The sequence below is a fragment of the Fringilla coelebs genome, assembly GCF_963513975.1.
Source record: "Fringilla coelebs genome assembly, chromosome: 2".
Classification (NCBI taxonomy): Eukaryota; Metazoa; Chordata; class Aves; order Passeriformes; family Fringillidae; genus Fringilla; species Fringilla coelebs.
The window spans coordinates 28,467,261-28,611,439 of NC_140029.1; the positions used below are offsets into that span (position 1 = coordinate 28,467,261).

At 40.8% G+C, this 144,179-nt stretch overlaps 2 protein-coding genes across 2 annotated transcripts; one reads left to right on the plus strand and one right to left on the minus strand.

Moving 5' to 3' along the window:
- The first annotated feature begins 38,450 nt into the window (after positions 1–38,450).
- On the plus strand, positions 38,451–94,064 carry UXS1 (UDP-glucuronate decarboxylase 1). Its single transcript, XM_084201325.1, has 15 exons — positions 38,451–38,599; positions 50,602–50,629; positions 53,331–53,379; positions 55,445–55,488; positions 58,962–59,022; positions 63,759–63,939; positions 74,502–74,606; positions 75,968–76,027; positions 78,061–78,182; positions 84,781–84,900; positions 86,930–86,973; positions 88,030–88,090; positions 89,520–89,577; positions 91,887–91,990; positions 93,230–94,064. Exons 1-15 carry the CDS (start codon positions 38,503–38,505, stop codon positions 93,359–93,361), a joined length of 1,266 nt encoding a protein of 421 aa, XP_084057451.1. The 5' UTR covers positions 38,451–38,502; the 3' UTR covers positions 93,362–94,064.
- Positions 94,065–100,949: 6,885 nt separating this feature from the next.
- On the minus strand, positions 100,950–106,633 carry ECRG4 (ECRG4 augurin precursor). Its single transcript, XM_084226740.1, has 4 exons — positions 106,516–106,633; positions 105,819–105,866; positions 103,246–103,406; positions 100,950–101,183 (listed from the first exon to the last, which is right to left on the minus strand). The coding sequence occupies exons 1-4, from the start codon at positions 106,601–106,603 to the stop codon at positions 101,022–101,024; spliced, it is 459 nt and encodes a 152-aa protein (XP_084082866.1). The 5' UTR covers positions 106,604–106,633; the 3' UTR covers positions 100,950–101,021.
- Between the last annotated feature and the right edge of the window lie 37,546 nt (positions 106,634–144,179).

Below are 144,179 nucleotides of genomic sequence, written 5' to 3' on the forward strand. Positions count from 1 at the left end.
ACTCTTGGACCCCAAGCTCCAATTGCTCCCCTGAGGATTCAGCCCCAGCCTAAAGGATGTGGGCCAGATCTCATTAATTAGTCTAAAGGAGCTCATAAAAATTGTATGAATGTACTTGAAGCATTCTTTTCCTAAAGGAGGAGAACTGACCTTTAAAATTTATAGATTGATCTGAGTGGGAAGGATATTTCTATATCTGTTGATAGATGATTTGAGATAAGAACGGACTTGGAAGGTGTAAAGAATTTTTTCACTTCCGACTACATAGCCCATGGAAAACGAATCAGAGAAGGATTTAAAATATAAAGGGGGTAGTTACAAATAAGTTATATCCAGATTTGTCTGTGCAATGGTCCAGATACCTCCCAGTCATACGTTTCCAACTATAAATGTCGAAAACTGCTATCCTGAAATTGAGCAGAAACTTTAAACTAGGACAAGAAGCAATCAGTCAGGAGAAAATCAAGAACTAATACAAAAGTTACAATCATATGATTTTGTGGCTGTGGTAATTCTCATGATTACTGATCTAGCTGTGATGGTATTTCTATGGCTATTAAATAAAGAAACTCAAACTTGTCTTTTTTTTTTTACACTTCACACAGAATGTCCAGAAATAAGGCAAAAGTTCTTCTATTACATAAAAAGAGACAGGAATTTTTTCTTGGAGAAACTCACTGGCATGTATGAGGCTATATTTCACAGTCCTGTTTCCCACGGTTCAGAATTTTACTGAAGTCAACTGGGAGGTGAAGCACCAAGTTTCATCTTCAAAATTTGGCTGTACTTCATTTATGGTTGCCAAAAGAAAGAAAAAACAATATTGTTATTTTAGGGGGAGAAATTAAATTTTCCACTCCCCTCTTAATTAAAAAAAAAAGAAAATTGAGAGTCAGTAATGTTTTTTTAAAGCAAGCTATTGCCAGACTGAAACCAAGACAGAATGCCACAAACTGAGAAGTAGCAATCTGATAATCTGCTTGGTCTTTCCTTCCTAATGCCAGTGGAAGTTCCACACTCTCACTCTGAATTATGTTCACTGAACACAGTTCAACGTGTCATTTTGGACACTTGAAAACAGACCTGCTCTGAAACGTTCTGAGGAAAAGAAGTGATCACATGGCTTTAGCCTATGCTAGTACTTCAACTGCTTTCTCTTGTTTTGCACATCCATAGATCCATATGGTTTAGCACACATCGGTGTGCTATACATCCATACATACAGCAACATTTAGAGTATAGCCCCCTCCCAGCAAATGCCTCTTTTATGAAAAATATGAACTATAGAACCTTATAAAAATGGGTTAGGGTAAAGATAAATACCAAAACACAGAATTGTTAAGGCTGGAAGGCAATGCCAGAGACCTTCTAGTTCAATCCTGCACTCAAAGCAGGGTCAACTAAAGCAACGCTGAACACTGACAAGAAAGGGTTTGGATCTCTCCAAAGATGGGGACTCCAGAACCTCTCAGAGCAGCACAGTGCCAGTGTTTGATAACTTCCACTGGAAAAAATACAAACCTTGTATTTAATTGTAATTTCCAGTATTTAGGTTTTTTCCACTGCCTCTTGTCCTGCCACTGGCCATCACTTAGCAGAATCTGGTTATGACTTCTGTTTTCTCCTGCAAATATTCATACACTTGAACAAGACTCCCTGAGCCTTCTCTTCTTCAGGCTGAACAATCCCAACTCTCTCAGCCTCTCCTCATACAAGAGATGCTCCAGTACCTTAATCATCTTAGTGCCTTAGTTGTACACACTCTAGTCCATGTCTTTCTTTTACTAGGGAGCCTGGAACTGAACCTGGAATTCCAGATATGTTTCACCAGAGCTGGTTAGAGATGAAGAACCGCCTCCCAAAATCTGCTGAGAGTGCCCTTTCCCATTCAGCCCAGGATGCTGGAACTATTGTGCAGCGTTCTAACATTTACAGCATTAGCATCCTACAGAATCTACTCATAAAACTGGTTTCTTCACATGAATTTGATTTTTTACTTGGAAAACCCCAACTGTTTACATACATTACACTTAAATAACAGAATATATCACTCAAGAATGTACAGCTTACAGAAAATCCTGTCTGCATAATAATAAAAAAGTACTTTGTCTTGGAGCAACTGGGAAAAAACACAAACTCTTTAGACAACAGTCACTCATAAAACAAAACCATGAAAGTCAAAGCTATTTATAGTGCCTGAGATTATACGACTTCAGGAAAAAAATCACTGAGAAAACACTGCTCAGTTTCCCCAGTCTGTTTCTGAAGTTGTTTGATCTAGATAAGCAAATAAATTTAATTACTTGAAATAAAATAATAAAACTGTAAAGATGATCAGAAATATCTTTCACCAAAGTGCAGATAGGATGCAACATGTACAATTTAGAAGGGAATATTCACTTCCTGTGCTATAGGAAAAAGCTTTCTGTGTGCTTTCTTGGGTATTTTTACTGCAATTGCCAGTGGATAAATATCCTAAAGTGTAGCAGGGGCTGTAAAATTTCTGTCCTTAGTGGTTTCAAGACCTGACAAGGCTGTCCTAACAAATCTGGTTGTATCAGATAGCTGAGTCTTCTTTGAGAAAGTTGCTGGACTAACAACCCTCCAAGTTTTCTTGCAAACTGAATAATTCCATTATTTGATGGCCCAGATGATTAGATTTCTTCTCTGATATATACAGTCTTTGGAGACCTGAAAGGCCATGCTGTCCCATATGAAAATAAATTCTTTGCAAACTTGTTGTGCACTTCTTGCTTTATTTGTACTGTGCTGCATATGAAGCAGGAGGAAATATTATAATTTGAAAGTATAAATGCACTCAGAAAATTCATTTATGCTACTTAAACTGTAAGTAATTTCTTCCTTCCCTCAAGACTGTCAACAAAAGAATAAACTCTAAGACTATCTGAGGAGATTTGCAATCTGACAAAGTAGAGGACAGGAAAATGATTCTGAGACTTATCCTGTTTAAGCCTATCCCAAGATCTGAATGTCCTTTATGTGTTACAGAATTAATCCCGCTTCTCCTGATTTTCTGCAGACTCTGGTACTCAAAGAATTAGGTTCATCTTCCCCTACACCCCCAAAGTAAGCAAGATATGGAATAGCTCCAGAATGAGAGGTACCCCTTTATGTTAAAACACATGTATTTCCTTGAATTTGCTCATTTTTCAGATAATTTCACAAAGATGGAATGCAGAATTTCACATTATATAAAAGATTTTATGAAGCAAACACGACTGAAAAGCGTTTGTCAATTGAAAGGAATAAAAAGCTATTCTCTGTGGAGGAGAAGCTTTTACAGGATAAGAAAAGCTTTTACAACACAATCCAAAGCCAAACAACATCCATTTCACTCCAAGTCTGTCTTCCCAAGTGTTTTGCAGAGTTTTACAAACCTAAAAATAAGTTTAGTTTAGTACAGAGTAACCTTGGCATAAAAACTCCAGAACCTGAGTTTAGAATCAAAATATCACCACTGTTTTAATCACCTTTTAAACAAAATCTGTCAAAAGTGAAATTTGCAAAGAACTTTCCTCTGGAATTCTCTACTAAGAAAAAAAAATCTGTTTTATAATTTAAATAATTTTGTTAAAGAATAAAAAAAAAAATTCAGGAATTCTAACCAACTGAAACTGGTAAACTTCATACAGCTTTTTCTGTGAAGGTCTATTGACCTGGTATCCCTAGAGCATCATAGTGTTTTCTTTAAGATTTGCTGAGCAGTTTGTCTCCAAAATATGCAAAATAGTGAATCACACCAATATAGTGTAAGGAGTGAATTGAGACACAGCAGGACTAATTCAAAAGGAATTATAAAACTCAGTTTGATAACTACTAGAATTTCAAATAAATGGGGAAACTTGAAGGGCTTTTTTCCCTTTGCTGTGCCTTCACACACACACTTGGTACAGACCTTCTACTGTAACCTCCAGCTTCACAACTCTCTTCTTTCTGCACTCCCACTCTGTCCCCCAGCAGACAAGACCCAAATTGTCCTACCCTGTGGGACCCCCAGTGTGTTTGGTAACTGTGTGTGCGTGTCAGTGCCACAGGCTGTGTCTGTACTTACATGCCAAAGCCAGGGCAGGCTGAGAAGGATGTCTGTCCTGAGAAGGCACCCCAAGAGGACAAAAGTATTTACAGATCAAAATTTTCCTCCTTAATCTGTGTGTGCACAATGGGCTGTGCAGGGAGGATTCTCCACAGCACCCTTTCAATGAGCACAGCCCTTCTTCCAAATAAGATTAGGAGGCAGTGCCACCACCCTTGCATCCTGCCCCGGGCACTACATTGCCGCCTTGGCAGTGCCTGTACGTGCCTGGGTGTATCATTAAAGGCCTTTTCTGCATGGAAGCTGGAGAGAATGGCTCAGAACTACACCCCTTGGCTCTCCTAGGCTAGAGACCAGGAAGGTAAACAGCTCCACATACTTAACCGGGAGCAGAGGTCCCACAGGGAAAATGCAAAGAAACTGTTTTTAAAAATGGTTTTCTAAGTCTTTTTCTACTTATTTATTTATATCCTGAATGGCACAGGCTGAAGATTGAAAGACAGAAGTGTCATTAGGGAGTGACTAGAGACAAATAAATATTCTGCATTAGAAAGCAAACAAGCCAAAACAAGGTGCTTTTTTGCTCTGTGAATATTCCCTCTAGGTCTCATTAACTGTCAGAAATTAGGCAAAGTTCTAAACATTTTCCACTGTGGCTCTTGCTGCTGGGAACATTCATATTGATGTCACCATTTCAGAAGTGATTCAGAGCAACTTGAAGGCAGAAATCAGACAAACTTTCTACTGAAACTAATATCGCCGGCTGTCATATTACATTAAAATTTCATTGCCTGTGCTGCAGCCGTGTTCAGTTTGTGTGACCTTCCTGGTTCTGCAGTGTCAGAAAAAAAAGCTCAGGCATAGCTTTTATGTTTGTTTTTGTGAGTTTTCATTGTGACCTTGCTTGCCCTGGGAAGAAATGGACCAAAAGTTGTCCTTGTTGTTACTGCTCTTTAAACTCTGTCTTTGCTAACAGCTTTGGGAACCCCTAGGTAGACAGGGTTTTTAGGACTCTGCCGTGCTGTTTTTCAGTGCAGCTCTTCTGGCACTGGGATAAGAGGGGAGTTATGCCAGAAAACTTCTTTTACTTTCGATTCTGTGCCTCTGTTGTTATTAAACTGCAAAGGTTCCATATTGCTAGAGTTTTGTACCTCCTTGATGGTTCTTGTAGGCAGCTCCTCTAAGCACTGACTCTGCCTGCCTCTCACAATAGCCAACTGACTCCAGTTCCCTCTTAACCAACCCACTCTTTTATAACACTCTTCTTCTTATTGGCTACAGCTGCAGCCTGTTAGAGTCAGGCCTGTTCCCAATCTCTAATAATTGGCTCAGCTGCAACTCCTTAGGGGTAAGGTCACTTTCTACACTACCTTTATTTTCTCATATTGTATCCCCCTACATGCCTTTGAGGCACAGATACTCAAAAGCGCATCGGCAGCTAATGCAGCCACAGCAGACGCCCTGGCTCTCCCAGGAGGGGCCCAAACTTCTTTTTAAAGTCCAAAAGAACTATAGAGGGGAAACACACATGGGTAAAGTTGGACACAGCTATGACTGCACTAATCTATCCTCTGAATTCATTCCCCCTGTGCTTACAAAATGAATACGTGTAATAAAATTAAGGGTCTACCAGCCCAGCTATGGAACAGCTCAAAAACTGTGTTCTTTATGGCTGACATTCAGCTCATCTGCTTCTCACTGTACCTGGAATTGCTACTCCATATGAAAGCTAATCACAAATAACTTTCATTAGTTAAAACAGAATAGCAGGATGAGGAGCAAGAATCTAGGGCAGAGTCACTGCAGATAATATGAAACCAATTAAGTCAGTTGATGATTTGCCATTTCTCTTGTTGCAAAAAGTGTGAATATTAATGATCTACACATTTTTAAAAGAAAATAAAATGTATACACTGAATTACATGACTGTAGAGGTAGCCCAATTAATAAACCATTTCTGCTAGATCATCTATTATAAGCAATAGAAAAATTTTATTTCTCTCATAAATATATTGAAGTCTATAAATGAATTTTTACCACACTGCTCAAAGAACCTATTAAACAGGGAAAAAGCAAAATCTAGAAAGGTCTACTCTGCTCTTGATGTGGACATCATGGTCTCACCAATCCTTAAGAGAGCAGTGTCCTCCCGTTAGCTTTGCTTTAGGAGTTACTGTCACACATCATACTGTCAAGATCAGTAATACTTATGTGAAAGAACAATTTAATAAAAGTTGGGTAATCAGCTTTTACCTTGAGAGAGGGTATCTGAGTACAGCTGCAATGAGGAGTTTAGAGCAAATGCCAAATGAAACTCACAACTTCGCCCACAATCTTCATTATCTGCTAAGGCATTGATCTTGGGTTTGTCTGTTTGCAGCAATGAAGAACAGAGCAGCAAGAATTACCTGCTCTAAAAGAAGCCTGCATTCTAATTTTCTTTTTAGAATCTGAGCCAGAGCTTTATAAAGCCCCATTCCTGCTTGCCTTTATAAATAGTTGAGCTTTAGAAGTCTTGTAACTTGTATGCTAAAACAGCTTGGAGTGGTCTCTTTCAGAATGAAGCATAATTAGATGTGTCAGATGTTCTATCAGCATTTTCTTCAGCACAATATAAACAGGTATGAAAAAAATCCTTGGGCTAGCAGCTCAAAGCACAATGAATTACTGAAAATTAAAACATAAATTTTAACTTGGTCACTCTTTTGCATCAGCTACTAAGTAGAAGAAGACCTTTGGGTGAAACAAGAAATCCATACAAGTTTACCTACATATAAGTTATGCAAAATGGAATTTAATTCATTCTTATCAACCAGCCTTAAATATACCAAACAGATGGCATTTAAGATACCACTACCTGTGTGGGAGGCACATGTTGATCACCTCATCCATTATGGTAACACACTGCTCCTTCGTTCTCACTACATGTAGATTCACCAGAAAGGTTGTTCATATATTCTTTCTAATCCATTGGGTAATAATGAGAGAATATATATCTTAAAATATAACTGAGAACATATAAATTAAAATAGCAAAGATGCAAGGCTTTGAGGTTTTATTGGGGGCAATGCTGGCAATGGTTATAATGAAATCTAGAGGCAGGAAAATGGAAATGCACATTATATTGCTTCCCCTCAGTGGCAGGGTGTTGGAAGAAAAAGTAAATCCTGCCATATGCAATGTATTATTTATATACTGTCAGACTAGTATGTAGTTTGAGCAGTGAAAAAATAACCTGTGTAGAAATAGAGATCAGTAGTATACGGGCTGAATTCATGAATATGAAGGTGGCCATAAACAACTCTAATTTAAAAGTGTTCCAGCAAAATTGTATTTTTTCTTAAGATATCTGCAGGGCTGCAACCTACAACATCAAGCAGTGCAGAACAGGAGGCACTGAAGAGTTTGTGACAGCAGATGTGCCTGACTCCTTGTACAGGATGTCACCCAGGGGGTGTTCTCTGTCACACATTAAACCAGAGCACAGTGAAATGTGTAACCATAAGGCATGAGCTCTTGTTTCCATCTCGAAATACCCAGGATAGTACATTGGGCTGGAATGGACCTGCAGAATTTCCTACCCTTTTTCCTTCTTTCTTTAGGGTTCACTTATCACACAGCTCTTTGTGTCATCTATTTTTCACACACCAGTAGGACAGTGTTTCATTGTATATGCTGCCTCCAGAGAAAGGAGACAGTAGAAACAATGACTTTGGCAGGATCAAATTTTCATTATTTGGAAGACTGACATCAAAGCAAGTTGGCAGAAGTGAAAGCAGGTACAGCAGAAGGAATGACCCAGTTTTTAAGATTGGTCTCTTATTCAGTAGCTAGCCACACAGTCTTCCCAATGCATTCATCCCCATCTTTGTTCTTGCTGGGAGTTGGAAAAAAGGAAGGAAGCTGCTCTCAAAACACCTGTGCAGGTGGATGTATGATCACTAGCAAAGTCCAGTACTCAACATATAATATTTATTTATTTATTTATTTATTTATTTATTTATTTATTGACCACAGATGGAATGACTTTACTAGAAGTCCAGCACGACCCAGAGAGATAAGACCTGAGGTTACCAAACACTAAATAGTGGTGAGCCTTGTTTTGAGCTTCTCTCTGCGTTAAGTGGAGAGAGGGAGAGATCAAAGGAGATGTTTTCAGAAGACAATATGCATGGTTTTTAATGGGAATATAGGAGGAATCACTAGAGGCATGCAGAACTCCCCAAACACTGTACATACACATAAGCAGTAAAACATTCTTCAGTCCTAGGTTAAATTAAACTGTACATAATAATTCTAACCCTAACTCTTAATTTCTGCAAGACTCCTTTCAAATTGTCTGTAGCTAAGCAAAAAATAGCCTAAGATCTCTTTCTTTCATCCTCTTGTAGACTGCAGATTGGATGGAAAACCATCCTTCAGGAAAGCCTGGGCAGGATAAAGAAATGGGCTGACTGGAATCCTATGAAGTTCCACAGAACCAAATGCAAGGTCTTGCATGTGGGGCAGAACAACCCCCTGCACTATCACAGGCTGGGAGCTGGCTGGCTGGGGAGCAGCTCTGCACAGAAGCTGACAAAAGGATTAGACCTGATGACCTCCAGAGGTCCCTTATAAACCAAAATATTTGGTGATTCTGTGTTTCTATGAAAAATCCTGTACACAGGAATACTAGAGAAGCATAGGGAAAATTTCCAGCTACTAAGCAAGGCAAATGATTGAAACACAATTCTGTCAGGTCTGAAAAGGGTTAGAGAGGGAATACAAACATGCAAATGTTCTACATACCAGAGAAACACAAGATTTGGAGTAAAACATTGGAGACAATACAGATAAATGAAAAAGAAAAATTGCTTTTAACTTAAGAAAACGCACAATATTTTGTCAAAATTTTCTTTAACTACTGTCCAAGAAATTGACACGAATTTTTCCGTATTTTAAAACTGAAATTAAATAAAATTGAAAATATATTGCTTTCATGGAAAACAATGAGTAAAAATACTTCAAATAGTAACACATAAAATGGAAACAAACTAAAATTGTGAATGAAAAGAAATAAACCCAAAAATATTTCATAATTTAAAAAAATCAGTTCTGAACAAAAATTGGTCAAAGTGCCCCTTTTGAGATACATTTATTTTTTTAAAGAAAACCTGTTTACAAAGAGCCTGGAATTAATAGCATTATACTGTTTTGTACAACAGCACAACTGAGTACTACAGCTTTCAGCTAGCCATACATTTTTGGCAACGCAAACCTGTAAAAAATTAGTTTAATAACATACAGCTGTCATTTCTCTCAAAGACAACTTTTCAGTAAACAAAAAGGCAGACATACTAATATTTATAAAGTGGCAGCAGCATGAATATGACAGCCTTTTATCATACTGCTGTGACAAAATCTCTTCTGTCATCTTGCTTTAAAAAACATTCTATTGAAAGGCAGCATTCCATTTCCTGTCAGATGAATGATGAAATGGTTCTGTTTAACATCTTTTTGTACTCTTAATATGAAGCAGGTCATGATTCACCTGCACACTTCTGAACCAGGATAAGTACCTAATTATATATAGTCAATATTTAAAAGTACAATATCTAATACAATAGAACAAATGTGACTTCTGCAGTGTCTGCTCTTTACCACTAAGAGGAGGTGAGAGTGACCTGCAGCTGTTACAGAAGCTAAATGCCAAATGTACACCTGATTCCAGAGTATTCAGCAATATTCCAGAATGTTCATCCCTTAGGAACACTTGAAAACCCCTGCCTCTCTTTTCAGAAGTTCAGTCTTTTGCAGAAAATCTAACTAAAGACAGGGTTTGAGACAGCTACACAAAAGTGGCCTGGTACTTAGTGACCCTTTAATAATTACACAGCTCATTGGCCAAAGATGCCAGAAGTGGAGGAGAAGCAATAAAATAGTTTCAAACAAAAATGATTCAAATTAAAACAGTAAAAAGCTAAAACACTGAGTTTACAAAAGCAATAATAAAAAGAACCCAAATTATCTATTGTTAATACTCTCCATTCTGCCATCATTATAAACCACTCTAGTTTATAAACACTCATTATATTTTGCAATCATGACAGGCTTGTGAAATGGGAAGTGAAACTAGAAAACCCAGAAAAGACGCCTGCCCAGAAATGTACCTTTGTAGTTTGGATCAATACTGTTTCCATTCAATCTCTGAATGGCAGCTAAGGTGGTGTGTTTTTAGGAAGATCTGATGCATTAAATTCTCTTGGTTGGAAGTGTTTTGTTTGTGGGGTTACATTATAAGCTTTCCATTTGGTTCTGCAGAACCAAGCTTCTGCATCTTTCAGCTACTCTTGCTTATGTAAATATCTCTTTGTTCTATGTTTTGTCTGAGTAGTAGTATTAAAACTTTTAATAGTTCTTCCTCTCTAAAATGCCTGGGTACAGCCTGAAGATTTTGGTACAGTTAGCAAAATGGAAAAACTGAAAACATTCAATGCTTTAGCCATTCTGAAGAATATAAGTTGCAACAGGTAAAACTGGCTGAAACAGCAAGACAATCACAATCAAATTCAAACACCATCAACTTCCCAAGGCCCACAATATCCCTATGTTCTTTGGCTGCAATGACAGGATTTTTTCTTGTGAGGCTGCTGTTGTTTTTAAAATATCTTTTTGTCTGGGTCGCCAGAATGTTGTTATGGTTACTGACATTTTGCTTTTCAAGAGCCTCATCATGAAAAGCAGCTTTTTCTGTCACATGTGGAAGGACCATGCAGACATGGGGAAAATTATTAAATTGCAGTGGATTGTAAATATTAGGGCAACACTCTACCACCTAAGGACAATGACAACAAGGGAAACAAGTGGAATTAATCTGATATAGAATAGCTGCTATTGTGTTTCCAGATTTACTCCTGGCATTTGAGGAACTATAAATGAACAGACACAACCATTATAAATTCTAGGACTGTTTTTCCCTAACTGTAAAATACACCTAGAGAACCATCTAGAAATTCATCCAGTGTCCTAGTAAGCCAGTGAAAAGGAAAAAAACTACCTCTGAAAATGTTTGATTCACTTGTTAATAAGAGTGTCATATTTTTCAGAAAAACTTAATTGCTACTTTAGCGGTATTTATCAGGATGAGCTATATGCTGAGCTGAGATCAGTGGGATACTGATCAGCTCACTAATACTGATGAGTAGGATACAAGTCAGCTCCGCTGACTTGAGCAGAACCATTTATACTCAAAGACTTGAACCACTTTCTTTTTGACATTTATGGAAATATCTAACACTGGACTCCTACTGTAGCAAGCCTTTCTGTAATAGTATGTATGCCAGCTGAGGAGCATTACATAGCAGCCTATGCTGCCTTAGCTATGCAAAATGCAGAGCTGGGTACTGTGAGCTGAAAGTAAGAATCCTGATTACATAGGTCTTTATAAGGGTTGATGGTGCTATATCTTGCGAAACAAGCTGCTTTTTATAAATCTTGCTCCTCACAAAGCCTGCTGTTTAGACCATGAAAGCTTAACTGTTCTCATTATTTGCACTAGACAGTTCATTACTTTGTGTTATTACCCTAACAGCCATTCAAGGCAGAAAGGACACAGGTGCTTTACTCTCTATTATTATAATATCACTATTTCAGATGCCAAAATCAATCATTGATGTGTATTCTGGGAGATAGCAATGTATTGACCCAGGCAGGAATTTTGAAAATGCATTCAAGAGCTAAGTTGAAAATAGATTTTGATATGTTGCTGAGTACTTTTCCCAGTTTTGAGGATGCTGTGCAAATTCCTTTATTTTTTTTTTTATTATAAAACATATTCAAAGCAGCCTTAAATACTCAAGCAAGTTTTAAGTTCTGCCCTAAAAATATTAAACTGATTCATTTGAAAAAGTCAATTAAAATTTTTTATTAGGAGAAAACCAAAACTTTAGCCAGAATTCACTCTGGCACTTCTTACACAACAGATTTTTCTAAGACATATGATGTATTCATAAGATATAAGAACCTCAGTGCAGTGTGAATCACTACATATACCAGGCAGATTTTGGTGGCTAATGCTGAAGGCTGAACAGTATCTTGGGAATACAATCGCAGAATCACAGATTGACTCATAGAATCACAGAATAGTTTGGGTTGGAAAGTTCCAGCCCTCCTGTCCATCTTCATGGCCCCTCTCTGGATTTTCTCCAACTGGTTCACATCCTTCTTATATTGGAGGTCTCAGATCTGGAAGCAGCACTCCAGGTGGGATCTCATGGAAAGGAGTAGAGAGGTAGAATTCTCTCCCCCGACCTGCTGGGCATGTTATTTTGATATAGCCCAGGACAAGTTTGGCGTTCTGGGCTGTGAGCCCAGAATAGCTGGTACAGGGCTTTCAGTCCCCATCCTCACTGTCACCCTCTGGCTTAAGAGCATGTGCTGCTTTTCACCCACTCTGCATTTTTATACATAATATGCAAATTCTGGCCCAAGTCTCACACAAAATTTCTGCCTCCTGTCCAGCCACTCAGATCTGCATTCTCTCATTGGCAAAAGGGACAGGATAGGAAATGGATTGTACCATGGCAATCCTTGGGATTCCCTGAAAGAAGGGTTTTGACTTGTGTTTGTGAATGAAATAATAAAGATTTCTTCCCATTGTTCATAAAACAATTTTAGTTAGGATACCAGCATGAACAGTGAATTTGTGAGAATTAAGGAGTGCAAAAGTCTCATCTAATTAAATACAACAATGTACAGCAGAATACCAGAGCACTAATACTGAAGATGCTTAGTGAAGTGAAAGAGTAAACCTCATAACCACAATCACAAACATTCAGTTTCTGGTCTTGTAGAAAATGATCTCTTTTCTTCTCTTCTCCCTTTGGCTCCTCATCTAGCAGTAGATACTATGCAAAGTCTTCAAAATATGATATTGTACAGAAATCATGCAAAAATTACAGCTCCAGTGAAACACAGGAATTTAAACAATACTAAACTATGTGAAATTAATCAAATGGAAGACAAATTAAAATTAATTCTTTCAGAACACTGAAATGCATTCATGCATTTCCTTTCTGACTGATGCTGAGAAATGTTAAATTGCAAATTTTATTTGTTTTCACATTTAGATCTGTTTTATGGCTTCACCATACATATACGTTTTCCCAGGGAGACAAAAATACTGCAAAAATACTGAAGAGTTTAAATTTTATATTGTAAGCACTTATAAAACCAGAAGAGATTGCTGTGAGGTGGCTTGCCTAATTGCATTAGAGGGTTAGAATTTTGTAACCAAGGTGATGGGGGCAGAGCTGTGTAACAGGCCATGGGGCCTGTTCCTGTGGGCACTGGGTTTGGTACCCAGTGATCAAGTCTCAGCAAGAACAGGCAAATCAAAAACAAAACCACAATCAAATATATAATGAGATAAACTGCAAGATCTTTAGGCAGGTGAACTCCCACCTGAAGCTCCCTTCAGAGACCAGTGCAATGTTAGACTTGCACTGTTGTACATGAACAAAGATGAATGTTTCTGCAGTGTTTTTTCTTCCCCTACTGCTGCCCTGGGTAATAGCTTGTAATCAACTGTTTAAATTAGGAAAGGGGCAGTTTGTACTTGTGTGCTTTGACAATGTGTACTTGTGGTCATACAATGAAATAAAGCTTGTGGAGTCATGTTGTGTATTTGGTGCTCCCACTAAGGGGTGGTTTTACTCTCCATTAAACACCAGAAGTTCCTCTAGTAGGGGTGAGGAAGCAGGGCATAGATGAAGAGAAAGAGATGCAGGAAGTTGGGCTACCTCAGTTCTGTTGTGCACAGAATTCCTTGCTTTTCATGTGTTTCATTGACAGATGGTCTTAGCAGACACAGTTTTCATCCTCAGGGAGATGACTGTGACACCCACGCCTCTGAAGAACTAATCAGAACTACTATCACAGAAAAATACCTTTTCCTGTGTCCCTTCAGAAACCAAGTGACAAAGGCTGCCTTTAGACCATGTCCCTTGCTTTCTTCCTCTCCAAACCATTCTGAAGCTGCTATGTTATCCAGAAATTACGAGCTAAAGTGAAGCCAAAGCAAGACTATCTAGTCCCCTTAACCGATTTCTGACACCTCAGGGAAACAAAGGTATGTGCAATTTGGGAGATGAGTGGCTACATTTCTGTCAGGCTGTGTTGCCAAAATCTGTCTTGAATGGTTGATTTCCTGTGAAAGCTTGAACCTCTGGTAAGGAAATTATTCCAAATTCACGTCGTATTTGTGCCCTCATCTTTTTACAAAGTTTGTTTATTCAATCAGTCACTAATTTTATGCAGATCACAGTTTCTAGAAGACTCCTTTCTAATCCTCATTTATCCTTTATCATGGCCTAGACTCTCTGGGATTTCCTAGAAATACTATTTGTCAGCTGTGTTATGTGCCACCTCACAAACAATACTTCTCTTTCTTTGTGCAGTAAAAGTATTCTTAGCACAGTCCTTAGAAGTAATACCTTTTTAAAATGCTTATTACTGATACACCACGACCCTCTACTCACTGCACCTTTGTTGCTGCTCATCACTGGCAGAAAAACCACACTCCAGGAGCAAATAGATATTTCACTGTGAGGCAGCAGGGAGAGATTTATTTCTTGCTAGTTTGTGTGACAGTTCTCACTGCCTAACACACCACTGCTGACCATCTGAGAGGCACCTGCATTCTTGCTTTTGCAAATCCTCTGCTTGACAAAATCTCTGCCTCCCTTGGAAATAGAGTTATCAATGAAACAAACTCATTCCAATCCACCTAAAACCACAGCTGAGCAGCCTTCCCAGCAATGCCAGGAACCCTTGCCCCTTCCAGTTGCATAGCAGGTCTTACAAACCCCAGTGAATCCCCAATCAAAAGCATGGGAATTACTTATTTCCCCTTTCATGTATCATTCCAAGGCAGCAATTATTTATCTGCAAGTGGCAAATCTGCACAGAAGACACAGAAAGGCAAATGGGACAGATCAATATGGGAAATGCCATACACTACCTAAAAAGAAATAAGAAATTACATTCTCATCTTATGATAACTGACTGGGTCCCCTGCCCATTTAGATGAAATCACATCAGCCCTGTGCCCTGTTTTCCCTCTCACTTGTCTGCCCTTTTGACTCAGGTACCATTACCTTTGGTAGGGGAAAGCACTCAAATAAAGCCACTCCACTTCCTCTCCCCTTTTTTCTCCCCCACCCCACCATGACAGAAAGGCCATCCCAAACAGGACCTGAGAGAGAGAAGGAATTAAATTGATGGGACTTCTCCATTAATTTGCTCATTCTCCTAGCTCTGTTAAATGAAATCTGCGTGTGGATACTTGCTACCAAACACACATTCCAAAATTGGTTTTGCTACAGTTAATTTATAGCTACCAGATAAAGCATTCATTTGCAGTTTATGGGGAATAGGGGTGGAGGGGGAAGTGGATATATTGGTATTTTTGTGGGTTTTACATGTTTAGAAATACATACAATATGTATATGAACCATATTGTTCAATTTAGTCATTGAATTGAATTTTTCTCATTAAAAATAAATAAATAGGAGAATTGATAAGATTAGAACACAGGAAACAATTAAGAGTGGTAACAATTCAGAATAATAGCTAAGCCTTCTGCACATCTTGAAAATACTGCCTTGAAAATACTGAAAATAGAAAGAGCATTCCATTGCTTTCAGTTAAAACTAGTTCAAGCTCAGCAATCACTTGTACTACAGTGGCAAGAGGAGTGGCAGTAATATTTATTTTTAAATCTTCTTTTGAAAGAAAAAATAGATTAAGACATAGATTTAGACTAGTTCAAGGAGCAAAGGTATATAAATAGCAAAAGCCAGAGGTGACATGATGAAAATAAAATACAAAACATCTCAAATTCTGCATTTCATAACATAATATAAAAATGCTGTGCTAGGCAACTAATTACCATTTTATTTTTTCCTGAAATATTTTCCCACTCAGATTGCCCATTTATTCTTTTCAAGCTACTACTTCAAACACATTAAATTATATGATTGCATTTGTAGCATATATAGTAATGCAATTGGCATTAAAGGGAAAATCATGTTCAGAACAAAAGCTTTAATTAGATCTAAATATAGAATTATAGTGCCACCAGTAGTTTCAAAAGGCTTTTGAATCATGAAAGGTTAATTGTCAAGATAACACTGGTGTGATTAAAGGGAATAAATATGTCACATCGATTTGGCTCAGCATTAATGCACTAAGTAAATCCTAAATTACTGCACTCCCTCTAAATCAGACTATTGAAAGTGGATTCTTAAAAAAACTATGAAATTATCTGCTTCCATCCCAGGGATTATTGTTCTAGATAATTGGAATGTTATATATCTGAACATTCTGTCAATATATGAAGGTATTGCACTGATTTAGCAAAGCAGCTGCTAGACTGGGAAATCCCATGAGATTTGAGCATTTTCTGAGCCATTTTGCTTATATTAATTCTTTAAAAATTAAAAAAAAAATAGTAAAACAAAGAGATGTGTAAGAGATGAAAGTGAAATGAGATTAAAATATTTCATAGGAAGTGAAGAATCAGAGGCAACATCAACTTTAGCAAGTACTTGGGTATGAAGTGGGTCAGCAGGGAAGCAGTCAGCATTTGTCTTTTATACCTGTACAAGATGGTACAGAACTTTTACCTTAATCCACCCCTCTGGAAGCAGACTGAAGTCGTCCAAAGGACCATGATTGATTTAGACCTTTAGGTCACTTTGGGCTTGGGGTGCACTTGATCCACAGTAGGAGCACTAAACAGATTCTTGTTTCATATTTATCAAAAGAATATTGAGTTTGTACATCCAACTGCTCTACAAGTCATATCAGCCAACAGCTGAGCTAGCGCAGCTAGAGATAATTAGAGGAATTCACTACAAGGCTTTAGCTGTGAATCAAAGGAAATGTAATGCAGATGTGGCTACAGATTCCCATAATGTGCTTCAAAAAATGGCAAGTAATGTCTCCTACGACCAGTTTGTCTTTATATCAGGAGAATTAGTATGGAACAGAGATTGAAACATAACTTTTAGACATGCACATTAGTTCTTTTTCATATTTGGTAAGCATGTGAAATATTTGTGAAAATATGAAGCTTTAGGGTAGAGAATGGGATTGGAAATGAATCCTGCTATTTCAATTAAAAATCACAATAAAACTAATACAACTTCATGATTTCCTAGTTATCTTTGGACAGACATGAAATCTTACTGGATTAAAGCTCAACTAATCAGAACATTTTTTAAAAAGCAGAATAGAGAGACTATGAGGAACTGCACAATTCTTCAGCCATTGTTCTCTGTGTTGAAAAGCTTTAGACGTTACTCATTATGCCTGTCAGCAGCTTTGTCTGTCACATTAAAAAATAAATAAATTTCTTTTATGCACTATGAGAACTTTTTCTAGGCTGAACTTCTTGTCTCCACAATGTGTCCTCAGCTTGGAAATGAAATCCAAACTGTGATCCACTCTTTCTGTTACTAATTCTAGGAAGTATGTTCTTGTTTAACTTCTCCTGGAACACTTCTGGAGATATGCAGTGCATTATTAAGATAACAAATGAATAAAATAAAAATTCTCAAATTCTAAGTAGAGTTTGCAGAATTTCAGTTTCTTTGGTGGAGGCAGCCTGTCAAATTCCACATTCGTGTGCTTCTTGTTCTTTTGGTATGAGTTTGGGAATCAGTGTATTGTTGTATTCAATACATGGCTTTTTTGGACTTCATAAATAACATAGCAAATCCATTAATTTTGGTCTGAACAGTACTGGATTTAAATACATACATACCTGACTTTATAATTTCTGCTTCAATTTGGGTAATCAGTCATGCCTAGCTACAGTTTAAAATAAGTATTTAAGCTTTCTTCATCATTATCTGCAAAGCCTCAGAATAAAATAGCTTTGTAAGCAGTGGATTGAACACTGCCTGGAAAAATGACCAGAATTGAAAGGATGCATCAGGAAGTGGAATTAATTGTTTTCTGTTCCCTTTCTGATTCAGCATGGCCAAATATGCTGAGCAACTTGTGACAAATTGAATAATGGCAAGGGGGAAAGGTGGAAAGTAAAAAAAAGTGACTAAGCAGCAAGTCTATGCTTCAATATATATTTTTTTTCTAATCACATACCATGTGAAAAATCAGTGTTATGATTTTTTAAATCTTATTTTTGTCAATATGTTCTCCAAATATTTATTTACAAATTCAAGACAATCTTCCAGTTTAACTAATAGGCTACACAAAGAATCAGCACTGCTTACCATCACATTCATATTAAGAGCATAGAAGCAGGGAAGACAATATTTTAAGAAGCATTAAAAATCAGTGCTCTATTCATCATACATTCTTTCTACTGACTAAAACTCTGTAAATTTTGAACAAAACCAGTCTTTAAAATTTTCAATTCAAAGTTTTCAAAATCATGAACATCAGAGAACCACACTTTTCTCCCTGAAAAAAGTCCTGAAAAGTAAAAAAATAATTTCTTTTTTGAGAAACAAAATATTTCAGTAATCAAAAGGAACTTACCTAAGAACTCGTACAACAAAGTCTCATGAGAATTCATTGTCTCAAATGTCCTTGTTTTCCTTATGTCAAAATCCCAGGCATTATTCAATTTCCCAGTGTGGATTTCATATGGGTACTCTTGGTGCAACCTCGGATGGTTTATCAAGAAGAAAAACCAGACAACACAGCTGGGGCTTTATTTGAATCAAGAAACCTCATCTATACAGAAAAGCATGCCATGAGAAACCTAACAACAGTTCCTGTGAGTATCTTGAAATAGAGATTTCTTAAAATGTATTTTTCAATTTCTGAATTTATTTGTCTAATTCTTCCATAAGTAAAAAAGCCTAAAAATATTGGCATGAAATGATAGAAAACAAAGTTAAATGTTCTCAAGGATTCATTGAGTTCACAGTGTCAAGTAGACATACATGAATTTCAGAGAAGTTAATCTGCTGTGGTTTCAGCTTTTAGTGGTGCAGTTTCATAATGGGGTTTAAAAGACACAAAACAGCAAATGAACAATGTGTATGTTCTGCAGCACAAGAACCCTTTTTCTTGACAAATATTCCCTTCTCTGTTTTTGTGAAGGCAATATCTCAAGTTCTGGTAAATTACAGAGCCTGCTACAAGACATGTTGACACATCTACTACATTTTCTGCCAGTAATGGCTGGAAAGGAGAAGACATCTGCTGAGGGAAATGCCTTATGGTGGAGAAGAGATGATGGGCAATCTGTAAAAGGATGGGGCTACTGAATGTTTTAATGTTACCTTCTCCATCATTTTTGACTGACCTTGTCCACTTCACTGATATTATAATTTGAAAAGTTTTGAGAAATACAGAGCTGCAACCTGTGAATGAGATTTAAGCTTCCCTGTGACGGTAAACTTTGTTAAAAATTAACCTTTTCTCACTTTTTAAAGAAACAGCTAACACATCTTGTAGAGGATTTGTAATATCAAAATAATTGCTGTGTGACAACCAATTCTGAACTCTTCAAGACCTACTCAAGTCCCATCCAACAATGAGTTGTTCTCCAGTTTAGAATGACTAGACCAAGTCAGTAAATAAGAAATAAGTGCCAAACTGCAATATGTACAACAGCTGTCTATGTTCTAGATGTCTGTGAGAGAGAGCTCAGGGGAGGGTAGAGGGCAGAGAAGAGTCCTGGTGCACTAAGTAATTTTTTTTTGCCACGGCCCTGGTGATCTCTGTGTTTAACTTGCTGGGCGTCTCAGCAACTTATTAGCAAGTGAATATTCCCATAAAACAGAGTATGGAGAGAGAACCCAATTTTCAAATCTTTCTTTGCAGCAAAACTCAAATATGTTTAAAAGAGAACAACTCCTTGTCTCTGGAATTATAGCCACTAGAGACTTTTAGGGTTTCTTATTTTTGCTTCTTCTTTCCAAAACTGTAATACCACAAGACGCTGTGAGTTCAGTTGTGCTGTCCTAGTGAAACTGACTTTCTGCTGATGAAATCACTGCCATTCCTGAAGTTTCTGAATCAACCCTTCCTCCCCAAAAAGCAATCTTTATGGAAAGCAGTTGGTTTAAGGGAAACATTGTCTTTCCTTATGTAATTTGGTGAAGAAATAAAAAGTGGTTTGAAGAATCAAGCACACTGGAGACATAGTTTTCCCCTTCCATTGAAGGAATGGAACTACTGCAGCAATTCCATATAGGTCTCAGAGTCCCCATCAGGTGCTCAGCAAATAATTCCCAGAAATGTAAGGCAGGGCAAATGTGTAGGTGAAACCCAAAGGTTCCTTCCAACCCACTTTGTTACACTACTCTGACAGCAATCCAGAATACTCCATAGCAGAGCAGACCTGAGATTTTCATAGATGTTCTTCCCTGCTTCATTGTCACCAGGACTGTCAGTGCTGCCATTAACATTATTCAGAAATAGCTGCTATTCTGCAATTCTCATCTGCTCCTATGTCAGAATTCTAGAAGGCTTCAGAAACTTTCAGCAGAGATGTCATTATCAAACCAGCAGCATCACAGTCACAACAGGAACCAACATGCTCAATTAGTCTTAATATACTGTATTTTTGTTCCTAATTTAATAGCCTTGCAACCTTTTCTGCAGCATCTGTTAGCTGCAGCAAGGTCATCAACTCTTTCATTAGTGCTGAATGGCAGAAAGAACTGGCAACATGAAGAGTTTCCTCAGAACACCCAGTTTTCCTGAGTGTCACTTATGGTTATTAGTACAGATAGCACTTCTTTCCTACAGAATCACTCTGCCCTTTGGTGAATTGGAACTGGGTTAGAAACTGACAATTCTTCAAACTACACTAATTACAAAGATGGGAAATTCAGTGAGGGAAGAGCTACAGCCAAAAAATTTTTTTCCAGGGTAGAGATTTTAATAATAAGAACCTTACCTTTTCAGCAACAGGGGGGAAAAAGTCAGAGAAATGTGTAAAAGTGTCAAAGGTACTAGTAGTAGTCACTTCTAACTAGCATTGTTAGAATTCAGTTGCCCATAAGGAATTCCTGAAAGAAGTGCAAAAATAAACTAGTCAGTTCAATTAAAGCATCTAAAGCAGTGGGATAGAGAAGATAATCCAGAAGAAAATAGGTATCTTCTCTGGACTAATTAGTCATTGGTCATCTAAACTGTAATAAATTACCATTTATTAATCTAACTATTCAATATGTAGACATAAAAACATATATAGATCATAAATCATGGAAACTAGAAGTTCAAAATTCTGATGCACCCATAGGTTTTAAAAAAAATGGAGAGCAATGGCAGGGCTGTGATGATGTATCAAGGAATGACATATCAAGGAATTCAGGCTCACCAGGTAAAGCAAATTAGATCATTATTTAGACTGAAACACCTCAGTTGAGAAATTTGTTAGGGTTTTATTAGAAACTGTTTACATTCATTTAACGAAACTATTCACAAGAAGTACTATCTGCGTAAATCACTCTACACTTCTGCACTTTTAACTAAATTCTGAATAAACCTTTCAGCAATTGTATAAGGGTCAAGATTTCTGTTCCTGATATTTCTAACATTAGAAAGTAAACCCAGAGAAAAGTCTCTGTAAAGTGCTGCCCATTCTCCAAACATGAGGCCTTTGTTCTTCTTCTGTTTTTATTTTTTTAAAGAGAACTGATAAACTTTTTTGCAGATCCCCTAGAGTGAAATAGTAGATACATTCTCACTTGTTAATTAAAAGCCAGATAAATTTGGACCAAGACCAGAGCACTAAATTATATTTTGTCTGTACAGCCACATAGGATGGTATATGGCATGCCAAGACTCAGAGCTACATGCCAATTTTGCAGATTAACCTTTCCAAAGCAACTAATATATCAAATTGTTCCAGCCATTTGATAAAAATGTTTTACTTTGGCTAGGTCAAGATAGAGCTATGGGGTTTTAAAAATTATTTCATTCCCTTAATCTTAAACACATTTCATTACTATTACACTGAATAAGCATGAGTAAAGCAAATATAAACAGTTTTCATCAGGAATCATTCTTATCAGCTATTCCTTGCCAAAGGTTAATACCTTGCAAAGCACCTACACAAATAAGGGCTTGTGTTTGCAAACACATTCAATGAATATGCAGAGAAACTAAATGTTGATACCACTAGTCCTCCTGTTCCAACCCTTGTATTACCAGGCTTGTGCTGCTTTGCTGTATTTCTCCTGTGTTGGGCATTTTTCGTTTTATTTCTGTTACGTCTCAGAGACAGAGAATACAGATTGCCAGGAGCTGACAGCAATCTTCTGGTAAGCTGTGGTATGGTACCAGTAAAACATATCAAGAGGGAAAATATACTTACAGTAACATTTTTATGATTAGCATCCAAAAAAAGAGGCAAGGAGGTAGGGAAATCAAGCTCACTGCACTACAAAGCACGTGCTGGTTGGCAGACTGAATTCCTTAATGACACTCTTATTAAGTTCTTTCTGCCAAATTCTGTTTGCTTTTGCTGTCACAACTGTCTGCATTTATAATGAATAACTGCTTAGAAGCTACTTACATAAAGCATTGTTTTCATGTCACTGCCATAGACAGAATTTCTAGGCAGATGAGAGAGCACCTTGTGAATGAGTTCATTGAACAGTAATTTTTAGCACATTTGTGCTGGGACAGTGTTTCTATGGACACAGTCAGCTTGGTCTGTACTACAGCATCCTGAGGATGAAGACCTCCAGGCCTAACATACTCTTAATCTGAGTGATCTGATACCATATTTTCACTATGTTTGCAATTGGGTTAGGTCTACTGTGAAGGCAGGCTGTCAGAGTAGTTATGAGAGTAGTGAGGTGCACTGGTTGTGGGAAACCCTCCAGACAAATGTAAATACACAGTATGCCAATGCCCTAGTGTAATACAATCCCAGAGGCAGAAGCCTCTTGGCAGATGGGGAAGGGTTGCAATACATAAATGAGCTTGCAGGTTAGTCTCATAAAATCTTGCCAAAATTACACTGTTTACACAACAAATAAAGCAGAGGAAGATGTCTCTTTCTTTCCACACACTGCAGTTCTTACTTTTATGCTTCTATCTCCAATGTTTAATTTCCCCCTGGTCAACACCAGCTCTGTAGGCAGAACATATAAAGAATGCATAATTTAGAGTGAATGTCTCACAGAAAAATTTCCACCATGGACCTGGTTTGCTTGCAGTACTTTGTTACTGTGATGATACGACTGGTGTGAATCCTGGATATTGCTGGGAAGTTGCTACAGCAAAACTCGTGCTTTGTGAATAATTTTGTGTATAAATCTAAATCAGCAACTGTTGACGGATCACTAATATGTCTTTTCCAAATAAAATCTGACACAGATTGAGCCCTGGGCAACGAAACTGTTTTTGAAAACATCTAGACTTTTAAAAGTAAGCCATACATAGCACACACTAGAGTCCTTCTCAGCTTTAAGAAGGTATTACTAGAAAAAAGTTTTTTTAATGTGGAAGAAAACATAATAGTACAAAGAATTTAAAGGAGAGAAAACTATAGGAGAAGCCTTAAACCTTCAAAAAGCAAGAAGGTCAATCCTAAAATACAGTAGTCAAGGTCAATGGTGCAAATAGGTAGAAAACAGCCTTGAAGGCTGATGTAATCCCACAAGTATTTACTTATCATCAGATATGTAATCCATACCTACCCCCCATCACATTGGCTCCAGTGTGATTTTACCACCTGCATGTTAGGTAGTTGTATTCATGTAGTGTAAATTGTGACTGCAAACTGCTCAGAGAGACAAAAAGACAATGTTGTATATGTACCTCAAAGCATCATTGCACAGCATTATAGGAAAAACTTTCTCATGTGCCTGGATTTGACTTTACTGGTAAGGAGCACAGAATCACTGTTTGGGTACCTCAAATACCAGCCAAACCACGCCAAAAGAAAAAATTGGAATCTAATGCATATGTAAAATTTTGCCTTTTTTAAGTACAGTGGTGAGAGGGTGTATGATTTTTTTTTCTCCATGTTAGAGAATTCTAGGTGCCATGTATTTCATGCAGTCCACAGTACATCCCTCAGCCTTTCATAGTAGGTCAAATAGTTACATTACTACTCCGCTGAGAGTATATCTCAGTGGGTAGGTGATGGGGGAAGACAAAACCTTTTTTCTGGCACAGTTACAATGGGAAGAATTGTCAAGGTCTTAGCATGACTATTCCTTATCCTGCACAAGAGCCCTCTTCACCTCTCAAATGCCTTCTCTTTCTTCAGGCAGGCATTGCACAGTATGCTACCCAGGCTACTGCTAAAAAACCGTGCTTGCTGCCATGAATCCCTGTCAAGATGCAGCAAGGTCCAACCGTGACATAAGGAAAAGGCAGCGGGAAACCAAGGATGATGAAGCAGCTGGCAGACAGAGGGGCCATGACAGCAAGGGTCAAGTGGCACAGTATGTGACTGATGTAGCCAGGGAAGGTGTGGTGACAGTACTCAGCTAGGCTGAGAGTTCAGGTCATGAGACAAGATCACAGGGACAAGGCAGAATGACCAAGTCACAGAGTCAAGCCAACATGTCAAATCAGTCTGGAACAACAGTGTCCACAGCTGGGGATGGGCATGACTGTGGCACAATTGCAAGGTAGCAAGAAACTCAGCTTAAAAGCAAGTCTGAAGGAAAGGAATGGGAACCTTTAGGGCATCTTTAATCCCTTTTTCACAAGGGGTCATCTCAATGAGGCAGCCTGAACACAGACAGCTACACCTTTGACTGCAAGCCCAGGCAGGCAAACTCCCAGGAGGGGAGGAGAGGGGGATGCACTGATACCCTCTAGACTTCCAACATAAGCACTCAGTGTGGGTTCTCCTTCTAAGTGGTGATGATCTTTTGAAAGAAATGAGAACACAGCTCAAGTGGAATTATATATTTTTAGAATAACTAATATACTTTTAGAGTAAATCTTACTGTTTGCTCCATGGTCAAAAAAGACATGTGGCTGTAACAAAACTTGTCAACTACACTGTCTGAGGATACTGAATCTCAGAAAAATGGAAAAATAAACTGCCATCTGGTTGTGTTTAAAAATGGATAGAGACTGCTGTATTTTAGGTGACATGCATCCTATTTCTCAGTGACAGACGGAAAAAGAATATACACTCACACAATTTAACTCAGACAAGTCTTTATTCTTAGTATTGAATTCAGACTCCTTGTCAATGAAAAACATTGAATCAGAATGTGAGATTATAATTAGATAACTAGTTAGAGGAATACAGCTGAACTACCAAATTAATTTAGATGGAAAAATCAGTGAGGGACTCAGATAAGAGCCTTGTTATGCAGTTCTTTATAAAACCTCCATGAATCGATAAAGAATTCCTCCAAGCTTACAGAGACCCCCTTTGTTATTTAAATCATGTAATACCAATTTTGCTAGCTCTTGTGCAACCGCATCAACCTGCAACCCCATGATATTATAGGTTGCTCCAGTTTTTCCTCTTTTTCACTATAAATAAGGGGGAAGATAGTTTTGATCTAGTCCCATCATGATAACTGGTGCAACAAAGGGCCAGTCAGAATGAAGGATGTTCAAAAGACAACTACTTCTTGTGGGAACCTGAGCTAGAGCTGGTACTGGACTTCATCACCTCAAACTTGAATCCCACAATTGACTAATGCTTAGACATCTGACTCCAGAACTGAACCTATAACCCTGTGCCTTGAATTATCTGCATAAGGCATGAGGAGAATTGGCTAGCTCAGAGTAAAGTCCCCCCAAACAATGAATTATAAATTGACTCATGTGATACTGGTGTCAAGTAAGTTGCGTTCCCAGTAGATTCAGAACCTGCAAGGAGTTCACCTATATCATATGAATCATTTTGCTTTAGTGCTGTTGGGTAGGTGAAGATTCCACTCATTTTTTTCAACTTAGTAGATGCCATTAGCTTCTGCAACACAGTTACGGCTGAAGTAGGGTCTTAAAGAATTTGTAATTTGTAACTGTGTTACAATTACACAATTGTAACACGTGCTTACATGTGAATTGAAGATACAGCCTTTAGGAAACAAAAGAACTATCATTCTGCAAATGTATTTTTTCAGTGCAAAGAACAGAAGAGCAGGGGTTTCTGGAATTCATGTTTGGTAGTAGGTTTAGTGTCTCAATATTTATTTTGGAAAAGGTCTGCACGGAAGTGATGCAGTTTTTCTTAGAACAGCCAGACAAGATTCTGCTTCAGCCTTCACAGATCCTTTGTTACCAATCTCCCAATCCAGAGTTCAGTTTGGGACTTACACTGCATCCAAAGAAGATCAAAAATGTTGATGAAGAATTTAGAACATGAGCCCTGTGATAAACAGCTGAGGGAACTACAGCCTCTGTCCTCAAGTAAAAAGCAATAGGACAAGATGAAATGGCCTCTAGTAGAGCCAAGGGAGGTTTAGATTGGATATTAAGAAAAATTTCTTGACAAAAAGGTTGTCAAGCATTGGAACAGTCTGCCCAGAGATGTGGTGGAACCACCATCCCTGGCAGAGTTGTAAAAGTATGTGAATGTGGCACTTAAGAACATGGTTTAGTGGTAGGCTTGGCAGTTTTAGCTTTATAATTGGACTTGATATGTTAAGGGTTTCTCCAACCTAAATCATTCTATGATATGGTCATTAAACAGCTGTATTAACTCTGTGTTTACAACAAATCACCTAATTATTCACCTTTTTCAAATATGCTTTCCTTGCTTCCTTACTTTTAGCTCATACCTCAATGAATTAATCTGGTTTAATGTATGAGGGTCTTTACAGACTTTTCAATGACCCACATTCATAAAAGGCACATTTTGTATGTACAGCCCCATTAAATTCACAGGGAGTAGAGGGACTGTTGAAAAGTGCATTCGGGAAGAAGGGCAACATACTAACATTTATTGAATATTGAAGCCTCTGAGTAGCAGGCCCTTAGCTGTTGTCTTCCCTCTCCTTGAGTTACCTTGCTCCTAGAGGATTAGAGTGAGACAGTGATATATAAATAAAAAACTCCTCTCTTTTGCAAACCAATAAGGGAGTAGGTAGACCATAAATAGATATTTCTTAATTTTATTAGATTTAAGTAGAATTATATAAACTACAGGATTGCTTCTGCTGATGGAAGAGATTTTAAATAACATTTCTCCAGGCTTTATTTGGAAACTAGATGGTCAGATGATAATTACCCTATTTGCATTTATAAATTACTGCCAGCAGAGCCTTAGCTACTGCAATCTAGCAGAGACCAACACTTCATTGCGCTGAAGAGGCAATTAAGCTACTGAAGTCTAAAAAAAAAGGAAGCATGAACAGTTTTTCAGTGTCTTGCATGAATTGTTTGAAAGGCTTTACTTATCTTCTTGAGATTGTCTGACCTGTAAACTGGGATGATCATTTGCATTATAGTAATGAAAATACTATACACATCAAAAGGACGAAAAAATCCCCTAACTGCCTCACTTTTAGTGATTGATTTCCAATAATAAACCTGAGCAGGTTCAAGGCAAAGGATGTCACTGGGTAATTTGAAGATATGAGCTGTAGACTGAGTGCTTGCTCTGGCTTTACTGCAGGGATGCAAACATTCTGCATAGCTTCATTCACTACATAGGTGAAGTAAGCTTACATACAAATTCTGCATAGCTTACTTCACTATTTTCAGGGTTCTGACTTTCCAAACTATTCAGATATATAAAAAAAGAAAAATATTTGAGGAAGGTAGTGTCTGTGTATTTGGGGGGTAATTAACAAATGAAAAGCTGAAGAGTAAAAAACTAAAAATCATCTCAAGCAGAAGTAATACCCAGGAACAGGCTCAGTGCTAAAAGAAATGATTTGCAGACAAAGCCAATGAAAGTAAAAATCTGAAGTAGAGAAAGCTATTGCACTAAAACTATTCCTAGTATCCTCTCCCTCTCCTTTCAGCTTGCATTTTTCCTATTTGATTAATGAATATTAATGATCTTCTGAGTTTCCAGGCCAAGTCAACCAACAGCCAGATGCTGTTGCCATGTCCATGTACAAACCCTAACTGGAAAGCCCCACTCAAGACCACAGAGCACGCTTTTGCAGCCCCATGTGAGTAGATCTCAGCAGTCTACTCACATGTACAGACAGCATGGAATGTAATAGGCCATGATGCCTATGTGACAAACCCAGTCAACATCCTACACCTTTCCTGGACTCTTCTTCACACACTTGTTTGCACATGCGTACTGCTTCATAGCACTTCATATGGTGTTGTGTTTTGGATTTGTGACCAAAGAGTGTTGGTCGTTCAGGGGTATTTTTGCTATTGCTGACATGGCTTGCACAGTGTCAAGGCTTTTTCTGTTTCCCCACCCACCCCATCAGTGAGAGGGATGGGAGTGCACAAGGAATTGGGAGAGGACACAGCTGGAACAGCTGACCCCAGCTGACCAAAGGAATATCCCAGACCATATGAAGTTTTGTTCAGATATAAAAGATGAGGGGACAAGGGGGAAGAAGGAATATTTGGAGTTATGGCATTTATCTTTGCTAGTAACCCTTATTGTGATGGAGCCTGGCTTTCCTGGAGATGGCTGAAAACCTGCCTGACCATGAGAAGTGTTGAATGAATTCCTTATTTGGCTTTGCTTATGTGCAGCTTTTGCTTTACCTATCAGAGTGTTTTTATCTCAATCTCCAAGTCTTCCCATTTTAATCTTTCTCATTCTAGCCCCTTCCCACAGCAGGGGGGGTGGATGATGGGAGGGCAGTGAGCAAACAGCTGCATGGGGTTGAGCTATCTTCAGTGGTTAATCCACAACACCACACCAGCTCTGCACCCCTCCTCATAAAGAATCTTCCTTTTTACTTACTTTGTCCAGTATCTTAGCTTAGTTTTACGTAGGGAAGATGAAAACTTTTGTCAGGTGTTCATGTCTCTGGAGTATTGCCATTCCCTACTGTTTGACTGTGCTGTCCCCAGGACCAGCACTTGGCCACTCTTCAGGTGGAGCTGTGAGTATTTGAACCCAAAGGACTCACCAAGACTGGCAGTGGGACATACTAGATGACAGATGAAAGGTGGGGAGCACAAAGAACTTTGTGCTGTTGTACTCTAATGATACTTTGATGCATGGTCTGAGATGAGAGCAGTGAGCAACAACAGGAATTGGGTACTAGGTACTTCAGCTCCCAGTGAGGACAATGGTCCTCCAGACAGCATCTTACCTAACTGCAGGGTGCAATATAGACAGCAACCACCACTAAAACAGGGGGGTTTCTTTGCCCTCAGTGATTAACTGTAACTATTTCCCAAAGTGCATGACTATGTTGAAGGGCATCCAGGGTACTCAATAGCTAGGGTTTCAATAAATTTTTGGTTCAGGCATAGCCATCCACTCAGCAACCATAGAGAGACCTCAGCCCATAAATGTATGAGCAAAGCCTTTACTAAAGCTAGACAAATATGAAGGGTGGCATCTCTAACAGTATTCCAGACTTTGCAGTCTCACCAGATTAATTTAGGTGCTGTAAACCATGTCTACCTGGCTATTAACATTTAAATAACTTATAAAGGTAGTCAGGAATATAATGTTGGAATTTCTGGAGAAGAGCACACAAATTTCTAGACAAAGCTTCTTGATGGGATACTTCAGTATGATCATTTTCTTTAAAAAATGAAAATGGAAAACAAGGCCTTCAAATGCATTTTCTTTCCCAGTGTCTGTTGACATGTGAAAACCATACAGAAAACAAGTGAATGGCCTGACAGATGGAATACAAAACTGGTTTCACTTGCACTTGCTCTCCAGTTGGCTGGATTTAGCAAATGGAGGCTGCATGAGATGAATGAGTAATTGGAGTCTGTACAGCTATGTTCACTTTGGGTGAGAGTGGTGGGCTGAGCCAAGGCACAGAAGTGCCATTCATGTGGATGTCACCCTTCATTCTATTCTCCTCACACAAACTCTTCTTTTTGTAAAGCCATGGATTACTGGGTATGAGGAGAAAAAAAAGGATCAGAAATCTACTTTAGATTGTTATCATCTGGCACTGTTCTCAAAACTATTGAGAGAAACACGGGTAATTAAAGCTTTTATTTCAAGATATTTGGGCACAGTTTCAGCAAACTTCTTTCTTTTCCTTTCCGTCTTTCCATAATACTTTCCATCTTCTGTAGACTTTTCTTCTGAGGGCTTATTCCTTTCTCCCAGGAAGCTGTCACTATGGACTTTGCTCTTAAGTTTTGCTACAAGGATTAGTAACTCCAGGAAGACGAAAGCTCATTAACCCTGGTCTCCAAAGTATTTGTGTTTTGTGGTTGGACTGTTTAATATCTAACAAACTGTGAGATCTGATTGGAACTCTCAGGGTCTAAGTGTTCATATGTGTCTTTCTCCTGCATGGAATTTTTGCTGCTTAACAAGACTTAAGAATAACATATATACTTCCCATCTGCCTACCACAAATAAATGTATGGGAAATTAATATCTCTAAGAGCTATGATATTTCATATCAAACAAGCTGGTGATTAAAAAATTACTGAGGGACCAGAGAGACAGGAGAGCAGGGAGGCAGACACAGAGAGACATAGGAAGGTATGCATTTATACAGGCATGTACCTAGGCTAAAGGAATCACAGCCCTCACCAGCAAAGACATTAGGGCAAAATCTACATTAACAGCTCATCTTATCAATATTGCCTGATTCTTTTCAGGATACCAGTTTAAGTTACCTTGGCAAGGGAGTAATTTTACAATATAATCTATGCAGGCACATTTGTACTATCTGGAAGTGCACCTATCCAGTACTATCCAGTACAACTGGGAATACACAAAATGCTTTTGTATATAGAGTAGACAAGTTCCTGAGCCACCTATTTGCTGGAATTACTAATGCTATTTGCTGGAATTACCAATTACAATTCAACATAATGATTTTCCTTTCAACTTGCACTAGAGCTGGAGATACTGCTCATACCTAGTCAGCCTATCTATCATATGTGCATAGAAGAAAGGCTTCCAAACCTTTTTGATCTACAGTCTCTCCCAGACTTCAGTTTCGGGACCTAGGAATATTTCCCAAATGTAATTCAGGTGTATGTTCCAGCTTTGCCTTCATTGTATTCCTTCCTCAATTCATGACTCACCTTACAGAATGGTTTCCATAGCTAAAAGCAGAAGGCTGAATAAACCAGTAAGGTCATATGCTCAGTCCAAGCCTGGCCTTATCAACTTAGTTTAAGTGCTCAGTGTGGAGCCTATGATAAATGTAAACTTGTTTATTCAACCTTCCCATGGAAGCCTTGGCATAACATGGAAAGACAAATTTCTGATAATTATTTTTGATCTAATAATGCTGTATACATCAGCCCTTTGTGGTCATTTGCTGGTTGTTTTTAGTAAGCGCTGCAGTAATAAATCTTCAGTGCCAATGAGAGGCACAAGATGCGCACATAAGAATTGTCCTTTCTTCTATGAATAAGTTTCATAATCAAAAGTTCACATTGCTTGCAGATGACTTGGAAATCTATGGAATATTGCTTTCACTAGCAGTGAATTTATTCTCTGTATAACAAGAAAATTCAAAGGTTCTTTAGCTAGGTTTGGTTGGTTGTTAGGCTGCAAAACAATTTCCAAATTCATTTAACTTGTATTCACCAGGGGAATTTACTGTTTATGTAAGACCATAATTTAACTTTGGAAGGCAGCAGTGAAAATTTATTTGGTTAAATATCATTAGCTACTGGAAAACTTATCTGGAAATTCCTAATCCTCCTCACTTTAAAACAGAAATTTGATACTGTAAATAACCTTGACTATAGGCTATAATTCTAAAGCCTGTAATTGCAAACAAGAGTAAGTTTACACACAAGGCTGTTCATTACTGTCCTTCCTCACAGGAATATTTCTACTGAGATAACTAAAGCTAGTTTATACAAAGGTAGGCACTTGTCTGGTTTTGTATCTATTCAGCTGTATCCTGGAAAAAGAACAAAAGCACACATCTAAGTAAAATATGTGGATCTGTGCTTTTGTTTGCTTTGTAAACACCAAATCACAAAACGTTTGAGGTTGGCAGACACTTGTGGAGGTCATTTAATCCAATCCTCTTGCTCAAGTAAGGCGACCCATAGCCAGTTGCCTAGACTCCTGTTCAGATGGCTTTTGAGTATCTCCAGGAATGGATATTTCACAGCATCCTTGGGTAACCTGTGCCAGTGCTCAGTCACTCTCACAGTACAAACATGTTTATTGATTTCATAGGGAACCAAAGTGTTTCATTTTGTGCCCACTGTCTCTGGTCTTGTCACTGGGCACCACTGAAAAGAGCCTAGCTCCATCCTCCTTAGACTCTCCCTTCGGTTATTCATACACACGGATGAGATCCCTCCCAAGCCTCCTCCAGGCCGAGAAGTTCCAGCTCTTTGAGCTTTTCTTAATATGAGAGATGCTCCAGACCATTAAACACCTTAGGAGCCATTTGCTGTGCTCTCTCCAGTATATCCATGTACATCTTGTATAGGGAAGCCCAGAACTGGACCCAACACTCCAGGTGTGGCCTCACTAGTGCTGAGTAGAGGGAAAAGCTCACTTCCCTTCATCTGCTGGCAGGACACTTTTTAATGCAGCCCACAATACCATTAGCCTTCTTCCTATATGGGCACATGGCTAGTTCATGTTCAACTTGGTGTCTACCAGGACCTCCAGCTGTTTGCTCCCCATCCTGTACTGCTGCCTGGGGCTGTTCCTCACAACATGCAGTGCTTTGTGCTTTTCCTTGTTGAATTTTGAGAGGTTCCTCTCAGCCCATTTCTCCAGCCTGGCAAAGTTTGTCTAGATGTCAGCACAGCCCTCTGGCATATCAGCCTCTTCTCCCAGTTTGGTATCGCCTACAAATATGCTCAGGGTACACTTTGCCCCATCACTCAAATGATACGTGATACATGATTCTCTTCTCTTTGCAGCTGTCCTAGATCCCTCTTCATAAGGTCATGGACTGTCATAGCTAAGGACTTCATAAACTTAATAATGCTTCTGTGCTACATTTACAGAAATGTATGTGTGTACATGTCCTCCCTGTCATCCATCTAACTTCTCTGACACTACTGCTAGAAAAATTCATGAAAGAGTAATAACATCCAGCAATTTTGGAATGCTTGCACTCCAAATGCAATTCAACTGCACTGTGATACAGACACTTCTCAGTAATGTTTTTCTATAAATTCAACTGTGTAAATTCTTGAACACCTTTAATGACCTTATTTACTTTCTGCTTCATTGACAGCCTGAGAGAAGTTGAACAGCACTAAGACTTTCCTTGCCTCAGAGGAGAAAACACCAATATCTAGACTGCAGAGTAGATATACTCTCCAGCATGTTGCAGTCCTGCTCCTTCAGTTATTTAGCATCACTCCTTAACCCAATTAAGATAATAATCCTCACATTGGTGTGACACAGATGCACTACCACTAAAGTGGCTTGTAAGTACCTGAGATTTGCATGAGGAAAGGAGAGGCAGACCTTTTACAAAGCACACCACTAACATGGGTAAAGTCCCATCCAGCTAGTACTACTGCAAGTAAAGATGCAGAAGGAAAAGGGTTTCCCTCTTATTAGTGCTACAATGGCCAGCACGGACTTTCAGCATAAACCCCAAGTGGCTTTTCTTAACAAGGAGCAGTCCTCAGCCACTATGCCACATGCACAGTACATGCATATACCTCCCTAGCCCACCCAGGGTATGTTTAGATTTGTTCACTTTCTGGGCCAGTGATATAAAAGTAAACAGGGGTATACAGATTTGACTGCTGTATATCATTAGAGGAAGGCACAGGCTTCTTCAGTACTAATTCCATCTTGATCTGGATTAAATACAGCCCAAAATGGAAGCATTCGAAGTCATTACTTCCAAAGTGCTCTAGGGTAGAGCAATACCAATTAAAAAGATCCAAAGGGCTTGGGAAATTATGAAATGTAAAACAGCAGTGAATGAGTAACTTGCTGACCCAGCCTAATAAACTAGCTTCTTTGATGGATGATAAAAGAACTTTGAGGAACAGTGGTTTTAACTGCTCACAAGTTTTTATTATCACTAATTTAGCACTATCTCTGCTATTTCATTCTGACCCAGTTACCAAAGGATCTTGCATGTGGCCTTCTGCACTTTCAGAATAGATAAAGCACCTTAAAATCTTTTTCCAACTTTGAAAATGTACATGGCTGCTTTCAGTTAACTCAGGGGAAAGATGCATCATGAAGAACAAGTACTTTATGTACTTGCTAAATTACTAGCTTAAGTGATGCTACGAGTCAATTTAGGAATGTTGTTTAATTTTTTTTTTCAATTGAGTCAGTGTATCAATTTAAAGCCTGAAGCAACTTTTTTGAGTAGTGTTGTATCTTGGGTTTCTATATGCTTGATGTAAAAAAAGAGCCTCAAATTTCACAGAATGAAATACTGGAACTACTCCCACATGAACAAACTGCTTAACAAAATAGATAGACCTCACTGTCTGAAATACAATTCTTTCCTTAGATGTTATATATTTATTCTTTGCAGATAACTGTCTAAATCATTAAATGATTCATGTAATTTCTGCCAATCCACATTGAAGTAGTCATTTTCATATTATGCTTTGACACTTACTTGTTTGCTTGCATTCACTGGATGATCTGTCTCTTAATTTGTATGTTTTCAATGGCTGGGATTGTCTCAATTCTGCTTTGAACTGTTATGATCCAGTTGTATTTGAAACTGTTTATTACCATCCAGATAATAAATAATAACTGTCTGAAGCACTTAGCAGTTTTCTTTTCCTTCAGAGATGTTAGTATAAAAGAACAGACTCTCTTCCCAGAACAGCATGTTCTCTTTTCATTAGCCTTTATAAAAACCACAAACCCTCAAAATTCTAATTTTTCCTGAAGAGAAACACTGCAAGTTTTAACTAATTTTTGTCTGAGTTCCCTTCCCCACTATGATCTGTTGTTAAAAGTAGAACAAACCAAGACAAATAATCACATTCCAATCTTTCTTTTTTCTTTTAAATCATGTTTTACAATATGTGCATGCATGAATGCCATTAGTTTTTCAATATTATCTTGGGCTTTATACATCTGGGTGGTTGTGCCTGCGCAATACAACAGTGTAACTCCACAGAATCATCTATTTTTAGAGGAGGATAACAATAACAGAACAGTTCCTCCCAGGTAGGCATCACTAGGATGCAGCTAAATGGTGAGGAAGTATGCAAGTAGCTGGGCAACTCTGTGCTACTACCCTGGTTATGCTGAGCTTTCTAACTTAAGAGACTAAAGTAACAAGAGATGAAAGTAGCATGCTGGAAATAGCTTGATTTTATTCTTGCATTTTCTTCAGAGCTTTGTAACTAATTTTGTTATTTTGTACATAGCAATTCTCTCTGCTCATGTCTCAGTGCCCAGGGTCCGCTTATGTCTCCCACATCATGCTGTGGAACATCATCTCTTGCAGAAACATGAGTGTGGCAGAAAGCAAACATTTTCCTGGTATTTCCACATGGCAGAAGAGTCTCTTGCACGCAGCTTCATGTGAAAATTCTACAAATTGTAGCAGTTGGTTTGGTGGGGTTTTTTTCCCAACTCTGGAACAACAGCTGGGCATTCGCACAGTTTTGATCTAATGTCAAGGAAAAATACATTGCAGGGGTACTGTGAATTCTAAACTCATACTGGTTGTTCAGGTAGATATACCTGCACACACATTTTTAATCATTATCAAAAGTTATTTTAAAATCCCATCATTCAAAATCCCCCACTGTGTTACAGGCCATGATTTAGTGAACAAAAAACCCAAAATGCTCTCATAAAGCACTTTGAGAACTAAAGTTGAAAACTGCAATGTGGGAGACAGGGTGTACTGCCTGCGAACCATCTCAGTGAAGACTGCCATTAGCTGATGTCATGTGATCAGCTTGACCAAAATAACAACCCAAAGGCAGATGGATGCCCACTACCTCATTTATAGCACATTGAGACTCAGCACTCAAAAATCTATCATCGCTGTCTTGGCACATTTAGCAGCCACTACATACCAGAACCTCTGCTACTGGTGCCAGTCCTTGGCACAAGGTTGTGAATGTGACCAGCTGTATCCTGAAATAAGCTGGCTGTTGGCCTGCTGTTGGCCATCATGGGTCTGGAGAATTTATATTACTTATATGTGGATAGTTATAGTTAAGATGGGACAGACTTACAGTCACCACCCTGCAGTTAAGTTAGACACATTCTATCTCATTTGCAGAGTGACATAGACACAGCTGGCTGGCCCTGGTGTCACGCATGACAAACAGGCAGCCCTGCTGAGATCATGGCCAGCCTGCCTCCTGGAGTTCAAGTCTCCTCCACCATGAAGTTCCATAATGCATCCTGCTCCTTTGCTCTCCTTTTCCCATCCTCACAGATTGCAGCCTGTCTGAACAGGTTTCTGCAGCAAAACTGGCATGAAGACTGAGCAAGGCGCCAAACATGGTGCTTTACAGAGGCAGCGTGATTGAGTCACAGACTGAGCAGCCCAGCTTAGGGCAGGGCAACTGTTTAAAGCACCTTGGGCACCCCTAAAGGCTTGTGGATTTTGTATTGTGCATATGAATACATCCTGTAATATTCTCTAGCTTTCATGCAGCACATTTCAGCTGTAACTTTTTGATGGCCAAATTTACTGCTGGTATAAAATTCTGCTACTTTTTGAGAGATTACTACACAAGATGAATTTGGAGCTAGATCATGTTTTTAAATGATGATCTGTTATTCCACTTACTCCATGTAGCCAGAAGCAGCGGAATGAACTCACAAGTTAGGTATAGCAAACACAAATCAAAGGAAGCAAAAATCAAGAGGAAAGGAGTGGCCTTATAATCAGAGCCCAGGGTTAGGAAATCTCAATTCTCAAGGCTTCCTGAAAAAGTCCCTTTTCTTCCATGGGTCTCACAGAGGGGGATATTCTTAATCACTCTGCATAGCACTTGCCGCACTTACCCTTCTGACTCACACATTTGTTTCACTGACTTTACTCCTTGTAATAAGGAGTTAACTCTTGTTAACTGTGTGAGCCTCTGTTTGACTGAGGTCATAGTTTCTTGGTGTAAACAAGCTGCATTTTTATACTGAAAAGAAGAATTTATTTCAAGAACACTTGCTCTCGCAGTCTTCTCCTGTGGGAGGCAAGTGTGAGAAGGAATATCCCTTGCAAAGTGTGTGGAGGCCACACTACTCAAGGGGAAGGTCAGGTTGTGGAGAGAGATTTCTCTTCAGATTAAGTGTATTTGCTGGCAGGAGAACATGTTTTGACACATGAAGAAGGCACCTACGCGTCCAGGCAAATACCAATCTGCAATTTGCAACAGGCCACTAGGACTTGAGCTAGAAGCTGCAGTAAAAATGTAATAGATTTTAAAAAAACTGCAATCTTGTTATCCTGAACAGGGGCAAAGTCATAAACTACAAGTTGGCAGAGGTGTGGGGGAGAAGGGATAAATCCTCACATTTTTCATTTACAGAATCACAGTAAGGGCAAGAATGAAAGGCACCAGAGCAGGTCATCTGATCCAACCTCCCTGTTTAAACAGGGGATCCTACTGCACCTTGAGGGGAGGCGTCATCATAATCTACAACTTCTCACATGGTGGAGGGGCACGCACTGATCTCCTTCCTCTGGCAGCCAACGACGGGACCTGAGGGAATAGCCTGAAATTATGGCAGGGGAGGCTTGGTATCTCAAAAAGATTTTTCACCCAGAGCGTAGTCAGGCACTGGGGCAAGGCTCCCCAGGGAAGTGGTCAGTGCACCTAGCCTGACAGAAGCATCTGGACAACGCTCTCAGGCACGACTTAATTCTTGGGGGTGTCCTTTGCAGCGCCAAGAGTTGGATTTCATTATCCTTATGGGCCCTTTCCAACTTCCGTGATTCTGCAAAATTTCATCCAGGTGGTTCTCCTTACTATGCAGATATGGAAAGCACATTGGGGACGAGCCAAACGGTGCTTTCAAAGGACCCGGTACTGAAGGCACCAGCGCGACACACGCGCTGTGTCTGCGTGTGTCCATGTCTGCCGGCTCATTCCAGCAGCTCAGCACCCAAGAACCACCACAGAAGGAGGCAACAAGGGACCAGCCCGCCCGCCCCTGAAGCGCCCTGAAAGGCCGGACGAGGCCAGCGGGAGGCTGCAGGCGCACTCCATCTCCTGCACACCCGGCAGGGAACGCACGGCCTACAGCGAACCGCGGCTCATGAGGGAAGCACGGGCCACGCGCATGCGCCGCCCCCGCTCCGGCCGCGTCCGCAGCCCGGGAGGAAAGGGGCGGGCGGGGGAGCGGGCGCGCGCTGCCGCTGCCGCGCTTGCGCGGGCGGTTCCGGGGCGGGCGGAGCGGGGCTGAGCGGAGCCGTGGGTGGCCGCGGCCGTGCCCGGCGCTCTGCGTGCCGCTGCCGCGGGGCATGGTGAGCAAGGGGCCGCTGCTGCGCCTGCTGACCGCCATCAACCGCAGGAGGATGAAGCTGCTCATGGGGCTCGCCTTCGTCGCCTACGTCGCCTGTGAGTGAGCGGGGGTGGGGGCGGGTCGGACTCGGCCATTCATTGCCCGCTGGCACGGCGCCCCCCGTGCCCTCTTCCCGCCGTGGGGGAGAGCAGGAGGAAGGGGACGAGGAAGATGTGGCGGCGGCACCTCCCGCACCCCGTTTTGCTGCCCGGTTGCGGGCGCGCCGCAGCGCCGCTGCTCCGGCCCGGCGGGGCAGGGGCTCCCCGCGGGAGGCTCCGGGCGCGGGGCTCCGGCCCTACCGAAACTTTCCCGCGTGCGGCGGGCAGCCGTGCCGGGCGTCCCCCGCCAGCCGTCGCTCCCCTGGCCCGTCCCCAGGGTTTGCGGGCAGCGGTGCAGGCGGAACGTGGCTCAGGGGGTGTTTCCGCAGCCGCTCCTGTCCTCAGACCGCGCTTTGTCCGCCCCGATCGCCACCTGGTAGCGGTGAGCAGCCCTCAGGGAAGTTTTTCCAGGGTAGGCCTCGTGTCTGTTTTTTGTAAAATCCTCCCGAGTCCTTTGGGGACTAAATAAATGTTTGTTTATTAACTCGGCGCGTAGCTGGAGTCTTAAGAGCCGGGGAAGAGGCACAGAGGTACTTTAGAAAATCTTAGAATAGCCAGTGACGGGGATGTTTATGACTGCACTTACTAGCAGTGAGTCAGATAGATTTAAAATGGATTTAAAACGCTGTCCTGTCAGCTCTCTTCCCGTACTTGTTCTTTCTGTTACAATTTTAATTTATTTTATTTCAGCCTGTTTTGTTTTCAGGCTTCGGTAGATTTTATGTGGACAGCACGATACCTTGTCAGTTCAGATAGGGAGCAAGCCATTCTCTTGAGGTTTGAAGGCACATAGGTATAGGTGAGCTAGTTTTGGGGTTGAGTGTGTGCATCGCATTTCAGATCCTTCCTTTGGGTTTGGGAAAGTGGAGAGGTACAACACAAGTAGTTTTGTTAGAGGCATGGTGTTTCCAACCACAGAAACACAGCAATTCCCTTCATTACCATATGTTATTGGCTTTACTGCACCTCACTATTTAAGTACTTCTGTTACCATTGAAGTTGTGTTTCAGCTCTGACTTTCAGGACAGTTTGTCCCGTGACTTCAGGTCCCTTGCATCCTGACAGCTTAATCTGTCAGTTCTTAGTTTGAAAAGCTTACATGTTTTGCTAAGACTGATAGTTTTCAAAACGAAAGTTAATAGACTGCTGTGAAAACTGGATTTGAGTAGCAGGTGACGTGGTCATTGGGACCTAGCTATTGATTATATTCTCTGGATGGGAAGTGATGTTTGCTTTCTAACTTCCTGAGTAAAAGTTACCCTTAAGGAGAAGCCTTCTGACTGCTTGTTTTCTTGGGATTCAGAAAAAAGTGGAGGAGGAGAGGGACTGCAGGCCACTCTGGCAAAAAAGTGGCTTGAAAAGGCAATAGGTTGGTGTGTGATGGGAACATGTTTTTTGCAAATCTAACATGTTATGCTTTCCTATCTTTTGACTAGAGATCAAAAGTAGTGGAATCCCTAGGTGTCAGCTACATAGTATGGTATGGTAGCAAATGCCACTGCTCCATCAGATTCTAGAGAGAATATTTTTTGTTTGCTTTTCTCAGAAGTGGATATTTATGATCCCATTCACCTACCCTAAAAGGTTACTCCTCACAATGTTACTGAATCATCACTATGCTGTGCTTGCAGTCAGATAATGCCTGACTGAAATAGCAGAGAATCTGAGAAAACTGAGCAGCTGGTGTAGGTGTATGTGCTGGCACTTCTTGCATTCCTTCTTTCTGAAGTACTCTCCAAATGACTAAGTGTTTTTAGGCTGTGAGCCTCCTTTCCATGAATTTCCATTCAGTATTAGAGCATGGGCATTCAGACTTGGAGCACATTTTACAAGGAATTAAATAGTTGGCAAGGACATTATTTTTTTCTGAACTGGAGGATAGGACTTTTTCAATAGTGCCTTTTTGTCAGCCTGTGTGTGAAACCCTGAGCAAATATTTCGGGAATATAATTTAGAAAAATGTCATATTTCATAGAAATCTTTTGCCTTTGAATGCAAATTGGTTATAAAGGTGCCTGAAGAGCTTCTCTGTGCAAGTTTGCAAACTAGAGAAAGAACTTTTTGCGTACAGTTGAAAAGCTGTGAGCTATTTCACTCTCAAGAGTCATTGAGTGGCTCTCTTGGTAGTTTCACCCTTTGGTGGATGGCTGGGCTGTCTTCAGGATCTCTACTCCCCATCCATACAATGACTGCAATTTCTTTGTTGTGCACCAGATGAAGGAACTGGTCTGGACTGAGATCACCCTTTTGTGCTATAGCAGTTTGACAGTGTGGGTATTCAACAGCTGTTTGGGCCCAGCTTGAGGAGGTGGTGCTAAGTGGTAAAATGGGATAAAAGCTGGCAGTGCTGCTGGCAGTGTTGCCATCATATGGTTTGCAGGCCTACAGTTAGAAGCCTGTTTACTTAGGTTAAAGTAGCGTCATGACATGATATACACTGTTAGAGTCATCCCTAGAACTGCTTTATGGACTTCATTTCGTTCCCTAGTAGCACTTAGAGCCAGAAAGATCTTTACTTTGGATTTGAATTAAGGTAGTATTTGATGACTCATTTCTGTAGGTCTAATTTATATTAGTTTTAAAAAATCATTCACTTGAAACATTGTGCTATGCATGGTTTGTATGTATAAAAATAGAATTCAAAAGGAGCATTTCTATGTAGCAGGCAATTAAAAGCTGTTGTAATGTAAGCAACTGTTTCCTGGGAAAAGGAAATTGAATAAAGTTTAGAATTTACCTTTACCTTTTCTGTAGGCCCTGGGTGAAAGGGGTGATGTTGTTCCCCACTGCCCAGGTGATGAATTTGGAGGCCCTGCAGCTAGAAAGCTGTCAGAATCATGCTGTAATATGTCAGACTGCTGCTCAATTTTTTTATTAATATTCTTCATAATTAGCTTAGCTGACTCACCTTCAGTGCTGTCCTCTTCTGTGAACACTGCATGACTATACTGTGCTACATGTAGTGGGAAACCGTGCCCAGAGGCTGAGTTTGTATTGCCCTTTTAAAGGGAAAAAGTCTTCTGCTCCAACTTTCCTCTGATTTAACCCTGAGCAAAATAGTGCAGGAGTGCTAATGCTAACCAAAGTGGGGTGGAGGGGTGTGGAGGTGGACTGAAACAAATTCTTTCAGTCATAAGCTCCACTTACATCATCTTGAAGCTGTTGTGAAACCACAGCTTCAGAACGTGAGGTGATTATAAACAGAAGTGAAGTGGGTTTAATTGATTTTTGTTGTCTGTAATGAGAAATGTAGACAGATCATAAAAGAGCAGTAAATTAAATCAGTAATGTTAAAAAACTTCAGTGTCACCACAATGTAAATAACTTATATGCAGGCTGAGTGTGTTCTTCTGTTTTTAAAAACCCCGTCTGTGTGTTGGGATGTCAATACATAGACACCTTAAACTCACTCCCTTGGAAGCTTTAATTGTGTATTCGGCTTTATATGGACATGCAACCATGCCTCAGTGGTACTGGCTTTGCAGAATCAGAACCTATTTAAGTTGTTAGAAATACACTTAGAATCTTGTAGCCACGATTTAAAGACCAGAGCTCATCAGTCTGCATGGTTTGATTTAATCTTGATGCTACTGTAAATAATCTGCTGATGTATGACAGGACAGTTGTATGTTCTTAAAGAAAAAGTTTAGAGATCTATTTTTGGTAAAGTAGAACAGTTCTCTTTACTCATTTGCAGATCAAATAGTTCTCAGGATGTGTATCAGTTGCCTTGTTCCTTTTCCAAGGGGAAAATGGAATAGTAGGGTGCTGTCATGAGATCCAAGCTTAAGACCTCATTTCCTTTGTAAGATAAGTTATAGCACAGCTATTAGAACAACTTAAAAATGAAATGTCAAAATAATGTGAGGGAAGTACATCCTGTAGTATAGTGGCTTGACTTTTCACAGCATTGTTATTTTCCATGGTTGTTATCCTTTGTTGTATAGGATTAGCCATTTGTTTTTGTCAGATTTTCATCAGCTAGGAAGAATGCAATGTTCTCTTCTCAAAATACTGAGGTGTGAGAGCGCTTTTCAGTTTGAATCTTACTAGCCCCTCGCATGCTGCTTGTCTTGCATATGTTCAAAACTAAGATTAAATGTTACCTAATGTTTTGTTTTGATAAGCTTTTGCTTCCACTTTTTATAATAGAAGAGCAGTTATCAAGTTGGTCCTGCCCTGTTGCTTCAGGCTGTCTCAGTGTTTTTCAGCATCAGAAATTTTCCTTCCTTTGCCATTTTTTAACTAGATGTCAGGATTGATTGGCCGTGGAAGAGTTCAAAATGGTTGTGTAGGACATCAGGGTTGCTGGTTAGGCTCACATTCACCAAGGTGCCTGTCGTTTGTGGGTTTATGCAAAGAAGTTCACTGTCGTAACAGCTTCCAGTTCCCCGCTCGTCAGGCTTGCGACTAGCTGTACTCGTGTTGCTTATGAAAATTTGTTCATGCTTCAGTGGTTTGCTAGGAATAGATGGACTCTGACTATGCCTTGCTAGCCATGATATTTTAAGACAATTTGTGGCATCTTGGAGAAATTAATCTTACAGTTCCTCTCTTATCTCCATTTAATATTTATCTTTACTCTTTTACCTCCACGTAGTATTTGTCTCTTCTGCAGCATGTGCAGGAGACAGCCCTGTCATCATTCCATTCAAGGACAAATACTCTTAGAGCTTCCACCTTCTTTACCCTCTTGTTTTTGCAAAGGGGAATAGTTCTCTGACACTTATATTGCTTGTTTCTTTTCTCTAAGGTTGGTTGACCAAAGCAGAGTTTGGTTGAAACGGGTAGTTTTCAGCCTCTCATTTATGGAGTGGAGAGAGGGAGAGGTGGAGGTTATGGCATCAATTTACCTGAAGGGATTTGTGAAAAGTAGCTGGGAAAAGTGAGTTTGTTTCAATTACAGTGCTGATCATTGGAACATTCTGTGAGTCCACTGAAAAATATCTTAGCTATCAACAGATGGATCAGTGGAGGAGCAGTGGTAAAGAATGATATGCTGAAGACATGAGGCAGGAAGGAGTAGTAACAGTGAACAGAGAACTGGAAAAAAGACTTAATAGAAAATTCCAAGACAATTTTCCATCTGGGAAACTAAGAACAAAATTCCATCATAAAGTGATGATGCTAATTGAAATGTAAGAAAAAGTACCCTTGGCTACCTTCCCATGCAGTATGAAGCTCCATTAACTCTTCTAAAGAAAGAAAATTTGCATAATGTTATCTCTCACAGCTGTGGGAGAGTATTGGCTTGCCAAGGTTTAAGCATTTGTTCTTAAGTAAGAGGGGAGAAATTTCCTGGTGATGTGTTGCCTTTGTTTTGCTAGTTGATGACTAGCTGAAGGGTTGAGTGGCAGTGGTGCTGTCTAAGATACAGACAGAGCATCTTTCCCTTAGCAAATCCTGTGTCTTTGTGTCTAGGGTACTTCTCATGTGGGAAAAGCTACAGTTCCTATCTGCTGTCTTTGATTTGGGGCAGGAATTTTACTGTTGAGCAAGGCATCGGTTCAGGAGATGCAACAAGAACTATTTGCCATACAGAGATCTGTGTAGACTTACCAGAGGTGTATTTTTTAAAAATATTTTTTAATATTCAAGTTGTTATACTTTCGCCAAAAGCATAACCATAAACTTCACTCAAGAAAGTGACATTTCTTAATACAAAGTTAGGATTAGTAATCATATGTTATCTCCACTAATATTGCAAAACACTCTCATCACTAAAATAATTTTCTAAAGGAAATTAACGTACTGCTGGAATTACAGATGGACTACAGTTGAGAGGGTTTTTTTATTCTTATGGAATCAAGACTATAAAAGGTGATTTGAAATACATTGGCCAAATTGTAAAATGCTTTGCATTGGATGAGACTTTTAAAGATCTTCTAATCCAGCCCCCCCACTGCTCTGGGGGGATGTTCTACATCTTTCAGTAGAACAGGTTGCTTAGACCCCTGTCCAACTTCATGTTGTTTACAGGTGTGGGCCATCCAAAACTTTTCTGGGCAACTTTTTCCAGACTTGCCGCTCTCATAGTAAAGAATTGCTTCCTTGCATCTAACTTAAACCTACTCTCTTTCAGGCTAACACCGTTGCCTCTTAAGGGTCCTGTCACTCCAGGCCTTGCTGGAAAGTTTTTCTTCATTGTTTTTATAAGCCCCTTGTAAGTAAAGCTACAGTAAGGTCTCTTCAGAGCCCTTTTTTCTCCAGGGTTTTCTAGCCAGCTCTCTCAGACAGTCCTCATAACAGAGGTGTTCTATTCCTCTGACCATGTTTTGTGACCCTCCTCTGGACCCTCTCTAACAGGTCAATGTGTTTCTTGTCCTGTGAGACCTAGAGCTGTATGCAGGTGGTGTCTCATGAGAGAGGAATAGAGAGGAAGAATCGCCTCAGTTGACAGGGTGACCACACTTCTTTTGGTGCTGCCCAGTGTTTTTGATTTATTTTCTGAGCTCAAAGTGCACATTGCCATTTCATGTCCAAATTTTCTACCAGTACCCCCAGGACCTTCTTGACAGGGCTGCTCTCAGTCCTCTTGTAACCCAGTCTGTACTTATACTGGTGGTTGCTCCAACCCAGGTGCAGGACCTTGCGCTTTGCCTTGAACTTTATGAGGTTCATGTTTGCCCACTCCTTTAGCTTGCCATTGTCCCTCTGGGTGGCATCCCTTCCCTCAGTACACTTACCAGCTCAGTGTCATCTGCAAACTTACTGAGGATGGGCTCAACGCTGTGTCATTAATGGAGATACTGTGTCATTAATAGAGGTACTGAGCAGTACTGGTCCCAGTGCACCCCCCTGATGAATACCAGTTTTTACTGATCTCCCTTTGGGCACTGAGCCTTGGGTGCAGCCACCCAGCTGCCATCTCTTGAGTAGTCCATCAAAGCCATATTTCTCCAATTTAGCCACAAGGTGTTGTGTGGGAAATAATAGTTTCCTAAAGAAAAGAATCAGGTTTTTTACATTATTAAATATGTAAAGTAATTAAATTAAAACTTGAATGCAATTGCGTTAAAAAACATTTTATGGTTTCCCTTTGCATGTTCTCCCTTTTTGTCAGGTTTGCATCTGGAAACTAAAACTTATTTCTTCCAGGAGATTGAAGTTGCTGAGTGACTGTGGAGAGTCAGATTTAAGTAAAAAAAAAACCCAAAAAAACTCCTTTTTTGAATGCTGTTGCATCTCTCTGAAATAGAAAGTTTGACTGAAGCAATTCACTTTGCATGTTCAGAGCATACGATTTTGTTCTAAAAATTCTGATTATGACTGTCTATCAATTTGTATTATTCCTGCATGCTGTTTCTGTTGATAATGAAATCTGTTTATAATAAACATCATCTTGTAATCTCTATATTTTGAGGAGCAGAAGTTTAAAGGTGGGTGATACAGGGAAAAATCCCCGTTCTTTCAGCTAAATCTATTTAGACAAAAGCTTGTGTAAAAGTTTCTTTAGTAGTCCTGAAAATAAAAACAAAGCAATTGGGAAAGAATATGGTTTTAAAAGAGATTGCATCTGGTTTTGGTACAGTTGGATCTCTATGGACATCATGGTTTTGCTTTTTAAAACATCTGTTTTAAAATGTATGTGATGCTGAAACTAGTGATGTCACTAATAATTTCAGATTGAGTGTATATTACTGTTGAGGGCCTGTGGTAGTCTGTGACTTCATTTAAATGTCATTTAAAGAGACCCAGAGGAGAGGGATAAAGATACAGGCTACTTTTAGGATTGTGTTTTTTCCCACCTGCAGGTTGTGACAGTGTTGTTTTTCTGGTTCTTCAGCCTGTTGTGGATGAGTTAATTATGGCGTACAAGGTTCTCTTTGTGTAGTAATCTGTATTTGATAGAAGCCTGTACAAAAAATATTATTGCAGATGACAAATTCAGAGGATATTCAGATGAAAACATACATCCTATTCCTATGTTCTGAGGATCTGGAAAGATAACCCTTGCCTGCTATGAAATGAAGCTGGTCAGAGTTAAAAAGTCTGACTGAGATATTGCAGTGTACATTTAATAGTAGATGCTCAGCAAAACCCCAGCCAAATACTTAGGGTTTCTGTTGTATTTTTCCAAGTGTGATTTAACAGATTTTATATTTTGTGTTGTTGTGGTTTGGGGTTTTTTTTTTGGTTGGTTTTTTTTTTTAACTTAATGTAGGCATGGTTGGTTTGTATCCAAAGGATAGCTCCTGGACTACTCCTTTACTGGCAGTATCTGAGTCATTGCAGTCCTCTGCATTCAGCATCATTTCAGAATGGGGCTTCTCTAGAAAAACTAAACAAACTTTGAAATTTCTAGGAATGTAAATATATTCAGTAGGATCAAAACTGACACAAAGTTCTTTACTCATGTATGACTAATTGCCTTAAAGAGAGGTTTGAGAAGTCTTGGAAACCTACAACAACTGTAAGACTGTGCCTGCCAAATAGTTGCAGCTTAATCTCAGAAGCTGGGGAAAGAAACAAAAAAGCATCTGGATTTTCTAAAAACCCAGAGTGGTTAATGTTTAGTCAGATAAATATAAATATCTCATTAATAACAATACTGTGATTAGGCATTAAGAAACAGTTTTTTTTTTCTTAAAGAGGCTCTTTTAGAGAGTTCTTAATCATTTTACTGAAGGCACATTGTCCTTCTCTGGAAGCCTTCACTTTAAACTTTCATGTCTGTGGAAATGATTAATGACTAATGTACTTTACTCTTCATGGTATTTGCAATTAATCCTTGTAAAAATCCTGCCAAAAAATATTTCTCTCATTATTTTATGAAAAGGATGCAAAGGGGAAACAACATCTCAAACCAGATTGGTGTAATTCTGTTTTTACTCTTCGTACAGACCATTAAACCAGGCTACAACAATTCATATATTCTTCTCACTTCCTAATGCCAATTCACTATGACCTTAATCAGTCATTGGGTGAGGTTTGCAATCCATCTTTGAAAGAGGAAGTAGAACCCCTGTCTCTTTCTCTTGTAGGTGAGTGTCTTAATTGTTAGGTTACAAGTCATACATAGTCCAATGAATGATGAATTCTTCCCTTGCACAGAGTTTCAGTAGATGGCAGGAAAACTATGAATGCTCTCTGGTTGGGTGAGTTGGAAGTTCTTCACAGAGTATGTTCTGTGTGGCTGTGGGGGGTGAGGATGTTAAATCTCTACAGTCTGAGAACTGGCACAGGACTGTTATCCTGGGTTAATACCTTTTGACTTAAAAGATTTGGCTTTAGACTTGAATTTTTAAAACTGGCTTTTACAGTGAAGTTCTGGGTTGTGTTAGTGTTTGCTCAAATTTGGTCCATTAGGAGTCTCATGCTTTTGAAAGCTGGGTTTGTGTAGTGCCTAATTCATGGCCTTGCTGATGTGGAAGAATTTTTTAACCATCTGTGTTTGCAGCTTTTGGGGCCTGAAATTGATGGGCCTATCAGGTGGTTTTGTGATGCCTGTAAGGATTTTCATCTTGAATTTAGGCTTGTAATTTTCATCGTTCTGCTTGTGGATTTGGACCTACTTGCCTCTATGTTTCCATCATTCTTGCTGAATGTCAAACCAGCCTTGACTTAACCTTTAGGGCAAGGAAATCCTCTGTGAGCCAGTCATGCTTCTGGTCCTGCTGCTGGGTAGACCCGTTACATAAACAGCTGTGTATTTGGAAGAAAAACAGCCAAACCTTATTTCCACTCTTGTACAAAAGTGTTAGCTCTGATCCTTTCAACCTTGGTGTAAGCTCCATGTGAGCGCCAGTAGCCAAAGAGATCTTTTTCAGAATTGCGCGTTCAGAATTCTTTATGAGGGCAGTCAGTATGTTGAAGTGGGTTTTTGTAACATCTCTCTACACATGAGAGACTTCAGGGTTCTTCAGATCTCTCTGTATGGTAGTTCCTGTGTGATTAATTTTTGCAATTTTTTTTTCTTTTTTTTTTTAGTGGTACCCAATACACTTCGTAAAAGTTTAATGCAAGGTCATGTTCTCCTACAGAACTGTTTTGAGATATCAAAAACAGTGTTTTTGGAAGGATGTGAATGCTTTTTTGAGCTTCCCTTCCTTGCTGTGGACACTGAGCACACACAAGTCCCATGTTTTCTTTACTAAGCCAGTTCTTTGTATGCAATGTGGCTTCGCTGTCTTTGCAATAAAACTGGCAGGATGGTATTTGTTGCAGCTAGCAACTCTTTTTTTTTTGTTGTTTGTTTGGTTTTTTTCCCTTCAATCAGTTCTTACTTCACCAGCTAAACCCAGATGCTTCCTGCCACTGCATAACCATTTGTATGGGTTTCTGTAGCCCAGAAAAATTGTTCTTTGTGAAGTATAGCTCAGTCCTGTTTAACTGGAGAATTCTGTAGCTGTAACTGCCAGATTGTCATCACTCATTGAAAGAAAAGTGTTTTTTTCATTAGTGTTATCATACATAATTCTAAAATCCTAGCCAGAGGGTAAATAACTTTAGTTTAACTGTGCTCAACCCTGTATTCCGTTTTCACCACATTAAATTTACTTTATCTAAGTTAACACAAAGTCCAGGTTATTTAAAAATTCAGTTGGATTTTATGGGTCATTTGTTCTAATATAATAAAGCTTTCCCATCTTTTCCCTGGAAGATGACAGGTGGTTTTATGGTATCACCACAGATAACACAGAGCCCTCCTACAGCTTATTTCTTAGTCTGTCATGGATTCTTTCCAGTTACTCGTGAATTACTCAGCAGCACTCAGCACTTGAAAACAGTTCAGTAGCTTTCCCATCCCCTGAAGGCTAGAACAGCTGCATTACTGAATCCTCATTTGTGTCCTCCCCACTCCTCCTTCCTGGGAATGTTTTGTTTCACCTGCCTGGAAGGTGCCTGTGACTGTAGCACTGTTTTTTGTTTTGTTTCTGTAACACCTCATCCATGAGCTCATTGAGTAATAGTGATGGAAATGTATGTGCAAAGCCTAAAGGTAGGCAAAATACTTTACAGCTTACAAAATGTATGGATATGTATGATAATACAGCATATAGGCTACTCCCTAAGACCCAATGTAATTTGGTCCTTAGCTTGAGCCTTGTGTCTTAAAGAGCAGCTCCAGAATGATTTCCTGGAGATGTTTGGAGTATATTTCTTGCATTGATTATTTTGCAAAATCCCTTACATAACTGTTCCATGTTAAACTTGTTTATCTTCTTGTTGCAAAGTTGTCAAGTGTTCCTTGTCAATGTAGCCTGGTTTATGGCTTCTAATTTTTTCACTTTAAACTGCATTTTGTTTCCTAGTTGAAAGTTAAAAGTAAAGTCAGTGTTCTCTTAGTCTTACTATAATCTCCTAAACCCGGACCAGTTACATCTCTTACATCTTTTGGTCTTTGATTTTATATTGTGATTTATCTTTCTACAAAACTTATCCATACAAACAGTAATAAATGAATTTTCTTTGCTTACTGAGGCATTGTAAGTTATATTGCTTAGGTGTCTTTTGTGTTTACATCACATTATATATGTATTTAAACACAATTAGACATGCACACAAGCACTTCTACATTTAATGCAGAACTCCTGAGGCACCTCTTTGGACTGGTTGAGCTCTAGCCTGTAGTGGCCAGTCTTTTGTCCCTCTGCAGTTTCCAGTTTGTGTGGTTCAGGTCTACAGGGCTCCTTTCTTGCTCTTGTCATTTTTTCCAGTATCCCTAATAAACAAGTTGAGTGTTCTGGTTTATCCAATCTGTGTGCAGTGCCAAATTACAGGTTAGATAATTCCTGCATATTTTTTTACAGTCCCGTGTAATCTCATCAGAATTCCACCCATACTCTGAAACTGTGTTCTAGACACTTATGTATGGGAGGTGCATGTGTAACTTACTTAGATAGTTTGTAATTAACATACTTAATATTATCTTAAATTCCTTCTGGTGATAATAGGAAAAAACTACTTCTGGTACTGTTATATGACATTGTAATGTTTTCTCTTTTCCTGTTTTCCAGCTGTATGGGGAAACTTTGTCAATATGAGGTAATGTATAAAATTTTTGTATTGACTATCCTTATGTTTAATAAAATTAACTTACCTTTCTTATCAATATATATAAAGCAGGGAGAAATACAGCAGCTCACACTGTTGTTTGGGTGGTTGCTAAGGAGCTGATACCATTTTTTTTAAATACAAAGTGTTCAGTCTCAAAAATATACAAGTGTGCTTCACTTGTATATTTGCTATAGATCTCACCTGGAATTTTACTCACACTTCATCTGGTTTTCTTTGCACAAATTCATCTTCTGATTTTGGCCAGTTGGTTGGCATACCTGTTTGTATAAGCTTGGAATCTGCTTTTCCTCAGCGCAGACATGACTGAATCTCTGTGATAATATGAGCTTAAATATTCAAGAGCAGCACATTCTCCACTGCTTCCCATTATTATATTTCTGTACCTAGAATCAGAAATGTGCTTTGGAGAGTTTTTCCTCCTCCACAGTTAATTGTTAGAAAATCTGATGGTTTACCTGCTGAAAAGCAGAAAATCCTGCATTGTCCCCTAGAATTTTTTTCCTTTAGAAATAGAAGACAATATGTATGCAAAACATGCAGATTTTCACATCTCTGCTTGCACGTGAGTTAGTCCTGCAGGAAAATTCACTGGGAAGACACAGCTGCAAAAGAAATTGAAGAGAATGTGGGGACAGCTTGTTCCCTACAGCAAAGTCATTGTGTATAGAGGACAAAATATTTACCATGTTTTCCTAGTAAAGGGTTTTGATATTCTGTTGCCACTCCTAGCAGCACATAAGGAAAGTTTAAGACAAAATGAGAATGATGATCATGAATTTTCTCTAGGGTCTAGTGTACCCAGGTCAGCTTACCCAGGGAGTCTGTTCCTATCCCAAGTGATCCACTCTGCTCCTCTTGGAGTTTCCCACCCTTGATGCAAAGAGGGCTCAGCTGTCAGGCAAACAGCTGCTGGGCTGCTGTGGGTTGCAGATGGAGATATCAGTTAGATTACCATGTTATCATCACCAGTGAACTATGGCAGCTTTGCAGCTGTTACATGAGCAGCTGAGCATTTCTTAACAAAGGACAAGAACCTCAGAGCGGCGTTTGAGGAGGCCAGGTGGGTGTGGGATCCTGATATTCCTGTTTATTTCCTGCTCCTGTTTATTTGCTGATAAGCTGTCCTTACAAATTTTGCCACTACCTGCCTCTGAATTATTATTTGAGATGTCCTTTTTAGAGCTGTTGAGGATGAAAATTATTTCTGAGGGACTGATGTTGGTCCTCAGCCAGTAAGATTGTCTTTGTTATGAGGAAATGCTCATGAAAAACTAGATTGCAGAGTTGCCAGTCCTTGAGTTGCAGGATTTTACTGTGAGTAAAAAACAGCAGGAACTATTTTTCAGGGGACTTTTTAAATTCTGCTCACTTATAAAAGAGGAAAGACTACCTTTTCCACGGTTGTTTGCATAGTTTTTTGTAAATTTCTGTTACTTGGGAAAACATTTTCATAATCCACCAGGATAGCTTAATACCACTTCCTTATAGTACATTTATTCAACATTAGCTTCAGGGTTTTTATTTGCCCCTAGTGCAATAAATGACAACTTGGTTTGAACAGATGGTTCAGGGAATGTGCGTCTTACTGTTGGAATTTACTGTATTCTTTAGAGATACAAATGAATCTGGTCAGTAAGGTCTTTGCCTCAGTAATAGATAGAGTTGACTTCCTTAAAAAGTGAGAGTTTTACCGAGGGTTATGAAGGGAATCTTTGCTTTAACTTCTAACAGTGTGGTGTATATATATATCTGCTTAACAAAGGATCTTCTGTTTCTCTAGGTGTAATGAGTTCAGGTCCCAAGTAAAGGAGCTCTGTTTTTCACTTGAAAGAACTGCATTTTATGTTGGATACCCATGATTCCTCTAGTATGCAAAAACTTAACTACTGTGAGATAAATAATTCCCCTTTCAGAAGGTTTACTTGGGAAAAAAACCCCAAAACATAGTAACAAATGTTCGGAAAACTGCATAAACTTGATACAAGAGGTAGAATTTAAAAATACATATTCTACACTTGTAAAAGTTTACTCAAAAGTGAACATAACTGAGACACTTTACATAATCAGATGCTAAATAAGACCACAGAGATTTGTGCAAGACACTGGCCTTTTAGGCAGTATTATTTTTTCATGAGTTACAACAACATACTTTACCCTTGGTCTCATGTCAAATGAGTAACATTTGTGTGAGAAGTCAGTATTGCCCATCAGGCAGTTGATGAAGATGTGTTTTGGTGCAGTTGGGGTTTTTTTCCCATTTGGAAAGGTTCAAAGTCAAAATGAGATACATTTGTCTAAGGGGAAAAGTTTTGTCAGCATTTTTGTCTCTGCAGTAAGCAGAGACCCTCAAAGAGACATTTTGGGCCTTTGCACAGTAAATTTGCCAGTTTTGCCAGTAATTAGACACTTTTCTAAAATGCAGATAATTTTCTATGTAAAATTAATGTCATTTTTATTAGTATGTTCTTTCCTGTGGGTTTGGTTCAGTTTCTGCCAAACGGATGGATTTCAATGGTAATTAGACCATCCTCTTTAATTTGTTCTAATTATGTTTTTGAAATAATACTAACTCGAGGTACTTTGAGGATACTGTTTTAATATTATGCAGATGCAGTGGACCAATTATTGCTTAGGTGTGGATTATTTTTTTTTCTTTTCTTGCCAACAGGTCTCTTCAAGAAAATGGGGATCAGAAGGTGGAAAGTAGAATAGAGGAGGTTGGTTCGCTAATAGTTGTAATCTGTTTTGAGTACTCCATTTTACTCGTTTCATATTGAAGTGGTATATTTAGTTGTATCTCCTTACTCTTGATTCTGCTAAAACCAAAGCATTGGATTTGTGTCTGTACATAAGTTTTTGAACTGTTCTTCACTCTAGTGGAGTTTCTAACATTGTTCTCTGACTACACTTCATTTTCATTAAAACCTTTCTTGAAAGTGATAGATCTGCTGGTACATTTGCTGCAGAGACTATGGTAGAATCCTCCCAAGAACTATTTTATTTGTTACTTAAATGTGTACACAAATTCTTTCCTCTGACTGCCTTACAAAATGTCAAGTATTTACAAGGTGCATTACAAATTTGAGGGTGCCCAAAATTACTTTGTTTTGTTCTTAACTAATGAATAAATATAGCCATGTTTGCAACTGGGCAGGGTGTGCCTTGCCAAGGCTTTAAGCACAAGTCCTGGCAATTTCTGGAGTAGACATGCGGACTGAACTTACTAGTGGCTCTGGACTGCTGTACCAATACCTCTGAATTTTCATTTCAGCCTCAGTTTGTGAAATATTGAGAATGTGTACAATGGATCTTTCTTCAAATGTTTCGGCCTTCCAGTCTAATAACAGTAAAACAAAGTATGAAATAGATAGTCCTTGAGGTTGATACCCCTTAACCTTTGTGTGGGTGTGTGTTCTTGTACTAGTGTAGCCTGGTCTGCCTAGTGTCTTGTATTCCAGCAGGTTTATATAGCAGTTGTTCCTCTGGACACAGTGAGCAGCCTACTGAAATTGCTTAAAATCAGTGGAGAGCCTGTATGATTAGTTTGTCTTTTGCATTCCTCTTTCTCTGATTTTTTGGTTGGTTTGTTTGAATTAAAAAAAAAATAAATATTCTGGTAAGTGTTGCAACAAGCATTGTGAAAATTCCAGTTGTTTAAGAATGGTGAAATATTTGAAATTCAGTTTGTAGATCAGAGTTACTGTAAGGTCTGAGAAGTTGGGCATTTCTGGATCTTATTTTTAAAGTTGTACTTGTATAACATACCATCAGAATAGCTGTTTCAAGAATTATTTGCTCTTGCACAGAGCTAAATATTTAATGAATATAAATGATAATAGCATATTATTTTCTCTTAACATGAATATGCAGCTTTTACTGAATTGTCTAGCTCTAACCAGAAGTATTTGTATAAAACAAATTAATGGTGGTTGCTGATGTGCTGCCACTTAGTACCAGTTAGAACCTCTGACAGCTTTCAACTTATGTATCGCCCAAGAGTGTAAATTTTGTGACAAGGCTTTAGTAAATTTAAAAATAAGAATTCAGGGACTCCTGTTGAATTCAGCAGGACTGTTAGAAATTTGGGTCCTGTGATAAAGAAATTTAAACTGATGCTGGCTTAAATGAATTCTCTCTTCTAAAGCTGTGAAAATGCAATCAGAAGTAGGTGAATTATATTTTCTAACAAATTTCCTTTCAGTATTTTCTTAAGCCTAATATACCCTCAAATCATGATGTAGAACATATTTAGGTATTTAAACACGATGAATCTTTAAATTTGCATAGCATGTTTTGAGAGAATTACAGTAATTTCACTGGAGCTAATGCCCCTCTCTCTGTGTCTGTGTCCTCTGTATGCTTATCTGTTATCCACTTAAATAGTTGATGTTTAAATTACTATCCCATTGTCCTGTTGCTGGATATAGATTACCTTTGACAACCTCAGACAAGTCACTTATGACTTCACTTTGTCAAATACGAATCATAACATTGGATGTCCTTGCAAAGAATATGGTACTCATAGCCTTGAGATGTTTTGTTTTCAGTGATAAGAGACTTAATTTCACACTTTGCCAGGTGATTTGATTTTTGGTGGAAAAGGTTCAAGTTTTTTTATATAAAGGAGGCATTAAAATGTAAGTTTCTTGGAGTGTCTTCAGTAAAGATCTTCATAGGAGACTGTGCCATTATTTCTGCTCTAAGGCAACTTCCTATGTGTGTCTTTTGTGATGTAAATCCTGTTTTATTCTTCAAAGTTAAAATGTTTTTCCTTTATTTTAGGCTGTTGCACCTCTAAGGGAGAAAATCAAAGATCTAGAAAAAAGGTATGTCATCTGCTGAATTTGCGAATCATCTCAAAGGCACAGGTTTTTTTCTGTAGCAGTCAGTTCTGTAGTTGTAGGCTTGAAATACATTTTTGCATATACTTTCAGCACCTTTGATTTGTTGTCATATGTAAGTGAGGACAGGGCATTGAATACTGAGACAGTAATGGTTAAGGTATTCTGCCTGATTGATCCTACTAAATGATGCTGGGAGTGCTGGACTCTGTCAAGTTCAAATCCTGTGGAGGTATTTGCTATTTGGAGTCCAGCTGATGGATGCATTACTGTGGTTTATGCCTGCTAGGACGTACTGGTTTCATCTTCAAGAGACTTAAAGTATGTTTTACCACACTTTTCCCATACTTGTGGTTGGTCACTCTGCTTCAGCTGCTGTACAGTGACTTGCTTGTGTATCTTAGCCTGTGTGTGTGCTTTGGATGAGCCTGGCTGACCTGCTTCTCTCAGGATCTGTAAGGGAATGTGTTACCCCTCACTCTGCCTCTTCGCCTTGGTGTCACATCAGTTCTCTCATCTGGGTGTCCTCAGATGATTTCATCACAGAATGAGGTCTATGGCAGTGGGAACTGTCAGCTCTGACTAGGGCATGCTGCTTTTGCCAGTGGTACTGTTTTGCAGGTGACACTGTTAGTCCCCCAGGCAAAACAGAGACGCTGCATTGCAAAGGGTCAAGATTGGATTCTCCACGCAGTACTAGTAAGCCCTTGTGGGGTATTGCATACTGGTGGTTGTGTGCTCTTCCTCTGGAGAGGGGGCAGAATACCATTGCTGCTGGCCAGAGGTATGCTTGTCACCTGCAGTACTTTAGCGTTCAGAATTTTTGTCAGTGTCTTGTCAGTGAACAGCTGCTCCTCCTCCCACCCTTCCTGGGCTGAAAAAAAAAAAAAAAAAAGGAGAAAAAATTCTGCTTTTTACAATTGATTTGAAAGGTTCAGTGACCTGCCACATGCAGTTTATTTCAGTGAGAATACTGAGCTGGTTGCTCATCTCTTAATGTGTACATGAACTTCATTGGTTGAACTAGGTGTGTATTGGCAATGTGAAAGAAGTTGCAGGTTGTGTCACCACCTTGCCAATTGCAATATTAAATTGATTTATTTAATCTTTGTTGATAGTTCAGTAAGCCTTCAGCATCAGCTGCGGGTAATTCAGGTATTTTCTTCTGCCATCCACAGAAGACCTTTGTGGGAGGGTATCCTGATTGGCTCTTTTTTATTTAATAATTGTTGTATTTTTTCAAATGAGCAATGAGTTGTTGAGTAAAACCATTAGAACCATTAAGGTAAAACTTCTCCCACAACCCATATAAATACTATGACTGTTTCATGTATATTGATAAGTCTTTTTTCAGAACTCTAGGAAAAAGGAGCAGGAATCAAAATATTTTTTGCCTCTGTATGACCCAATCTGAAAATTATACTTTCACAAAAGGGGTGCTCTTATTATTACCATTATTTTTCAAATAATATAGCTGTTTACCTCTGGTTGTTTAGCTGAATGTGAGTTGTTGCAATTAATATTTTTAAAATTTTATATCTGTGTGAAGTGGCAGTAAATAACTACTCACTGTCAGATGCCTGAAAGCTGATCTTGCTTGCAAAGTTTATTCTAGTGTCAATGTTTTCTTATTTCATAAGCTGATAAAACTTGAAAGCAAGCCATCTTCACGCTTTTGTGAGGCAGGAAAGACAAGAATTCCTTAATGCAAGTCTCATGACAAGAGATTATTTAACTGAAGCTAGAGCTGAAAAGATTTTATTAAGAATTTGCACAGCAAAAGCATTGCCATGTAGTCATCAAAGCAAGCATCAAGTCAAGATGAACTCCATTTTGTTGCCAAAAGGTTTTTGGCTGCCAGACTCTATCCCACTGCCTCTAAACTGCTACTGGTGTAATAAAAGGAGCAAAAATGGTTGTGAGGTCCTTTGGCAGCAATATGACCCCAGGCTGCATTACTGCAACCTTAAAATAGTGGTCTTCAGTATGGAGGAGAGAGACATGCCTTGCGTCTAGTTATTTGGCACTTAAACTTATTTTGAACTCCATAAATCTCTTGTTCTGAGTGAATTTTCCTCTCTCAGAAATGATACGGATTACACATCTGCATTGTGCTTATGCACTGTCTTTCATTGCTTCAGCATAAATCAAAGAAACTTTTTGTGACCCGTATAGTGATGTAAGGCAAGTGTAGGTAGCTTCTTTTTCAGTCTCCCTGTGTGGCTAACATTGGAAGGTTCCATTGCCATATTTCCTCTATCCAAGAAACTAAAAGCAGCTTTCATGCTGTGATGAAAATTGGATAAAGTACTGAAGCATCTGTGCTCTGGTGCTGAAGAATTCCTGCTGAGCCAGTATTGCAGGTTAGAAGCAGAGAAGGGGGTGTTTCAAGACCACAGTTGTAGGGTCAGTTCAATCAGCAGCTGTTGGTAAGTAGAAGAAAATGTAACTCTTGGCATTTTTGGCTCCTGCCTGCTACACAAGGCTATCTCTAGCCTGTGGACTTACTGGAGGAGAAAAGTAACCACAGCGTGTGCAGTGTCATACTGATATCTAGCTAAGGAAAACCTGAACTATTAAATTGCCAAGACTATGAGGCTAATTACTGAAATAAATAAATAAAATTCGCACCATCTTTCAGAGGACTTTGTTGCTCTGTGCAGAATGCATGCCAGGGAGGGAAAGAAGTTGTTCTAAGGTTTGAAGCATCAAGAGCTTGAGAGAGCACTTAATATTCATGTGTTGCGTAATTTTATTTTATGGTGGTTCTGGTTTGATTAAGTTCTTGTAAAGAAGATGCAAAAATTAAATTACTAGCTTGAAGACCATCAAATAAATGGCAGCTAGCATGTCTAAGAAAATTGAGATTAGTTTTCATATTGAATAAGATCTCTTATAGAAATTGTTGAAATATCTTAAAATGTTTTTTCAACATTCTGATTGTAAACTTTATATTGATTTTTGTAAAACTTTAAGGCAAATTAAGACTTTATGTTGCAAGTTTCATATTGAAACTTGAAGGAAAAGTGTTTGAAGTCAATGTGGTAAGTCAACAAAATTTGCTTTTTGTTCCAGAGCTTTTAAGAGGGTTGTTTGCTTTTTAAAACTACAAAAGGCAATCACTGCTCATGTTTTATTGTTTTATTCTCTTGTGACGTCATGCATGACACAAGTTCTGCTCTCAAAAGATAAAAGTCAAGTGATTCATTATATAAAATCAGACAGAAATCTTTTAAAAGCACTCTTTGTAGATGAATTTTGCTATTCCAACATGCATAGGCATTGTCTTGTGTTGACCCAGATTCTTTTTTAGAATAAAGGACTAAATATACTCTTAGCATAACTTTATAAATGGAAAGTTTTCAGAGTAGTTTCGCATGTGTCATAGAGAGGTATGTGGAAGAAACCAGGCTGAAACTTACTTAGTTTTTCTTCTTTTGTTTTGAAATGTTCTGTAGTTTCACCCAGAAATACCCACCAGTGAAATTTTTATCAGAAAAGGATCGTAAAAGAATCCTGGTAAGTTTGTTTATTCAGAGGTTGTTTTGGGGAAATACAAAAAAATTCTGTGGAACATAATTGTTTTGTAGGATTAAAGACATGAGAAGGGATGAAGGGAATTACCTTGAATGCCATATGTGTTGCACAGGTTTTAGGGCACTGCTTCACTTATTTGTGTTGATGTTCTCAAACTCAGCATATGAACAGTACACGTGGACTCTGCTTTGAAGTTTGACTTGCCAGCTAAACTGCTCTTCCCTGTAACTTCTCAGGATCGCATTGCCAAAGAGTCTTTTTGTGTGCTCCCTGATGGCTTAAACTTTCAGAGACTGGGAAACTTTTTAAGCACATCTTAACAGGAGCCTTGTGTGACCAAAGTGGGCAAAATCTAGTCATAAGGCTAGAAAAGAAGTTGCTCTGCGGGGAATGTTGATCTCTCTGTATGTTCTCTGTTGTTTCTGTTATTTTGAAGCACCATAAGCAGTTGAGAGTTGAAGAGGATGGCAGGTTAACTCAGGAAAAGGAGTTGTCCAGGGCATTCTTAAACTTAATGAGTTGTGCTGGAAATCAGCTTTCCAGTTTTGTCTGCAAACACTTTTGATGTTATCTGTGACCTAGATTTTTCCTTGTGTCTGTGTGTCTTGGGCAGGGAATTGTCCTCATGTTTTGAGGGCAGAGAAAGTATAGCTACTTGAGATGTGTAAAATAGAGTTTGAACTTCCGCTTCTGCAGTAATGAAAGTAAAGTCTACAACAAAGCCCTGCTAATGTGCCTAACTTAGCTGGTGCCTTTGTTTGCTTTGACTTCAAAATCTTGAAGAAAAAAACTGAAAATATGCAGAAAAATTATTTTACTGCATATTTAGGCAATAATCTTCACTGCTATTGAAAAATTTCACAAAATGTTACCAAATTAGTTCTGCAATGGTGTTCTGTCATTTTTATGACAGTCTGATGAAGAGAGACCTGTAGACTCCCAGTGCCCCTGTTGACTACAGAAAATAAACTGAGGAAAATAGAGAGAGGTTTAATTTTGAAAATTCCTAAATTGTGTACTTCATGTGTTTGCAAGGGTATGAAGTAACCTTAATGTCATGTTTTGTGTGTGAGAATGTACTTCCTACAAAAGTGTCAGTGAAAGCTGTTAACAGGCTCTGGAGCTCTTAATGTTCACTTCCAGACTTTGCCACTGAAAAATACGGGATATTTTGTTGAAATTTGTTGCTTCAACAGAGGTGGCAAGTAGTTGGAATGGGAGAGTTTTCAGCTGACCTGGAGGTGAATAGCTTTTTGGTTCCCAGTGTATTTTGTAGAGTTTAAATGACTACAGAGAAAGCTGGCCAAAAGGAGTAGTAGGTTGTTCTGACTGGTTTTGTGCCAACTCCGATGGGCATTCATAGGCCTCCTGCCCATGGGGGCTGTTCCCTTCTGTTACAGTGTTGCTGTCATACTTGTAGGGGAAATAATCCCATGTTCTTTTGCATAGCTGAAGTTCCCATAAAAATGTTGCACGACACTTCAAAATTCTCAAGAACTGGCCAGCCAAGTGAATTTTGCTAGATCATGTGTTTTTGCTTTGTATTTTGTTAATACTTCATCTTTTTCTAGAATGCATTCTTTATTTAATTTTTTTTTTAATTCTGACTGCAGTCTCCAGCTCTGGCCTGGAGATCCCCACAGCATTGTCCTGACAAAACAACAGTTCTAGCAGTTAGTTTTTATTAAACAGCATCTCTCTGGATGTGATTTCTAGTAGTGGTGGTATCTCAGCCGAGACCAGATATCCTGTCACTTTCATTGAAAAGAGATCTTCACCTTGTTGTGCATGATTTATTTATTTCCTGAGTTCTCTGAAATGACTAGACCACAGGCTTTCATATGCAAGAGAAAGAATTCTCTTATGTGCAAGATAGTGTTGCCATTGGTTCAGTCTATTGGGTGTTTTTTTTCCCGAGTTGAATGTAGTAAAGTCATAAAAGCAGAAAACAAAAAAATAAATATAATTTCCTTATGGGGCATAAGATGTTTTGAATCTGATTGCAGACAGCAGAAATGTGTAATAAATAAACAAACCTGTAAGTGCCTCTAGTGAAGATAATTACCTGTAATATTTGTGCCTTTTAGTAGGTGCTGAAGTTACCAAGTATACGAGCTCTACTAAGTAATTAAATATTTTCATTAATGTTGTCTTAATAAAGAATTCCTTTTTAAGACCCAAGTGATGGTGCTCCAGTTCTGATATGGATATGATTCATGTACAACTTCTGATTATGTGGATTAATATGTCATTGTAATTTGCAGGAAGTTATATTTAGAAGTGATGCTTGTATGAGAAATTACAGAAAGGTTGTACAAAGAACTTCAGTGATAAGTCATTTTTTTAATGTTGCATCAAGTAATGATAAAAAACATAATTTACATAGTTTTTTTTACTTTTCCAGGGGAAATTCAACTCCTTTCTCAATAATTTCTTAAGTTCTTTGTCTAATACCCATGGAAGTGATATGTTGAAAAAGCCAACCTAGTTTCATCATAAAAACTACTTGTAGGTTTAAAGTAATTGGAAACTTCTTTACAGACAGAATTGGTTTGTGCTTTTTTTTACCTTTTTTGTGCTTTTTTTCTTCTTATTGTGTGTGTGCTTTTTTTCTGTGCTTGTTATGCTTTTTTGCCTTTTTTGGTTGGGTTTGTGGGGTTTTTTTTTTTGAGGGATATTGGGAAGGAAACACTTCCTTTTACTGCACCAAAGACATATATTGCAAGCATTGAGTTTATCTTCTCCAGTACCTCGGCAACAGAAGCAGCAGCACAAGATTTCCTTGGGCCTCAGTTGAAGGAGTAGATTCAGGTCTTCTACAGAAAAGTCTTATCCTGGTCACCGAAGAAAAGCCAAAACCCTTGGAACATTGAGCAAGGCTGCAGCTTGCTTATGAGTCAGGATAAACTCATGGCATTAGGTTTGCCATGCATGGGTTTGGTTTTTTCCTCTCTTGTAAGTGGTGACACCTGGCAAAGGGCTGTTCTCCGTCAGTTACTGGTCTTCTGTCCTCATTCTCATCATTCTGCCAGAAAGCTGCTCTTCCCTCCTCTCTGTTGCAGCATAACGTGAGTCTTGAGATTCTTTCTTTTACTCCAGAGGGGATTTGTCCTAAATCCTGTTTCTACTTCAGATTTGTCAGGGAGCTGAATAAGATGTTGAATCTGCCACAAGGAAGCCTTGACAAACTCAGAAGAATACTAAACAGACCAACTAAATGATTCTTTCATTAACTGCTAAGTACAATTGTTTTGACACTCTGGTGCCCCTGAATTTTTAATAAGAAAAGGAAGGATGAGAATACAAGAAGTGGACATGCAAGTTTTTGCAAAAGAAAACAGATGTAATTTTTGTATGGGTTTTTTTTTTCCTTTTCAACCTTTGTAGGTTTTCCTTTGTTTTATTTCCTAGTTAAAAAAAAAATCTGCTAATCTTGCTTTTTAAAACAGTGGGTGGCAGAGTAGTGGACAGGATAAATGTTTAGTCTTTGACTAACCCAAAGTAAAAGAACTTCAGACATCTCATCCTTTTCCATGCAGCACTTAGTCATTTCAGTAGTATCCAGTCATTAGATTCCTGCTTGATTCCACCTTGTCCTTTCATTGTTTAGTTAGTTGTCACTACAGCTGAAGAATGGACATCAACAGCTGAATCACTTTGAAAATGTGAATTTGACCATGCAGATATATTTTATAGCTGATACCACACAGGTCTCTTACAGGTCTGCTTTTTGAGTGTTGTGATCTGTCATGTCTTGGTTCTTGAAAACAATTTATGAAATGTAGAGAAAGTAATTGCTTCTGTAGATGGTGTGGGTGTGTCACACAACTTGCAGTTCTGCTTATTGTGCTGACTGCTTCAGTACTGAATAACTGATTTTTTAATTTGCTTGTTTACTGTTAAAGTCTGTGGTGTAAAAAGGGAAAAATTAATGAGCTTGTTTATTCAATGAAACAGGAGTACAGAGTTTTAAGTATTTTATTTCTTCTTGTTTCTTTGCAGCAGAACATCAGAGTTTCAAGACAGGCAAATGCTGCATGTCAGAGCTAATGGTATAGAATAGAGTTTTTTCAGTTGTAAGGGACCTGCAAAGATCATCTAATCCAACTGACTGACCTTCTCAGGCCAGGATGATGTAAGCTATGGATGCATTAAGACACTGAAAGAATGATTTTGGTTTTAGGAGATATTTCAAATGAAAGGTCTTCAGAGAATTCCCTTCCTCCTTTCTGGGTGAAAACTTACAGTACTTACTTAGAACACCCAGTATGTCTTCCATGTAAACCAGACAAAAGCTGGATTTGACATGTCTGATAAATCTGACTCAAAAGTAACCTGGCATTCTGTCATACCTTTTATTTTCTCTGAGAAATGGGATTTGTAGAAATTTCTTCTAATACCTTTCTGCATGTTTTTAAACTTTGCTGTCGCAAAAAAGAGCACAATCCAATATGAATGCAAAAAATGAATATAATGTTATCAGTTGATGTGAATAGGTAGCTGACCTTCTAGCCTAACAGTGATGGAACTTGTTGAGCATGTCTCTCAAAATTTTGAAGTCTGTAAATGTTGCGAAAGAAAAATATACATGGAAATGGAGTTGTTTCCCCTGGAGTAAGCAAAGATCTGAAAACTACTGTTCTGTCTTCATGTTTGTAGACTTTGTCTAGTGTTTCTGTAAAAAGAAAAAGAAATTTATACCAACTGTCCTAACGCAGATAACTGGAGGAGCAGGGTTTGTGGGTTCTCATCTTACTGACAAACTAATGATGGATGGCCATGAGGTTACAGTTGTGGACAACTTCTTTACGGGCAGGAAAAGAAATGTGGAGCACTGGATTGGTCATGAGAACTTCGAACTGATAAATCATGATGTCGTTGAGCCCCTGTACATTGAAGGTAGGTAGTCTCTGCTTTGGTATTTGCACTTTTTTGTGCCTTTCCCTTCTAAGTGTGTGTGTCTATAAAGAAATGAAATTGACGTGCTGACTTCTGGGTTGATCTATCTAATGTATCTGTATGCTTGGTTTATTATTAGCCTGTTTTCTGTGACCAGTATGGAGTAAAAGGTTCAGAGCACTTTTGTCTGAAGTCAGTTCTTCTTTTCTGAGTGGACCAGAGGAAAGAGACCTTAAAAACATCCTGATATGTCTGATTTTGGGAGCAGGCAAGATGGCAGTGAAACAGTCTGTCTGTCCCATCCATTGTCCCACTTTCCTACGTGCCTGCATTGGCTTGCACACACAGAGTGTGTGGTCCAGATACTTCATGAAGTGAAGTGTGATTGAGGGCTGCAGCTACACTAGATATGCATCCTGCAACTGTGTATGGTCATTTGAGAGGAAATTAACTTTCCTTAGGTGCCTTCAGTGTCTTCTGTAGAAAACATTGCTCCCGCTTTAAGTACAGGCAGTCTACAACCTGAAGAGCTGGAAAACAGCAGCACTGAATTTCCCTAGTTTTCAACAGAAAAACAAACAAAAAAAAAAATACACCAATTCTAAAGAAAGATTCAAACAAACAAGAGTGTGTTCTGCTTTAAAGTTTAAATGCTCAACATCTGAACTGTCATTAACCTCAAACTATTAAATAATCTGATTTTAAGGCACCATTAACATCATTGTATTGGAGAGAGATATGAGTTTATAGACTTCTATGGGAGTATCTAACCATATAATGACTCAGTGAAAGCATTGCTCAAATTACACTGCAGTTCTGGTGGGTGTGCTCCAACCTTTTAAAACTCTATAGCAATGTACTTGTTCATTTTAAGAAAAAAAATGAGTGGTTTGGGTTTTTTTAAATTTCTAAAGAATTCTAGTGGATGGAATTTCACAGGAAATATCTCTAGTAATTGCATCTCTTTTATTATTGCTTGTGATAATTCCTGGCAACACTACTGAAACAGTCCTGCAAAAACACATGCTCCTGCTCTGTTCTGACAATGCCCTGCTTCAGTTACTGCCTGTTATTTAGAAGTTATTTCAAACTTCTGCTTCCACTGACAGGATAATGGAACAAGGATCTTATTAACTGACTCCAGGTGCTGGTAGCTCATACCTCAGCCAGATCCATTTGTCAGCTTTTCTAATCTTTTCCATTCTTTTCCTTTTTTCTGTCTAATTACATTACTTTCTTAGAGAATTATCATCGTTACTATATTGTTGCCTAGCTAACTAGGCACTAATGAATGGGAATTCTGAGATCCTTCAGCTACCTTTGCTATGGCCTATGTAATTAAGATACCAGTTCCCTATTTAGTACTGAAAGCTAATTATTGCATGTTATTCATTGGGTAGTTTATTGAATGTCTTTTCATCTTCCAACAGTGTAAATTGAGGGCTGGCATGGCTAAGTGTTAAAATAAAATTAACTTTAATACACTAAGAACATGATAAAATTTCATTTTATTGCAGAGTTTATAGTCCAATGAGGCAATGAGGGGACAGTTTTTTAACAGATCAGCAAGTTGGCATATATATCAGATACTACTTTTCTTACTCCCAGTTTCTCCTTTTTACTTGGAAATAGAAGTTGGAATGACTGTGCAGTCATGATAAAAAGTAGGTTTGTGTCTAAAGAATTTCTCTGTATTTGCTGTCCTGTTTAAACCAGGTTATATAAGGTTGTTTGACAGCTCAGTTCCAGAGAGGATAATCAGTGCTTTATTTCTGAAAGAGACCTCATTTTTGGTCTAGAAAGAGCAGTGCTTTTCTTTGGATATGGAAAAGTGAATTTAGTCTCAAGATGGGTAGCTTTCAGCTTCACAGTGGTGCCTACGCGCAGTCTGCCTTGGCTGCGTCATTGTCTTTGAACCATGACACCAAGTGGGACTCAGCATTCTTGCGTCTTCATCTAGGTTGGCCAGAGACAATTATCAATCACACAAACACACATTTTATTTTGTAGCCTTGTGACAACTGTAGTTATCTCTAGTGCTGAATGTCTTTCTCCTCTACTAGGATGTTATTTGCTTTAGCATTTGGAAATGTCTGTGGGAGATGCACAAGTTTTCACTTTGTTTTTTTAAAGCAGAAGAAAAAGGGTTTTGAATTCTTTAGTGGAATGAAAGTAGTTCAGGAATATTGAAAGATAAAAAATAGTAAAAAAAAAAAAGTTGCGAATAGCTGTATTAACCCTTCTTTTCCTGTTATAGTTCAGTTATGTGTTTTTAAAGATATTTTCATTTCAGCCTAACCCTCACATAGAGCTTTAATACACTATTAAATGGGTACTTTTTTGGAAGACAAGGCTTTTTTTCTGAAGGCTGGTCTGGAAAGGAAAAAAATCTCATAATGCTCTTTTTTGTATTATCAGGAAAGAAAAAATACACCTTTGCTTATTTTCTGCCTCATTCTCTGCATTCATTAGGGTTACAAGTGCCCCAAGATAGTCACATGAGAGCACTGTGGCTCGTGTTCCTACAAACCATATTGTAAGGACACACAGATCTTAATTGGAAAACAAATGAGAATTAATGCTTCATCTGGTGTTACTGTGATGTACTCCAATTTAGGGTAATAGATAAACTGCATTAGAAAATGCCGAAGGAAATTCTGTATTAAATAAATGTACGTTATTAGTAATGTACTTGGTTTACATAGTGACATAAGCACTAGTGCTGTTTTCTTTATATCCGCATTTATACTCTGTGTTTGTAGTAAAAAGTAAGGGTTTGTTTTTATATCACTTCAAGCCACCCAAGTCTCTATTTCTATTGTGAAATAGTGTTATACTTAAATATATGGGTTTAAAAAAGGCAAAAAACAACAACAACAACAAAAAAAAAAAAACCAAAAAAGAACCCCCCAAAAAACCAACCAAAATATAGCCCATATACCCCACAAAATCCCCAAAAATACACACATGAAAAACCAAGCCACTTTCAAAGTGATGTCATAAGATGGCACATGATCATTCCACAAGCCTAAGCAGTACCCCTAAGCAGGAAAAGATGCATCTCAGTTCCCAGTCTCGAGGTCCAGTTTTCAGCTACCCTTAGGCACACACAGCAGTTGAATAAATCTGGAAGAGAACATCAGATAGTTACACATAGCCCATATCCTTCTCCCACTGGTGTTTCTTCTTCCTGCTTCCTCAGCAACTTTTGGAAGCCTTAAAACAATCTTCTGTAAAGTGATAGGTGCACATTTCCTTTAAACCCCGCTATCTGCTGTATCTGAAAGATGTCCTCAGTTGAACTGGTTCACAGGAACACACTTTGGCCTTGTATTTCTTTTTGGTTGCTTGTAGTATTGTTTTGTTTTTATTATACCTTTCACAAATTTGAAACAAAACCAGGCCTGAAAATGCCTCAGATTTACAGTCAACGGTGGAAACAGTTGAGTCAGTTGAACTGATTTCACTCCCCTAAACAAAAGTGCACAGTATGTTTTGAAAAATACTGTATGATACTTCTAAATTTGCAGTCTGTGGCAGCTGAAACTGCTGCCCAAACTCTTTTTCAGCAGAGCAGTGAAGAGTTGTTCCATTCTGATGCCCAAAAACTTCTATTTAAAAGAAGTGCATGTGCACTACCTAAGTAATATAATACGAAATGAGAGAGTAGTGAAGTGTAAGTGTAGGTAATGATCAACTGTTTTGTGGCTTATTCTGAGATTAATTGATCTTCAGTTAAATGAAGCTGTTCGGTTTTGCTGTCGGTTTGTTGTTCTGTTTTAATTCTTCATGCCAGCAGTCCAGCTTCTGGAAAAACATTCCTTAATTGTAGGCTCTAATTTCAGTGACTATTGTGAACACAAAGGTAGTTTTGGCTCTTTTGACTCTCACTGAAAAAATGATATAATACATTTTGCAAGTGGAGAGACAGGGTGTTAGCACATGATACACATAGTGGCGAGGATATTGTCTTTCAGAGTTTGCAGGAGGTGTTGCAGTTGCTAGTTACATGAACATAGGTAAGAAAAGTAACAATATTTATAGAATTGTAATAAATCATTTGCTTGACCTTTTATTTTTAAGGACTTTGCTGGCTTGTAGGCCTGAGTTGATTTTTAAGGCTAAGACCAACAGTCTCACAAAATTGGTCAAAAGAATAGTCTATGGCCTTCTTGTGAGTAACAGCCTTCCAGATGTCAGGATGGTAACATTTTACTAAACAGTGTTCTACAGTATCCCAGAATTGTTCAGTCTTCAAGTCCTCTCACAGGTAATTTTAAAACACATACAAATAAAAACACAAAGGATATCTTTAATACATGGTGCTTTTCTTTGGCTTCCATACTTCCATCCCAGATTTTTCTCTTTCTAGTCTTCGTTTTCTGTGCTTAATATGTTCAGCTTGCTGTTTTTAAATTGTATGGTCAGGAAAGTCTATGGCAAGGCAGAGGGTAACAAATGCTACTTTATTTTGTTTGTCCAGAGCCAAGTGCAGTGGTGCCTTGATCTTGGTCTGGTGTGAGGCTCTCCAAAACTGCTCCAGTATGAGCAATATGGTAAATCTTTATGAAGTTATTCCAGTTTGCCTGACATTACAGACAACATCCTTAGCATCAGGTAAATTATCTAGGATTTGTCCTTTTTAGTTCAGGGCAATAGAAATGTCTCACTTCATTGTGTTAGCTTCTCTGGCCTGACCTCCAGTAATGAAACCAGCACAGCTGGGGTTTTTTTACAGGAAAAGTCATACATTCAAGCTGTAGAAACCTATTTGTATGCCTCTGATCAAAGCTTTTCTGCTCAGTGCTTCCTGACTAGCAAATACAGTGATGGATGCAGGTGTTTAGTGGACTTAGTGACCTGTTTAGTCCTTTCTGGGACTGTGACACATGTGGAAGGCAGAAATTGAAGATGAAGGTCATTTCCTGTCATAGGAAAGGTGGTAGATTTCTTTCTTACCATTCACTTAGGAAGCATGGAGAACGTATCCAGGGCTAGAAAATGAAGGTGATAGTAATTTTATGGCAGTATTATGGAATTTTATGGAGTATTTTGTTCTAGTCACCCTAGGACAACTGGTTTTACTGATCATTCTTGTTTAGCATTAAGGAAAACACAAGATTGGATGCTTGTGTCCAAATTTAGGTATTGCAGATTCCATTTATGCTAAGTTTTGGCGATTTTTTTTTTTTTTTACATAGAGAAGGGCATAATTGGCAGGGGCTTTTCACATAGAGAAGGGCATAATTGGCAAACGTTAGTTGCTGTTTATCTTGCAATATGTTACTTAAACCTTATGTTGAGCACAGACTTCTGTATATGCCACAGTGTGTACCTGACTTGAATGTTTATGCCAGCATCTGTGTCTGTGCTATTTTGAAATTAATTTGATTTTTTAGTCCTTTTTTCCAACAAAATTGTAACATAAATTTGTTTAATTTTTCTTTATCAGTAGTCTGTGATCCTGTGCTTGCTAAACTACTTGCTGCTGTCTTCACAGTTAACAAAGTTCTCCCATGTGAGCTGCACATAAAACTTGCAGAATTTTATTGTTATCATTTGTTATTCTGTTGTGGTCCTTATCGAAACACTTTGCACAAGTGTTCACACGGTTATTTTCAAATAAATGCACTCTTACTTTGTTGCAAAGCCAGCTCAAGGCTTTGTATTAAATGTTGTTAAACTTCTTTACCTCATGTAACGAGAAAGAGTTGTGGAGGTCAATTATTAGATGTGTTGCTTTCTGTCCTTCAGTAGATACTGAAGGCACCCAAACAGTTAATCCTTTGAAAAGCTGTAGCTTGGACAGCTTTCCACAGCTCTGGCTGGAACAAAGTTGCCTGCTATCTTAAATAACTGTTAACTTTGTGCTACAATGCACAAGGTTGTCAGCCAAGCTAGGTGGATGGCTTTGTCTACCTGGCCTGCTGAAATTCTGAGAGAGAAAAAAAAAAGTAGGTATTTTTCAGACCTGACAGTTAATAAAGGGAAGGTGGAATGAGAAACAATTTCTCTTATTTCAGCATTGTCAGCTTGATGGATCAAATATGAAAAGTTTGTGGTAGAAACTTTTCACCCTACTGAAATGTCCAGCATTCTCCAAATGTTTTGGAAAAACTGTGATGTTTTTCATTGGTCTGAGGCTTGATATACAAAAGATTCCTTCCCAGGCAAGAGGCAGAGGTCCTGTAGCTGCCTGGTTGCCTGTCCTTCTGATTCAGAAGATGGCCATCTGACGCTTGGCAAATTCCCAGTCTTCCATCTCTGTGCCCGTTCTGCTCTTGCTGAACCTTTTCCATAAGGGGTCGATTTTTGCCTTTATGCATGGGGGGAAAGTGTATTGAGGCAAATGAGACAGTTAAGACTGTACATTTGGCAAGGAAAACCTTGTTTTTTCCCCCAGCTCCTTTTTTGTTTCACTTAAAACAATTGCTAGCTGGGAAACAAAGGAAGAATGAAGGACTAAAAGAAGGAGAGTGCTTTCTTGCTTGCTGTCTTGCTTTCTGTCTTTATTTTGCTCTGTTTTTCACACTTATTTACTTATTTTTAAACATTAAACTAAACTTGAATATTACAAGGAGGTTTTGGGGTTTTGTATTTTATGTGCATTTATTTCTAGCTAATAGTTATATTACCACTTGGATAATCACAAGCCTAACTGTATCCTTGTAGAGCAAAAGGAATGGTAATTTTTGACCTTCTGTATCTGAATTGCCACATGTCATTAAAGGAACCATTCCTATATGGGCTGCTGTGTGTCAAAAATTAGCAGTATTTAAAAAAAAACAACAAAGAAACTGCAAAACAAAACAAATTAATTGGAAGGAGAGGGAGGCAGGAAAGAATTAATTTCTGCTTTGACAGGTTAGGATTGGAGAGTAAATTACTAACAGACCAAAGTGTTTTTGAAGTTTTTTCTCTTTCCAAAAATTCCACCAGAGCTTGTCAAAAACCTAATTTAGAAAGAGTTGTGAAGGAATAGGTAGAAAGAAACAGCATAAAACTCAAGGTCAAACTTCAGCTTTGAGTTGGCTGTAGGTGACTTGAGCAATTACTTTGTTAATTTTTCTGCACCACTGTGCTTGAGTTGTGCTTGCTGCCTGCAAGCATCAGTCAGCATCTTTACAGAGCATTCTTTTTCCCAGCTTCCAGTCTACTCCTTGTCTTTGGTTTTATGACAGTAGCATGCTGTGAGAAGGGGATACTTAAAGCAAAACTTGAGGCAGTCATGTATTTTATTCATGTTCAGAACTCATCTGTAGGAAATGTGTTGAAATTCAACAATCCAGTTAAAATTTACCCCATGCTACATTTTTGCATCATTTGCCCAGCAGATTCCCGCTTTATTCACTGCTTAAGTTTACAGTGTCACAGTGACCAAAGTAAGGAGTAATTATTCCATGTCACACGTCATGATGCAGAACAATTAACTAGCTTCATGTTGCAGATAGACTCCTACAAATTTCAGTTGCATTAGCAATGCAGGCAGGGCTTGGAATTGAGCCTGAGCTGGGAACTTTGTACTGCCGGCTCTCACTGCATCAGGTCATCTTTGGATGCTGTTTGTATTGCTATTACAGGTGCCTTGTGTGACAAACTCTCTCTTAAAGCTGCACCAGAGTTGATAGTGGTTGGATGTACTATTTCCTGATCATTCAACAACAAATAGCAGAGAACCTGCTACATGAAATTTTACTTCTCTGCACCTTTTTATGTGAGAATAAATATTCAACATTACACATCTGCCAAAACTCTCTCTCTTTAGCTTTCTGGGCTGTTTTGACATCTTCTAGGCAGCAATTCATCCCTGCTTTGTAGAGATAAACAGCTGTAGACCAAAGAGAGAATGGCAACATAAAAGCCAATATATTTTGTGGCATTTGCATGAGCATACTGTCAAATATCATTACTCTGTCAAGATAGTAAAGCTTGCAGTAACAGCCATTAAGTTTAGCTTAGGAGCTCGTCTTATGTTTATGTTGATAGTTAATTGTTCTCTGGTGTGAGGTATGGCTTGAAATAATTTCTCCTTATTTTGGTCACTTGACATTGTGAGTTTAATCAGTGAATAAAATTATTTTGCAGGGTTTCTTGTGTTGCAGTGATAATGCAGTATGTGGTAAACTTTGAAATGCTTCCTCCAGATGAACCAGTGTATGCTTATCTAAGCTTATCGGGAGCTGAGCTTGCCCAGTAGACAACAGACACAACAGTCAATCTAGAAAAACTTGATTTACATACAAGCACACTTCATTAGGGATTCAGAAAGAAAATAGGTTGAATATTTTATCATGCCAATATTGCTGGTATTTTTAAAGTGTTATTACCAGAACATGTGCTTATCTTAAAAAGAATGTGATGTTTTACTGTGAAGGAGATACTTGTGCTTTGAAGGCTTACCTACTTTTCATTTTTTCACTGCTCAATAGACTGTTGAAAAGTATGGGGTGACTTTCACATGGATAATTCAAGCCACTTATTTATGCTCTTGCCCTACTGGTCTGCTTTGTTTTTTAGTATATAAGCGGTCAGAAAGCAAAGGTTTGCATACTTGCTTTGTCAGATGAAATTTGAAAGTGGGAAGGAAGTCTTCAATAGAAGGCACATTCCTCTAATATTTCAGTGTTCTCAGCTAGTTAAAAGCAGGTGATAACTTCATAGCTGATATTTTATTTTTTCATATAGTGATAGGACAAGGGGAAATGGCTTAAAACTGTAAGAAGGTAGGTTTAGATTAGAGATAGGAAACAGAATCGCTCCTGTGAAGGTGGTGAGGCACCAGAACAGGTTGTCCAGAGAAGCTGTGGATGCCTGATGAACACTTGAAAGTGTTCAAGTCCCGACTGAATGGGGCTTTGATCAACTTGGTCTGGTGCAATGTGTGGTGGGATAGAGGTGATCTTTAAGGTCTCATCCAATTCAAACCATTTCTGATTTTCTTTTTTTTTTCCCCTACTAGATGTAACTCATATACAGCTTGTGCTGTTTAAGTGAGTATAGTTGTATTTAAATAGAGAAAAAGGAAAACTTTTTTTGGTTTTGTTTTTGGATTTGGTTTTGTTTTTTTGTTTTTGATAGTCAAGAGTGCTTCTACCCTATTTTAAGTAGGAAAAGTAATTTCACTGGAGGAAAAAGTTCATTATGTCACAGATTCTGTGAAAGTTAAAGTCCCCAACAGAAGGCTATGAGAAATCAACATGTGGTCAAAGTACAGATTATTTTTTAATGCTGTGCTTTTCTATTGCTTTTTAATAATAAAACACCTAAGGAAATAGAAGACATTTGTTTGACCAGTAGTGGTTCTGTTCTAGGGCAAGGCAGCCTTATGCCATGCAGTATTTTCTTCTCTCAGAATAGCAGCTAGCCTTGACTTTTCCAGCTTCTTTCTGGTTTCAGTGTCAAATCTTAAAAAAAAAAAAACCTGACTTTTATTTTAAAAAGCAAAGGAGTTCTTTTCCCTTTCTTTTATCAGGCCATTCTAATTATTACTTCACCTTTTGATTGCTTTTCTTGAATTACCTTGGCGTAGGGGGTTTGTTCTTCCTTAAACATCTCATTTGAGCTTATTTTTAATTTTTACTTTTGCAGTTGCTTATCCGTGGCTGGTTTTATTAAGGTAGTTCTGGCTTGCTGTGATTCAAGTTGCAGAGAAGACAGAAAGACATTAACATATTTACAACAGTCATGTTATGAAAGGCTTGCAGGTTGAGCTTTTGAATATCAGATACTGTGCATGACAATACATCCAGTTTTCATTGCTTTGTTTTTTATTATAATTTAACAGATTTGTTTCCCACAGTCTTTTGTTTCTAATAATAAACCTTCAATCATCTCAGACAATGAATTTCGACTAGTTCTTTGGTTAATTGTGTTTTATAACAGGGAGTGGAGGAGTGTGTCAAAATCTCTGTATTGGGTTTTGATTTGTGTGTTTGTTTTTTTAATTAAAGCTAAAATACTGTATTATCCAAAGCATTGCATATGTGTGACTAAAGTAATGGGAGAAAAGGACAAAAGTTGCATACTTGTATCTTGCTATATATATTTAATATATAAATGATACAAACCCGATTAATGTTTCATTGATAGATCATCTAGAAATAAAAATACAGTATTTAATTTTCCCAAAAAGTTTCTCCTCATATTGAACAAATGTTTTTACCATTTTTGCGTCACAGTCAATACACTGAAGCTTGTAGCTTCTTAGAAACTTGCGGATAACAAAATGTTGTAAATACTTCTGCAGCTTCTAAGCATTTTGGAAGTACTCAGCTAAATTTTTTATAAGTGGAAAAGTGTGAACACCAACACAGACATTGATATTCCTGTCAACAGTGTCAATATATTACATTATGCTCAAGGTTTTGTTTCACTAAAAATTAAGTTTTTCTTAGAGTTACAACAGGTTTATATACATATCATCTGTACGTAGTGATACAGGAAGTGCTGGGTTCCAGTGCTAGGAAGTACACAAAGGAATACTGGTTTCTTGACTTCACTGCTTTCTCCTTTAATATCTTATATGGGAAAATAATAATGCTATCCCCTCCATTTTTCTGTAGTGGACCAGATCTATCATCTAGCATCTCCTGCTTCTCCTCCTAATTACATGTATAATCCTATAAAAACATTGAAGACCAACACTATTGGGACATTAAACATGCTGGGTAAGTGGAATTTTTTTATTACTTAACTTGGTTAGACATCATATAATCCTGACAGAGTTGCTGGGGAGATGGGAGGATGAGGCAAATGAGTTGTACATTTTAAAAAGGTGTTTCTTTAGGCAAAATAAGGTTGGGGGTGGTATTTTTACCCTCTTTGAAGATTTTTGTTGTTTTCCTTTAAATATATCTGCAAATGAACACTAATAACATGGCTGTCAAAGGACAAGAACTTTGTGCCTCTAAGTTGGCTATGGAGTGTGCAGTAATTACAGAAGTAATAGGAACAATTAAGAGTGTGGGATTTTTATAGCACAGTTGTGTTCATGATTGCAGTTTTCACTTTGCTGACTGTGGAACATTCCCACGATTAGCATAAGTTAGTGTTCCTTTCCACCTCAGCAAACATTGGACTAGGTGGAACTGCACTGGTTTAAACTCCAGACATCAGGAGTACTGCACTTCCTTGTGCATGCCTTGGCTAGCAAATTCTGAAAGAGTGTTTCATGTCTAGTGTCATGCTGGATAATTACAAGGCCATGTTTTCAGCTGTGTCTGCTAGTTTTGATGCTGGGAAGGGGTCTGTGAAAAGAAGACCTCAGGCCTTCACTACTTTTTCCTCCCATCTTTCTGCCATTTTGTATGATGCAGACTGATCTGAGTGTCAGTGATCCTAAGAATTGTTATGAGTCAGAAAAACTGCTGGGCATTATCATAGCTGAGTTTCTTATTTCAGTGATACTCTAGAGAGTACAGTTCAGAGAATCAAATGATTCAGAAGCTATTGAGGTACCAGAATGACAGAGGTGAGAGATTAGTTCGATTTACCGTGCCAACTTGAAGACCAGAAAGCCATTGAAATGGAATGGAGGATAATCTCAAGTGATGGGTAGGATGATCCAAGTAGTTTAAAAGGGCATAACAAAGGAGAAATTACTGATTTTTGTTCTATAACATGTTATTCTGTGTACGTTTCTTTACATGGCTTGTCTTTAATCTATGTAAGGAAAGATTTGATTATCATACTATACTATGTTGTTTCAAGATCCTGATTTCCTAAGTGGAATGCTTCCCTGGCCTTTATTTAGACTGTAATAGATTAAGTTCTTGGATCTTGATTCAGTGCAGCTGCTAGTCCCAGAAGCAAACACATCACATGCAGGTGCTGCTCTGCTATTTCTTAAGTTTTCTAGTTTGGAAGTGGGAGCTATGGATGTGATTTACAGCTAAATTTGCCTGCTGAAAGAGATCAAATTGTCTTTAAAAACATGTAAAACAGGATCACACTAAAACAGCTAGCATGAGTGAGAGATTCTTGCACTTGCACTAATTATGTTCTCCTTTTCCTGTTGCCCAAAATCTAGGTCTAGCTAAACGTGTTGGAGCACGGCTGCTGCTGGCCTCTACGTCAGAGGTTTATGGAGGTGAGAAGAATAAAACAGTATTTAGAGCTCTTCAGATATGACTATGTAAAGGATATTTACACATCTTTTGTCAGATACTGGAATGATAGATTTTCATCACTGTCTCAGCTTGCTTTTTCAGGAGATGTTTTTCTTAAAGCTTAAATTGTGACAAGGGCATTTACAGTGCTTGCTTCATGTATCTAGTCAAGAGCGGTGGCAGGAGACTTGCAGTGTTGTCCGTATCTTTCCTGTGTCCTGGTTTACATCTCTTTTTCCAAGGGCTTGTGGGGAAATTGAGTGTTGTACTCTAAAGTCCAGATGCCATAATGAAAACCTGAGAAAAAAGATTTCAATAGTAAATATGCATATCTTTTTTCCCATCACATAGGAATTGTATTGTTAAGATTTAGCAATTGCCCTGGTGTGCAAGAGACAAAGGATGTAACCTCCAAGCTAAGAAAATATTGGTTGTGCATGCAGGTTCTTGTGGTGTCTCTTTAAATGTAATATTTGGCAATGCTCTCCATCTTCCTCTTACTGTTAGAAGTGAAGGTGTGAAAGAATGATGGACAGAATGGTGACTGGATGCTACAACAATCTTTAGTACTTCCTAGGGTGTGTAACAGACCCTGTGCCTGCTAGAGAAACTTCCTTCTGTTTTGAACTATTGCATAATTGATAATAGCAGTGTTGCAAGATTAGTGGAGATACACAGGCACAGTACTGTGCTCAGTGGGCGTAGATTTGAGTCTCAGCTGAAAAGAGAAAAAAGGAAACAAAAAATGGTCAAAGGTACGAGATACAAAGCTTTGTGAGCAAAACGTTAGGAAGGACAAAGAACATGGCTCCAAGTGTCCACTTTCGGTGGAGCTACTTCAGAAGATTTAAAGTAAATGCCCAAGCAAGAGATCACTAAGATGATTGGCCAGCCAAAGTGGTCTGAGCATCTGCAGCATTCCTACTGCCTCCCAAGCCTTAGATTATCTATGGTCAGGCTCTACAGAGAAAAATGATAGCCCCAAGGACTCTTCTGCAACTCAACAATCTCTCTTCTGGAATATCTCCTTTCCCACAGCATCTTTCCAGACCTTTTTAAGATTGTTGTGAGCTTTTATAATCTTGTAAAACTTCTGCGCATTTACCACTGTTCTGTGGCTGTCATATGGCACAAATTCATCCATAATCATGTCTGAACAGCATAAAATCTGGAAGGTTTAATCAGAACTGACTGACAAGGTTGTTTCAAAAAATTAGCTCTCAACACTAGGAAGTTCTGTAGTAAACTGTATGCAAACTTCAAACCCAGCAGAAATGATACCGTTCTAAAGACAACAAAGGGGGAGATTTAACCAAGTGTTTGTAATTTTTCAAGCATATAAAGCACACACCATCAAGGTTCCTAGGTGATTGTTGTTTGATTGTTTTTTATAATCAAGAACTTCTGTGCTGGATCAAACCAAAGGATTGTCTAACCTGATTGTGCCCAGTGATAGCTAGTAAAAATGCTTAGGGTAAAATAGAAGAAGTAAGTACTTTGTGGTGCATTACTCTTTCCGCTTTAAGAAACACAATACATCTCTATTTTCTCTTTTTCTTTCCTGTTTCCTATTTTATGAAATTTGAATCTGTTTTACTTTCCTACATAACCTATAATGCCTCTTACATAACTGCTGCCTGCATAACCTGTAATATTTCCTCTGAAGCACATTAGATAAAACTTGTATTTATGGCCTTGAGGTGATCTGTCTTTGCAGAGAAAAGTTGTCTTTAACGCTCTGTTGACACACTCTTTTAGGGAAAGCAGTTGCTGGCCATTGTTTGCTTGTACTCAGTTATTTTACTAGTCTTTCATCTTCTGCCACTGCTGTTTTCATAGGGATTCCAGTGATTGCACTTTAAAGAAATTGTGTTAAAATGTAAGGTTTTCTAAAGTGCAGAATTCAGAGAGAAGATGTGCTGGCTTGTATAACACAAATGCTCTACTGAAAGTTTCATCACATATAGTTATCTTTTGATATATCATAATCTAAGGTGGGTTTTTTTTCCCATAGATCCTGAAGTTCACCCTCAAAATGAGGATTACTGGGGACATGTGAATCCAATAGGTCCAAGAGCCTGCTATGATGAAGGAAAGCGGGTTGCAGAGACCATGTGCTATGCATACATGAAGCAGGTATTAAACTTGTATCAGACTTGGTGGTTTTTCTGTAATCACTGAAGGCCCAATGTATGGCAAGACTGGAATATGTGTATTTAGGGGTAGGAGGGCAAAAGAACATCTTAAGTAGGAGCACTTATGCTGTTGTTGCAAAATCTGTTTTCTTTAATGGGAAGGTTTTATTGCTCCCATCTGTTGTGTGTTTTTAGATGAGCAGTCTTCTTGTGGAAAATGTGCTTTAGTGTTCTTAATAGGTATAATATGCCTTTCAGTATAGTAAATAGTTTTTGGACAGATTAAACTGAGGTGACCTTAGGGTGCTTAAAAGTCAATGGGATTGAAGAAGGCCATTACTGATAAATGTGTAATGTTGAAGGAGAATAATCAAAATCAGAATATATAGTTAAGAATGGGGAAGGTCTTTAATGAGTACTTACATAGAAGCAATATATTTTAAGCACTTTTGAAATGTCTTAAAATTATGTACATATAAATTACAGACCTTAATGAATATCTAGCTGTGTAATGCCTGTTTTCAGACAAAGACAGGAACATGAGGATAAAAATGCAATTTAAAATGTGTTTAAGAAATTATACATGTCAGTTTCCTTGTGTTTCCTAACCAGCAAGTAGAAACTCATCATTAACTAAGGTAACATTGACTGTTTACCTTTAAGTAAATCTTGCTTAATTGTGGTTCATCTAAGCTCTAGGAGACTATTAAATTAGCAAATATGGCACACTAAAGAAAATGGTACCAATATTTCTTGTTATTTGCAGCCTTAATATAAAAAAGTATAAATCAAACAGTATATTGTATAGAATTTTAAACCTTTAAATTATAAAATTCTAAGTACTTTATAAACTTGAAAACAGAATCAAGCTGAAGTGGTAAGACTTTAAGAGATAGTATTTTAATATAGAGTAGTAATTTTGTCTTATCTCTTCTGCCAGACAGAGAAGGCAGAGGTTCTGTCTCCTTTGTTCCCTTTTAAATCATTTAAGGTCCAACATGGCGATACTGCTCTCATTCAGGATGATGTCTCCGGTATTTCACTGTAGCAAAATATCCCTTGTCAGTCTGGAAACCCATTTGCAGTTGAAGATTGCAGTTTTTATGAGAAATTCTTGTGCTCTAGGGTATTGCATTTTTTGCAGGTTTGTGGTACACACTGCAGTATTCTTTTAGAAGGGCATGAGTAGGTAATTTTTAAAATCATGGGCTATATCTTAAAACCACAGAGTGAGTCTTGATAGCATCTCAGAGATTTTATGCAGGATTTACAATGAATAGGAAAGGTTTATAAGGTGGAACTGCAGTGCACATGTACATTAAGTAAAACCTCATTATGCAAATGACCTGTCTGTCCTAGAGGCACCTCTGTGACATATTTCTTGTACTTTGTTATGGGTTAGTGAAGTCTGCCCAAGCTTGTCCTAAGTTCAGAGATATTCTGAAACACTGTTGAGCTGGTGTGGGGAAAAGAGAGGGGGTGAGTAGTGTTTAGGTGATATGCTGTTACTAGTGGAAGAAGTCTTTCCTTTTGAAAAGGTCTGTTTTCCTCGCTGCCGATAAGCATTCTGTTTTTAAGAGGATTTTCAGCAGGAGTGACCTAGCCCCAAACAGAAGGATTTGCAGTATTTCAAGCTAAAATATTTCCAGAATCTCTCACCTTCAATAAAAATAAGAAACAGGCAAAGTTATTTTGCATTTTTTGGTCATTTCTTAAAAAGATTTCCATCATCATGCACATTGCTGGTACCTTAAATACATAATAGTGTTTCCAAAAAATGTGAAGTAAAACTGACCTTCTGCATTATACTTCAGACAGCCTGTTTGAATCAGAATAGTTTTTGAATCTACTCAAAGTTGACTATTTGCTGTTATCAGAGTTCCTCAGTAGCTTGTCCTGACCAAGGCATTTTAGTGTGTTCTTTTCTGCTGGTGGTGTTGTTTTGTTCACTTACTTTGACCCTGTGAATTAAGCACTTCTTGATGTTATCACCTGAAAAAGTGGTGAGAGGGGAGTTTCAGCACACACTGTCACAGTGTGAATTTTGTGCTTCATTCAGGACTTAACATTCAATTATCTGTGCAACCTTAAAAAAATTGTATTTGACATTCTGGGGCTACCTGGAAATCTTAGTATTGATGTTTATTGATGTATTGATGTATTGATTAATACTCTGGATTAATTTAAATACTGACTAGAATCTGATGCTACCTTCATGGCAGGGATCTGCATCATCTGCTTAGGTGTGTTGTAAATAAAAATACACACCAGTTTAAATGCTGTGCATATTGAGGGTGTTCTGTGAACTAGATTTCTTTCCTTTCTTATACAACTGACCTGTAAGGAAATTCTCCAGAGCTGAAGAAACACTTCAGGTCACTAGGGAATTTTACAGGAAAATTTTTCTTCTTCTACTTTCTTCATCCATTTTTTCATACCAGCTATGTGACCCTGAAAGCTTTGGTGGTAAGAAATGGGCTTGGTTGTGATACAACTATCACATTAAGTGATGGTTTTGGAATTGCCTTAGAATAGCTGAAGTGTTGAACTATAAGCATAACATTGCAACTGTAAAATTGTAGGCTGTGTTCAGGGACCTGCATTATGCCCAAAGTATAGAGTCAGATGATTGAGGCTATCCTTCCTAGCTTGTTCAGGAGCTTTAGTGTTTATGTAATTCAGATCTTAGCATCACTGTTTTTGCAAAATAATTCTAAAAATCTATTACTAGACTGTTAATGGCATTTTTTTATACAATTGACAGCACATACAAATAAAATTCCTTGGACCCAGCCTCACTGTAGAGTATTGTAGATGGATCCAGTGTACACAGTGCTAGTAATGCTGCTGTGATTGCAATTCAGAGGTTTGGGAACAATTTTGAGAGTTAATGATCTGTGAAATACATGGGAAAGAACATGAATCGGTAAGAAAGGGACTGTTAGAGCAAGGAATGCTGACAACAATCTAAGTAATTTTGGCTGAGACACTGGTAAAGATTTTCGTCAGGTCACAGTGATACCCCTGCTACTGTCTGGACTTCTCCATCAGATTTTTTTAATTTCAGTTGTCTGCTGGAGAGCAGACATTTGTAGCTTCTCCTTTCCTGATCTTTTATGCAGGGAGATCTGGCTCATACTTGCTGTTTAGGTAGATGCACAGACTTACAAAGAAGGAAGCACTGGTAATTAATAGGAGAAACTTACCCGATATCCTTGTGAATTATGGCCACAACATGTCGTATTCAAATTGTTTTGGTTAAAAGAAACTTGGTATTTAAATTGTATTGCTCTAAGACAGTCAACATAAGAAAATGCCTGTTCTTAAAAAGCTTATAAAATTAAAATATGTCTTTTTAAATTATGGAGTTATTATAGCATCCTTGATACCTTTGATAGTTTTTGGACCTGGGATCTCTAAAACTAAATCGCCAGCAAAGACTCATGCTGAAAACCATGGACAGCTTTGTTTTGCAAGGGAGACTGCATAATTAATATTAAATTCTAACTGACAGCTATAGAATACCCTTGAGTACTTATTCAGAGGAAGTATCTCTGTAAGCAATACAACATTTTCTGCTTCCTTACTGTTTCTTTTCATCTGTACAGGCACAGTCTCTGTGAAGAAATTCATACTGATAAATAATGGAGTGAGCTGAAGTGTTTTGCTAGTCCACAATCCTGCATTTTATGATCTTGCTCTCAGGCTCTTTTTGGATGGCTCAAGAAATTTTTTTATCAATCTGCTGTGGGAAGGCATTGTCTTAAACTGTGAGGGCAGGAGGCAGTTGATCGCATTTTATCTCAGCATGAGGGATCAATCTCAAGGACTCTTATGTTTAGCAGTATAAATATGGGCCAAAGAGGGGTTTTTTTCTTTCTCTAGGATGTAATAAAATACTGTACATGACTTACTGCAACAAATCTGGGAAGTAATTGACTTTGATAGTGGGAATATGGTAGAGGTAGTCAGTCATTACTAAATGTTGTTGATGATATTCAGAGTAACAGGGCATAGCTGAGACAGACTTTATACAAAAAGGAGTAGAGTTACTCAGCATATAAAAAGGATCAGTTCAAATGAGATGTTCATGGAACAGCAAAAGGAGAGTTATGACAATTTTTAAGTTACTGTCTCCAAAATCTCTTTGTCTGTAGAAGAGTTTCTTTTGAGGTGACAGATTCCAGTTTTAAAGGGGCAAATGAAAAATTAGCTGCATAGAAAATAGGTTTTTCAAAGCAGTAGGCTGCAGGGAAAAGCTTTGCTAAATGATACTATAAATAAAAGGTTACTCATTTTAAAAGACAACATTACAGTGGGATGAGGTGAATAAATAGAAGGGAGAAGAAATAATGGGTTCATTGTTACTGTGAGTAAGTGCCTACAGAGAATGTGTTGTTTTTCTTTTCAAGATCCCTTGCTAGTTTCCAACCAATACTGGAAAACAAAGCTGCTGCTGTAGCTTGTGCAGTGCAAGAAAGGCTTTTTGGTCAGCATTGTTGAATGAGTTATTTTTGTCTTGAATACTAGCTTCCAAGTGCCTTATTTTCTGCACTTGTTATTAATGGCAGTATCTGGAAAGCCCATGTGAAATACAACCCCTTCCTGAAGGAGTCAGTGGCCTTCTTAAGATTAAGTGCTTGGCAAAACTAAGGAAGGAGCAGCTCTGTAAGAGTATATATTTCCAAATGCTGTGAAGGCTTTGGGAATGGTTCTTTGGGAAGTATACATTTGAAATGTTCTTTGGGAAGTATACATTTGAAATGTTACACTGCTGTACTTTTTTAGCTAGCAAGAAGTAAAGAGTATGGTTCCAGCTGATGCATTTTGCATGGAAAGAGACTTCTGATCTTTCCAGAGTCTCTTTTTAGCAGGAAGCAACCAGTGGATGTTGTGAGGTTATTTTTTGGCCTCTGTTATGGATATAAGGTTGTTGGACAAAGACTGTGCATCTTTTTCCTGTGGCACAATAGTTGCCTCCCTTGTTACTGTTAATTTTCCATTTAGTTGCAGTTGCAAACAAGGTTTGATCATGACAAATGAATCTTACGTGCAGTTAAATGGAATTGAATGTTGTTTGACTTTCTCCATACTGGGAGCTGTTGGGCTTTACTTGTACTACTTGGTGTTTCTGTTTTCTCAACACCAAGTAGTAGCTGATGTATTGAATGTCCCTTTTGCCTGTCTTTTGCCTGTAAAAAGCTAGTTCTACTGCTTTCACAAAACATCTTTGAGGATTTATTTATGAATCACTTGGAGACCTAAGAGAGAAAGTCACATTTTCCTGCAAGTGTCTCTTGTACGTGAAGTTACATTTATTTCCAAGAAAAATGTGTTTCCAGATCTCTTCTGAGTGAAGTGTGTGTGAGCTGCAGCTTGTGCTGAGCTGCAGATGTACTGACAATATACTTCTTCCACATACACCTTCTTCCAAGATGAGAGCAAGCATTGGCCTAAGCCTTAGTAAAATACATGGAAAATACAAGATGTTCTGTGTATCCTTTGAAGGAATGGTTATGGAAGGAATGTTTGCAACTCCAGAACACTGTGGTTGTGACTTCAGTTGAATCAGAGCACACAGTTTGCTTCAGACAAATTTTTTCCAGTAACTGATTCAAGGATGTCTTTTTCTGGGAGGTGGGAGAACTAGGTAATATGAGTATACATAGGCCTGTACTGATGTTGATACCTTCTTCCCTACCTTGTGACTGTCACTTTCAGATGGTAGCATCTATCTGCTTACAGCATACCATACTGCTCTGAGCTCAGCAGTATCCTGTTTTAGCTCAAAAGGGCCAAACATTGTTCTTGTAGGCTTTATCGTAAACTGTGGCTTGTCCAAATGAATGTATCAATCAAAATAACTCAAGAGAGATTACTTCAGTCTGCAGTCTCTAACTGTTAAAATGCTTTGTTTGTCCAGAGAGGTTCCAATTTCACATATTTGTTGCATTTTACTTTCAAGATTTCCAAAATATTCTGTCAGAAGAACTTTTGGTAATGATAAAAATGTTTCTCAGAAAAAACTATGCCATTGAAGACTTTGATTGTAACGCATGTATTTACATAGCCTAATAAGAAGGGCGCTAGGAAACATTGTGGCTGTGGTTACAAAACCACTTTATGGCGTTTGTAAAACATACTTCTCTGACATGTTCAGCTTTTCTAAAGTATGGACTTCTGTAATCTATGGAAATGCAACCTTGGCACTCTATCTGCTGATTCTAAGACTTCACTTTTATGTGCAAAGAAAGTAGCTAAGTCCCAGGTGAAATAAGTTGTTGTTGGAAGGGTATTATTGAAAAATCTTAAAAGTTCTTAGTGGAAGAAAATGCACGTACTAAAATCATGAGCTGTTCTACCACTGATTTAGATTTGCATTACAAATACTGAGAACTAGTTTAAATTACCTTGGTGTATGGACTACATTTTTCACAAGGGCTCAGGAGAGATTTGAAGTGTTTCATTATTAGAAAATAATGCATGTTAAAGCTGAAGGAGGGATTCCTTAAAAGCTTTTTGTCAGCGTAGAGTTTACACTTTTAGGGCGATAAATGCTTTTATTAAGGAAGTAACAATTCTTTTTTCTTTGGCTACAGGAAGGAGTTGAAGTGAGGGTTGCCAGAATATTCAATACCTTTGGTCCTCGAATGCATATGAATGATGGAAGAGTTGTCAGTAATTTTATCCTACAAGCTCTGCAGGGAGAACCACTAACAGTAAGTGATGACCTCCTGATATGAAGAACCATTCACTTTTATGTTCCGATGTGTTACAAATGAGGATAGATTTCAGACAATGCTGATGTTCCCCTCCTCCAAAATGTAGTGTTCCAGTATACCAAACGTAAATGTATGGAAGTACATGTCTGAAGATGTGCTCTGTTGATGGGGTTGATCTTTCCCAGAAAAAAACAAGGTTACCAGTTGAAATTTGCACAAACATTTCAGCATTCTTTATATTGGATATAAACAAAATCCAATCATTGCCATGCTGACTAAACTTCAGCAAGAATGTTACTGTAATAGGAGTTAGGACAGAATGTTCTGCCCAGCATCACTGTTCTGTAGGAAATAACTGTTTGATGTTGAAAATTACTGAATCTGAGAAAAGAAGTAAGGGGGGAGTTCTTTTGCTGACCAGGTCAAATAAAATTAATTATCAGCAATAAGCAGCAACTGAGACCTAAAAAAAAAAAAAAAAAAAAAAAAAATCACTTCTACATCATCACAGAATTTAGCTGACAGGAATACCAAGTGTGTTGATCTGTTTAGAAACTCTATGTATTTTGTCTCTCAGTTCAGTGCTTTTGTTCAAATGGGGAAAATAATCTCTTGAGAGAGTAGTGTCGCAGAGTTATAGAAATTGTGGCCTACGCAAACATGACAATTGTTGTTTTGTTATTGTAAAGGAAGATTTATTAATAGAAACTGAAAGATAGAATCTCTATTGTATTTTCCAGCCATTGCCTATATGTGGGAAAGATAACCACATGGGTGACTTGCAAAAATCATGTACAAACACTAGTTGTGTAAAACTATTCCACATGCTATAAGTTAAGCTAAATGCAGGAAGCTCTACATAAATGCATAAATCAGCTTCCTGTTTATTAGGGAGTCCATCAGGCTGATATTATGCTCCTGGTGTGTTCCTATCTGCATCAGTTTTTGGATTAACTCTTAGACCCCTGATCTTACCCACTGTGTGCTGAAATTGGAATTCTTTTGGGCTCTGAATCAGCCTTGGAGAGCACAAGGCTTACCAAGTAACAGATGGCCTGTGTACCATTGTACTGCCCTTTCTGTCCTCAAGGGAAACAAGCATGCTTTCTTTTCTGTCCTTCCAAAAGCCTTTCTGTTGTAGCAGGTTGATGGCAAAATGTGTGTGTCCCCAGTTAAACTGAAATGTTTTCATCTCTTAAATGTGCCTGCCAATAGCTTTCAGAATGTAAGTATTCATGTTCTAGAGACTTTAGTACTGCACTCGGTTAAACTGTGAAAAAAATAATGGTATCAAATACCATTCTGTACACTTCAAGTATACATTAATGTCTGTTTGAACTTCAGCAACTTGCTCCAAAGTACCAGCATGTAACCTGAGGAGACTTCTTTTTTTTCCCCTCCAAGGTTTTGATACATATCTGTACAGGTGACTTTGTGAGTTGTATTATCTAGAAATTACTTTGCTTCCCATTTCCCTAGATAGTAATATTTAGAGCCACATGATTTTTTGGTTTTTTATGTCCTGATTGCTTTAAACGCAGTGCTTTTTCTCAACAATATTTTTAGCCACCGCTAACATTTAGTGGTCTCTTTGAAGCTGGCTGTTATTAATGTGCAAATCAAAACTGCTCATCATAACCACATCTCAGTAGTCTGAAGTTTGTTTTAAATGTTTGGCACTCTTTTCTGGCTGGGAGTGCAGGCTGCACCTTCTTCCAGTGTTCCAGAAGAGGACAAAGCATCACTCTGTCCTACACCCCTGAGAAGGTTTTCTTCATGCAGAGTTCTGATTAACAAAATGCCTTGAGATATGTTTACTGGAGACAGATCAAGAGGAAGATGACCTTCAGTGAACTGATACTCTGCCAAAGGCTCTGCAAGCACATTTTTTTCCATTCCTGTGAGATTGAGCTTGTGTCTCAAGTGTTTCTTCTTGAGGCAGTTTTCTAGAATGGTTAGGAGAAGATAATTGGGCTAGAGAGGGCTTCTGTATTTATTAACTTCCCTATTTTTCATGTGGTTTTAGGTCTATGGACCTGGAACTCAGACAAGAGCTTTCCAGTATGTAAGGTAAGCCTTGTTTGTTCTTGCCGATAATTTACTTCATGGTTCACTTAGCCTGGTCAGCTTTGTATGCATGTGCAGTTGCTTTACTTTTTAAAATCATTTTTTAATACAAACGCTCAAAAAAACATGCGCCCATTGAAATCTGATTTCAGCATTCCTCAGCTGCCCAGTCTGCTTTACTGGAGCTTTTAGGATCCAGCTTTACTTTCAGAAGGGAGACATATAATTTTTTTTAAATATCAAGGAGAAAAACATTAATTGGTTTAGAATTTTACTTGAGATACTAACATGCTCTTCCCTTCCAGAGACAGCAAGTAGCAGACAAGTTTTTAGTGCTGAACATTTTGTCACTCCTTGGATTTTAATGCAATGCTGCCACCTTGTGTCCTTGGGACTGCTGTGGTTGCTGTGCAGACTGTGCACAAAAAAAAAAAAAAGCTAAAAAACCCCATACTGGACTTCTGGGTGATTTTAAGCATTCTTGGCTTGGAAATATTCTTTCCTTTTGTTGAAGGTAGAATCAGTGGTAATAGATGTTAAAGAAACACCATCAGGTCCAAGTACCCATTCCTTTCTTCATTATAAGTCATAATGAAAAGGATCTGGATTTCTACGTCTAGGGCCAAGGTGCTACATCTGTGACTAATAATCCAAAATAACTTTGGGTTATATTGCTGGGGGAAAGTAACACCAAAATACTGGTTTTCAACAAACTTGGTTTAAGAAATTTGGAAAATGAGAAGACAATTCAAACAGCAGGCTGCAAAGCAGGTGGTAGTGTTAGGTGCCTCAGCATTACTACTTGCTCTATTCTGTTTGAAATTCATTGGAAATCGGCCTCCAGATATGTTTGGATACTGGAGAGAAGAGGAAATATTAATCATTTTTTTAATAGAAACACTCAAGAAAATATGCACCCATTGAAATCTGATTTCAGCATTCCTCAGCTGCCTAATCTGCTTTACTGGAGCTCTTAGGAGTCAGCTCTCTTTTTTAGACCAGGAATATTATTTATAGAGCAGGGGAAATACCCCAAATCTGTTCTTTCCTCTTTTACAGTGATCTTGTGAATGGGTTGGTGGCATTGATGAACAGCAATGTCAGCAGTCCTGTCAACTTGGTGAGTATGAGTGCTCCACTCTCCTGAGTTACAGTGCACTGGTCAACACCACCTCTGTTTTCCTCCATGTCACTGATACTGATTTCTAGAAAAAATAAATGGAACAAAAAAGGTCTTTCCATTATGAAGAACGTATTCTCCCATTCTCTTTATAAATAAGAAGACTGAGCCCCTAGATATTGAGATCTTACAATTCCAAGAACAGGATAAAGTTGCTGGAGTTTTAAATTTGTTTTAGGAAGATGTATGTAATTGGAATATGAAGGGAAAAAACACATGGGGCACACATGCAAAGTGCACCAAGAAAAAAATTGAAGACTAATTTTAGTGGGGAAAAAAAACCACTGAAGGAATACTTAGCTCTAGATAATTAGAAATAATTTTATACTACCCTGGATTCAAGAAAAATGTGATAGTATTTTGTGGTATAGTTCTCTAATATTGTTTAAAATGCTTGGAACTTAACTTGTCTAGTAAGATTTTTGTTCTGTCATGTTTGTTGTCATCTTATTCTTAGTAGTGGATTTAAGAATAGAAAAAGGATGCATATCCCAAGTAATTTCTTGTGTATGCCAGCTTTTACCAAATCAGATATTCAGCTCTGCAGGGCAGTTCACTAGTTTCCTTTTCTCCTATGGCCGTGAATTAATTTCTGTGTTTGTATCCATATGCTGATATGCTTAAGCTCTATCACATGGTTTGTCTTCAGAAAACTCAGTATTTAAGTCTATATATATCTTAAGTGCTCAACTTTTGGTCAAATGAAATGTGGTAAAGAAGAGTTATGAAACAAGGAAAGCTAGGGATGGAAGGAATTGAGTCTGATGAAGGGGAGCTAATGCTAGCAGAAAGTGTTCAGCATTTGATTGTAAAATATTGATCAGGAAATCATGTGCAAGTTGGTTAAAAAAAAAGAAAAGGAATATTATATAGGAAAGCAAACGGCCCTTATGTATTGATATGTAAGCTGTAGTAGATTCAGAAGCAATTGTTCGCAGCTAAATGAGCCTGGGTTCCTAACTTTGGATGAACCAAGAGCTTAACATGCTTCTTCATGATACCTCAAGTGGGCACAGTCCTTGAATCCAGATTTCAAATTATGTGGCTGTGTGGGCTGCTCGGTGACATAGGCCCTTTACTGTGATTGCCAGCTCTTTGCAGACTGATTTTATTTTTTGGGGGCAGGGGAGGGGAGGCAGGGAACAACACCTCCCTACATGCACTGAATCACCAACATGAATATAATGGAGGAAAATTTTCTAATGCGTAAGGAGCTCATCAAAGTTGGGTTTTTTTTTTTTTTTCAACAAAGTAGAATAAAGCTTAAAGTTTTGCTTTCTCAGAGTTTACCCTGCCCCTGTTGGAACCATGTCTAGCATGTTGTAAGGTGTTTAATTGGTATTGAAATTAGTGTCTCTTATATTTGTAGGGAAACCCAGAAGAGCACACTATCCTAGAGTTTGCCCAGTTAATTAAAAAGCTTGTTGGTGAGTACGATTAGTAATTCTTTTGTAAAGTTTATGAAGTACTTATTGTCATTAGATAATTATAACGTGATTAGTGTGTGTAATATGTGGATAATTTAATTAGTCTTTGGATTTTTTTAATAATTTTATCAAAGGCATTTAATCATATCATTAAATATTAATAAGATAATCCAAATAATCTCAATTGTCTGTAAACTATTGCATGAAGAGTAGAATGAATACATTTTCTGTGTGTCTATGCAATCTGTATCCATTGGATTTTATAATGTTTAGACAATTTTCTAGGTTTGTTTTAGCACAAGGACAATACAAAAATGAAATGTAAAATATGTGAATGAAAATGTCCTGCATATTATCTTAGTTGCAATAGAGATACTTCAGGAGGGTGGTTCTTCACAGTTGTGCAGGCTGTGGTCCTTCAACTATGGTTAAAAACCTCATGCTGTGGCAACAGTCTTTCTCTGTTCTTTTCACTGTTTCTGACAGTGATTCTTGAAAGGGTTGACAGCACCTGGGAAGAAAACTCTGTGGCTTCTTCCTCTTTCTAGCTCTGATAGCTGTAGCAAATCAGAGCTCTCAAGAATGGAAGGAAATAGTTGTGCTTGGTCTTCTAGTGTGGCTCCCTAATGAGTTGAAACATCCTGCTGCAATTAGCCAAGGGCTTTTAGTCTGTACATTCCAGAAGTGCTTCTGACAGATCTGAAAAAGACAAGTTCGTACATATAACACAGAAGCTGATGCATGTGTTGTTTCTAATAAAAGACTGTTCCCTCTGGAAAACTTTTGTGAATTCACAGATCAGGGAAGGAAATGGAAAAATCACAGCACCAAACCCATCAGACACATAGATGGTCACCTCTGTTTGTCTGTTCACAAACAACTTGATGTGTTCCAGTCCACTCAGGGAGGTGGTTTAGTTCTAAAATGGCATGTAAACTATTTGCTAGATTTGGATAGAAGAATTGGCCTCTTTCTGTGTGTTGTTTTGAGGAAAGGCAAGTGCTTGGTTATTTAAATCAGACTGGAGATTATGGGCAAAAAGAAACTGGTGCCCTTTTGTAATGCTGAAGTGCTAACAGTCATGGAATGATTGAGGTTGGAAATGACCTCTGAAGGTCACTTGGTCCAACCCCTCAGGTCAGGCAGGGCAGCCTACAAGCAGCAGTGGCCCAGGACCATATGCAATTGGCTTTTAAGTATCTCCACATCCCCCTTGTGCCATATGTGTTTCAGTTTGTGCCCACTGTCTCTGATCCTGTCACTGGGCACCACTGGAAGGAGCCTGGCTTTCTCTTCATAATCCCTCCCATCTGGTATTTATACACATGGATTAAATTCCCCATAGCCTTTTCTTCTCCAGATTGAAGGGCTCCAGGTCTTTTAGCGTCTCCTCGTATTCCAGTCCTTTCATCATCACCGTGTCCCCTTTGTTGCACTTGCTCTGTATGTCCCTGTCTCTCTCGTACTGGGGAGCCTAGAACTGGACCCAGTTCTCCATATGGATCTCATCAGTGCTGATTAGTGGGAAAGCTCATCTCCCTTGTCCTGCTGGCAGCACTTCTGCAGCCCAAAGATATCATTTGCCTTCTTTGTGGCAAGCGCACATGGGTTCATATTCATCTTGGAGCCCACCAGGACCCTCTGTCTTTTCCTGTCAAGTTGTATTCCAGCTGGTTGGCCCCCAGGCTGTACTTCCCCAGATTGAGGACTTTGAACTCATTGAATTTAATGAGGTTCCTGTGAGCCCTTTCTCCAGCCACCTTTCTCGAGCTCTGGGTGGCAGCACAGTGCTCTGGTGTATCAGCAATTCAGTATTGATCCAGTTGGGTGCTATATATATCCCTTGGGGTTTAGCATGAGTTACCAGTCTCTAACTAATCACCATCCTCTGGCCTGGTCATGCAGTTTTCAGTCCTCCTCACTGCTCATCCAGCTCATCCACTCAGACAGGGGAGACAGTGTCAAAAGCATCACTGAAGTCAAAGCAGGTGATATCCACTGTTCTGTCCTTTGCTACTGCAACAGTCATTTCCTCATAGAAGGTTAATAGACTGGTCTATGAGCGTAACTTGATTTTTGTGAATCCATGCTGAAATCTTTGTGAAAGGCTTTGTGAACCCATGTTGCTGCGGGACTGGTGGATCACCTAGTTGTTGCATGCAGTGCACCTGTGTCTGTGCAAAGCATTTCAGTGATTGAATTATGAAGCAGAGAGCTGCAGAAAGACCTGCTGCTCCAGTTGGTAGAAAAGATGTAAATGCAAAGCATAGTGAATTGCAGATGATAAATCACAGTATCTTGTTTAATAGGCAGTGGGAGTGAAATCCAGTTTCTCTCAGAAGCCCAGGATGATCCTCAGAAACGAAAACCTGACATCAGAAAAGCCAAGTTACTGCTTGGCTGGGAACCCGTGGTATGTACAGATGAATTACTGTTGCTGTGTGGTAAAACACCGGAAGCAGAGGGGGCTGAGGAGGGGCCACATGATAACAGTACATTTCCCTTGCTGGAATATCTGCCTAAGGCCATCTCCAGAACAGTTTTAACATTTTAACTTTTTCATTTGCATATTATGAGATGATTCCCTTTCTGTAAGCCCAGTGAATAATTTGCAGTGTATGGTACATAGTTACTTACATTACCAAGCCTGTAACTAATGGGTTTGCTGGTGTTGCTGCAATCTTCATTGCTGTTGCTGGCAATAGGAGTTGGTTTGCTTGTAGAGATAAGATCTGCCAAATTTCCAGAAGTGTGACTTTCGTAGCCAGCTCCCCATTCTAACTAGCACAATGGTTTGTAGCCTTCTTTAAATTTGCAGACAAAAATCATTCTAGGAAACATGTGAACCTACCTATTAAATGCAAGCCTAATAATAGAAAAAGATCCAGACTCTTCTGAAAGGATTCATAGAGGCACCTGATATTGATAGACCATGTCTGACAGCACAAGGGTGATGGCAAATTGTTACAAACACAGAAGGTTTAACTTTTGTATTTCTGGCCTCTGTGTTTGGCGCAGGCAAAACTTACTCTGAAGTAGCAGTACAGAGTTGATATAGCAAGGCAAGCAGTTTCTGTGCTGCTGTTTTTATCTTCCTGTACTGATGATGGTGTCAGCAAGCATGTCAGAGCATATGGCTCCTGAGGAAAAAACTCCTCTGTTGTTCCTGTCTCCATATTCTATGCCTGTATTTAAGCACTGCAATTTGTAGGATTGCAATTATTTGTATAGGATTTAAGAATATCAAATGAGATACTGGATGCCAGCTTTATACCATGCTGCGAAAGATGATCTTTAATCCTTACAAACAGAAGGGGCTTAAATGCTGGGTGTTTGTGTCTTTCAGTGTATTAGGAACTGAAAGGAGAATTATGCATGTCTGTTTTGATACTGAACAGACCCATCATAACCATGTGTGAGATTGAAATTTGTTGGGTTTTTCTACTCATGTCAGAAAGTACATGGGCTGTTTAAAAGCTGAGCTGCGTCAGCAGTGAGGAGATGTAACCAGCATGTGGTGCTGTTAATACTTAGATTGGCTGAATGAGATTGCCTGGCTCCCTTGTGGTAGCTGTTTTATAAAAGATACTGTTGCAAAATGAGCTGATGTGAACCTAGAGTGATACGATTCTCTCCTCACTTTTGGGAACAGGTCCCATTGGAAGAAGGTTTGAATAAAGCAATTCATTACTTCCGTAAAGAACTTGAGTATCAAGCAAACAATCAGTATATTCCCAAACCAAAACCAGCAAGGATGAAAAAAGGAAGAACAAGACATAACTGAAGACTATTAGTTGGACAGGAAATTCCCCGCTTGACATTTGACGGATGTAATTTTTTTTAATTTTTTTTTTTTTTTTTGAGAGAAAGACTTTAAAACAGGTATCATGAAGAACGAACTGGAATTTCATTCTGAAGCTTGCTTTAAAGAAGTGGATGTGCCTAAAAATAACATAAATATTCCCTTTCCCTGCAAATCTTGCCTTGCACTTTTTAAATCTGTCTTTTTATGTAAAATAGAGTAGAAGCATCTTTTAGTATCTTCAAGTTTTATATCTTGATGTGAGATCATTTTGTTGTGACTGTCCTTGACAGTTTTATTTACTGGTTTCTTTGTGAAGCTGATGATAAACACAAATGGGATGAAAAATGCCAATTTATTTATAAAATGGGTACTATAAAATATGAGATGTTCTACTATGCATAAGAAAAAAACTAGTGGTATTGTCAGGTGAGAGACACTGACATCTGCATATAGAAGAGTTTAAAAGAATTCTGTATGAGAGCTTTATGTATTCTTTAAAGGAGAGATTTTTTCAAAAGTTTAGTTTTAGTTGTACACTTGAATTTGAGATATTTTCATTGATTACCATGGATAAGGATATTTTGAATCACTACTGTGTTGTGCGTACTCTGGGATTAAAGGTAATGTATTATTGGTTACAGTGGTTGAATATGCTATTTTAATAAAATACTGAAACTTCTGTTTGCTAGTTTTAAGGTTTCACTGTGGGCATTTCTCTGGATTTGCACATCTGTAGATTTATTGTGTATTAAATATGAAGTAACAGTCTGTAAATAATCCACTCAAAGTTAATAACTTTGGTCTTGCATTGGTCTTGTATTTATGTCTCCTAACAGATGTATAGTAAGGGCTGCAGGATGTCTGTTGAAATAGATCAGACAAAACCATCCAATTTATTCCAATTCAGGTAGTTGATAGTGATGCAGAAATATAATATTTCTTTAAACCATGGAGCCTAACTTCAGCCTTCCTGAGGAAATACTGAGGAAGTGTTTCTATTTTAAGCAGTTACCAAAATGCCAGTAAATGCTTTCAACTTTGGTAGCTATGCCTATCATCTTAGCAAAAAAAAGGCAAAAAAAGACATTAAAAAAAAATCAAAACCAAAAAACCTTCAATTCCCCTTATTTTTAATATTTCCCCTAGTTTTTAAAAGATATTTAAAAGGTATTTTGGCTTAGTGCCACTCAAAATTGAAAATCCTAAACCTCATCAAGCAAAGTGACTTGATTTTATCTCATTAGAGCTTGATGTTTTTATTAGCTTTTGAGTATCTCTAGGTTGATGATAAATTGGGAGTTAGCAGTAGCAGAGGTGTTATGCCCAGCCCTGGGAAGACTGAGAGCAGTGTGGCATTTAGGCCCCTTTGTCTGACCTCTCTGCCAGAGTCTCACAGTGCTTGCATGGCTTGGAGTCCCATCCAGTCTGTCTGCTAAAGTTCCCAGGGACTCCAGCAGAGGTGGGCTTGCTGCATTCATTGCTGTGCCCTGCCTGGAGTGGGGCTGCAAGGATGCTTTTAAGACTAATGAATGGGTTTTTCCTTGCTCACAAGCGCACGTTTTCTCCCGCTGGAAATCTGCCATACAGCTGAGATGGGGAGCCATGGTGCATTTTCCTGTCTGGATTCAGAGGTGGAATTTAGATATTATACATTACCTTCATCTTTTCACAGCCAAGCAGCTTGAGATCTGCTTTTTTTGTATGAAGCCTTTTTCTAGGTTCTTGATCTGGTTTTTATTCCATATTAAATTGCCTGAAAAGTACACCATGGTGTGCTGCTCCAAATGTGCCTGTAACCTGTTATTACTAAAACACTCACAAAGCACAGCCTCTCCCTGTACTCGAAGCCACAGCTGGACATGTGTGAAAGTAGTGCCCACTTCTTCAGTAGTTCTTTGGAGAGAACTGTAATCAGCTCCCAGCATGGAGGTTTTAACCCTTACAACTCTTAAGATGGAGATTATATTTGGGTATGATGCTCTTTTCTCCTTAGATTTCACTCCTTGTGCAAATTGTGCCATTGAATGCCAAAGTCTCTGAAGAGATGGGACACAGGTACAACCCTGGTCCAACATTCAGCTCAACCATGGAGCTCTGGCTACCAGCTGTTACTTCCAGAGCTATTTTTTTAATTTAATCCAGTGACTTCAGTACTAAGTATGTGAATTTGTACAGGCGCAAGCATGCTACTGCAGAGTAGCACAAAATGTGTATGTTCAAAAAAAAAATCTCCTGGGAAGTCTGAACCTTTAGATACAAGAGAGGAGGATTTAAAAGCTCTTTAGGTTATGCCTCAGCCTGACTTCCTTCATAAAAGGAGCAAATTGGAGAGGCCAAGCGGCTGGTACCAGTACGACCCATCTGTGAGTGTGTGTGATGCTTCCCACTGGGCCTGAATGACAAGACTGTGGATTTGCTGCTTTCCTCTTACTGTTCCTGGTTTTTGTTTCAAGAGGTTCCTGATTCAGCTCCCTTATTCTTTTTTAATAGTGTCTTCCAGCAGCGGGAGCTGAGGTAGCTGTTGCCCTTAGGTTTGAAACTAGTGACGTGGGGCTGATTCAAAAGGCATGAATCATGTTAAGAGCCTGCTGATGCTTGAGACTGAAAGTCTGGGGTACTTTGAAGTTGTCTGGTCTGAACTGAGTCTTCAAAAAGGCAGATGGAGGTTTGCATGTTGGTGCTTTGCTCCTGTCTGGGTTTAGACATATCAGCAGGAGAAAGAGGCATCAAGTGTGTTGGGAACCACAGGTAAGAAAGAGCTGCTGCCTCTCTGGAAGAGTCACTGTTGGTGGAGGGTAGTAGAATACAGCACTGAAAGCTTGGAAATACAGGATTTGGGAGTAAATGAAGCTGAGACGTGCTCTCAGGATTTTTTTTTCCTTTTGAAAATTTGAGAATTTTCTGCTGTCATTGGGTCAGGGAAAGAAGGTAAAACTAACATGGCCAAACTTGAGGTGCCTATTTACTCACAGTGATCTGTACAAATGGGCAGCTCAGCTGGTGCTGGGTGCAACTCCTCACTCTCAGTAGGAAATAAGCAATGCAGCAGAGGGAACTGGCCAGCTTAGTGCTGCTGAGTGGGACCAGCTTTCCAGAAGGAAGGGTGTGCAAGGCACCTGCTGCTGTGCATCCTTTGATCCTCACAAGCAGGACCACTCCTGCTGCTGGAGGTTACAACAGCGTGAGATCCACAGTTGGATTTTATTATTTGTTTCGAGCATGATGTACTTTTCCTTTATTTCTCTATGTGGGCTGCTAAGGAGCATTGTCAGCCACATTGCTAGTCTACAGATGAGCTACAGAGGGGCTTGCAGACCTAATTAATTTTAAATTGTTCCATGAATACGTAATCTAGAGAATCCTCATGCCTAACTTTTGGCTATATGGGGAAATAATGATCTGTTAGTTTCTATTCTAAGGTGTTTGCAGCTTCCCTTAGCCTATATAGATTGGTGGGTCTAGTAGCCAGTGAGTTCACTGCCATCTAGGTATTTATGTCTTAATCTATTTTTTTCAATAAATTTTTAGAAAAGTAACGTATTGGAAAAAATACAGTTTTTGCCAGGGTTTGAATTGAGTTTCAAAGTTGAAAGAGGCATAATTGCCTTAGAGAGCAGGCTACAGAGGGCCAAACAAGGCTTCTATTAGTTTGATGGATTGAGCCAGTCCCCAGCCTTGCTAGTATTGAGTTCAATGCTACTTGAGGCCAGGAAGTCTCTGAGGGTTGTTAGGGGCTGGTCCACAGGAAGAAGAGGCTTTGTTAACAGCGAGGTAACTGTATACTCAACACTGCTAGCCCTAACAACCATACATCCCTTCCCTGAAGTTGCTGGGAATGTAGCTGCAACAAATCCATGGTTCCTCTGTGGTGATTATTTCCCTGTGTGGGGATTTCAGGTGGCAGAAGGGAATACCTTATTTGCAGCTCTTGATTCCATAGAGTTAGTTATGAAGAGCAGCAATAGTTCTGAAGCAAAACAGGGCTCTTTCTATGTGGCAGGAGGCTCCTGAATGCAATTCTGTATCAACAGGGAGGCTTTGCTAAAATAACAATTCATATTTCTTGCAAAAAAACCCCCCAGATTTTAGTTTTCTGTTTCTTATCTCAGTCCTTCTCTTGCTTATTTCATAATAGCAGATCTGACAAGTCTTTATCCTTCTTGGTTTGTTGCCATATACAGCCTGGGACAGGCACCAGCTTGTTTATTCTTGCAGTGTTTTCCCTAGATGCTGACAGTCTCTTCAGCAAGGAGCAGGATCCTCTGTATACTCTGGTCCCTACCATAGCTGAAACAGTTGGAAGGTCCAAAGCCTTACAAAGTCACAGGGAACAGTGGCCTTAAGTGCTGTCAAAGCATTGTATAGCAATGTGGGCTCCATCCACCCCACTACAGAGAAAGCTGTTCTAAGCAAGGAAGGCTACATCTTCCACCTCGGAAACAGTCCTGGGATAGAAGTGCTCAATCCCCCATGCCCAACATGTTTGTGTCACAAGTACAAACTTAAAGGGAATGATGACCTGTCCTCCTCCAAAAATAAAATTTAAAAATGGGCACAGCCATAATATTTCCATTCTTTGGCAGATTGGTTTGTTGGCAGGTGTTTCCAGCAAAGGAGGCAGCACTGCCCTGTGGGTCTGATGGATCTCCCTGGCTGACATGGACAAACTTGGGGATGTTGTAGCATCAGGCTTTGAAACATGAAGCGCTGGAGCATGGCCAAGCTGTTCCTGCTCTGAAAGGAGCTTCAGTGAACAATTGCTGCTCTTCTGTCTTGCTGGAGAGGTTACGTTATGTCAGTGCTGGGATGGCTGAGGGTGATGCTGATGTGAAGTGCTCTGTGCTGTCTGCACAGCAGCATGGAAATGCTGACAGGAGGTGCACAGTTCTGTCTATGTTTTGGGACAGAAATAATCCAAGGAAATTAAACTTTGAAGTACTCCATGCATATCTGATGAATTTTTTTTCCCAGTAATATTCCTCCTTTTGTCCAAGCCTGATTGCTCATCCTTGCTTGCTATCTATCATTGCAACTGCAAGGCAGTGCACCCCTCTGCAAGGAGAGTGCCCTCACCTCACAGAGCTATTGCCTGGTGCTGAGTGACCCCAGCCAGCAGCAGTGTCCTCACAGCCACTTCCTCCTCCTGCCCCAGTGGGAGAGAATTAGACAATCAAATGGGTACTCTTGAGAGCTGAGGTAAGAGCAGTTTAATGAGTAAAGTAAAGAAGAAGAAAACCCAAGTGATGCAAAGGCCACTCACCATCTCTCCCAAGCAAGCCTGGTGCTCACCCAGTCTCTGAGAAATGGCTTCTGTGGAAGGCAAAGCCCCCACCCTCTTCTTCTGCTTCTTCCCAGCTTTTAGTGTTGAGCAATTACATCACTTAGAATTGTCCAGCTTGGGTCAGCTCTCTCACCCATGTTCCCTCCCAGCCTCTCACCCACTCCTAGCCTGCCTGCTGGGGGTCAGTGTGGAAAACAGGCTGTGCAGGCACTGGTCACCCAAAGCAAAAATGTTTGTGTTCTGCCTACGCTGGTTTAGTCACAAATCTAAAACTTGTTAATCATATGTGTAGTTATGTAGGAAGTTAACTCTGTCCCACTCCTTAACCCTGCAACATAATATAATGGAAAAGATTTTTTTTTTTCCTCTTAGAAAATTCAGAAGACAGACCATAGATTTGGTTGTGAGCCTGCAAGGCACAGAAAGCTGCTAAACTGAGTCAGCCTGCAGGAATGGACAGTTTACAAAGGCTTAGGGAGGGATGGTCTTTATTTACAGCACTTTTTTTATTCTTCCTTATTCAGCTGGTCTGAATTCCCAATTGTAAATTCTGGGAAATTATGGAAATTACCAGCATGATTCAAATGTTGCCAAATTCAGTGCACTTTTTGGATAATGTACAAAATGAAAGTATTCTTCTAGGAATAGGTGTTTTCCAACTGTGCAAAAAAGTCTGTGCTTGACTCAGAATGTGATTATTCCGTATTTGGAATAAAGGCTCTTCTACCGAGGAAACACACCAGTTTAAACCAGTTATATTGGCTTAAGGATTCTGCTGAGATTAAGCCTAGGGAAGGCTGAGGGTTTGGAGCATGTTAGGCCAGCGTGGCTCTGTGTGTGTAGAGAAGTGACCAACATGTTCAGTTTGGCTCCCTCAGCAAAGAGCTGTCTCCTGGGAAGTGTTCCTGCAGGGAGCTGTGTAGTGCTGGGCTACATCTCCTAGACACCAGTCCATCACACAACAGGGCTTTAAGCAAAATATTAGGAAATACTATTAGGAAATACGCTCAGAGTTAAGAGAGTAGTGAAGTATAAAGAATGGTGTTACGAGTTTTGGAAATTTCTTGTAAGCTTTAGATGAGAGACAGCTAAAGCATCCATGCTGTCTTCTCTGACAGCTACAGTTGGTAGCATTTAATCTCACTTTATCCTGATTCTTCAGTTCCAGAAGTCAGAGAAACCAGCCTTCCTCACCTGCCCCTTCCCAGTCCATTTGTCAAATGCCAGCAGTGCTTTCCTCTGCCCAGCTCTTCCTGAAGCCCCTGACAGGTGAAATCTCCCTCCCAGGCTGATGTTGCTGTGATACAAGAATTGTTTGTGTTTTGGGATTCTTAACACACAAGAAGCCACCAACAATCCCCCTTTAATCCTCTGTGTTTCACTAACAGATGCCTGGTCTCTGATAAATTTTGATGCTCAGCTTAATGTGCGTGTTTCAGTCTGAATTGGGGTAGAGGGAATTTTGCAGTAGGAAATTATGATGTCAGGGGATTGTGTTGGATGCTGTCTGACACTAACCTAATTTTAAATAGCTTACTTTGTTGTTTTATTCCCTATTTTGAGCTAGGCTGAAAGCTTGATGCTAAGTGGAATGGACACAAAGGGGAGTATTCAGCAAAGATAACCTTTGGGTTATCGTGCCTGGGAGGGGTTGGGGCAGCTCAGGTTGGATGCTCTATGCCTCAGCAATTACTGCTGAAGTCAGGTTCCTGCCTTGAACCTGTTTCCTGGAGGATCCTTTCACAGGCTTTGTAGGTAGGCAAGCTCATGTGCACTGAATTTAGCTTTTGTGAATATCTGTGTCCTTGACCCAACAGGAGCTGCAGAAGTGCCATGTCAGGCTTGGAGGGCTGCACGCTGTGGGTATGGAAACAGCAGAGGAGGCAACAAAGCAGCACTTCGATTGACAGGAAACCTTTTTTTCCTTCCTTTTCTCCCAAGAATAATTGGATTTATTGGTTAATAGAAATGTGAATGGGAAGGCACGTCTTAAATGTACTGGCTAATATTATGTATTCTATATGCCAAAGTAGATGATGTAATTTTGCAATTGATTGTAGGACAGCAAGAGAAAAAGCCCTTTAAAAAGGAATCTGTAGTAATACAGTTGGAATTAGACTTGCTGTTATGAAGTCTACTAAATAATGGCAACTTGATTATCAAAAAAAGCTTTATTTCTATAACACTTTTTATATATAGTGTACTACTAAGTAATGATAGTTAAAAAAAGTCATGTTGCTTTAATCAAAGTCTGGCAGTTCCTTTACTCTTGCTGTTTGACACGAATAGAAGAAAAAGCAGGGTCATCCTGACTGAGGGAGGGCTCAGCCTCGCCCAGCTGCAGGAGGGTTAATGGCATTAGTAATCGTCGTAGTTGACGCCTGCCCCGTGCCTGAAGGCGTGTGGGTTTCGGGGGCCAATGGGAGCATCTTCATCGTAGTGGTGCTGGTAGTACCCCCCGTAGTACTCATTGCGAGCACGCCCCAGGTTTGTCCAGTAGGAGATGTCATCTTCGAATTTCTGCCAGAAAAAAAAGAGAGCATTTGCTTTCCAGCCTGAAGCTCCAGTGATGAGATGAAACAGAAGTGGTGCAAGAGCCTCCTTCAGAAATTCAGATCCTTTGCACCTTTGTCATAAATTAAATCTTTCGATCTAAGGGGGTTTGTGACTGGTACTTATGGGATTATCAGGATCCTTTGTACAGGAGTTGTCCTGCCCAGCCCCACTCTGGACCCAGCCCCACACACCCTGTGCGCTGCAAAGTGCTTAAACTGAGAGCGCCTGCATCTGAAATGTGCACTAAGCACCTTTAATATTTCTATTACCTTGTCAATGCTGGACTGTAGAGTTATGTCAATATTTTACAGTTAAAAATCTAAAGGTTTAGTTCTCCCTTGCCATGTGCCTTTAGTTGCAATGTCCCTGACTGGGGTGCAACAGGCTTTTCCTTTCTGTCTGATCTCTCTCTCTCTCCCACATTGCACAGGTAAAAACAGAGGTACAATGCAGCCTTCCAGCTATGGAAATGCTATAAGCACTTCAGTTCTGCTCACAACAGCAGAGGAAAAATAGTGTGCAAGGATATCAAATACTTGCCAAGTCAAAGCCTTTCCATCTGAATGACTCTTTGGAAATATTTTTGGCTGAGATTTGGGGGAAAAAAAAAGAGTTTTGCGAATACACAATGGATAAGTATGGACCAAGTCCTTTGCTGGAACAAACAGTTATTTCATTGTTAAGACTGTGTCTTAATACTCAAGAAAACCTACTAAGTAGATTCATTGTATCCCACAACAGGCCTCGTTTTGGTTTTTGAAATGCATACAGGAACTCAGAGGAGAAATCACTTTATCTGCATGGTTTGTCCTTGTTCCTTTTGGTATTTTCCCCCAGTCTTCAGATTCCGGTGTATAAAACCACTTTTCCTATTTTTTCTATTGGTGAAGGGGGATGTAGCCATGCTGTTGAGAAGTGACTTTTACCCACATAATATCCAGGAGAATTTAGAAAAAAGTACCCTTCATTATTTCAGCTCAGGCAAAGGATTATTTTTCTAATTGTTGCAGCTTTGAAAATGAGTGCATTCATCTTCCAAGCAATCCACATAGCATGAAGCTTTAAAATGTACTCCAGCTTCCCTGTGCCAATGCAATCTCATTAAACATATTCATACAGCTGACAGAAGCCAAGAATTCAACATCTATAACTATTTTTACCTCTTATTAAAAGCAGAAATTATTCTACATGTGGGACTGCAACCAAACACACATTTTTGCCCTATTCCAGCATCTATTTAGTAGAGCTTTGTGTAGAGTTTGATTCCACTCCAGTGTTTTTACAAATACACTGTTTTTAAAAAATGTGTCCTTCTCTTTTGAAGGGAGGCTGACTGAATATTATCCAAAGGTTTTCCTTTCACATATAGAGTGGAGGTACAGCTGCCAGTGTTCATGATGGTCAGGAGCTGCCCACCCTGTGGAGGCACAAGTGTGCATTGGGTGCATAATGTCAGTGCCATTCACTGAGGAGTGCCAGGCACAGCCAGCTTGGTGTGGATTTCTCAGCATGTTTAAAGCTGATCAGGTTGAGGCTGACAGGAAATTACCTTCCTCAAACAGGATTGATTGCTTTGAGTCTGGCTACCTATTCCACAAAGCAAACTTTGTTCATATGTCCAGTTGCAATTTATTAAGCTTAAGTTTGATATCAGAGAGGAACTCCATACAAGACCTTAATGTAATTTTTTTCTACTAATAAAATAATGTAAGGATCTCTAGCACGTAACAGAGGTTATATTTCTGTGTGACATTTGCCACTTTAAAGAAGAATTCTGGGCAGAGACCCCTTCTACTAGACCAGGTTGCTCAACACCCCATCAAACCTTGCCTTCAACGCTTAGAGGAATGGGGCATCAACCACTTCTCTGAGCAACTTGTTCCAGTGCCTCACCACCCTCACAGCAAGGATTTCTTCCTAATATCTAATCTAAATCTCTTTATTCATTTAAACCCAATCCTCCTTGTTCTATGCCTGCCTATTCTCCCTGGTTTTTTTGTAAGGCCTCTCCATTTCTTTCACTGACCTGCTCATCGAAGCCCAGGTACAGGAACTGCTGGTACCACTGCTGCACATCGGGCTGGCTCCTGTCCCACAGCTGGCGCCTCTGGCGTCTCAGGCTGCTCAGGAACTCCTTGGCTGCCGCTTCTTTCACTGACACCTCCGGCTTCACAGCAGCAGCAGAGGCTGAAATTAATACCCCCCACAAAAGGCATGCCAGGAAATTTTTGGTCAGCCTGAAGTGTACTGCTTGCAGCAAGTAAGAAAATGATTCTCACATCATGCCATTACTTTTGTGCTTGCCAGTGCAATGCCTGTAGCAGAGTAACAGCAATAAACCCAGGAATCGCCGATGTAAGAGGATTTCTCTGCTACCCTCATTCTCCTGGATTCTTGAAAAGCATTTCTGAGCCTAAGTACAGCAGCTAACTGAGGAATTTAAATAAAAACACCCACATTCAATGAGCATATACACTATGTCTTTGTGTTTTCAGGAGAGAGAAGGGGACTGGCCCTAAGTGCTACAGTTGCAGAAATTGGGTTGAAGAAGAGAGGTGAAGTTAGAATGACTAAGGAAGCTGGAGAAACACTGCTAACATATTAGAGTGAAGGGACAAACACTTAAAAAGATATATTTTTTTTAATCTGATGTGTAAAAAGGTAGCATTTAGATGAGTGCTGCTACTGCCTGAAAATAAAAGCCCATCAGGTTTTCATAGCAACCTACCTGAAGGATGCATGCAAAGGCCCTCAACCTGCCAGACCCAGATGTGCCATCTGGCTTGCTCCATGCCTAAGAGCAGCGTGCTGTGGCTGCTGGAAGAATCGATGCAGCTCCCAAAGACATGGATGAGAGGACTAAGCAGGATGAGAAGAAATGGCCTCAAGTTGTGCCACAGAAGGTTTAGATTGGATGTTAGGAAAAAGTCCTTCACTTAAGAGTGGTCAAGCTTTAGAACAAACTGCCTAGTGAAGTGGTGGCAATTGCCATTCCTGGAAGTGTTCAAAAAACACATGTTTTTTGGGGACATGGTTTAGTGGCTCTGCTGGATAAATGGTTGGACTTAAACTTAGAGATCTTTCCTAATTTGACAGTTCTATGAATCTGTGACTGGCCAGCCCCTGGCCACACATGGAAATGATAACACATGGTATTGATCTGGCTGTGAAACAAGAAGTGTGCAGGAGTAGGAGAAGTCTTGTCTTCAGATGGTTCATTTCAATGAGGGAGAAATCAGGAGCATGGGTGGAGGTGAGGGAAGAGACTGGGGTAGACAGGGAAGTCAAGTGGAGATGTGAAGAAAACCACTGAAACAGGAGCTGGGCAGGCTCACAGAGGAAGGCAAAGGACTGCAGAGAGAAGGAGATTCTGAAGGTAAAAGTGATGGATGAGTTGTTGCAGTAAGTGGGAAGCAGTAGGCTGTCCTGCAATGATGAGCTGGAAACTGATAACTCACCATGAGCCTGAGCTGAGTATTATTGCTGGGAGGGACAGCTGAGCAAGTGTCCCATGATGAGCCCTCACACAAGGGACCTTGCCAGCAAGGGAAGCAGCACTGTGTGCTTGGCTTGCTCGCTTTAGAAACCAACCAGAAAAGGGGAGCAAGGCTGCCATTAAAAAGGCTGCATATTCCCTCCATGACCAATTTTGCAGTTCTTCCTGATCTAAGCCATGTTGTCTGCGTGCCCAAGAGCCCTCCCCAGGCAGTCTCTCTCCCCAGGGGACCTGAACAAACAAGTGGCCACTGCTGTGGTGCAGGAGGGTCACTCCTATCTTCACACAAGTCCTGCAGAATGGTAACATAGGGAACCCACACACAGGGAAAACAGAGGTGGGTGGGATATATATTTAGCTCTGGCAAGAGGTGTGAAGTGATGCCAGAAGAAAACCCCAGAACAAAATTAGAAAGCCTGGCAGGAAGTGGAAGTCCCCTCTGTGAGGGTATAAATTCTTCCCTTCAGCCATAGAGCAGGCTGAGGGGAGGTGGCCAAAACTTCTGGGATGTTTCATCTGCTGTGGTGCAGCTTGTTCCCAGTTGGCATCGTTTCCACCACCTTCCCTCAACCAGCCAGCCATCCCATGCTTCTGACTGCTGGGCCTTTGGCCCTGTAACAGAGCAGTCTTCCAAAAAGGAAGCACACGTGGGGCCAAGAAGACAAAAAGAACAAGTCAAGGCATCACAGGCAAGCCAGGTTTGTACATATTCTTCCCTGTGCCTGAGCCAGCAGTGTTTCCATGCATTCCTTGGAAAAGTTTGTGACTGCCCCGAATAGATAAGTGCCACGTCTGCCATGCATGCACTGGAAAAGGTCGGTGCTGTGCTCTGTGCAGAGCAAAAGGCAGCACGCCTGAGGCTGGGAACCCCGGGTTTCAGAGGGAGCTGTGGTAAGCAGAGCTTCCAGCCCAACATCCCAAACAGACATGCAGGCAGGAGGTTTTGGTGCAGCCCATAAGGAGTGTGGCCCTGTGCTTGTAGCTCCTGCTCCATCTGCACTCCTGGAGCTGGAGGCACAGGGACAGCTCATCCACAGCTTCGACTGACAGCAACTGAGTCTGAGGAAAAACAAGGGAAAGCACTTTGCTGGCTCTTTACTTACCTTCTCTTTTCTGGAGCATCAGTTTAAGCTTATTTCCCCTTGAAACATCTAGACAAATAAAAATAAAACAGATACATCTACTGAGAAGGGAATAACAACAAAAGCAACAACAACAGAAGTTTATTTCTCAAAAACTGCCAGAAGTACTTTTGTCATAGCTCCAGTTCAAGAGGCAAAGCAGAAACTTACTCTCTTTGCTCCCCTTTCCACACTTGGATGCAATATACACTGCAGGAAGCTTCTGATGCTCCAGCATCTTCTCCCCAGCTCTCTTGGCAAGGGAAACCCTATAATGGCCTTCTTCACCAAGAAAATGATTATATTTTTCATCAGAAAACTGCAGTTGGTGCCAGTACCAGCACCCAGAGCAGCATGATAATGCTGAAAGCCCCTATTCACTGGGTCAGGGCTGTGCTAACAATCAGAGTGCTCCAAAATTGGGCCTGGCATCCTGCCCCAAAGCACATCGAAGCAGTCATCCTGCTGATCCCCAGACCCGCAAGCGCTCGGCTGTTCCGAAATGCTTCAGTCACCGCCAAAGAAGCACCTTTTTAAAGAGATGCCCAACTCGCGCAAGGCTCGGAGCTCCGAAGGCTCTCACCCACGCGGGAAGCCAGGGAAGGTTTTTCCCGCTCCCCGGGCCGAGCCGGGTTACGCTTTGCCCGCGTCCCGCATCCCGCACGCCGCGCTCACTCACCGGGCGCCGCGCAGAGCAGCGGGAGGAGGAGGAAGAGGAGGAGGAGGGAGGCCCCGGGCAGGGCCCCGCGGGGACACGGCGGCGGCATCGCGGCAGGGCGGCGAGGAGAGGAGAGGAGAGGAGAGGAGTGCCACCTGTGCGGGAGGAGACGGAGAGGATGGAGGAGCGGAGGGAAGGGACGGGCCCGTCCGTCGGCCGGCGGGGCGGGGCGGCCTGGCCGGGGACTCTGCGCTCGGAGCGGGGCAGCGCCAGGCGCCCACCCACTGCTCGGCCACTTCCCAACAGCACTTTTTACTTGGAGTTACACATAATCGATGCGGTGAGACTCGTAAAGACCTTTCAGCGGTTTATGAAGGCTTTTCTGACAGGAGAGTTTAAAAAAAGTTAAATGGCTATAGCGTGTCATTTCATATTGCTCTCGATATAAACCCAGTTAGTCAGATCCTTGTAACAGTGCATGGAAATGGAGAGATTGTCCTGAAGGAAAAACTAAACAGAATCAACCAAAGGTGATTTAGTTCAGGATTTTCTGCCTCCCCTCCTCCCACCACCCAAACCCACGGAAAATCACAATGCATTTTAGCTGATTAGCTTTAAAAAATAATTTGGAATTTTTTTTTTTCTACATATGGACAGTTTTAGTTTATTATAAGAACTCAGGGACCAAAAACCATACTCACAAAGTAAGAGCCCTTGCTCAGCAGTTCCATAACTCCAATGGTGCCTAAACTTACTCTCGCCTTTTTCTAATTTGGACGTGAACCTTCCCTTGGTGAATTAATCTTCTATCAGTTCCTTCCCCTGCAGATGCCAGAAACACCGCAGATGAATTCCCAATGAATTCCTTACCCATCCTAAGACACAAACCTCTCTCTTCCCTCACAGCAGAGACCCACAGCGCTCAGGAGGCCATAATGAGCATCTCACCTCCTGCCGAAGCTGTGCCAGCAGAGAGCAAGGGAGAGCCAGGCCCCCTCTGTAAACTACTTGTGAGAAATCTGGCAGATGCTGGGGCCTTGGCTCTGTGCTAGAAGGATTGGTTCCAGACCAGTTGCAGATGAATACACACACACAGAGTGCATACTCCATATATTGCAGTTGTATATAAATATGTACATTGAATATGTATGTGTATATATACACATAGCCACGAGTGCATGGTGGGGGAGCTGTGCAGTGGCAACTCCCTGTGATGAGATGTGGAACACAGACAGGCACAGCAGATCTTGGGAGTGGGACCAGACCCCCTGGCTGGCTTCACCACTCACTGTAAAATAGCAGAGGAGTCACCAGAGTGGACTGGTCCCTCAGCAGTGTCCCAGCCCCAGCCTGAACCTGCTTCAGGAAATCGTTCCTGTTTTCCCTGCACATATTTCCTCTTCTGAAAAAAAATCATTTGAATTTGCACTCAAAGCTTTTCCCCTGCTGCCCTTCATCCCCCAGCACCTCTGAGCTAAAGCTCAGGCATCTATGCTCGTCCTTTTTGTAAGGACTTGTTCCAAGATCATGAAGTGGTAGGACAAGAGATAAGGGCTTCAAACTGAAAGAGGTTTCATTTAGGTATTAGGAAGAAATTCTTTACTGTGAGGGTGGTGAGATGCTGGAACTGCTGGCCCAGAGAAGTTCTGGATGCCCCATCCCTGGGAGTGTTCAAAGCCAGGTTGGATGGGGCTATCTGAGCAACCTGGTCTTTGGGAAGGTGTCCCTGCTCATGGAATGAGATCATCTTTAATGTCGCTCCCAACCCAAACCATTCCATGATTCTATTGCCCCAGTTCAAGTGGCAGTGTCACAAAACAGCTCCACACAAAAGGCCTCTTGCTCTCTGCAGGAGCCACATCTTCCCACAGGGAGAGAGAGCCGGAGGGAGCAGCACCCTCCCGATCCCTGTGAGGGAAGCACTTCCACAGGAGGCTGGGGTCCCAGCTCTACTCCCATGCAAATGTGAACCAGAACTGGTTTGTCTTTTCTGTCAACTGCTTTTGAGTGGTTTTTCCCTGTAGCCCCGTGGTTCAAGTGTCAGCAGACAACACCATGTGTTGGAGCAAAGGCCCCTTCTCCTGAATCAATGCACTCTTTCATCAGGTTAGTGCTGACAGCCTGTTTGCTAAAACCACCAGAGCTTTTGGGATAGCTATTTGCAGAATATAGCTAGAAGGGACAGAAGTGAAGAGCACATATGCAAGACTACATGGAAAAGCTGTGATGGAGTTAATTTATCAAACCAGGGCAATAATTCATGAATATTCATGGTTTACTGCTATACTGGTAATGGCAAAGGGTGTTTTGTTCAGCTGGTTGGTTTGTAAGAAGCCTTGTGTGGGAGCTGGGGCACTGCAGAACTTCAGGTGCTTTGTGCCTCTCAGCCAGGGAAATACAAAGCACAGAACCTCTTCTGGATACTAGACACACCATGATGACTCAAGAAACTTCTGGGATAAAATGCAGTCTTGTGAAACCCAGAGAGAGAGAAAGGATTGACTCAAGTACAAGGTTATTGTAGAAATTCATTGCTCTAGTGATGGAAGAAGTGATTGACAGAAGACTATAACCCTCAGGTTTAAAGTGAGTGCAGTGTCTTCAAGAAGAGGTCACTTTCTCAGTTCAGGGGACAGAAGTTTTTGACATAAAGTAAAAAAAGCAAAATAGCACTTCTTTTCAAAGACAGGGTGAAAGGTGGCTGATGTTTTCCCAGTAGCAATCTCTATTTCTTTTCAGGTTGTTATAAGGACTTAAGGCAGTGCTGCCCAAGTATTGTAGTAAGACACATATTTTTCTGCTGAGCTTGCAACTACTGCATTGTTGTTCCAAGTATTTACTCCCGAGTGAATATCCAATTTTATTGACATGTCTGCAGTACCCCTTTCTGTTATTTACCATGAAAAACCACAGTTGTTCTGTGTACAGCTGGAATACTGTAGTGTTTTCCTGGGATCTCTCCATCAGCAGTGACACTGCTCTATTTAAAACCTCCTTTTCTTCAGCATCACCAGGACCACCAGTCCTTGTTCTTCTTGTGGGTGACCTTAACCTGCCAGACATCTGCTGGGAACTTAAATACAGCAGGAAAGAGGCAGTCCAGGAGGTTCTTGGTGTGTGTGGATGACAACTTTTTGTCACAGGTGGTGAGTGAGCCCACCAAAGGAGGGACTGTGTTAGACCTGTTGTTTGCAAATAGAGATGGGCTGGTGGGAGATGGGGTGGTTGGAGGCTACTTGGGGCAGAGTGATCATGAAATAATAGAGTTCCTGATACTTGGTGAAATCAGGAGGAACATCAATAAGACTCTTACACTGGACTTCCAGAGAGCAGACTTTGGCCTATTTAGGAGACTTATTCAGAGAGTTCCTTGGGAAGCAGCCCTTAAAAACAAAGGAGTTCAGGAAAGATGGGTGTGCTTTAAAACAGAGATCTTGAGGGCATAGGAACAGACTGTCCCTGTGGGCCAAAAGATGAGTTGATGAGGCAAATATCCAGCTGGATGGGCAACGAGGTTTTGAAGGAACTTAGAGATAAAAAGAGTATGTATCATCTTTGGAAGGAGGATCAGGTGTCTCAGGAAGTATTTGAGGGGGTTGCTAGGGCATGTAGGAAAAAATTAGAGAGGCCAAAGCTCGGCTGGAACTTCATCTGGAAATTTTTGTAAAGAATAATAAAAAAAATGTTTACAAATATATTAATGGCAAAAGGAAGGGTACCAACCTCAGTTCTCTAATGGATGGGAGGGAACTTAGTAACTGCCGGTGAGGAGAAGGTGGAAGTCCTTAATGCCTTCTTTGCCTCAGTCATTAGTGGGGAGTGTCCTGGGCTGGCAGATGGTGTCAGGGAGCAGAATGGTCACCCTGTTATCCAGGAGGAGGCAGTCAGAGACCTGCTGAGACACTTGGATGGTCATAAATCCATGGGACCAGATGGGATCCATCCCAGGGTTATGAAGGAGCTGGCAGATGAGCTTGTGAAGCTGCTCTCCATCATTTACCAGCAGTCCTGGCTCACTGGTGAGGCTCCAGATGTCTGGAAGCTGGCCAGTGTGACCCCCATTCACAGAAAGGGTGGGAAGGAGGATCCTGGGAATTATAGGCCAGTTAGCCTGACCTCAGTACTGGGTAAGGTTATGGAATGGTTTGTACTGAGTGTCATCACACAGAATCTACAGGATGGCCAGGGTATCAGACCCAGCCAGCATGGGTTTAGGAGGGGTAGGTCATGTTTGACCAACCTGGTCACCTTTTATGACCAGCTGGCATGCCTGGTGGATGCAGGGAAGGCTGTGGATGTTGTTTATTTGGATTTCAGCAAGGCCTTTGGCACTGTCTCCCACAGCACACTCCTGGAGAAGCTGGCAGCCCACAGCTTGGACAGGAGCACTCTGTGCTGGGTCAGGAACTGGCTGGATGGCCGGGCCCAGGGTGGTGGTGGTAAATGGTGCTGCATCCAGCTGGGGCCAGCACCAGTGGTGTCCTCAGGGCTCTGTGCTGGGGCCAGCTCTGTTCAATATTATTATTGATGACATGGATGAGGGGATTGAGTCTTTCATTAGTAAATTTGTGGACGACACTAAGCTGGGATCATGTGTTGATCTGTTGGAAGGGAGGAGGGCTCTGCAGAGAAATCTGGAATGATTGGATGGATGGGTGAGTCCAATAAGATGAAGTTTAATAAATCCAAGTGCACTTTGGCCACAATAACCCCCTGCAGTGTTACAGGCTGGGGACGGTGTGGCTGGACAGTGCTCAGGTGGAAAGGGACCTGGGGGTGCTGATTGACAGCCGGCTGAACATGAGCCAGCAGTGTGCCCAGGTGGCCAAGAAGGCCAAGGGCATCCTGGCCTGGATCAGGAGCAGTGTGGCCAGCAGGAGCAGGGAGGTCATCCTTCCCCTGTACTGGGCACTGGTGAGGCTGTACCCTGAGTGCTGTGTCCAGTTCTGGGCCCTCAGTTTGGGAAGGACGTTGAGACACTTGAGTGCCTCCAGAGGAGGGTGACAGGGCTGGAGAGGGGCTTGGAACACAAACCCTGTGAGGAATGGCTGAGGGAGCTGGGGGTGTTTAGCCCGGAGAAAAGGAGACTCGGGGGTGACCCTATCACTCTGTACAACTGAAAGGTGGCTGTAGTCAGGTGGGGGTTGGTCTCTTTCTCCAGGCAGAAGGAGAGGACACAGCCTTAAGCTGCACCAAGGGAAATGCAGGTTGGATATTAGGAAAAAGTTTTTCACACAGAGTGATAAAGTATTGGAATGGTCTGTCCAGGAAGGTGGTGGAGTCACCATCCCTGGATGTGTTTAAAAGAAGACTGGATGTGGCACTGGGTGCCATGGTTTAGTTGAGGTGCTAAGGCATGGGTTGGACTCGATGATCTTGAAGGTCTCTTCCAACCTAGTGAATCTGGGATTCTGTGATTCTGTGTATGGAGGTGTTCAATGCCTGTTTTAGGGCTTGATTTGTCTCCATTGGCACACCGGTGCTGGAAGCGCTCTGCTGGAAGCACTTTCAAGGGCATTAGGTAAGAAAGTTTTCACCAATTATGTCATTTGGTTAAATATCTTTCATCACCACTGGTGACGAAATTTCACCCTTGATGTCGAAATTCCATTGAAAGATGTTAATTAATGCTGTCAGCCGGGCTGTTCCCCAGACAGCTCTGGAATGAGGAGCAGTGAGCAGGGCCCCTTTCACACATGGTGTAAACTCCATCAAGCCCCCCAGCATAACAAAGACCATGAATTGGAAGGAAGCCTGCAGCAGGATAGCAGGATAGAGCTGGTGGGTTCATTACTTTCCCAGCATGGGGTTAGACTGAGGACTACAGTCTTGCAAGCCTGAGGAAAAAAATTGGGAGCAATCCAGTGGAAACCACTCTGAACCTGACTTCAAGAATATACAGGCAGGAGCAAGGCAAGGAGCTCACTGAAGAAATTGAGGTAGATTTTTTTTTGGGGGGGGGAGGGGGGTGTGGGTGTAATCTCTGGCTCAAAGCAACCTGAATTTTAAAGGAGAGATGCCTCTGGTTTTGCCTCTCATCACAGTAGCTGTGGAGAGAATTGTGGTTTGTTCATTAAAATGTAAGAGATAGTATCAGGAATGGCTATTCAAGGATATTCAGTGATTCCAAGCACAACAAAAAACGCACTAAAAAGATTGATCTTGGTTTCTTTCCCTCTTTCTTTATTAGGATTCATGATTTTAAGTGTTTCAACACAGTAATGTTTTTAAATACAGCGTCGATTAAATGCTTATATAACCACAGGACTCCCAAAGCTGGATTTCCAAGAAAATCCCACCACCAAATATAATGAGACTTAGGATAAAATAATGAGGTTCAATGTCATCATAACTGGATAGGCAAATAGATAAGTTGGAAATTGGCCAGGGAGGGCAGGAGATGACACTTCATCTTTTACAAATAAGCCCATGTAGATTTTAACATTCCATTAAAAGATCCATTTGATCAAGGGCATGGCAGCACTGAACAGTGTTCCTAACACCCAGAAAATTATTAGTTTCTGCTAATAAGCTTTCCATAAATCTCCCAGCCCTATTGTCCAGGTTGCTTGCCTTAGGGTAGAGGCACTTGGCCCTCCAAATCATTTTCTGCAGCCTGTTCCAAGAAAACTGCAGGAGCCATGTTTTCCTTCCAAACAGAAGGAAGAATATTTAAATCATCAGTCAGTTCTTTCCAAAATATTTTGAGTTTCATACTATTTCTTCCACTGCCCCCACAGAGATGTCCTGACAGTGAGAGGACCAGCCCCAAGACCCAGAGCAAACATCTTTTCTTTAGGAAAAATTTATTTCTTGTCAGCTGTGAGTCTCATTATCCTTGGCACATGGCTTGGGACACATTTCAGTCATTGCATCTCAACTGCTTGCACTATTTCTTTGGTCCATTTTAGTAATAAATATGAGAGCTCATATTTTCCATAGAAAATAGGTTAAAATAAAGTTATTGAATTTTTTTTTTTTCTCCTGCTTGGCTACTGCTGATGTTTTTCTCAGCTTCTGTCTGAGCCTGCCAGGTAAGAAATGGTGTCTGTTGGTCTGTCCATCCAGCTCCCTTCACTGACTGACAGTACTTTGCTGCCTTCACTGCAGAATTTACCTTACTGCTCTGGTGATAAGCACAGTGAGAAGCAGATTAGTTCAGCAACGTTATCAGATCGTGGCTGCTTCCTTTCCACAGAAGGATAAAACATTCTCTCTCTGAGAAATCCTTCTCCTTTTTCTCTTCCACAGCCTCCAGCATACTTTTAGGATAAACCTGGAATCATACAGAAAGTCTGTATCTCAGATTTAGCAGGAAAGGAGATGGAGAGGGACTGTAGTACATTAATACCTGTCTTTCTGTCATGGCCTGATTTCATTCAAATTATTCTTTCCTTTACTGCTGTCATTTGGGATACTTAGTTTTTATGCTTCCTGTTTCTGAGCCATACTTTACTTGTGTCCATTACCTTATTTTATTATTCACATCTGGAATGTACACATACTCTCATAAAAAAACCCTGAACAAACAAAAAAAATCCCAGACTCACCCAATAAACATTAGCTGCACCTACTCAAAGATTAGAAAATGCAAAATCTCAAAAATCATAAATCTTGACGATGACAGCGGTTAAAATGTGGGCATGTTCCAGAGTGGATTTCAGCCTGTGCAGGGAAGTTCACTGGCAGAACAGGTTTGCCTCCTGAGGAGCAAAGGCCTGAGACAGTGACAGGTGAATCTGCAACAGGTCTGTGCAGGGTTTCCCTCCTGGTGCCCCCCAGCAGCAGGAGCCACAGCAGCGCTGGGCAGCCTCTCCACTGCCCCCTCGCAGCACAGCCAGGAGCCCCAGGGACCTGCAGGACACAGCACCTGTCTGCTGAGCAGCACTGTAAGAGCATGTGGGTTTTATTTTAAATGGGAGAAAGCGTGTGCAGTTCCATGGGGAAGGAAAAGGGGCACATCCCAGAGAGCTGCTGCTACCCTTGGCTCAGTTTGAACCCCACCTGTCAAAGCAGAGGAGAGGGAACATTGCCTGGAGTGTGCCAGGCGTTTTCAGCATTAACAAAACAACCTGCTTTCCCCTGCTGCCTTCTCGGGCAGGTAGGGATCACAAGGGCTGCAGTTTCAGCAGCACTGCCAGCCTGCCTGAGGCAGGCCCACGGGATGCAAAATGTCTGCCCAAAAAGTCAAAATACAAAACACAGCAGTGGCCTGCAGCAGAGGGCAGGTGACTGCTCTCTCCTCGGGTCAAAAATGAGCCCTTGGGAGCCTTAGGAACATCACAGCTTGGAGCATGATTCTCAGGTTATTAGAGCAGAAACCTCCCTTGTCTTCCTGGCTGGATCACACGTGACCTTACACCCCTCTTGATCCGCTCTGTGGCCGTTCTTGCTGGCTCTGCTTTATATCTGTGCTTCCCAGTTCCACCAGTGCCCTGCCTGTGAACAAGCCCATGCTTCTGCCCATCTGATGTTGGATTACCTCCCCGATTACAGTTCAGTTTGTTTCCAGGAGAATTCACTCCCTGTACTGTCTCTGTGCTGCTGCTGAGTAAGAGATAATGACATCTTTAATCTTCCCCCCACTGCATCCAGCTGTCCCTGGGCGCCAGTGACTTCAAAGGGTGGGTGGTGAGAGCTGTGGAAATTTGAGGGAAGGGTTTTTGCCCGTTGTGACCATTCAGGCACCCTTCCTGCAAGTATTCGTGCACACATGCATTTTTAATCACAAGAGCCCTAAGCAATCCCATCTATCTCAGAAAGATTAAATCCCACTCTATGCCTGGCTCTCACAAAACACTGTTATACAGAAACGTGGCTCCACTGGAGAGGTGGGCATTTCATCCCCATCTCTGCTCTCCTGGGCCTGTGTTTGGTGAGCAGCAGAAAGGAAGGCTGCTGGTCTCTGATCCCAAATCACAGCACGGGGCCTGACCCAGCTCACATTGGCTCTCCTCGTGCTCGTAGGACTGCACAACTCCTGAACCCATGCTGGCTCTCCATCAGCCAGGCAGAAGAGCCTGCCTGCACTTGTCAGTGTGGAGAGGCCCCCGGAGTCCTGGCTCACTCCTTGAGGCACTGGCATAATTGCTCCTTTGCCCTGGAACTCCTGCCTCAGAGGATGGCACAGAGGAGATAAGATGCTGCCATCTATGCAGCATGGTGTTTCCCTCCCATCAAAAATATCCTGGGAGGCAATGCAGCCATGGTTTTGGTCAGATCACTCAGTTTCTGGGCCAGACCAGATGTCAACTTTAATCTGAAAGTTAATCAGCTTCAGAGAGAGGAATTCTGAGGATGTAATTCTTCAAGTAGGAATGAGCAATTCAATCCCCTTTACCAAAACCAACACAAAATTCTTTCGCCTCCTCCTCTCTCAAGATCTGCCATTACAAATCTTTGTGTCTGACTCCTTTTTTATTTTAAAGAGGACCCCAGTGATTTTTGCTTTGAAGAACCTTGTCCTGGTGTAACAGATTTTCACATCCTTCATGGCAGACCTGAAGTACTGTTCCTGAGAGGAGAGTGACTGCCTTTTTATTAGGAAATGTTACCACCTAATGGCTACAATTCAAAGATGCTTTTACCTGGTAATTATTTGTTAAAATGGGCTGCAAGTGTAGTACATACTCCTGAATGGTATTTGGAACTGGGGACGACCTGAGCTGGGCAATGCCCTGATGCCACCAATCTCTTTCTCTCACGTGTGAGTCCATGTTAGGGTTTAGCAGTGAGTAAACACACAGACAAACCTTTGAGGATTTCTTGTACCTTACAGAAATGGCACTGGCACAGTAATGACTTTATGATAGACTGGGGGAGGCCACACAGTGGTATTAGACTGTTTAATTTTACTAACTTACAACAGGAATAGAAACATCTTAAAGATGTTAATATTCCACTTAAACTTGTAATTTTTATGTTGATTAATGTAGATGTAGGGACAGCAATATAACTTTGATGATGGTAATCAAACAGAATCATTTAGGCTGGAAAAGACCTCCAAGGTCAGCAGGTCCAACCACTGAACAATCACCATGTGCTCAACTAAACCATGGCATGCAGTGCCACGTCCAGTTGTTTCTTGAACACTCCCAGGGATGGTGACTCCACTATCTCCCTGGGGAGTCCATTCCAGTGCTGTTACCCTTTCTGTGAAGAAGTTCTTTCTGAATTTCTGTTGTAGATAATCACTTGCTAACCAGACATGGTAAGATCATTGTATCATAGAAACATTTAGTAGGGAAAGACCTTTAAGACCATGGAGTCCAACAACAAACCTTCCACTGTTGAGTCCACCACTAAACCATGTCTCCAAGTGCCAAATCCATGCATCTTTTAAAAACCTCCAGGGACCATGACTCCAATGCTTTGCTGGACAGCAGGGAGGAGATAGGAACAGATAGGAAGCTTTCTGCTGTTCGTTTTTGGTGGGTTTTTTTTTTTTTTTCAATTAAGAGAAAATGGCAGATAAGTCATACTTTGAAGAACACCATACCCATTATGGGGAGCACAATTTTCAGAGACTGGGCCTGGCCAGCTGCTGGGCAAAATTTAGGCACTTGGATAAGAAAAGTAGTGGTTCTGCTAATTTAAATACAATAGTCGTCCTTGGGTTTAGTAAAGCCAGTCCTTTACCCTTGATAATTTCATATGAAATTTTTGTCATGGGGTTTGAGTTGGCCATGTCATGAAAAATTATTTTACACTTTAAAAAAAAAGCACCAAATACAATCAAATCACTGAATCATTACATAGCCACTAAGGAAAAGCTTTTCCATAATACTAATCTTACATGACTTGCTAATTTTATCTTGTACTTACAACAACGCATACTGAGATGGAAGAAGGAAGGAGAGGAAGGAGAGAAATACACAAAAGAAATGAGAAATACATAGCAGAAAGAAGAGAGAAATACAGAGTGGAGAGAGGACTTTTTATCTGATAAGAAGGAACACATGTTGTAAGATATGCATTTCAGTAAAGAAGCCAAAACCCTCAAATCTCCACTGCTGTCACCATTCCTATAGAATTCCCATCAAACCTACAGTCTCAATATATGAAGCAATCAATCAGTGTCCCTAGCCATGGAGAGATCCCACTGCACAAGGCACAGATTGATTTCCCTGTGAGCGCACAGGCAACTCCAGGCAAGACTAAAAAATGAAACAGATTAAAACAAAGGCTGACAAAATACCTTCATTTTGGTTTCATTATGTACAAATTCCAATTCTTATTATTTTATCCGAACTGTCTCTCTCCTATTCGACTCCAGTCTCCACTTAAATATCATGTATTTTCATTTAAAAATAAGCTGTCATTACAGAGGACTAAACTCCTATATGTAAATAAGCAGTACACACTGAGAATATTAATCAAAGACCTGAGCACATTTTCTGCATCGCAAATATGTTGGAAAATGTATCTTCCTATTCCCTTCCCCTTCTATATAGGCAGCTTCAGGAACAAATTATCCCAAATGATCTGAGGCTGAGTTTATGACAAGAACAACTACATTTACAAAACATATGTATTTTGCTTACTGATATTTGAATTCTGTGCATGGGCGATGCATGTGCAGGTAGTGGAACAGCCTCCCTTCTGAAGCACTTTTAGCCTAATTAGATGTGTAATGGGCTCAGAGTCTAAGCAGAAACATCAGATGGATGTTAACAATAATGGAACAACTTCTAAAGAATTGTCTTGGACTGTGTGGATCTTTCTTAATCAAGGAGAGGTTTTCTTCTCCTTGTCAAAAGACAGTCTGTGTCACAGGTACTCTTCCTGATCCTGAAATATTACATTATACAGGGATGTCAGAGGACCTGAATTATGCATGTGGTCAGCCCAGAGTGATGTCATCTAGCCTTAAAATCAATGCATCTGTCTTGGATGTGAAAGGAAGGAGAAGACAGGTGGTAGTGTAGAGTTTGTACATTCACAAGTCACCTATAAAATGGATTTCTCCAAATTGATACAAAAATGCCAGCTGAAGCCATCTTTCCTCCAACCTAACCAATATTGTTTTCCCATCAATTGCTCAGCAGTGGCTTCAGGCAATACCTGAAAAAGGTTGGTGGCTGATGACAGCACTACAAGGAACAGAGAGGCTGCAAGTAAGAGGCAGAGGAGGCAAAGGGCACTGGTAGACATTAGAAAGGCCAATGGGCAAGAGTGATTTTACAAGGCCTTGACAAATTCCATTTACTCCCCAAAGTTAACGACTTGTGCTTGTGCCTCCTGCCTGGAATGAAAACTCATCCTCCATCCTCTGTGCGGTGAGTGGTAAGAATATTCTCTGCAAGCACAGCCTTCACACAGCAGAGTGACACAGATGTGCATTTTCACACAGCTGCACTGAGACCCAGCCATCAGATTTAATGGCTGCCACAGGGAAGGACTGACGTCAGAGCTTATCCTTCCTATGACTGAAAATCCAGGTTTGATGCACAGTCTGTTAGCTGTTCAATTCCAAAGGTTTCAGCATCTTTTCTCAGTAACCACACTTTGCAATCAATATTTTCAGAGGCCTCTGACACAGCCTTAAAGGCATCCCATCTGTCTGTCATCAGAAAGCTTCTCATCTCTATATATCCACATTAGTATTCACAGGGAATGAAGCCGTATTAAAAAAATACATCGAGTATGAGGCCTCTAAAAATGCCCTGGTGGATTTATTACAGAGTGTCAGTGTGTTGGAACACCCAAATGAACATTCACTTGAGAAGCCCCAGAAAACAGCAGATCCCACACAGTCTCCTACAGACAATGCTTCTATATATCATTAAGTCTTCCCTATAGTAAATCAAGCCAAACACAGCATGCAAACATTTCTGTATTTCAGCCTGCACTAAATAAATGCTTTTTTCCTATTGTTTTTTAATGACAGATGTTTCCCTTTGAATTTTCATGGTCTAGCACAGATCATTCTACAGTCACCTCAAAAATCTACAGGTGTACATGAATGAATGTGAATAAACTGCAATGGTAAAATATGCAGAACCTCTGCATGCCAATTTTTTTAAAAACATTATCTGTCCATCATTGTTCTCTGCACTTGTTAAGAGATGGTGTTCTTCCACCCTACCAAAACTTCCCTAAACAAGACAGATTCTTAAAAAAGTCCAAAGTAAGACTTCTTCATGAGAACTGTCTTCTTTGTTAGGCACTTGTTTGAGGTCAAGAATATAGCTTGGCTGAAACCAAGACCTTAGGAGGTCTTAGTAAGAGTTCAGTTCAAAGAGTTTAGGAGCAGCCCCTGCCTGATTTAACCACATGCCCCCAAACAGCACACACAGATCAGGCTGCCTTGCTCCAGGTCCTCTTGCCCAGCCTGCAGCACAGCATTTTCCAGCAGGATTGTGGTGAGCTGTCACTTCTGACCATTTTCATCAGTCCAGCTGTAGGGATGCTGTGGCTGCGTTGGGATGTGTGTGCCCTTGGAGCACTGCAGCTACAGCTGCATCACTGAGTTTTTAATGTCTTCTGCAAACCTGGCTCAACTCTTCAGGCTATCTGGGCTGTGAGTCAAGTCCAGCCTGAGGAGGTGGGGCAAACATATTAACTGATGATCAGATTTGAAGAGTAAAAGTACACTCTGGCTGCTGCCTTCAGCTTGCTCTCAGGAATCACAGTGGAGCTGAGCCACTCAATTGTCAAACTTGCTTTTGTTGCAAATACTCTCCCTTTATTCCCCAAGAAATGGCATTCTTAATAGTACCTATAAATTACTTCTTCAGTCCTCTTGTGTAGCAGCATGAAAAGCAAGTTTTAACGTGGAATGTGACAAATCTACAGAAGTACACAAACCATAAGACATCTGTGTTACAAACTGCACATTTCATCAAAGAAGTGGGTTTTTTTAGTTGTTTTCTCATTGGTCAGCTGTGACAAAGAAAGTAACAACAAACAAACATTAGATTTCCCAGAGACTCTGCTAGTATCTCCTCTATGTCCACTCACTTCCAATACTTTCAGTCATTTCCTCCTCTGCGGAGTGCACATTCACACCCCAGTCTGTGCACACACAGGCGTGCACAGGCAGACAAAGAGCATCCTTCCAGCAAGGAAAATGCCCTGCATGATCTACAAATCACTGAAGGCTAAAACATTTCTTTATGACACCCCACAGCCGTTGTCAGGGAAGGAGTAAGACTCCACAATAATTTTTCTAAAGAACACTGACACGTTTTTGACATTCCTCCCCTTCTTCCAGCAGACAAATATTTTATCAGTTTACCTTTAATGCAATATGCTTCCTGTCTCCTTCCCGGGGTGGGAATGCCTGGCCAGAAGAAACGACCTTTCCAGCCACAGAACAAGTTTCTCTTTATTTCAGCATGCCTTGCCTCCTGCAAGCAGGACAAGAAGCGAGCAAGGCTGGGAGCGCGGGAGCCACGGGACTGGTGGGGATGCTGGGCGTGAAAGGCGCGTTTATTCTGCCTCTCCCAAATCCAGCCCCTTGGCTGGAGGCATCTACCCAGCACTCCTTGGACCAAGCGTGGAGAATCACATTTCTCCTTGATCAGGCGGCTGCCTGGAGGAAGATGATTGCAAGCAGATGTACCCGTGTTCTCATGTGAAAGGAATTTCAGCTTTTGTGTCAGCTGTACTGTACCATGAGCGCCCAGCTCCAGGGAGCATTTTAGTGAGCTTTAATTCCTTGCAGGTGCTGGGAACCAGCGTGTGTTGGTACAGCAGAGCTGAGACACGGGAGGGACAGCACACCTGGAGTCAGCAGGAGCACCAGAGGTCAAAGGCATGACCAGCAGGCTCCACTTACTGCAGGGAGCAAGGCTGGGGCTCATAAAGACCCATATTCCTGGTAAACAGCCATTGTGCTCAAAACTTCAAGGCTGGGGCAGCAAAACTGTGTTTTACCACAAGTGCAGTGGTTTCAACTTCTTGTTACAGATGATCCAGAAGGAATAAACAAGATGGGCATCAATAATATCGAAATAATTTATCTGAATATGTCGCTAAAGAGGAATAGACAATGAATGCGGCATCCGTATATTAAAAAGATCTTTTTTTCAGTGGGATATCCCAGTAATGTTCCACATGGCCCAAGGAAATTACAATCAATTTACAGAAATGCTTGATGCAGTTACAGCTGTATTTTGGAGGCACATTATGTATTTTTAGTGACAGAATGCAAAGATACATACCGAGACATTCAGTGGAAATGGATGTACCCTTTGGATCATACTTCAGGATGTCTGGCCACATCAGGTGAATATTCCTGCTCATGGGACATACCGGGACATACAGTGGCAAAGCAGCTGTAAGCAGCCCATAAGGGCCCAGACACTGCACATGGGGCTCCCCTCCAGGCAGCAGCCAGGTATTCACCTTCATGTAGGAGCACTTGGAGGAGAGGCTTTACTTACTGCCACCACTTGGAAATAACATGATCGTGCAGACTTCAAAAGCACCACGACTGGGGCTTGCTGTTTACTCAGCAAAACCCAGTCCACTTGGCACAGATTTTTAAACCTAAAGGAGCAGCACCTGGAAGCCACCAAAAGCCTTTGTTTTGCTTTGCTGACTCCAAAGAAAACATCAGTGCTTACTTGAGGAGTTGTCTTCTTAAAAAAATAAAATTCAGCTTCAGGTCTGATCTGTGAAGCTCCGATGTGGTGAATGCTTTTTTAACAGCAAAGGTGGGTTAAGCAAACTCTGCCCTGCTTTTCCCCCCATTGCTGTGTCTGCTCACACGGCCCTCCACAGAGCCATGCAGTGGTCCAGATCAGGGAAGCAGCTTTGGCAGCAATTATCCCAAGGGAAAAGAGAGAAACAACCTTCCCATCATTTGGCTTGATCTCCTGATTCACCCTCTCGCTGCTGAATGAGACACAGCACAGGGGACAGGAAAACACCATGGAATGTTGAGAGCCAAGTCAGATGAGACTGAGACACACTGGGATATCTCACCACCAAGAAGAGCCTCCCATCTCCCTTCACCCCTTCCAGAAGCTACTCTCACTGCCTATACCACCTTGACTCCAACATCACATTTTCACCCGCACAGTTTAACTCACTAAGTCACCAGAAGAATAATCTGGCAGAAGAATAATCCAGCAAAAACTAACCCAGCAGTAATGGAGGATTCACCCCTGCTTTAACTGCACAGTGGCAGCAGCAAGACACTTTGTGATCAGGGCTGTACCAACACACAGGGAGGCCTGCTTGCTGTAGGTATTCCTTAAGAAGCTCTCACAACATTTCAGCCTGTTTTCCTGGAAAATGAAGAAGTCTCTGCAGAGGTACCTGCTCAAAAGCCACCCAGGTGACAAGCCACTCCATTTTTTTTGCCCTGTAAGGGCTTTAAAATCCCTGTCCCTCTGTCTGGCCCAAAGGTCTTGTCTTTTGTGAGTCATTTCCATGAAGTATGTGAAGGGCTGCCAATCAGAGTAATCCAATTCAGAAGCACAAATCTTTAAATCTTTAGAACTAGTTGCTCAGATAATGTTTTTCAAACACTAAAAAATAAGGATTAGGAAAACAGTCATGAGACAAATCAAGTAAGACTGGGTGAGAATTTTGCCTCAGTACATAGCCTTGTGCTATTAAACCAGTAACTGGAGCAGAAAGCTCCTTCTAGACAGATGCAAAAGACAAAAAAAAGGGGTGTTGACGAGTCATTAGTCTGAATTACTGGAAAGTGGGCAGCAAACTGACAGGTAGCTTCCAGCAAATTTCTGTGTAAATGTTTAGTAGAACTTTCCCACCAAAAGATTTGGGACTTTCACTCCTGATCACTAAGAAAGGCTTAGACATTACCCCAAGGAAGCTTCAGTATTTAGAAATCTGATAATGCACATGTGATGGGGAAATGTCAGCAGAAGGTGGCTGCTTTTAGAGCTGTGGGAGATGGACAGAAGGGAATTCTGTTCATTAAGATATTTTATTTCAGATTGCTTGATCCATATTATTTAAATAGTATGTCAGCCTAAATCAGAGAGAAAGACAGTTTCCTTTTTTACATTAGTGATTTTGCTTTGTGGTGTCTGTAATTGCTGTAAACAATCCTGCAGCTACTGAGCTATATAGTAACTAAATCATCTATCTTGGGGAAATTCTTTCTGTTCTCCTGCCAACTCTGCCTCTTTTTGGCCACCCCCTACCTCCTCACATTCCAGCCATGGCTCTGTTTGTATTCCTGTACTTTTCACAGTACCAGTGGCTCAGAGTGGAACATATTTGCACCTCTCTCCCTTATGCTAATGGACCTTGCTGTGAATGGCCCCTTCTGTGAGGACACACGTGAGCTCTCAGAGCTCAGCAGCATTTTGTTGAGGGCATTGACACAGAGGTACCCTGCTGCCAGCTTTGTTCCATAAATAACTACAGCATCATTTTTTGGAGAGGGGTGGTGATAGTGGCGAGAAACCACAGTATCTCTTCCACCATCACCCTGTCCCAGTTAAATGAGTGAATTCCATCAAAATCCTCCTCCCCTTCAGACTTCAATGCTTGTCTAAAGCAGATGGCCCCATAAATAATACATCCTAGGAAACCCGATCAGTCACCTCTGGGATGTGCTTGAGATCCTGTCTCTCATCATATCATCACTAGATTAGCTCTGGGAATTCTTTTAATTTAATCCTTTTAACAGGTCATGTGTGCAAGAAGCAGTGACTGGGAAATTAGATGCATTTGACTGGGCTGTGTTGTTGGTAGCCTGAAGTCAGCAGGTCCCCACTCAGTCCTTTTGGGGATTTTTGGGCACTGCACTCAGCTGCTGACCCCACAATACCCAAGCCCAAGGCAACGAGACCCAGGACTGGTGTGGCTGAATGTGGGGGGGCCAGGAGAAAGGGGCCAGGGGCCTGAGTATCTGAGCAGCACCATCACATGTGGCCAGAGTGTTCTCAGCAGGAAAGCTTTGAGCAGGGAGGTACTACCTGCACTGAGAATGGAAAATGTATTTATTTTAGGATGTAAGACGGAAATCCCTAAATTCCATTGTCTTTGTCTTTAGTCCCCTATACTTATTCAAATTACTGGATTTTAGCAGGGGCTCAGAGACATCCCACAGGATTTATTCTCACATTCATGCAAACCTCATTGCAGGTAAGTGGGAAGAAATCCTGGGTACCAGTGATGAGGTGGGTCCTTTTTACAGCTACTGCCATGGTGACACCAGTCTCAGGGCTTCCTGCCCTCCCTGCCCTGCCACAGCCCCAACTCCACACGCACTGGCAAAATGTTCCTGCTTGGGTTGTGCTCCCTTCATTGCAATGCCCACAAGGATGGGTGTCCAGGGTGAGGCTGGGGGAGATACAGGGTCTGTTTACATGGGGAACAGAGGCAAGAGTAGGACAGCTTTCCATGTCTCCGTGCCTGTGGAGCCACAGCCTGGTCCATGTGGTCATACAGGCTGCAGCAGGCAAGCTCAAAGTTCTATTTCCAAAGGGTTTGGAAACCACTCTGCTTTTTAAAAAAAATGGTACTGGAAAAGAAAAGCTGGGTTTGAGTCCTTATCTGGAAATGCCTGCAGGATGCAAATATTTGAAAGTAGCATTGCTAAACCAGAATGGCTTTTAAATCATAACAAATCATATCTTGCATTTCTGCAATGCCTTTCATCCTATGTTCTCTTCACAAACATAAACACATGAAGTTCAACAACACATCTGGCAAAGCATTGTGCTGTGTGGGAGCTTTCACATCCCAGTTTGGTAGATGAGCAGACATGTGGGGTCAGTGGTGGCTGCCTGCCCCACATCAGACAGGATATCTGCAGCAGTGGTTGGAACGTGGCCAAGATCTCAGCTCAAGTTGGGAGAAATCTTTCCCTGGTATCCCTGGGGAATTATTTGTCAAGAGACTTGGTCACAAATCCAGAAAATAAAGTCTTGAAGACTGCAGGGGACAAAACAAACTCAACTTTTCCAGCTATCTTTTTTGATCTTTTCTGTGTCCATCCAATGCTTTGGCAGTGTGGAGATGTCCCCACATTTAGGTTTCTGTCTTCTGCATGCCCAGTTGGTATTCAGCTGGAAACCGATTATCAAGAGACACATTTACTGTGTGGCAAATCAGAATTTGTTATTATCACCACCCCATTAATTTCCACACACATCTGCTAGAGTACTTGTTTCTGCCTGTGTCTCACATTTATCTTCATCTAATCCACTTTTTACTGCCCTTGTCTTAGTGCCAGCAACTATCATGAGGCACTGTAAACACTTGTTAGTTAACCATTTATGATCTCCAGCTCTTCAAACTCCACATTACACTAGCTGTTGGAGTTAAGTGAGTTTAAGATTTCCCATATCATAATTATTTTGCTGCATTATGAACGTGAGCACCTTGAGATAGCTCCAGCCCCCCAAGGGCAGGAGGGGAGAGGAAGTTTGGGATTTTCAAAGAGGTCCAGGAACTGAGGAGCCCAGTTCCTCCTGGATATCTGTGGGGCTGAGCTGAGCTCAGTCTGTGCCAGCTTCTTCTAGAAAGTTAAACCTAAGTCCTTTGATAAGCAAATAAGTCAAGAGGTTTTGCGCATCCTAAGCCTTCTTCAGGTCCAACACCAGCCTAAATGTGCCCTGGCAGGTCCCACCCCACTGGTTGCTGCCACCCCTGTGCTGCAGCAGGAAGGTGGAGTGGTGCCAGCTGGTGAAATGTCAGGCTCAGCAGCCTTTCAACTTCTGTCTTTCAGCTACTGTCCAAATAGAACATGTCGCCAGTGAAGGGGGAATGTTTCTGAAAAGACAACATATCCTGCTCTCAGAAATGCTGGCTTCACATCTGCACCTACTTCCTACAGGACGCCTCAGGTTAAAATCAAAATCTGCTAAATCAAAAGGAATTTTTCCCATAGTACTTGACAGCCTCTTCCTCTGTCAAATGCAATTATTTCCCATTAATTAAAGGGCTGAACCCACGCTTGGCAGGAGGCTGGAGAAGCCCAGCTCTCAACTGAAAACTCTTCATTCCTGCTCAGCATTCAGGTACCCAAAGCTCAGGAAACCCCACCTGACTCCCTCCATGGTGCTGCATCCCGCTGGCACTCTCCTGTTTGGAGATAGCAGCAAAGCCTGGGCTCCATCAGCTGAGGAGGCTGTGGTGGTGTCAGGAGTGGGCAGCAGGAGTCAGCACACCCATGGTGGGCTCTCCTCAGTGTGGTGGACGCCAGCAGATGTTACTCAAAGGTTTCTTCTGGCCCAATTCTGTATCTGTCAATGAGCTAAATAAAATGCAAAAGAGGTGTTGATATCATCTCTGAGCACCAAACAACTGCCTTGGTGTGCTGTGATCCATCCTGTTTGGATTCACTGCACCCTGTTGGAGTTAAATTTTCTCTTTCTGCCTTTTTCTGAAATACATATACAGTAGACAAACATTGGCAGGATAAAAATCTCCTCCCAGAACCTCCCAGGCAACTGCACGAAGCCTGGATGCAGGGAGTTTCATTGCACTGATGGCCTTATCAACATGTGCTGGCACTGCCGGGACCTGTAGCATTCCCCAGCCTCTCTGTGGAGCATGGAACCACCAGAGAGAGGAATCACTGCATTTTCAGCCATGCAGCAAGGAGGCACCAGAGAGAGGAATCCCTGCATTTTCAGCCATGCAGCAAGGAGGCACCAGAGAGAGGAATCACTGCATTTTCACCCATGCAGCAAGGAGGCACCAGAGAGAGGAATCACTGCATTTTCATCCACACAGCCACCTGCAGCAGTGCAAATAACAAGTATGTGCCTGTACCAGATCTAATCTGCCCCAATATCCCCTCTGCACCTGATCGCCTGTGCCTTGGTCCCTCCTGCCTGCCCACCACATTGTAACTCTGTATGTGCAGGTGATCCAAAGATCACCTTTTTTTTTACAAAGCCTGTTGTAAAGGGCATGTGCTATCACAAACTGGCAGAGGCACCCACCTTCTTTCCTCTTCATGCCCTGCAACATCCCATTAACTTTAGCAGTAGGAGATTAGTTCTTGTATTAAGGTTGAATTCACCTGACTTAAATTTCTACCCGCTGGATCTTGTTGTCCCCTTGTCTGTAACTTCATACCACCCCACCATTCCATTATCAGGTAGATTTTTATATCTGCACGAACATAAGGCTGCTGAGGTTTCTCCTAGGTGAGAATGACAGCCTTTCTGCCCCAAGTCACACCTGGGAAGGCTTGGTCTCCAGGCTGAGGGTCACCTGGACTGTTTTCCTGTGGCTCTCGCCAGTATTTCCTCATTTTTTGTGCAGCATGGACCCCATACCAGGGCATCTCTCTCCAGAGTGGTCTTCTGCATGCTACAGAGACAAATAGCAATGAGACTGCTTCTGTTTGGTGCTCCCCTTCTTGCAGCATTGCCCTGGGAAGTTGTGCTGAGGAGGCTGTTCATAATCACTCTCATGGCCTGCCTGGGACAGATTCTCCTGTATTACAGGTACTCCTTATATTTTCCAAGCTGCAATGTGCCTCTATTTTAAAAATATTTAAACATGTTTTGAATGGTGACTATTAACCAGACATTATCCTTTCTTACTAACCTGTCATTATCGCTGTGGTTTCATCCCCTAACTTTCCCACAATCCATTTCATTTTATAGCACAAGCTGATTGTAGCACTTAATGGTTTAAATACTAGATGAAATGTTGATACTTACAATTCTTTAATGTTTTACTTTTTGCACAGCTCTTCTTCACTATAATTAAATATGGATCTATTCCTTTTGAAATCTGTTTCTGGTGATGGCTTGGACTATAATGGTGGCTGTCAGAATTCTGCTCCAGACTCTTGTAGTATGGAAGACAGGAATACTGTTGATCTCCCTGCCAAAAATAAATCCCAGGAGCTTATTTAGAAGCAATTTCGCTTCTAAAGTTAAAGTTTAATTACTAAAGTATCTGAACATTTACCAGGTTAATTAGACTGGATCAGCAAAATCTCATTCAGATGTAGTGGTTTCCCCATTTCCATTTAGATATGGATCTCTTTCGGCTTTATGCTGTGAACCTGCATACCCAAGTCAGCAAAAATGCCTGCAGCCTTTTTTCTCTCTTCTCACTTGCTTCTTTTTTTTCTCCTCTTTTTAATTTTTGTCATTACATAATGGTACTCTGCTTCACTCCAAATGCATTGTTCTATCTGAAGCTTGCTGGAGCTGATGAAAGTCCTTCCACTGCTCTCAGAAGGCCCTACCTGAGGCTCATAATTTATGCATTACCTCGGCTGTAAGCATCTGAGATATGTAAAGAATATAATCTCTTTCTATCATGTCTTCTTTTTGTTCCTTCTATTTTTTTCAAACACTGCATACAAGCTGTTAATGGAGCAAATGACATGGAAACATAATCTGTATTCCTGCAGGTTTTGTGGCTGTGCTTGCTGCTTATTCCTTATCACCTGAAGTGATAAAGCAGTGTTGGTGATACCATAATTGAGTTAGTGGAAGTGATTTATCAAGTTGCCAACAGAGAATGAAAACTTTGGGGGGCATGGGGGGAAACAAGCAGCAGGAGAATATGGACTTTTCAGAAACAAGTATCTTGCTTTTTATGCAAATAGTTATGTTAATGAAAATCAAGGGGGGGGAACCCATAATCACAAGAATTTTGCTTACAGAGCGGATGATAGCTTATCTAAGGAAAAGGCTTTCAAAGCTCGCCCTGAAATGTCATGTGGGTTTCATTATCTCTCTGATAAAGCCTAGTGTGTAGGATCTGTTCTCCACTCCTTGCTGCTAACTGACTAGGAATAAGTCTATAATTCTTCATTATGCAGAGAAAATGTGGAAGAATCCTATACTTGAATAACTTGAACAACATACTTCTCGTGTTTCTTTCAGGGAAGAAAAAAATTTTCTCAAGAACCAAATCAAAATCCTTAATGGCTTCAGAAGAAAAGCCTCAACAGAGTTTGAGACAAGCTTTTGGTTGGTTCATTTTCCTATACTTACTTCTATAAATTATTAACTAATATTTGCATTGTAGGACCGCTCAGAAGCCCCAGACTTGGGGTTCCATTGAGCTAAGCTCCAGATAAGCATCAAGACATCAAATTTTGTAAGTGAACATGCACCTAAGAGCTGCTGCAGCCCGTGGAAGGGCAGAGCCCTGCAGCTGTCCCCAGCAGCCTCAGCCTGGCAGCTCCCCCTCTGCCAGGGCCTGGAAAAAGCCAAGTGTTCCACAAGGGCTGCCCTGGGGACCGTGACCTCCAGCCCATCCTGGGGGTGCCCACGTGTCCTGTACCTGCAGCCAGGCGTTGGATGAAACTGCACCTCAGCAGTTAATCAGTGAGCCAAGGAGTTTAAAATTAAGCTGGTGTTCAAATGTGGCTGAACGGCTCAGGAGAAAGTGCTGACACCCAGCAACAGCGCTGCAGTTTGAGAGCTCATACAGCTTCTGGGCACTGGTGTCTGTGGAAGCTGCTCACCTTTGGAGATCACCACCTTCCTCACCGAGCCCAAAATAAATTCATTATCGCAAGAGGTTGAATTTTATTTGGCTGGGGAGTCATTGCTTTGGAAAAATTCTCCCTTTTATTTAATTAATTGCTTTGTTTTCCTCTCTACAGGTACAGGAACTGTGAAACAACCCTATCAGTTATTCCTAATTTTGATAAATTAATTGTCTCCCTGTAGAGTGATTGATTACAGGAGATGCTGAGAAACGCATTTGCACGTTTCAGAGTGCCTCAAATTAATTAATTATTCCACTTGAGTTACAAGTTAGTGATCAGGATGAAGAAAATGCCTTTGGAATAACTGTTTGCAGCTCCCTTGTTTTTTAATAGGCAGCTAACAATTTCCTGCTCCCTCCTTTTCACTTGTTTGTTTCGTTTAAACTAAAGAGTTTATTAAACTTGAAGATTAACAAAGTTTTAAAAGTTTGTTAAAATAAAGTTTGTCAGGGAGGAGAACCTCAGTCATCCCTTCCAGTTTGATGCCAGGGCCAGCATGAGATGCCCAGAGCCTGGAGAAGGATCACAGGTCATCAGGAGAGCACCTGAAGGGCAGCACAGAGGAATTCCTGCCCCAGCAGCCAGTAAGTCATCTCTATCAGGGGCCCAGTTTAAACACCTCTGTTCACACACACAGCCTGGGGAATAAATGAGAGAAGTTAGGGCTGTGTGCACGCCTGCAGAGTTACAGAGTTATCAGCATCGTGGAGACATGGCTCCCTTGACCGGGGTGTTGGAATGGAAGGATACAGCTCCTCAGGAGGGACAGGCAGGGGATGTGAAGGAGGTGGGGATGCTCTCTATGTCAAGCTGGCAAGGGAGGGGTTCTGCTGCACTGCTCCACTCTGGTAAGGCCCCACCTGGAGTGCTGAGTCCCCTCCTGGGGGCATGGGCAGCGTGTGGAGCTGTTGACATGAGCGCAAAGAAGGGCCACAAAGATGATCACAGGGCTGGAACATCACTCCTGTGCAGACAGGCTGAGACTGGGGCTGTTCAGCCTTGAGAAAAGAAGCCTCCAGGGTGACTTTATAACAGCCTTCCAGTTCCTAAAGGGAAAGGGGGAGAGGGACTTCTTACAAGGGCATGTAGTGACAGTGATAGTAATGGCTTCAAACTGAAAGAGGGCAGGTTTAGGTTAGATATTGGAAGAAATTCTTTATTGTGAGGGTGGTGAGGCACTGGAACAGGTTGCCCAGAGAAACTGTGGATGCCCCATTCCTGGAAGTGCTTAAAACAAGGTTGGATGGGGCTCTGAGCAACCCGGGCCAGAGGAAGGAGTCCCTGCCCAAGGGTGGGGGAGATTGGAATGAGAGGATTTTTAATGCCCTTTCCAACCTGAACTAGTCAATGACTTAATGATTTTTCATATGAAAGAGAATGCAATCAGCTTTTCTATTAAATAAAAAGATGAGGCTCCCATTTTTAAAACTCATTCACTGGCACCTCCTTATCTCTGCAGCACAATAGATGTTTTCTAAACCTTCTATTTCCCATTATACTGTATGTTTTTAGTTCCTGCTTTTTCTATCAATATATCTCTAATATATCTGTAAAATTGCTGTGGCAACATTTTGATTCATATTTTCTTCTCCTTTTGTAGACAGAGGTGGCTTCCTTCCTTGTAAGTCATTCCAGAAGCCATGCAGGGCTCATTACCATGGGTCCAGCACAGATCTTCTCATCTCCCCTAGACCTTCCATGGGACTACCTTGAGAAGACTGCAGCACAGTCCCCTGTGCTTTCCCTTTCAGAAAAGCCCCTGAGATGCTCAGAGGCACTGAGGGTGCAGTGCAGGAGGTACCTCTAGTCTGTCATAGTTGATGTTGCCTTCAGACCCATTGGGCTGTGTGAATCCATGATGAAACACTGAAGAGAAGCTTTGGTAACTCTCCCTCAGTCCCTTCATGTGCCCTGATTGTTTGCTCTCAGTTCCCATGCCAGGGCAATGCCTCCTGGCCAGAATAATAGTGCAGCCTTGCAGATTTGTTAAACATCTGTGGGGTGAGGATGCCTCTACCTGTACAGTGTCTGAGTGACTGCATGATCCTGCCTGATGAAAGAGGATGAAAGAGACATGACGGGAGCATGGAGGAGGTGATATAAAGAACTGTGATGAGGTCCCCAGAACCCCAGCAGAGAATCAGGCAATGGAGGAACAGTCCCACGGCCAATTCAGCCAAATTCTGCAGAAAACATAGGGAAAATAAGGAAGGGACTGTATCTGCAGGATTGTGGTGGCTGCCAAAAGTCCTTCCTGTTGATTCTTGAATTTCTCTTTCATGATTAAAGTGTTGAGAGGCCTCAGGCAGGTTTAAGACTGTGATATGCAAAGAGACTCCATTGCTGCATGGGGAATGAGAAAGTCTTTCTCAAAAACATCCAATTCAGAAGAGTTTGGGATGCAAAGTCAAAAGGTTTCAAATATTTTACATCTGTAGACTTCAGGCTCTCTTCAGCTCCTTCCTCTGGGTCACTTGCGGCTTTCAAAACTGATTACGAGAGTCCTGCTCCCAACGCATGCAAAGTAAAGCATAGTCAGGGCAATAATCCACATTCTCCTACAAGCTCAGCCTGAACTACTAGTATCAGTCATACAACTGGAAGAAGCCTTGGAGTGAGTAAATCCAGTCTTTGGCAGTCACAGGCAACCATACAAAGGAAGTACCCACACCCTTTCCTTGCTTTGCCATGAAACACTTCATTAATCCATGAGAAAATCAAGATCTTTGGTGCAGAAATAAAGTATGCAACAGCCACGCCAAAGGACCACAGAAAGGCAGCAATAATGGTACTAATGGCCTAATACAGTGCCAGAATAAGAAGCATGTCAGCAGAATAAGTCCAGATGGTATCTTTAGAGGCAACTCCTCAGTTCTTGATTGGATTCTTGTTTCTAACCTGGCGATCATATCAGTTCTGAGCTTGAGGAGCAGAGACATGACTCATCACTCACGAGGTTGCTTGGTTGCTTGGTCTTACAGGGAGAAGCTTTGTCTCTTGTCCACCTTCTCCCCTCCTGCTGTAGTCAGTCTCTGACCCACAGAAGGAGGAGAGGCACCAAGCACCACATCTTAACCAAACTTCCCTATTCCCCCTACTCAGATAAACTGAGCATTACGGGACGGCAGGATGTGCCCTGGGTCCTACAAAGGACTGTCAGGAGCATGGAATTAACTAATCCTTATCCCACCCTGGCAGAAGTCCCAATCAATTGAGCATTTTGCCAGAGAGGATCTAGCTGCATTTTTGGGATAAACCCTGATTTAGAAGTTTAAATATTTAGCCAACGTTGATCATCTCCTATTGAAACAGGAAAACTCTGGGTAGCATACATGTGAGCAAGGGACATGGCAGGTAGGTAGGTAGGAGGCTTATTGTCTACAAAACTATCTTTTCAAGCAAACTGATTAAAATCAGGGTTTGGGAAAACAAAACATGAAAATGAGGACACCTTTAAAAGTTCCCCAGATACTCTGCTATTTCCCTGCATTATGTCATGTTCTATTTTTGTGTTGCTACTACAGCAACAATTTGATGTCACAAACAGAAAATAATAGTTTAAGGAGAGAGAGAGATGAAGCAAGAGCAGATGACCTCTTTTAAAGTTAATAATCATAATCCTCTTTTCCTGAAAAAACCTTTGGTGACAAAAAGCTAGAAGAAAAGTAGAAAAATGAAGTAATCTACAAGTCCTAGAACTGTCACTAAAAAAGTGGGGTTTGTTTTAAAGCCTTCAAACAAGACATAAGTGGGTCTTTTAGCCTGTAGCTATTGCTGCACCAAAAAAAAAGTCAAAAGAAAATAACAAAGATTCTTCTTTCTACTCTGGAATTCTTACCAGAACATGGTCTTGAGCACCACATCAGTGCAGTTCCCACAGAAGACAAGGTCAGAGTTTGACCCTTCACTTTATTTTTAAACACACTTTTTTGCATTTGAACATGTAAGCAGTAGTAGTTCAAGGGAAAAATAAAATGCTCCAGATACTTGATGAAATATCAGGAAGGAATAAGTTGATTCTGCTTCCAGTTGATGCATTTATTGTCCCTATTGCCACGGTAGGACACCACAGTATATTGGGCAAGCATACCCAAGATACATTATTTTCATTAGGGTGAAATAAATGTCTCAGACAAAGCAGAATAAAAATTAAAAACAAAAAAAAAAAGGAGTACCAGATCATAAATTAGGGCAAATTTATGATCTGCCTTGAGTCAAGAGAATACAGAAGATAAATCAGGGAGAATTGAAGGATGTTACGTGCTGTTCTGAAGGTGGGCGAAAGAAGACTTCCCATTGAAGTGCCTTGAAAGAAAAGAAGACTTTGGAAAGAAAAACTACTTAAACATCAAAAGATAAAGGACACCAATCAGGCTTAGTGAGCTAGTCTTTGAAATGCAGTACCGACTTCTAAGTCAGCAAAACATGTGCAGATTTAAGTAAAACAGCACAATGTTCTCCCATACTTATGGAGTTATTTTCACAAATGAGACTGCATGTCTCTATTAACAAAATTTCCTTTTTCTGCAGCCTGCATATCCAAAAATAAACCAGTAAAGCAGAAAATCCTCATGTTGAGAGAAACTGAGAGGACTGCCAGAGCTGCCTATTTAAAATCTCTCCCAGAGTGGGATGCATCCACTTGCTTACACATGCTAGTGCATATCTAATCACTGCAGTTAACAACCCAGCTGCAGGCTGTAATCCAGGACTTTCACAGCCCAGACTGAGTGCATCAGGTTGGATATGAAAGCACCTTCCCCCCACTGCTGTCAGTCTACTTTTGGGAGGATATTTTAGGACTAAGATGGTGAAGCTCAGTGAGAGGAGCCAGGGGAGGGAAGTTGCAGTGTTGGTTTTCTCGCATAGCTCGTGAGTTTAAAGCACCCAAACAGGGGACACACTTAAACCCACACCCATCCAGGCATATATGTCATCTGTGTATTACTTTCCATGAGAAAAAAAGTTTCATCTCCAGCTTGAAAGAGATGATGGCAAACAACCTGGAGAACAACAGGGCTACTGAAGTGATTTTGGGGTTTGTTTGAAGGTGCTGGAATACACCAGCAGAAAGAAAACCACAGTGAATTCTGTAAGAGGAGCTGGACACATATTGTAAAAGATGTATGTTACGACATAAACACAGTTTCTGAGGGACTTCCCCACCACAGCAGGGACATCTGTCCATAGCCCTGTGTTGCATATGAGGTGAGAGTGGCACTTCTTTGAGCCACAGCATGGGACAGGACAAGCATGGCTGCCTTCTTCCCCTTCTGGCAAAACTTCTCAAGGAAACACTTTCACAAATCCAAGAGAGCAAGACAGGGAGGTTCATTCTTTATTAAAAAAGAAAATAAAATTGGTTCTTGTCCCACTAAGGAAACCTGACTTAAGAAGAGACAGAAGGAAGATGTCTACCTATTAAAAATAAATGGTTCAGAGATTAATTTTTGAGACTGGCACCATATGGCTGGAAAAAATCTAAAGGAAAAAAAATTAATCCTCCTGAGACTGAATCTCTGTTTGATAGGAACTTGAGCAAGGGTGTGCTCCCTGGGGGCCTTTTAGCACTCCTTGTTAAAGCAGATGCCTGGCTGCTCACCTGTGGTACCAACACATGACTTTTCCTTTCATCAGTGGCTTGTATTACTTTGGAGGTGTTGGGTTTGTAGCCCTTCCAGGACTATAAAACAGCGTCACTTGTTGGTTCTCTCCCTATACACTGCTCTTTCAAGCAAAGACTAGACAGCATGCAAACCACATGCTAAATAATATTAAAATACATGTCATCTTAAGCACCCCTGTGGTTAGGAGGCAGGTCTGTGCCAGGGTGGCATCCCTGAAGTGCTTTGGGAGGAAAGAGGGAAAGAAAGGCTGCAGGCACGGTGCTGCTGGCACTGCTGAGACATGGAGAAAGGGCCAGGGGGTGCAGCCCCCACATCTGCACTGCCCAGACCTACAGCTTCTGCCAGCCCTGAGCCCGAGTTTCCTGTCTAGGAGACCTCTTACATCACTTCAGACTCCAGTCCAGGACTGAAACATTCTGGACAGACTGGGAGGGGGTGGGGGAGCAGAATCAGGCCAGGCTAATAGTGGGTTTGAGACTGAAATTCCCGGTATGACTACATACATGCTGAATGAGAATACAGCAAAACACAGGCAGACCTCATCCCAGGATTCAGGACCAGACATGGGAGAGCCCTGACCTTCATTCTCTCCTGCCCGTGGGGGACCAGACTGTGCAGACTGTGTCAATTTTACTCCATCCTTTTACTTGCATCTCGCATGTGAACGGCTGCAGCAGGATGCGTCAAAGGGGTTGAGAAACAAAAATTTAATCTTGTGTGAGGTTTTGGCTCAGAAACTCCACTGATGTTTTAGCAGCTCTAAAATAAGGTGAGGACTGAAGAAGGCGAGTGCCTGGGAAACAAGGGATGAGACCTGCTGAGGAGAGCTGCCACTTGTTCCTTGTGAAGAATGGGTTAACACCATATGACAGGTCATGTATGTGTTTTAATGATGTGCCATTTACTGCTTGAATCATGAAATATCAGGGTCTTGCTCAGCCAAAGACACTGCAGAACAATGGAGGGAAAAACATCTTTTGGAGAAGGCTGTAGGACTTGTCTGGGACTGGTAATGGGGAAGAGTCTCCTGTGTGTCAATAATGTAAGAAGGACAGGGGTGTGGGAGCACCCCAGCAGCTGTAACACAGCTGGTGCAGGTCTGGCAGGTGATGTAGAGACCAGATACTGTGCAGCAGCTGCTTCAGCCCCTGGAGGGGATGCACACATCCCATGCCATGCTCTTTGGCCTTCTGGCTGTCACACCTAGGGGAGCTCAGGGAGCAGAGAGCAAGTTAATTATTTTTAGAAGTGAAGCCTCGAGCAAAGGAGGGCAGTGTGAAGCTCACTGCCCACAGGAGGTGATTATGCCCCAATTCTTTAAAAAGCAAAGATAGATGGGAGGTCTTAGCCCAGGTCAAGCTAATATGATTTGTGAGGGATGGCAATCAATCAGCAATTAGCACACACACACACACAGAGGAGGAGGAGGAAGGGGAGACCATTCCTGTGGACTCATATCTAGCCCTGTTTTCTGCTCTCCCTCCCTGTGTGCAGGACTTGCAGCCATGCCACATCTTATGCCACTGCCCCAAACCCCAGAGAAGTTGTGCTCCCCCACGCAGGCAACTCTCACCAGCCTTTGTTTCACAGATTTTTGCACAAGGTTTGCATCCTCTGGCTGCTTTCCCCACCCCCATCCTGCTGCTGCTTTTTAAGGCAGTTTCTGAAAGGAGGGTCCATCCCTGAGGATGGAGGATGGCCAGCACATTCCCAGGAGCCCCAGGGAACTGATGTGACTGCAGGGCTGGCAAGCTGTCGTGTCCTGGGAGTACAGGCACAACCCCATGTGTACAAGGACACACAGGCAGTTGTGGGGCTGGGTATTCTTCCTTTGTTTAATATTTTTCTGTATCATATACAAAGCTGTATATACAGCACAACAGCTGTCACAAGGGTGGACATGTCCTGTCATGCAATGCTTAGCTCTCTCCTGCTGCCCCAAAGCCTGATCTTGCAGCTATTTCCAGCAGTGGGACAACAGTGCCTTTTGTTTGGATCTGCCTTGAGCAGCTGGGCCTCTGAAATATGAATGCTTACATTTTCCCCCTTTCCTTCTCCTTCTCTCATTCTCAGCAGGCTCAGCTGGAGTTCTGGCATAACAGATTGAACCTCTGGCAGTCGAGCATTTGGGAGTTTCTTGTGACCACCTCATTCCTCCCTCTATACCAAAGCACCTTTGTTTTGTCATCACTGAGCTGCTGGCAGGACTGGACTCTCTGACACAATGATTGCAGGTTATGAAGTAGTATCTGCCTTGCATCACTGTTTGCTTCTACATGTAGTGATCAGGTAGCTGTCACCATCTCTCTTTGCCCCTGTGGCAGGTGACCAAGGTATCTGTGTCCTCAGCACCATCAGGCGCTGCCAGTGTCTGTATCTGCTGCTGGGAGTCCCTCAGGTGACACTTTACATTTTCTTCTGCTTCTGTCAGCAAAAATAATGTGGCTTTTGTTGTTCCTTCCCTTCACTCACTTCTGCCTTCCTGCCAAGGTATTGGCCACACAGTACTTCCCCTGCTCCCCCAAATGTTGGTACAGATCCAGCTGCCAGCGACCCCCACTCTGCAAAACCTGTAACAAGCCTTTTGCACTTATCTGGATTATTAGAAGCTATTAGTCAAGTACCTGAATGTACTGGGCTATGCAGAAAGATAATTTTCTGTTAGCTTTTTCTCTTCTGCAACAAGCCTTACCTCACAGCAGTCAGATGCCAAGCTCCTACCCATGCACCTAATTTTTGGTATGATTGCCTAGAAATAGAGAAGCTAGATTGGAAACCCTTCTTCACTGCTGCATCTGGCAGACATTATCAGCCAGGGGTCTGCAAGCTTTGATTCAGGTCAGCTGGCATCAAAGGAGACTTGGGAGTGTTTGCTTTCAGTCCCAAGGTGGAACAAAATAATCTGTTCTAAAGCTCAGGCCTCTGCCTGCCCTTCATCAGGGGTCACTTTGTGCAGGGAGAACAGGGGAGAGGAGAAATGTTGTGCAGAGCAAAAGTCTCTGCTTTGTTCTCTGTGTTAGGGCTGGCGTCAGCAGACCTCTGAAAGAGGGAGGTAACCATGCTACCACTTGTTCAAATATTTTGAATAATAAAGGTGTTAGTTTAATAAATGTCCTGGAGGAGGAAGAGTTGTCCAGCAATAATAGTTCAGCATTTTCTCTTTTGAGCCTGGAGAAGCTGCAGCCAATGGTTAGTGATCTGAGAGGGAGGGTGGAGGCAGGATGGGGATCGAGATTTAATTTTTGTGAGAGGGCTCTTTTGACTTTGCTTTCAGACATGGTAATCACTACTGCAAGCTCTTCCCTGACTGATCTTTCCTTAAATACAGAGTGGCAATGTGCAAAGCTGGAAAAATATTCACAATCAAGCTCAGGCTCTCCTTTTGCCCAGTCATTTACCTTCCTGATTAGGCAAATTCTGCATCTGCTAATACTAATAATTTTCAGCAATTTTGTATATTTTTCCTTCTTGCCATTTCCCTACACTTTAATTTTTTGTTGTGCAAAAGGAATTATTCACCCTGATTTCTGAGGACCAGCTGTGTTCTTTCCCAGGCAGAGCTATGCAGGAAGTAACCCCGCATTTCTGGCTGTGTTGGAGAGTAAGAAGAGTTTGGAAGGGACAGCAGTCATGGGTTTGCTTCCTTAGTGTCCTTCTGCCTCACATATGGAGAGCAGGGCCAACAAATCTCCTGTATCCTGTCCTCTCAGAGGTACAAGCAACTAATCAGAAAAATGGTCAGAACCCAATGTGATTCTTGAAGCTGTCAAGAGTAAATTGTTATTATTATTATTACTACTACTACCAAGATTATTATGGCAATTGCCTTGTGCTTGCTCTTTTTTTCTCTAGCCAAGTGACTACTGAAACAAAGGGAAGCAGTTTCAAAAGGAAAGTGAGAGATGAGCCCAAGGAGCCTGAGGGAAAAAGGAGGAAGCTAATCCCTATCTACCACATCCTGGACTAATCCTGGCACTTTCTAAGGAAAGAAGGTCCTCTTCTTCTTCCTGATGTACTTTTTGAGAAAGACTTAGTAAACACATTTCATCCAAGGCATCCCCCTCAGGCACTGCAAAAGACCCTGAGCTGGGGAGCTGAGTGTCCAACACGGCCCTGCCCTACACCAAACACAACCCTCACTCAGAGTAACCACAGGAAGCAATAACCACTTTCTCCTGAAATAATAAAATCCACTTCCATGCAGCTGGTCATTTTAGAGGCCTACAGATTTCCTTGGGCTTTCTAATGCTGTGACCAGAGAGGACCATTATTTAAAAGCACATTTTCAGCTTGTTGCATGAGTGGTGCTCATGCATGTCCTTCATGCCTCCTGCTGGAAATGCACTTCCTGATTTCTATAATGAGAATAAATTTGTTGTTTGTTATGGATATATAATCTAAGAAATTCAGTGTCTTTTCAAATCTAAAGAAAATGTTCTTCCACTTAATTTGATCCCATAAGCAGGTTGTGATCTTCTGTAAGCTTTTGTGAATACAGTTAACCAAAATACATCACAACAAATATTGGCAAATGGTTATTTCTGCTGCTCCCTCTGTTTTGCATAACCACTGACTCAGGCTTGAAAACATCATGGCAAAACAAGCTGAAGACCTCACCCAGCCTGCCCATTCACATCACCTCAACACCCAATTAAAAAAAAAAAAAAAAAAGCTTTTATAAGCTCTTTTCATTTTCCCCCTAGTTTCTGCTCTGATCTGGTGTCATAGCCCCATGGCCAGGGGACAGAGAACCTCTGTCCTGCAGCACCACTGCAGAATTCTTTGCTTCATCAGATCACAGTCTATTTGTTAATTCAGTTAAATCACATGAAAAAGTGTTCTGGCTGAGGTGAAAGGGTCAGGAATAAATAATATATCTTGCTTCACAGTGTTATTTCTACTAAATTACAACATATTTCAGGATACAATGATTTGATGAATAAGTCTTTCATCACTGACCTAGCCAGCACATTAAATGTCCAGACATGTGCCAGAGCTGAAGATTCATGAGTTTACCAATGGATTTATCCTGGTACCCTCCCCACCATTCATTCCTCCCCTAGGCACCTTCCCCACTGATTGCTGTCCCTACAGCTGGAGAGCCCCTTGGCAATTGCAGCCTCATCAAACCCTCCCTCAGCTCCTGCTCCTGTTGGCTGTCACCCTGCCCAGCAACAGCCCCACGGGAGGTACAGAATCACAGAATCACAGAATCACAGAATCACAGAATCACAGAATCACAGAATCACAGAATAATGAGGCTGGAACAGACCTCTAAGACCATGGAGTCCAACCTATGCCCCAACACCTCAGCTCGACTGTAGCACCAAGTGCCATGTCCAGGCTTTATTTAAACACATCCAGAGATGGTGATCCTACCACCTCCCTGGGAAGAGCTTTCCAGTACTTTATTATTCTTTTGGTGAAAAACTTTCTCCTACTATCCAACCTACACTTCCCTGACGTAGCTGGAGACTGTGCCCTCTGGTTCTGTCAGTGCTGCCTGGTGGAAGAGACTGACCCCCACCTGTCTAGGATCCCCCTCCAGGAGGTTGTACTGGCAGCACGGTGTCAGTGTGCCGTGCCAGGACAGACCTTCCACCCCTGGCTCACCCAGCCTTCCACCTCTTCTGCCTGCAGATCCATGGATCCCTCTGCTCTTCAGCGCCAAGGAACTGGGAAGATGAACATGCAGCAAAACAAAGCTTTTCTTTTCTTTTTTAAAATTTCGTTACAGGGGTTTTTTAGTGATTTACTCTACCTTTAGGTAGGGAGTTGTGACTGAGTGGCAGTGTCATCACAATGTTCAAACTTCTGTACGGGTGGTGGCTCTATCAGCTTGGAGTTTTTCACATCCACACAGTCTTCTCTGTTAAATGTGTGGGAATTGGGTCCCATCAGTCTGACTGAACCCACACCAGAGGGATGTCCTGATTTAACTGCTACAGATGGAGTTACAGCACTACCAAAACGTGTCAGTAAGCCTTTGCGTATCACGTGAACATGCAGCAGGGCTCTTTCTGCTGAATGAGGATGCTCAGTGGAGTATATTACTTTCTACCACAAAATAACTCATGAGTTATGTTTGGGCAGTTACCATTCATCAGCACTCAACCTGGTATTTGCCTACAGAAATCTCTACTACAGCAATTTTCTTTCCTATCAGTGGCTCTTTCCATTTTTCCTTCTAAATTTCAGTCATCCTCCCTTTCTGCCCTCAAACCCTCAAGCTCTCTGAAAAAGCAACACACATGCTGCACATTAACCTTGATTTCCACTGCACCAGTCTAAATTCAATCCTACAGCTCTGAGTTGAGGTACAGTCACAGCTTTAGATGCAGTTGGGCTGATCTCAAGGAGCAGATTTTGTTCTTTTGCTAAAGATCTGAGAAGGTACAGGAGAAAACTCTCACCCAAAGCCATCTGAAACAATAATTACCAAGGAGAACACCTCAGGGTGAGGAACAGATAACATTCACTTTTCAGACACTCATGGCTCATTCCTCTTCCTGATGGAAAATATCTCTGGGGGGTGAATGCCCCATCCGTCCCAGCATTAAAGCAAAATAAGGAAGATGCAGAGGTCCTTGAGAATATTGGAACACATAGCAGAAATAATCTTTGCTAGTCTGGGAAGTTTTTTATTTTATTAATGAGTGACTTTCCAAATGGGCACACAGATTTGAAGGGGGTGGAAGGAGAGGAAAATGCCTGCAGGACTTAGATGACAGGGATCCATGGCTTGCTCCAGCAGATGGGTGGGAGACTATATGAAAATAAACCCGTGGTCTTTCTCTGGGTGCTGTTGACAGGAACAGCAAGAGCCGGATGCAAAAGAACAGGGAGCTGGTTTGATCCTTCTATTCTTCCAGCTGGATGCCAGGGGAGAGTCTTCAGCATGGGGGCAAAGAGTGCAGGGCCTGTACCAGAACAGGCTGGTGTCTGAAGCTCTTGTCCCCACCACTTCATCACACAGTCCACCCAGGTTAATGGACAAATGTTCTCATCTCACAAGGATGTCATCCGGTCTTCAATCCTCCCCATAATTAACCACAGACACAACAGTGCTACCTGGCAGAGATGTTTGGGTTTGGTTGGTTTTTTCCATTAGAGAGGAAGAACCCTAAATGGGGCTCACAAACACGCTAGCAATACATGTCTGTCACTAATCTTTAATTGTGCTGAGCCTGGCTGTGGCATTAAGAGTCAAAAGGAGCACAGGGCTTAAACTATAAAAGCGAGTCACTGTAGCTGGAAGGAAGGCTAGAGACTGTCAGCACTTCAACACTGGAGTTATGTGATTATCTCTTGAGGAGACCACTTTTTTTATCCCTAGGGACAGGGATAAAACTCAGGTTACAGTAATATTGTTTAGGAACGGGACAAAGCCTAAAGCCCCAGTTGGCATTGGACTGCCAAAGCAATGCATAGGCTGAAAAAAATTACCCCTGGACAACCTTTTTCCCTGGGCTCTAGGTAAGCTGAGTTGAGAGTCTGGGGCAGGGTTAGGTTTGGGACAGAAAGAGGGAGAAATCTGGGACAGGAGCTCTGTTGGCATGGAGCTGCCAAGGGGATTCCAAAGTGAGGAGAAGGAAAGAAAAATGTTTCTTCTCTACACTTTTTCATTTAAATTATTTCCCAGGGCTCATTTCCCATTTAGTGTTAGGATTAAGGTTTGGGTTTCCTGAAAGATTGCTCCTCTAACATCTTTGCTGGGACCACAGCAGGTTATCCCTAATTATAGTTAACTCAAGGTCAGGCTTTTGCTTTAGGAGGGAGATGCCCTGAAACTTCAGTAGATGTTGCATTTCCCACAGGCTGCCAGGAGAAGCAGCAGTCTCCTGGAAGGTCATTCCTTTGATAATTGCTTGATTTGGGCTTCAGTTCCTCTGCAAAGGATTACCCCAAGCACAGCCTTAGAGTTGAGGTCAGTGTTGGGAAAGGGGAAAAGCCCACAGTACCAGTTAGCATGGCACTGGTGAGGGACTTCTGCAGGGAAGTGCAGGTCACAGAAATATTTCTTCTCTGATTGCTTTTTCATCTGGACCATTGCTCTGTGTGCTTGACTGAGGATCAGCTGTCCTCAGGGTTTAGGGCTATGGCTGGATGAGGGACAAAGCCTAGCACTCTAAATAGCAAAGGTCTGCAAAGGGTTGGGAAAAGGCTGGAATGAACAGTAAAAAATTTAACCCCCTGCTACACTTTCCATCTCAGGCACAGCTGAGTGTTCTTACCTGTGAATCAGCCCCCACCTGAGCTTGGGGTTTCAGTTTGAGCACTCAGGGCTCCTACAGCTCCAGCTGGCAAGGGGTTGTTAATGCACTGCCAAAGGCAAAGGAGAGGCTGCAAAGAGATTTCTCCCCTCACAAGTTTGTTATCTTGGGCAAGGCTTAGTCTCTTTGGCAAATGCTCAGTTCACACAGAAGGTTTAGGGCTGGGGTTAGTTCAGGGCAATGTCAAAGCCTAGAACTGCATGTGATGTGGAGCTGCCAAGGAGCTCCCTCAGAGGGAGGGACTGGATACATTAGGATTTTGTCTCTGAAAATTTCATTATTGGTGTGGCTTGTGATAATCCAGCCAAGGCCAATGTTTAGGGCTAGGAGAGGGAAAACCCTTGAACTCCAGTTGTGTTGTGGCTGACAAGGAAG

What these genes read in the sequence shown, in the direction of transcription:
- UXS1 (XM_084201325.1), top strand. Translation starts at nt 38,503, where the DNA reads ATGGTGAGCAAGGGGCCGCTGCTGCGCCTGCTGACCGCCATCAACCGC. An exon ending in GGAAACTTTGTCAATATGAG is followed by an intron (nt 50,630 to 53,330) that starts GTAATGTATAAA and finishes TCTTGCCAACAG; the next exon opens with GTCTCTTCAAGAAAATGGGG. An exon ending in TACGTCAGAGGTTTATGGAG is followed by an intron (nt 76,028 to 78,060) that starts GTGAGAAGAATA and finishes TTTTTCCCATAG; the next exon opens with ATCCTGAAGTTCACCCTCAA.
- ECRG4 (XM_084226740.1), bottom strand. Translation starts at nt 106,603, where the DNA reads ATGCCGCCGCCGTGTCCCCGCGGGGCCCTGCCCGGGGCCTCCCTCCTC. An exon ending in GCTGCTCTGCGCGGCGCCCG is followed by an intron (nt 105,867 to 106,515) that starts GTGAGTGAGCGC and finishes TTATTTGTCTAG; the next exon opens with ATGTTTCAAGGGGAAATAAG. An exon ending in GATGCTCCAGAAAAGAGAAG is followed by an intron (nt 103,407 to 105,818) that starts GTAAGTAAAGAG and finishes TATTAATTTCAG; the next exon opens with CCTCTGCTGCTGCTGTGAAG.